Here is a 144,179-nt window from a genome sequence, read left to right as displayed (position 1 = left end):
CATTACTCTACCATGCATTTGTGTTCTCACATCACAGAAGGTAAGAGTCCAGCTCTGAAAGGGATTATGATTTTAAAGGAATCCACCATGGAAACTGCTCTGCTTTGGAGGTATTTAATAGGAAATTCAGGTAATCCGCAATACAAGAGGGATACAACTAACTTCTCTCTGTTGTTATCATTCAGGAGGGATAACACGACCCAGTAAACAAATCAACCATTAGAGCTGAAACAGTTTATGGTTGGGGCATGCACTGTATACAGAACCTTCGTATTTCGATGATCAAAGTGGTTATTCCTAAATGTTCTATTATCTCACCTCATTCTCCGATTCAGCCTATAAGGTGTCTGTAAGTGTACTGGGGTGCCTGCTGCTATCCAGGCAGGCTTTGCCCTCTTAGGCATTCTTCAGACAATGCAAATAGTCCATGAGCAGGGCTGTGTGCCTGACAAGCCTGCAGCCCCCCGGTCTGATTTGCTTCCTTGGGAGCATCTCAGCCAGTCTCCCACTACAAAATAATAATCCTTGATCCAAAAAAAAAAAAAAGAGTAAAGCAAATCTTTAGCCTTTCTCAAGGCAGTTCGGGAGGCCCCCTTTAGCTCTGGCCCTTCCTAGAGGTGAGCTCCTGTGGGTTCAGTCTGCTTTCTGCCTGCAAATTGCTCCTTCCCCCAGCTTAAGTTGCTTGTTCTCTCCCTGCCTGGGCTTTTAACTGTCAGCTAATAGTGATTAGTGAGGCTGTTACCCCACCAAAGCTTTTGATCTTGTCAACAGAGATGGTTTGTTCCAAATCCTGAAGATTATCTGCCTTCCTAAGCTCCTGAGCATCATCAAGTCCTTCCATGTCGGTATGTGTGGAATGGTAGAGTTTGATGGGTCACATTGGGAAAAATTCAAAATCAAGAGTGGTGTCAAACAGGGCTGTGTTGTAGCTCTGACACTTTTGGGGATTTTCTTCACTGTCCTACTCAAATATGCACTTAGTGGCTCCTCAAAACCTTCAGACCAGATCCAACCGTCTTTAACCTTGCTCATCTCAAAGGGAAAACAAAAACCCAAGAGGTTTTAGCCTGTGAAATGGCTCTTTGCCAACAATGCAGCAATTGTTAGTCATTCAAGAGCAGGACTGCAAAGTCTTATGGATGGCTTTTCTCATGTTTGCGATTATTTTGGTCTGACCATTAGCCTAAAGAGGACAGTAGTCATAGGCCAACAAGTTGACTGCCCCTCCTGAAGTTAGAATAAAACGATGAAAGCCTGGAAGTGGTTTAAAATTCACTTACTTGGGCTCCACTGTCTTGCAAAATGGTGGCTCGGAAGCCAAAATTAATGCTCACATCAGAAAAGCAAGCAACACCATGGCTAAACTTCAAAAGAGAGTTTAGAAAAATAGAGCTCTCACTCTATTGACAAAAATGTCCGTCTGCACCACTTGTGTACTTAGCGCTCTACTGTATAGCAGCAAAACGTGGACTCATTATGCCAAGGAAGAAGGAAAACTGAACAGTTTCTATCTTTGATGTCTCTACTGTATCCCGGGCATAACCTGGTGTGACAAAATCTCTGACTTTGCTGTTCTGGAATGGGCCAAGATACCCAGTATGTTCATGCTCCTGAGAAAGTGACACCTCCATTGGTTAGGATGTGAGAATCATATGAGCAATGGCCTACTCTACGGTGAGCTGGCTGCTGGCAAACATCAATTTGGATGGCCCAAACTCCATTTTGCTGATGTCTGCAAGAAAAACCTTTGCAAGATGCACATCAATGACCAATGCTGGGAGTCAATTGCTTCAGACTGCTGCAAGTGAAGAGCCGCTATGAAGCGAGGCCTATGTTGTTTCAAAAAGGAAAGGGTCACTGATGAGATAGAGGTGTCAGAGACAGGCAAGACAAGATAGTACTGAGCATGCGCAAGTTCAACCAAGTTTGTATGTGCAGCTTGCCGAAGGGTCTGCTTGTCATGCATCAGACTCCTCAGCCACTCAAGAAGCTGTGGTGGTACTTGGTAACCCACCAAAGACACAATCTCCATGGTCTTCTGAGACCAATGGTTGCCGATGACCCCAAGGCTGGCTATCCCATTTAAAGGACCAGACTGCCCTTGTTACAGTGCCAACGCTACCCTGCCTACAGGCTGACATAGCTACCTAACTTTCTTTCACCAAAAACAGAGATGCCTGTAGCTCTGTTGGGGTTTGTTGTGTTTTGTTTTGTTTTTTTGAATGTTTCTCTTTCTTTAAAATCTAAAAAGAAAATGATTTTGCTATCAGGAATTTTTAAAACATTCCCCAAAATAACAAGTTTAAAAACAACTAATAAAATCTAGAGTCAAACATTGGATTTTTCAGGACTTGGAATTGGGGCCAGACCTGCAGCAATAGCTGCTGCCTTCCTCCCTGTTGCCTATGCACACCCTGCCACTCCTCCCTCACAGCCCTCAGTCTTTCCCCCACCCCATGCCATTTCTCCCACTCCCACCCTCTGCAATACTCTTTACCTTTAATCTGCACCAGTAGGCTCCAACCTTGCTGCACACTGCAGCATGGCTCCAGCCTGGCCTAATAGCAGCAGCCTAGAGATGGCACTGCTGCTTCTGTTCAGCCCTGCAGCAACAGTGCTGGCTCCCTGCTACAGGACTAGATATGCCCTGTGCCTCAAGGCTGCAGCAGGGACAGAGTCAGCCAGCATGGAGCAAATGTAAGGGGGGGCCTGAAGGGGGAGGGGAGGCAGGAGCGGTATGGAGGGGGGGAGGGAACAGAGGAAGGGGGATTTGGGGTAGCCTGAGGCTGGGTGGGGAGCAGGCAACAGAGAGCAAGCTGCCTGCCTCTCTCTGCCTGCCTCCACCATCCCCTCTACCTGCCCCATTACTGTCCCCCCACTGGCCTTACCACATGCTCTCCCTACTGTCTCCTCAATGTCTGTCCCATTACTGCCCCCTCATCACCTCTCTCCCCCTGCCCCCAACATGCACAAGTGGGGCAGGGAGGGATGAATTTAAGATGATCCTCCAATAATTATATTGCAGACATAGAAAATTATAACAATTTTACAAATTTTCCATGTGTAGAATCTAATTATTGGGGGGTCATCTTACATTCAGGGTAATCTTATATTTGGGTAAATATGGCATTTTTCTGTAGTAAAAAATATGGTGAAAATTAAGAGCTGACATTTTCTTAAGTATGCCATTAGTCTAAAAAAAAAAAAAAATGTTGAGAACAACTGCCACAAAGTTGCTCAATACTGAAGTTATTCCAGATAGTCCCTGCCCTAGAGAATTTATAGTTTAAAGAGTTTCTTAAGATTTCACATGCTTTATTCAGATGGAAGTTGGGTTTTTTTGCATTGCTTTTTGGATGAGTCAGCCTGCCAGCTTGAGAGGCAGATAACATCTTTTACTTCTACACAGTGCTACTAAACTACCTTTTAGTTTATCAACCTGTGTCAACATGAAAGTTTAATTGCAAGTGAACATATACTGTTGATGTTGTTATGCCAGGCAGGATACACATTTCTTAAGACCAATTAATGCTTGTAAGGTGCTCTGAAGATATTAGCAATGATACCAAGCTAATATCCAACTGGATATCTTAAATGCAGTGAAAGTTCCCCCATGAATGGATATAGCAATTGCAAATGCCACTCATTGCCACACAGTTCTGCTCCAATATAACAAGCTGTTGTGCCAGTCAAAAATAGTCTTTCATTTGGCAATTTGTTTCTCCATAAGAATTAGTAGCCTTGTCAGTTAAGAGAGCAAAAATATCAACAGGGCAGGCCACAGAGGAAGAGGCTCCAATTCATAGGGCTCTAGTATCTGGTTTACCCAGCACCACCCATTAAAGTAGGTCAGTATAGCTCTGAGGGAATGCCTTAACTCAGGAGTTAGCACCCCATGGCCTCTGGGATGGATCCAGCCTGCAGTGGTATATGGTAGCCTGTGGTAACTGTGATGGGGATAGGAAGGAGGTACATCACGCGGGTTGGCAGTACTGGACAATCACTGGTAATCAGGCAGATGTGGAGTGGTGCAGTGCACTTGCAACTCTTTGATCCCTGTTCCACCAAAAGTTTTAAACTAACTGCTTGGCAATGGCAACAGCATTTCTAGCCAGGCAGTGCTGAGAGTCAATTGACTTTATGGCTCATTGTAATCTACCTGATCTCTTCTAAACTCTTCATTCCACAGATGTTAACAAACCTCTCTTCTTTAAGGTCTTGATGTTCCACCAATCACACTATCCTTTGTTCTGCAGTTTTGCTGTTGGGGAGCTTTTCTTGGTAATGAAGCTCCTATTTCACAGCTGCACAGACTGTTCTTTACTCATTCCAATGAAGTTAATTTCTTTGTGCATCAGTACAGCCCTAGCGTATTAGTAAAGCTTCTAGTTTATTTTTACCTAGAGAAAAATGTGTTGTTTCATATGTGATAATGCACCTCACCATATGCACCTCATTTTTCAAAACTCTAGATCCACCCGTGTTGACAATGGAAGCAGCAGGAGCCAAGTGGCAAGCAAAGGCTCTCTTTAGGGCTGAGCTAATTCAGTCCATTGTTGCAAAAAAAATATGCCAATCCCTACCTTAACTTACAGGTATCTTACTGTGGGTTTGTTTGAACCATGGCAGCACAAAACCATCCAGACATCCACCCCTTTATCTCTACTTTGAACCCACCAACATGACTTTTGCCACAAAGTCAGCAGAGTTGGGTCCCTCATGATGACTGTGTTCTTCAACTACAACAAAAAGGTGTCAGACAGCTGTGAATCTAGCCTTCCATTTCTAACCCAGTTTTTTCACTCTACTCTGCACACAAGATTTCTTTACAGAAATATTTAGTCTCCAGAAAAATTTACTACAACTTTTGCTACGTCAGCTATCTCCCATACCTAAGCAATAGTTATACAACTTACTTAAAAGCAGGTGATAATATATTTGAGTAACTGCAAAATAAATATTTGCTGCCTCTATTATAGCCATAAAAAGTTTTAATATCTTGTATTTATTTATAAACACGTACATAAATAAATAAATAATATAAAGCAGTTACGGGGGAAGTAACTAATTCAAGTGTATAATGAAATGTAAGGTCTTTATCCTGAAAGATGTTGATCATTCCTCAGCTCCACTGACTTCAGTAATCATAAAGGACACAGCACCTCACAGGATTCCAGCCTTCAAATAATTGAAATTAAGGCTGATTTTCTCAGGCCTTTGAATGGCATAGGAACAAGTGGACATAAGCACCCTATCCTTATATCCTGTCTGACCAATTTAAATTTGTTAGAAATTAATGGAGAGGGAGGAGAGATATAGATGCAGGTCACTGAGCACACATCTGTAGGCACATAAACATTATGAGGTGGAAGGGTACTTGTTACATCAGCACCTCAAGTTCCCTTGCAGCTTCTGGCTACTTCACATGATCAGTCCTAAAAGCTTAATCAGTGATATATATATTGCTTAAGTCAGTCTAATATTTGTGTTGTTAAGGATGAAGGGAAGAAAAGTGTTTATTGACAGGTTATTTTTTTTGTTATTTTTTTATTTTTTAAAGCAAAGAGCTGTTTGAAGTTGCTCAACAGTGAGGAGTGGCCTCACTTGGACTACTTCAGTAGGCAGAGGACAGAACAGTAAAAATTGCACAGGAAACAAAACTGGGAATCAGACTGATTCATGATAGCTTTATCATAAATATAACCAATATATATGTGAAGGTGCCTAATTATAGTAGCTGTCCACACTCAAAACTTGAAAACATTTAAAGTAAAGGATGGACAACTTCCTACAATTAACTGTACATAATAATTTAAAGTTAAAATGCCCTCTGTGTATTCATGTCTAGGGAGATGCACTGAGACTCACTGCTAATTCCACTTTGATTTGTACTTCTATTGGTTAAATGCCTGTATTGTGATGTGAATTGGAACTGCACAGATCAGTGGACCCCACTGTAGAACCATCTTCCCCAAGTGATTTCTTCCTGATGGTATTTCTACCAGCATTAACTCTGATTGTTTTCATCTCCCCACAGACAGAGAAATGGGATGCAACTAATTCTGTGGCTGATACCTGACTCCAAGCAGAATTCATCTCATGTCTGTACCTGAGGTGGTTCTGTTATATTAAGAGAAAAGTATCAGAAAAGCTTATTAAATAAAGCAAACTGAACATAATCATCTATGAAGGTGCAATTGTGCACCAGATTATGATCACAGCCTCAATTTAATGAAACATTTTAAAACCTACCACCATGCCTTTTTTTACCCAAGGCCGTTATACTAAAAACATTCTACTAGGATAGTGGCCGTGTGTCACACACACACACACACACACACACACACACACTTAATTGAAATTATGAAAACCAGCTTTCCTCAAACTCCACAATAGGTATACTGAAAGTTCACAGGCAGTGAATGTGTTCTGAAACCAAATAGCTTCGTATTGTTGTGTGAAGCTTCAAATAATGTTACCTACCCACTCAAAAACCTTCCCTTACACAGTAAAAGCTCTGTTATTTGGCATGAGTGGGAAATGGGGAGTGCCAGCAATCTAAAAATGCCAGTTACCCGAGGCAGGGGTTTTTGGCCGCATGTGGAGCAGCAGCAGCGCAGGGTGATGGGTGGCAGCCGGCACCACCACGTGCAAGCTTCTCACCCCCCTCCCCCATGTCCAGCTGGAAATTCCGGATAGTAGAGCGTACTGGTTACTAAAATGCCGGTTAACGCAGCTTTTACTGTAGTTGCTTCTCTCTCTCTTTAAAATGGATGTTACCTTTAAGAGTGACAAAGCCTTATATTAGGTAAACAATTTTCATCCAGTAATTTAAAATTGTACTTCTCCTCAAATGTGCTTTGGATCCAGAATATATAATCCTAATTTGGAGTAGCAGAAAGAGTTGAGTATTCCACAAGTATTTAGGTTGCATAACAGCTTTTTGTAAATTACCTTATTTGCAATATTTTTTGGGCTAGTCCTCTTTCATTGGGATAGCACTGATTTCTGCATACACATCTTTCAAATTAAAATAGAAGTAATAACATCTTATTCGCTAACCAAACTTGTTTCTATATTGTCTTAGTCACCTGTTCCTTCTGTGTATTGTCTATCAATATTACTATAGCTCTAGAAACAACTTTACCTTAGCAGCCACTCACCCAAGAGAGGATTGTATTATAAAAAGGCAATAAACTCAAAGTGGCTAGATGGCAAATTAAATGTCATACTAGAAGTTTCTTTACCATGAAATTCTGACAGTTTAAATAAGTCACTTTTATCTGACCCAAACACTTAAGACTCTGCCTCTAGTGCTAAAAGGCTGGATGTATAGTTTTTAAATAAGAGTTTGTGCAATTCACAAAAATGCATATATTGCAAATAGGCAGAATGCACTTCCAGGAAGGAAAGTCAACAGGACTAAGAGAAATACACTATTGTAATAATTGGCCCTAGTGACCAACAACAGTATCATATAGCAAAATTCAGACAGTATCAACCAAAAAAGCCCAAACCCCTGCAAATGGCCAACATGGCGGCAGCACATAAAGAGGAAATTTTAAAACTAACTCATTACAAATGAAAAAAACTGGCTGTTCAACATTAACTATAAAACCATTTTATAAAAACACATCAGAATTTTATTGCTTGAAGAATACAGCATATGAAAAAGCACAAGGATGTCCAAAGGAAAGAAAGCTCACAAGGATCCAAACATATTATACCATACATACCAGATGCAGTAAAATGTTAACCTGAATTCTGCATCAGAAGAAACAAAAGTGTGAAAATATACTTTTTTTTTCTTTCTTTTTTTTTTTTTTTAAGGAAAAAACTAATTTAAAATAGAAAGTGTAGAGGTGTTACAGTACAAATTAGAAAAGCCAACACTGCACATTAACATTGCTTCACTAGACTAGATTTACTACCTTTGGTACTTAAACCTTTACAGAAAAGCACTTCCCTTAGTTAAACCTTGTCCAATATTTCATGTAATAGCCATGAACATTCTTTGTTGTTTTTTTTTTAACTTAAACATTCAAACTTATCTTTCCTTTCCGAGCCACGACTGCATTTAGGAAGTGTTCAAATTTATTCAATATGTAACTTAACTTCTCTAACGTTTAAATCAAAAGCCATTGTGTGATTCGTTGCGATCTGAATATATCCCAATTGTACTTAAAAATGGGCACATCACTGTTCGCATCATTATGTAAACAGCCTGCTGCACCCACAGTTCAGTCAACTTTGATGAGAATTATTTGAAGGCATACTACTTTTTAAAAAAGCAAACAAACAAAAAAAAACACCACAACACAGTCTTATATGGCTACTTGATCTCTTCATCTATACTAGTATGCAAGTGGCTTTTCCAGTCTGTTCAAAAAAAGGTGTACCAGAAGATATGCCAATATTTCTTCAAGTGACACATTAAAATTCTCTCATGGACAACACTGTGCTTTATTTCAACACAAAGAACAGTTGTCCATCCACTAATATAAACATAACTTTTGAAGTAAGCCCATCAGAAGGACTACTTTCTCTTTTCTCTACCATGCTCTGCTGACAAAGCTTGGGGCATGCTTTCTTAACTAATCCTGGACCTGAATAATTTGCAACTAACCAATTTTATTGAAGAAAAATGTAATCTTTCACCAGGTATCTTAGTAATCCATTGGTAACCTAGTCCGGAAAATGTTAACATTATGCTGACAACAATGACTAACCAAGGGTTAAATTAAATCCCTCTTACCGCAAGCATGCTTTTCACTTTGACTTTTGCCTTCACAGGCTTGAATACTTAAATCATTCCCAGTAAAGTCAACGGAACTAAAACAATTGTTTCACCAAATTCCAACTTTACAGTTGAATGATATGAACGTATCTGGACTATGCAAGTAATACCATCAACAACAGTTAACAGTGAATTGGAGTGAAATAACACGAATCATTAATTCTCTAAACTGGGCAGTTTTTTTAAATGAAATAGTCATTTAGTTCAGGACTCTCAATAGATGTCATAGTAAAACCATGGGTTTATTTTCTTCACCTTTATACAAAAAAAGATTGAATGTATACAACTTTTATTAAACATACCTCTCCCTAGGTTGGTGAAAACATATCACTTGCAAATTTGTAACAAATGTGGTATTTGAGCACATAATATTTATTGCCATATATATCCTCATTTTAAAAAGGACAAAGAATCCAGACTTTGCTATACTGAACTCTTTGCTTTTTCCCCCCCATAAAGAGTGTCAACTGTACCACTCCCTCACAAAAAGAAACCAAAAACAAAAAACAATTAAAAATTCTCTATGTAAGATTTTACAGTTTAGTTAAAAGGGAAGAAATGCAAATGTGGATTTAGAGCTTCTGTATAAATCTCACTATATTTTATAAACTTGTTGTTTATTTTAACACTGTTTGTTGATCAAATAAATGACGCACTGCTATCTAAAATTTCCATATACACCATTAAAAATCCAAAGTTGATATGATACTGAACCTTAACTCTTCAAGAGTTCAAAAAGACAGTTTTTACATGTACAGCACACAACAGCAGACATCCCTAGAATACCAATGACCAGTCCAAGATGCATACAAAATTACAGGTAAGCATTCATTTCACTGTTTTTTTTTTGTGCAGGAAAAGTATTTCTTAGTGGGGATAGAAACTCAGCTGGTAAATTTCAAATGTCATCTTCATCATCTTCATCCTGAGAGGATCCTGCCTGATTGGATGCACTGGCTGAGGCAGCAGCAAGCTGTGCTTGCTGGGCTGCTTGTTGCATCTGTAGCCATTCTTGCTGGGCCAGTTCTGCTTGCTGCTGTCTAGCCTAAAAATACCAAAGTTAAACTGTTAACAGGGTATTCCAACATTGGGTTTTATTAAGGAATTACTATAACACATTAACAATCATTACACATCAGTGAGCCAGCAGAACTACAGGTGCAAAGTCCAAGATTATCCCTAATCATTGTTAATGAAGGGTGTCCAAAATACTGCAACACTGTTTATCCATCCTTAGAAACTTTTCCTCTAATTTGCAATCCAAACTTTTTAGTGATACAATTCTCATTTTTACCTCTGAACACTGACATAACATGTTGGTGTATGTTGACATCAAAAACCTTCAGTGGGAATATTTACAGTTAAAAGTACAGAGGTGAACAGAAATCCAACTGGGCACTACTCCCTCAATCACATATGTTGCAAAGGTCTGGAAATACAACAAGAAGTAAATTCCTTCCACCCATATAACCCTGTACTTTGTCCTATTACCAGAAATAATAAACCAGAACAGAATAACTAATAATTATTAAATAATAATTTTAAATAAAAATCAGTAATCCTGAACCTTAATGGCAATGCATATAAATTAGCAGGGCCCTGAATAATGCTTATTAATTCTGAATACATTAAATTGTACCCCAAATTAAGGTCTGATATTAAACTAAAAAGAAAAAATTCTAAAAGGCCAATGTTATGAACAAAAAACCAGCCATTTACAGGGTCAGACCATAGGGCCCATCTTGCCCAGTCTCCTGTGTCACACATTGGTAGAAAGTGTATGCTGAAAGGGAGAGTGAACTAGGTATGACTAGGGTTTTTTCCATTGTTCCTCTCTCCCTTGTGGCCTCTAGGATTTAAGGTCTAGAAAGTTCTGATTTAGAAGCTATGCCCCTCATCCCCATGCTTAATAGCCATTGATGCTCATTTCCACCAAGAATTTGTCCAATCCCTTTTTGAAACTGGCTAAACTGTCAGCTTCCACAACACCTATGGCAATGAGCTCGACACTTAAACAACAGAGTGTGTGAAAAAGCTTCCTTTTTTTAGCTTTAAACTCACTACCTACACTAGTTTCATTTTGTGACCCCTAGGTTCTTAGATTGAGAGGAAGAGTAATAAATCCCTATTTAGTTTCTCTTCACCATTTAATATTTTGTAAACACTTACCATGTCCCCTCCCCAGAGTCTCTTTGCATGCCAGACTCTAGCTCCCATATACCTTGCATCCACTCTGATGCCTGGCAAAATGAGCAGCTGCCTGCAGGCAGTTGAGTGGGTAGAAGGGAGCTAGAGTGGTGTAGTAGGGGCAGGAGGAGAAGCCACTGGAGGTGGAGTTGAGCAGTACTGGAGCAACAGCAGAAACAGCCCGGCTGAGAAGCTGTACATGCTGGCTGGGATGCTGCTGTCACCAAGCATGGGGCAGGTGTGGCCAGGAGCGTGGCACAGGCTGCCCAGGGCAGGGTTCAGCCCGAACACCATAGGCTGAATGAGGAACGGACAGGGGAAACGGACAAACCGCTCCTGCAGTGCCCAGGTGAGCTCTGCTGCATATGCTGCCTGCACCCCCCCCCCGGCCTCTTCTGGCCAGCCCGCTCCTGGGGCCTAGTGCATGGGCAATCCCCCCCCCCCAAATATACAAGAGTAAGAGTTTACTCTGACCTATTATGCAATTGCCTCTATATACACTACTCAAAAAAAACCACAAATCAGGACAAAAAGTACTTTTTAAAAATATAATCAAAATATGTTATAGTAGATTTTGATTTTTAGTATAGGATTTGCTTTTTATCTGTAACTTATTAAAATGATCTCTTCTCAAATATTGTATGTGTAGCCCTTAACAGGTCACCAAAATTCATTAAGTGGCACACCAGCTGAAATAATTACATCTTTCTGAAAACATATCCCTACCTTCAGAAGTTTACTTGTTTTGTTTACAAAGATGTGAGAAAGTCAAGTCTGGTTTCAGACCCTTGTTAGTTTGAGAATTCCTGTTCATGGGATAAGGATGTCTTAAAAATTACTCTGGATGTCTTAAATAAATTAATTAATTAAAAAAATAATATATATTAGTTACAACTGCATAAAGTGCAAACATAGCATGTGAAAGTTTGACTAGAAGACCCTTCCCCTCTTTCATTTGCTTGTGATGTCACAATTTTGATAGTTCTCTAGTAACCAGACCATTCAAAATTGAACTTTTGCTGTTAGATAACTTTTTCTAGGAGAAAAAAACCTTCAAAGCTTCTTGTATATAAAAGCAAAAAGTAAATTTTCTTTCTTTACAGGTCTTCTTTAACATTACAAGAATATTTATTTACTGCATTTTCAATCAAAACTTTCTAAATTCTTCCAACATGTGGCAGGTAGCAGCCCGGCTTGCTGGCTCCTTTGAGCCATTGGTGGGACATTCCCACCAATCAGGTGGTGGTGGTGGAGAGGCTGCCCCGCCCCTGCTTGGGGCAAGGCAAAGAACCTGAACCTGAGTGATGGCTATACTTCCTCTCCCCCTGATTGGTCCTTTTGCAATCCGGGGGCAGAGCCTCTGAAGGCTATAAAAGAACAGCATGCCCAGCACACAGACACCCTGTGTGGAGGGACAGAGACGAGAGCGGGCAGAAGATGAGCTGGGGAGAGATGCCCAGCAGGGCAAATGTGGTTGCCCCCAGAAGAGTCCAAAGACTCCTTCCCATTGCCTGGGAGCTGTATGAGGCAGCTCGGGTCTCTTGGTCCCTGGTGTGCAGTCAGAGGCACCGTACACAAGCTGTGCACGGAGTGGGACCCTGGGAGTCATATGAGGCAGCTCAAGTCTCCAGCTAGTTGGTGCATGGCCTGTACCCTGGGAGCTGTATAAGGCGGCTCGGGTCTCCTGCCCCTGGCACAAGGCTAGGGAGGCTCGGTGCGGGAGGCACTGCACGGAGGATCTGGGAGCAGACCAGGATTCTGGAGTCCTATGAGGCAGCTCGGGTTTCCAACTCCTGGCATGAGGCTGACTCTGTGCTGCACGGAGGGTCCAGGACTGGACCCAGGCCCTGGGAGCTGCATGGGGCAGCTCGGGCCTACAACCCCCTGGCATGAGACCAGGCATTCAGAGCTGAAGTGCTGCACAAAGGGCCCTGATCAAAACTGGGACCCTGGAACTGTGTGGACGGCTCGGGGCCCCAACCCCAAGCAGACGGGTACAGTGTACACCAGGGTGCACAGGGCCCTGAGCAGGCCAGTGGCCCAGAGGAAGCCAGACAGCTGGGGTCTCAGCAAGAGAGTCCACAATTCACTGGGAGACGAGGACCATCCACCTGGCTTCTTGGAGCTATGAGTTCCTGGGGAAGGGGATTCCCACAGGGGAGCAGGAATTCACCCAGGTCTGTAGAGCTGACCACTGGAGGGGAAGCCCAGAAGGACAGGGTTCCTGAGTTTGGAGTCTCGTTTTGTTACGGTATATTTTGGCTGGGCTGAGGAGCTGGAAGGGCACTGGGGAAGCAACTTCCTCCCCTCGCGGTCACAGGAATGCAGCCAAGGCTCCAGAAGAGTCTGGGTCTTGGGGTTCTTTGAAAATCTGGTTTATATTCTAAGGTTTTGTGCCTCATATTTCGTGAGTAGGCACCTTATAGTCATGTTATTAAGTATAAATCGATAAAGCTTAAGATTATTTGAAATGTACTGAAATCTTTAATCTGATGTTGTTGGGATAAGTATTTGTTAGAGTGCATATATCTGTATGTTTACATCTGATCTTGAATGTGAATTTAGATCTTAATAGAATTTAAGGTTGTACGACACCTGTTGAAACCCAGGTTAGAAATGCATTTTAATAATTATCTATATCTTGATAAGATTGGATAGATGATATCCATAGTTTATAGGCACGCACACACTAATATATATTAAGGGTGTGCAAAGTGGGCCATACTCTATTCGGATTTGGCCCAATTCAGGGGACAGCGATTCAATTTGCTGATTCAAATCACTATCCCGATTCGATTCAGCCGAATCCGAATCTGAAGATTCAATTCTGATTTGGAGAATCAGCAATTTAGCCACAGACACAGCTTCATATGTTTTTTTCTACATACCTCAAGGTACCAGGTGTGGCTTGTGAATGCTGGATGGTGGGGGGGATGGAGCATCCCACAGGAGTGCAGGGGGGGCCCCTGGTGTGCTCAGCAGCAGACCTGAAAGTGGACCGGAAGTACTTCTGTCCACTTCCAGGTCCACTGCCAAGTATGTGGGGGGCCCCCAGGAGGCAAGACCCAGAAGGCACCAGTTGTCAAGCCAGGGGGGCGGGTCCCCGCTTGCCCCGCAGTGGACCCAGAAGTGCTTCTTGCAGAGGGGGCAGGGCAAGGCCAGCAGCGCCTTGTGGAGTTCTGACCCTGCTCCCCCCCCACGCCACTGCCACCACCTCCAAGAAGCGACCAGGGAGGGAGGGAGGGAGGGAGAAACGAGGCCAGTTCCATCTGCTCCACTGCCGTCACCTCCCTCCATCCCCTGTCCCCACCATCACGGCAGCACTGTATTTGCACTCTGACTGGTTGTTTTTTTGTCAGCCAGAATGCAAATAAAGCGTTATGGACAAACAGAGAATACAGCTTTTATAATATTAGAATTGTGTACCTTTATAGTTTAAAGTTTATAGTTTAAGAAAGTTTTAACTATATGATCCTTATTAGGGCCTGCTGGGGCCCTTTTTCTATTATTTATCTGTATTTATCTGCAATTCACATGAAGTCCCAGTGTTGGTAAACTATTATAAATACAGTAAAAACTGTGTTATCCGGCACTTAATTAACCGGTATGCCAATCGACGCAGCAAAAGCGAAACTGGAAGTCCCACCGTGACACTTCTGGTTTCAGAGTCCCACTTTGCTGACTTTGGACCATGGCCCGGGGCAAAGCAGTGAAAGCCCTGGTGCACCAGATGTGGCAGCAGCCCGAACAAGCAAAGACGCCTCTCAGATAACCGGCATATTTGATTAACTGGCGCTCCCCATTCCACACAGAAGCTGGATAACACAGCTTTTGTGTGTGTGTGTAGAGAGAGAAATAAAAGGGTAGCCATATATGTAAATATCCATGCTCTATTTGTAATCATCTTTTGAAGCTTTATTTGGTAAATATTAATAAATTTGCATATAGTTAAGTTATAAAGTGTGTTGGTGTGGCTCTCTATAGGGGAAAGAGACAACTGCACGCTGCCAGCAGTTTTCCCCACACACACCACACCTGCCCTGCTACCATCTTTCTTCAACTGGAAAAAGGAGTGGACCACCAGGTACACCCGGGTTACAAATATTTTGCCAGTCAAAAATTTTAAAGACCTACTCTTTTGCTTCACAATGGTATTTTGGAAAATGAATAAACCAGTTAAACTATGCAGCAAGCATGAAAAAAATAGAAATATCCTTATTATTAAAATTATGGTCATTTTAATGACTTTAGCATAAAGGCATCAGTTTAGAGAAAACTGTGAAAGAGCTAGCCCTTGCAGAGAAACAGCAATGCTTTAAATGTCAAGCTGTACATAGAGTTATTAGTATCTGGAAAAGAATTAATCTATATTAGAAATGCACTGATACATTGGTCCCATATATCAGCACTGATACAAGGAAAATTGACATTATCAGCAATAGGCTTTTTTGGCTGATGTGGCCAATAGTGGTGGCTGATAAGTATCTCATGCATGCACAGGTGGCCAGAAGTGCAGCCCAGTAGCATGGAGAGCAGTGTCCAGCTGGTAAATCTGTTGTGGGGAAAGGGGCAGGGGGAAGGAAAGGGTGTGGGGGCACAGACCAAGGCCCCTGCGGTGAGGGAGGGTGTGGGGCTGGGCACAGGATGGACCCAAGAGCAGCTCATCTGGAGGGCGTGGGGGAGGGGGACAAGTCCCGCCACTGCACACACGCCAAGAGGGCATGGGGGGTGGCACACATCCCCTGGATCTATGCACAGGGTGACGGCAGACTGCTGCTGCAAGCTAGGGCTAGGGATGGCACTGCGCTCTTCCTGGCAGGGGAGCTGGGCCAGGGCTGCACTTGGGGCAGGCAGCGGCAATGCTGGGAGGGGGGATACAGCCCCACCAAAATTTGCCATAGCCCCCCTGTAGCAGCACCGCTGCTGCCCACCCCAAGCACAGGCCAGCCAGCCCCCCACCGGAAAGAGCCTGGCCCTGGCCCGCAGCGGCAACCCACCCTTACCCCATGCAGAGATCTGGGGGTACACAACCCCCATGCCCTCCTGGGGTATGTGTAGCAACAGGAGAGCCCCCCCCTGCCCCACAGCCCCCGGACAAGTTGTGGCTCTGTCTCTCACCCTGCCCCAGCCGGGCAGCGCCTGCCCCAGCCCCACTTCCTCCCTCACTGCAGGGGCCTTGATCTGCACCCCCCCTCCCCTCCCCCCCAACAGACTTACCAGCTGGATGTTGCTCTCCAAGTTGCCAGGCCGCATGCTGGCATTTGGATCAGTATTAGCCAATATGGCTCGTTTAAAAAAAAAAAAAAAAAAAAAATCAGCCATCAGTAAAGTTGGTAATATCTGCTCGGTAAAAAAAAAAAAAAAAAAAATCAGCTCCAAATATCTCTATTGGCACAACCCTAGTCTATACTCTGAAGCTGTGCAACAGAATCACTGTACACTTTCAATACCTCAGTATTTTTAGCCTTTTTAAACCAAGCTTCTAAAAAAAACCCAAAAAACCAAACAAACCCACACTTCTTCTACATATTAACATACTGCTGCCACTAACAAGGGATGTGTGTGTCCAAGACACTAAATTTAGCAGACCAAGCATATTTTAACAAATATCTATTGCATATTCAATGAGGTAGTCACCTGTAACACCTCTTGACCTATCCATCAAGAATACGGGATTCCTTACCCATGGCATATCATTGTGATGGTGCTTAAAGCTTCTTTGCTGTTTTCATTCTTTTGAAAAAGACCAGGAAATTCCATATGGCTGCATGGTCCTTTTACAGCATCTGATGAAGTGAGCTTCAGCTCACAAAAGCTTGCAGTAAAACAGATACAGATGTACTGTACTTGGTCAAACAGAAGATGACCCTGCGGCTAACACAGAGTATTAGCTCTGACCCCTACAATAATTAGATTCTATATATGGAAAAAAATATAAATTTGGTATAATTGTCCATGTATAGAATTTAATTACTGGAGATTTGCCTTGAATTTGTTCCCCTCCGACTGCTAGAGCAGGGAAAAGTCTGGAGGGATCAGGCAGCCCTTTGCTTTCTGCTTCCCCCCAACTTTTAACCCTGGCAGTTCCTTTCCTCCTTCTCCTTACTGTCAGATCCTGCTCTCCTTGAGCACATGGAAGCGTGGAGTAAAACTGAAAACAATAACCTTGAAATTAAACATGGTTGTAACAATTTGCATATAATACCCATGCACTGAGTTTATCCAGATTTGATGCACGTTTCCTTTTTTAGAATCTGCTGCAAGTTTTACCACAGGTATTCCATAAATTCACTTTTGAGCAACGCTTATTACAATTTTTTTTCCTTTTTCCATATTTCATTTTGAGGGACAAATCAGTTTCAAATTCAGTTGGGAAAAGCCCAGTAGTCAAGCTCCAAAATTCAACTAAGCAGAGCTCAATCATCAAGTCTGTGTGGCTCTACTACTAAGCAACTATCCTCCCTCCCAGATCCATTGGTCCGGGGCTTCATATACTCCCTAAATCCAAGCAGGCATCCTACACGCAAGCCTCAGGTCTAGAGGCTTTGGGTTTCAGATGCCCCCAGTTTTAGCCAAAAAGAGAGCTCCAATCTGGAGCCTCTTCTCCTCCCAGCACTATGCATGACGTTAGTCTACAACCAAAAGCTCACAACTGATCACACAGTTCATTGGGCTGGGCCTCAGTCAACAGCATTTCAAGCCAGTGACCCAACAGCTCAACACTGCTCAACATACATGTGTTCTCCAGATTACCACCCCCACCCCACCCTCCACAAAGGAGCCATATGCTAATTAGCACTCATTCATGTCTGGAATAGGGTGTTCTTGTTGTGGGATGCTCCAAAAATTTATATGCAGATGAGGCACAGGGCAATTTGGTCCAGCCTCACCTCTCTCATACGGCAGGCTGAGAGGGATACTGGGTGAACTGTATGCAAATGTCATGACTCACCATGACTTGAAAAAGAGTCGGTAGTGAAAGGACTGCACTTAATGGCACTACAATATGCCTTATTCAGATGGGCTGCACTAACCTATTCTTATAGTAAGCTCTCATCAGCATGTTTGCCCAATGTGGGCCACACGCTTTGTTGTCATCCTCTGTGTTAGCTACATTTAATCAACTTCACAGAAGTTTTCTACTACTGAGCACATGCTGCTAGACAATGTAGTTAGTGAGATTTTGTTGTAGGCGATTATAATACAGGGGGTTTTTTCCTTATGCTACTTGGGGGAAAAAATATGTCTTGTATTGGAGTAAAAATGGTATAAGTAGATAGATATCTACTTGCTTATCTCTCTCCATCTATATATGTACCTATTCGGGTAGGTGTAAGGGGCAGATGTACCTTGCCTTCTAATGGTCTCAAGAGTCAGAGACCAAAGGTGCTAAGTATATCTGCACTCAGGCTCATGCCACGATGCTGTATGCCAGTCTAGAAACAAATAAAAAACAAATAAAAAAAATATATTTTTTTTTACTGTTGAAAATGAGAGGACAGGATGGGTCTCATAGAGAAAAAGCCAAATACTGTGGATATGGTTTGGATTTGAGGAAAGGAGGAGGAAGTACAAATGATTCCCATATTGCCAGTTTGGCAGAATGATAGTGTTGTCACAGCAACTGAGTAGGAAAAGCAGTTTTGGAAGAAAAACAATGGAATTAGCTGTTACTTGCTTGAGCATGAGCTGTTTGCAAAACACTCAGGAAGAAGTGCTGAAAAGATAGGCCAAAATGCAGGACCTTGTTTTGCTTTTCAGGCATGGCCAGGAGAAATACATTTAACTTGTTTGCTTAACACTCATAAATGAATCCCAGTGATTAAACAGCATCACCAAGGAAAAAGGAAGAGAAGTATAAAGGGGAAAAGGGCATTTCTCATTTTTTAAGGGTTGAAATCTATGAACCGATTTGGTCAGAAGAACAAAAAAAAATGCATCACTGCAACTTCATAAAACTGATGATTTCTTAATATATGGTAGAAGGCAGAGCTGGGATGGTCAATAATTTGGGCTGGAGGGCCACTTAACAAGTTTAGATGAGCTGTTGAGGGCCACACATACACACGCGCACGTGCACACACACTCTCTCTCTTCCCCACCCTCACCGCCTCCAGCCCAGCCAGCCATATCCGTAGAGATGGGACAGCAAGGAGGCCTGCAGCCAGGCTCCACCTCACATAGACAGGGGCTGGATGAGCTGTGCTTGGGCCCTGGCAGCTGCTGGGAGGAAGCAACCCTGCCCACCCACCTGGCACCACATCACAACCAAAGCCAGAGCTGCCAGGGCCCAAGTGTGGCTCACTCAGGGCCTGAGGGGCTAGACTGCATCTCCCAGGCACCGTGTGGGGCAAAACTGCATCTCCCAGCGTCCCTTGCAGTGCCAGCAGAGCCTGAGCCAGAGCCGCCACCCATGCCACCCATCAGCAGAGGCCAGAGCCAGAGCATGGCTTGCCCAGGACCTGGTAGCCACTGCTGCTGCATGCACCTACTACCTGCAGGCCAGATTAAAAAAGAAACAAAACAAAACAAAACAAAAAAATCAATCTGCAGACCAGATTTGGCCCATGGGCCATATTTTGCCCACCCCTGCTTTAGAGCAGTGTTTCCCAACCAGTGTGCCATGGCACAAAAGTGTGCTGTCAGAAATGAACAGGTGTGCTGCAGAATTTTGCCATGGCAATGAGCTACAATAGGTATGAGGATAGGGAATGCCTTAACAGGTGTGCCACAGAAAATGTTTATTAATGTAAGTGTGCCTTGGGCTGGAAAAGGTTGGGAAACACTGCTTTAGAGTGTAACTGTCTTGCCTTCTGCCTAAATTTAGATTAGCAAATCTAATTTATCAGAGTACAAAATGCATATAACAGAGTAATTTTAATTTGGCAATAAAAAAATAGCTAACTACGTTGTGTGGGCAATTGATCCTTCCAGAACATGTCAACTTCTGTGCTATTAGCCTTGAAACACACTACCATCTTGTCAACTGCAAGGCTATTATTAGAAGTAAGGCCCTGTAGGTAACAGCATAAGGAGCCTTAACAGCTGAACAGAGGCTTGATAGGCTCTGAGTAACAGAGAGCAAAAAACTGAGCACAAGCAGATAGTGAACAAATTAGCTTCCATCACTGTAAAAGGTACTGTTAGTTTTGGAGAAAAAGAAATGCAGAGTAACAGTAACTTTTTTAAGTCACAACTATGACAAAATATGACAAAGATACTTGGTTTAGCTGCATGTTTTTGCTATCACCAACCTGGTGGAAAAGTAATGCATTTTTTTTCATTATTTTTCCATGACTCAAGGTCAGATTCAGTAAAATCTTTCAAACCCAAACAAATGATGAAAAAGGGGAGTATTCTGTATATGTTTCTGTAGAACTAAATACAGAGAGTATTTAGTTCATCTAAACTTGCTGACAGCTTGTTGTAACTGGCAGGAAAAAAAGTCTGCATTAATCAGAAATACTAAAATCAAAATCACTGCCTCACTTACTTTTGCAAATAACTCCTGTTGCTGCCTTAAGAGTTCTTCTTCTGGAATGCCAAGGTTTTCCAAACGAGAACTGGCCTTTCTTCTTTTTAGTGCTACTGTTTTGCATTCTTGTAAGACTTCTTTTACCTCACTGATATAGGAGCCAAAACCCAAACTTTCTAGTGCTGCAAAAAAAAAAACATTGTTCAATTAGCATTAACACTGAAATCTGTAGTCAAGACACCAACTTGTTTAACTGTAAACATTTCTATCTTTAAATTCTTTTTTAGTTAGTCTGTAAGGTGCAACTCTACATTGCCTTCTGCTTTCCTTTACAGAGACAGAAAACAGTTTTAAAATGTGTTGTTTGCTTGTCTGTAGTGCTTGATGAGGATTTTCCCCCTTCTCTTCCTATATCACCAAAAAAGAAAAAAGAAGCAGTTTCTAATTTTAGAAAGTAAACAATATCAAGTGCATTCTTCCCAGTTTTGCTAACAGATTACTTGGGAGCTCCACATCTATTTCAAACCTTATGTAGTGCTAAAGATTAGCGCTAACCTCTTTAATGCTTAAGATTCTTCAAATAAAACTTAAAACCAGGTAGGTTGTAAAGAATCCCCTTCCCTTTTATCTGGTTACCTTTGAACCCTTACAAATTTATAAATTTCCCCCTAGTTCTCCAGTCTGGAAACATTTTACAATTCATGAAAAGCTTGACTATTAACTATAATAAAGCAGACACACGGATATACTCAAGATGCCTAAAAATGGTTGCATCATAAATGGGCAGAAAAGGAAAGCAGGCCATTTTCCTCATGCATGGCACTTCTAATGTTGCAAGAGAGAGGTGATTAATCCCGTTACTCTGAAATCAGACAGAAGGCAGGGCAGAGTGGCACCTTATAGACTAATTCAGGGAGGCAACAGCTTGCTGTGTCAGCTGCTATGAATGGACCATTCACAGCAACTGACAAAGCAAACTGTTGCTTATGAACGCTTATGCCAATAGTTTTCAACCTTTTTTAGACACCCTGGCTACGAATCACTGGTATATGCCTCTGAATTAGTTCATCTATAAAAGGTGTCACTCTGCCCTACTTTCTGCCTAGTATCAATTATAGCTTGATGAATTTTGTAAGCCAAAAATAGATTTTCATAGCAGACAAACAGTTATAAATAAAGACATTGGGGGGGGGGGGAGGGAAAGAACCTTGGACATGAGTCAGATGTAATTGCTTTATTTTGTAAAGGGCACCAGGAAACCATTCAATTAAACTGAATAAACTTACACAAAGACCTTTCAACATGTAAGATTTGGAGCCTGTTTCCAAGCAAACAAGTCTGAGAAACTTGGTTTTGAGGGCGAGTTGGCTTTGTTTAAAGCTGACTTTAAAAAAAGCTGAAATGAGCAAGAAGGAATGGGAGCTCAGCAATAGTGTGGGGTAATAGTGAAGGCAGGACAGCTAAGTGCAATCTTCCTTCTGTTGCTCTGTACCTACTACTTAGCACATTTTTTTTCCCTTTGTATCGAATATTGGGGGTTACTCTCAAACAAACTGGAGCACAATGAACTCCAGTAATATTGGAGACAAACTTCAGCTTTGGACTCATTCCCTGACAGTGTTTATGCAAGCCCACAACTTTCCCTGAGGCAGTCACAAGTTCAGTCTTATTTTAACCTTAAATCATGAGCCACTGTTTAAGACAGTGCTGGAATAGACTACACAACTCATTAAAAACGAAATGTTCTATTTATACCCACTTAAGTTATGATGTGAATAATTACTTAACATTTTCCTTCTGCCCACAGCTAAGGATATATCACCTAATACCACACACAAATATTAACCCAAAGTCACTCAATTAATCAATTTTCAGCTCCCCATCTCTAGGTCCTGGGAAGCAACAGACACACAGATATAGATCCCGCGGGTACAGTGGCGCAGTCCCATCCCCTTTGGCTGTGCCGCGCATGCACAGTGAGCGTTCTGAACTAACCAGCGTGTCGCTGCCATACCCCCTTTGTTCCAAGCCTGGATCCACTAATACCCCTTCAATATTTCAGTTGAGGGCTGTCCAACTGCTGGCCTGCAGGTCACCTGCACTCCTCAAGTGCTTAACTTGGCCCCCAGGCCAAGTAGTAGGCTAACAGGACTAGGGAGAAGCACACCATTAGTCCTAAAACTTCAGTTTAATCTAGAAAATGAGTTTATCCTAGTTAACCCTATTTAAAAGGAGCACCCAACACTGATACTTGTCCTAGTTGGAGATAATTGCCTAGAGGCTGCAGGCAGCTTTTTATGCAAGTTCACTTCAGTCTTAATCTACACAGACACTAAAATAGTATTTTTAAAAAACACATGATAAACTTCATTAGATCATACAAAATGTAGATAAAATGGTTTGCTTATTGACTTAATGAAAGGACATAAGGACAAAGCCACAAGTTTGATCATGCCCAAAATAGTTTCACTTGCTCAACAAATTTAAACCCACTGCCCTCTGGATGGAGCAAAATTAAAGCTGGCTTTCAAAAAGATTTGGACTCCTCAAACAGGTGCATATCTAATCCCAAAAAGATTATTCTGCACATGCAGGAAGTAGGCAGATGAGAAGTTTCTGATCTTGCCAGTTTTCACATGAAAATGCACTGACTCAAGGGGATATGCAGTAGCGATGCAACCTGACCTGCATCTGGCTGCACAAGTTACCACAAGATAAAGATGAACAGAATTTAACTGCACCTCAGCTACTCCACACTAACTGCTTGTGTATATGCTCTTACCTAGTGGTAGATAACACACCTAGCTTGTGGTAGCTTTCCCTCATTTACCTCATACTAACTTCTTCACATGCTCACGATTTTACCTACTAAGAGACTGAAACCACATTTGGCAAAAATTCAGAGGGAAGAAAAGGGAAAGTACCTTGGCAGTACCTGCTTGTCAAAAGAGCTCTTGCTTTGGGAATGTATAATCTGATTACAAGAAAGAGAGAAAGACTACAAAGTGCTTAAAAAAAAAAAACTGAACTTGTTTATGCAAATGCTTGAAAGCAGGAAGGGAAAAAGTGGGGAGAGACGGGTTTGAGGATGTGCTGAGAACACAGACAGGGAGGGAAGGGGGACAGCAGAGAAGACCCTGAAGGCCAACATATGGACAAACACGTGCTAAAATGTAGGAGCCAAGTCCCTCTTGGGTGATCACTCTCTCCTGCTGCCCCAACCTGGGATTTGCCATTTCCCTTACCTTGCAGGTGTGTCGAACCACATTTCTCAGTCCCCTATACAAGCAGCGAACAACTCCCTTTTCTTGTCCAGACCCACATGAATCAGCACTTCACAGTTGTACCATGCAGGGGTGTCTGAGCCACTCTTCTCCACATGACAGAACCTGAATGCCATTACTGCTGGAGGCAACTTACTCTCCTGGATCCACACACAGCCTAGGTTCTGGTGGTCCTATATCCTCCTGAAGTGTGGTTCACTTACCATCCCCCCGCCCCCAATAGGGGAGCCCTAACTTGTCCTCTATTCACATGCCTGGTTGAGGGATGAATCTCTTTTGGGATTCTAAAACTATTTCCTGCCCTCCATGTAACCCAAAGGCTTCCCTCACCATCTAGGGAAGCCTTGACCCCTCTGTGTGAGGAGCTAAGACTAGGTATGATGCTAAAAGTATATTGTGCTAAGACCAGCATGGGGAGCTGAGGCCCACTGATTACTAGCACAGGCTCTCAACACTAAGAAAAAAGAATGAAAACACACCCAAAAGAAGAGAGCAGTTCACATCTCCTCTCAGAACTACTGTTTCAGTTGTATGTCTCCATGAGGCAGCCTCATTTCGCTGAGAAGGCAACTCCACACCACTACTTCCCAGTTTAAAAGTCCACTCTTACACACTCCAAAACCTGTGGTTTCTTGGCTTTCCTTCAAATTTGACAAATAAGTTACTGTGACATGAGCCAAAGTGTGAACTTACACACAACAACTATTCCCTGCTAGCTGTCCATGCACATGTACTTGTATCAGAAGAGATGACAGGTAACCTACCTCTGTGTAAAAGAGGAGAGTAACCTCATATTTGCTACAAAACATTCACATGGGCAAATGCTGTAATTTTACTTCATTTATGCATGGCTCCATAACCTTAGTGTGATATGGGGTGGCAGAATATTGTTAGAGATCCGTGTGGCAGAGAGGGAGGTCTCTGCACTATGGGTTATCAAGATACAGTACCTCAAAATACAACATTTAAAGGCTGACAGTCTAGTGATCTTGTTTGTGCACACCTAGGGATCAGACCATGGCTTTGATTGTGCCCCAAAGGTTCTCACCAATTTGATGTGGAATCTAGCCAGTACATATTTTCTCATACCTTTTTGGAGAAACAGTATTAAATGCAACATTCAAAGAGTATGACTCTACTGATAGATAAAAGAGTGACACTTGGGATCTGGGTGAAGACCCCATTCCTGCAGCTGGGATCTTAGGAGCTCTCCCTGTGCCTCTCCCCCCACAATTCCCATCAGCAATTCTGGAGCTTTAAGCTCTTCTCTCTTTCCGCCTCTTCACATGCCAGGATCTTTGGAGGCTCTGATGTCCAACTTTTCCAACACCTCTTCCTGACTCCCATTTGAGTCAAGACCTAGGAAAGTTGTAAAAGGAATGGGCAGGCAAGGTTTTTTTGAGCCGTTGTGATCTCTTATTAGACCAACTGAGTAGTTGGAAAAAAGTTCTTAGCAAGCTTTCGGGTGCAATCATCCTTCTTCAGGCATGAAGGGAATGCAAATTTAAGCTTCTGAAAACAAAGAAATACAAATTTAAGATATACCCCACCATCGCATGTGGCATGGAAATTGGATAGATGCAAGGGGTTGATTATGAGACTCAAGCATGAGTGGGAGGCCTGGCTGAAGCAGGGTCAGGTAAGGGTGGGGAAGCATTGTCTAGTAAAGGGCCACAGCTACAAAAACCTGGAAGTGTGCAACCACCTGGGAAACTATTGCCTGTGATGCAAATGTACAACAGTGGAAGACTTCTGATAGCAAGAAATGACTCTTTCCATGCTAATGACTTCTAAAATGTTAATGGATTTGTGGGTCAAGAACAGGGCAGCAAGTTGGAAGTGGTGGTAGAAAGCTAGATGTCACGAAGGATTAGGAACAAGAAACACAGACCAAATTTCTCTCACACACTCACTACCATAACCATCATCACCACATAATAAACCTGTCAGGTCATGATTGAGACTCCTCTCCTTGGCCTGTGAACATCTACATGCTTCCAACATTTAAGCGTGCAATCATAGCCCTCATTCTACTATAACAAAGTGTACAGGCATGGGAAAGCTCTCAGGAATTGCATCCCCTTCAAGTCTGCCTAGCCACACCAGCATCTCCATGACAAATCTACAAACCCAACCACTCACATGATTATTAGTGTTTTTCTGTCATTTAAACGAAGATAGAAATTCAGTGAAAAGCACACAGCAAGAACCCAATGTTCAAGTTGTCCTGTGGCATCTCCTGCCATCCAGAAAGTAGTTTTAAGCAAAATACAAGCTTCTGAAAAAACAGAAAGTAAAGTTAAGGTATTTAAAAAAAAAGCCTCTGGAAACCAGACTGTACATCCATGCAACTAGAACTCTACTCCTAGGATCTGGTAGTAAACAATGGATATTACGTGCAAGGCCTAGCAGCATTCATAGTAGCTATAGTAAATGGACAAGCAATTGGCTGGATCAGCTTGGCAGAGGAGTGAATGTGACAGCAGATGCGAGATTTGGTCTTAGATGCGAGATCAAACAAGAGCTGTGGGAGCCAAGAGAGATGAAGAACACCATAGTTTCAGCACTGTATTGCATTGGCTGTCATTAACAGTACTGATGATCTTCTTGCAATGGGGTTTATCAGTGATATAGGAAGAGGTGATTGTGGTATGCATGTTTTAATAATAGGTAAGTGAATGTATAGTGTTAGGTGGCATCACATTCCCAAGGGTGAGAGAGTTGTCAAATTTAACAGACAGGATGCTCTTCCTAGGGAGTAGGCCAAGCACTGAAACAGGAGCAGGCAGCTCCCATTTGATAAGTCAAAGGCAGAGTGCAAGTGAGAGCATGGTGGTGTCTGTGTTTTAAAAGTATACTAGACAGTAAAAACGGTGAAGAATAAACCCTTCCCAATATTACTAGACAAGACAGAGAGAAGTACTACAGATTCCAGATTACAGACTGGGGGTGTAGACAAACAAACAGTTATAAAGGACTTGGGCTTTCCAATTAGTGCATTTTGTACTGTGTTCTATGCTCTGGCTTTAGGTAAGGGAAAGTGAAAATTCCTATTTCTCCATTTGTGGCTGTGTCAGTGTGAAAGAAAAACATGTTGCCATCCTTATGAAGAAAATACTAGGTGGGGAAAGAACTGAGCTAAGTCTTGAAGGTGTACATGATTAGGCCAGCATTTCTTAACCCATGGGTTGCAACCCAAAAGTGAGTCGCAAGAATATATCAAAAGGATCGTGAACAAACTTTAAAAATGGACTCTTCTTTAAAGGAGAAAAACACAGGAAACTGTGGCTTTTCCCTTGCAGGCTGGCAGGGTTCCACCCTGCAAGAGGCTGCTTGGGGCTCCCCAATGCCCCATACATGCCCCCCCCCAGTGCCCCACACACAAGGGGGCTGAGGGCAGCAGGTCAGGAGTGAGTGGCACTGGGCTGGGACTGGCCACTGATGTTTACAAACCAGTCCTGGTACAAAAAAGGTTGAGAACCACTGCACTAGGCTAGACAAGCCTATGACATTCCTCGAGGCAAGGATACACCTAGTTGCACCCACCTTTGATTCCTGCTCCACCCAAATTTTAAAACCAAATGCCTGGCAGTGGCAACAGCAAGCAGCAGTGAGGGAACCAACTGACTTCATGGCTCATGATATTCTACTTCGCTTCTTCTAAACTCTTCATTCCACAGGCGTTAACAATCCTCTCTCCTTTTCTAATGGTCTTGATGTTCTACTAATCAAGTGATCCTTTCTTCTGCAATTCTACTGTCCATTAGCTGCTCCTGAAAATGTAGCTCCTATTTCATATCCCTGCAGACTGCTTTTATTTCAAGCTAGACACATTAACTCGGAGGAATATCAACTCAGATATCTAAGTAACTTTCAGTGAACCACTGCACTATCAACATGATAAAAAAAGCTAATTGTTTTATGAATCTGAAAAAGCTGTAGATTTAATTATAATAGTAAGAGGCTAAAGAAACAATATCTTTCGATTTCATACACATTTGGGCTGGAAGGGACCCTGGAGGATCAGAGTCCAGCCCCCTGCCCCAGGGGCAGGAAGTCAGCAGGGATCATAGGATCCCAGCAAGATAAGCATCCAAATGTGTCTTGAAGGCATTCAAAGTGGGTGCTTGAACTGCCTCCAGCGGCAGTCTATTCCAAACCTTGGGGGCTCGGACAGTGAAGATGTTCTTTCTTATGACCAGCCTGAATCGGTTGCAGCGGAGTTTGTTACTGTTTGATCTTGTCATCCCTTGGGGCACTCTGGTGAACAGACTTTCCCCCAGATCCTGATGAGCACCCCGATAAACTTATAGGAGGCCACCAGATCACCCAAGCCCGTGCTTTTCCAGGCTGAAGAGTCCCATGGCCCTCAGCCTATCATAAGGTCTGTTTTCCTGACCTCTGATCATGCGTGTGGCTCTCCTCTGCATCCTCTCAAGCTTCTCCACATCTTTCTTGAATTGTGGAGTCCAAAATTGGATGCAGTACTCCAGCTGTGGCCTCACCAAGGCTGAAAACAGTGGGATGATGACATCCTGAGATTTGCCTGAGAACCATCTATGGATGCAAGCCAGAGTTTTGTTCACTTTACCAGCTGCAACATCGCATTGGTGGCTCATGTTCATCTTGTGGTCAATCATGACCCCCAAGTCCCTTTCATCCGTAGTGCTAACCATCGTAACACTGCCAAGCCTATAAACATGCTGCAGGTTTTTTCTCCCAAGGTGGAGAACCTTGCATTTTTTGGTGTTGAACACCATTAGGTTCTCATCTGCCCAGTTCATGAGCCTGTCAAGATCTGCCTGGATCACCCTCCTGTCCTAAGGTGTGGATGGTTTACCCCAGAGTTTGGTGTCATTGGCAAACTTGGCCAGTCTGCTTCCGACACCAATGTCCACATCATTGATGAAGATGTTAAATAGTATAGGCCCTAGGACAGAGCCTTGAGGGACTCCACTGGTGACCACACACCAAGACGATTGGCTCCCGTCAACCACCACCCTCTGAGTCCTACGACGAAGCCAATTCCCCAGCCAGTGGATTGTGGTGAGGTTGAGGCTGCAGTTAGCCAGTTTACCCTTTTAAAGTCAAGATATACAATGTCAATCTTTTCCCCCCTTGTCCAGGTGATGGGTCACCTGGTCATAAAAGGAAATGAGATCGGTCAAGCAAGACCTACCCACAACAAACCCATGCTGGGTATCCCTCAGGATATTGCCGTCAGCTAGTCTGGTAAGAATGGCCTCTTTGATAATCTTTTCCAAGACCTTCCCCAGAATAGAGGTCAGGCTGATGGGCCTGTAGTTTGCGGGATCTATGTTCCTCCCTTTCTTGAAGATAGGAATGACATTGGCCCTCTTCCAATCTTTGGGCACTACACCAGAGCGCCAAGAGCTCTCAAAGATCTGTGCCAGGGGCTGAGCTATGATGCTAGCCAGCTCCTTGAGTACCCTTGGGTGTAACCCGTCAGGGCCGGCTGATTTGAAGGTATCCAGCCTGTCAAGGTGTTCCTTCACGAGGTCAGCTTTGATGGAGGGTAAGGAATCTCCCTCACCTGGGCCTCCCTGACCCACAGTGGGCAGGGGCATCACATGGGACTGGTGAAAAACTGATGCAAAGTACCCATTTAGCAAGTTCAGTTTTTCCTGGGCATCGGTTATCAGTTGTCCCATCTGGTTTAGCAGGGGTCCAATGTTGCCCTTGCTTTTCCTCCAACTCCCCACATACCTAGAAAAAGGACTTTTTATTGTCCTTGATATTTGTAGCTAGTTGGAGTTCCATCGCAGCCTTGGCTTTCCTGGTTTGCTCTCTGCAGGTCCAGACCAGAGCAGAGTATTCCTCCTTGGTGGTGGTTCCAGTCCTCCATCCTTTGTAGATCTTCCTTTTAAGACGCAGGAGGTCTACCAGTTCCCTGGAGAGCCAAGGGGGCTGCTGTGCCCTTTCTCTGCCTTTCCTCTGAGACGGGATGGATTTTGCTTGCGCATCCACGATTGGCCCCTTGAGGAGCATCCACTCATCCTGAACTTCCCTCTCCTTTGGGTTGTAGCCCTTTAGGGCCTATCTGACATGACTCCTAAGCTTGTCAAAGTCAGCTTTCCTGAAGTCGAGGACTTCTGTATTACTAACTGACTTGCCAGCTTTCCGGCAGATGGTGAAGGTGATCACCTCATGGTCACCGTCACCCAGCTTCCCTTCGATTGTTAGGTCGCTGATTAGGTCATCCCCAGTTGCCAGTACAAGGTCAAGCAGCACTTTACCTCTTGTTGGCCCGTAGACTTCCTGCATCAAATAGAGGTCATCCACGCATGAGAAAGCTTTGCAACCGCTCAGATTTGGCTGAGCGCTCCTCCCACGAGATGTCTGCGTAGTTAGTCTCCCATGACAACCGTGCACCAGGAGCGTGCGGCCTCAGTCAATTCCCTGGTGAACTCCTGGTCAAGGTCTTGACCCTGGATAGGGAGCCTGGAGTAGACTCCCACCATAGTATCCCCTGTGCCATGTTCCCCACAAATTTTAAGCCAGAGGGTCTCAAGTCGTCCACCATGGGTGCCAATGTCGGCTTGTAGGGACGCATAGCTTTCCTTGACATAGAGAGCTACGCCCCCGCCCCTTTTGTCCACTCGATCCCTCCTGTATAGCTGTCTATACCCGTGGCCCAGTCATGGGTAGAGTCCCACCAGGTCTCCGTTATCCCAATGACATCATAGTTATTTGCATTTAGCAGGAGAATAAGTTCCTCCTGTTTATTCCCCAAGCTCCTGGCATTTGTGTATAGGCACGCAAGTGTCCCCTTGGGGGCCCTTGCCTTACCTACATTTTGTTCCAGGGATGGGGCGGACTCCCTTAAGTGCCTTGGCCTGCTGGCTTTGCAAGGGTTGCTCAGCGGGCCAGCAGTGGCAGTAGTCCCCCCATCCCCCAGTGGGCTTAGTTTAAAGCCCGGTGGAGCAGGTCAGCCAGTCTGGCAGAGAAGAGCCTCCTCCCCCGCAGAGAGAGGTGGAGGCTGTCCCTTCCCAGCAGCTTGCTGCCTCTCTCTCCAAAGAGTGGATTATGGTCATGGAAGCCAAAGCCTTCCCAATGACACCAGCACCAGAGTCTTTGGTTGACTACCTGGACCCTCCTCTCCCACCTCAGCCCATAGCCTGAGACTGGCAGGATCGAAGACAACACCACCTGCACCCCCAGACCCTTACGCCCCACACCCAAATCCCTGTAGCACCTCATGACTCGGCTGGGAGCACTCCGAGCCATGCCATTGGTGCCCACATGGATGAGGAGCATAGGGTAGTGGTCAGTGGGCTGGAGGAGCATAGGGATCTTCTCTGCAATGTCTCGGATTCTGGCTCCCAGGAAGCAGCAAACTTCCCGGGCTAAGGGGTCGGGGCGGCAGATTACCCCCTCAGTCCCCCTCAGGATGGAGTCTCCCATAACAAACACTGCATTTGGTCTTGGGAAGAGTGGGGAAGGTAGCTACAGTATTGTCTGTGTTGCCTGTGGGAGCTGGCAACTCAGCAGGCTCTGCTGGGGCTGCAAGAGGTTTGTACCTGTTGCAAAGCTCCAGCGGGGCAGGGGCCTTGGTGCAGCGGGCCTTGGGGCCCTTCGCCACCTTGGTCCAAGCCCTGGGCAGGACCAGTAAGAGAGACTGCCAAGTCCTCTCTTGTCCTGGAGGGGGACTGTGATATACCCTCCACCTCCCGGGGGAGAAGGGCCTGGCAGTAGGAATCTATCTCCTGCTCTCAGTCCCTGATGGCGCACAGTTTCTGGGACTGCAGCCTGGCGCACCAGAGACCCCAGTAGGGAGCAGACCCCACAAGGGGAGGTGGCCATGCTCCTGGGCCCCAGAGCCTGAAAAAGCGACAGGCAGCCCCCATAGCCTAGAGCCAGAGGCTCTGTCTGCATGGAGCCTGGAACCATGGGCTCCATCTGGGTGGCAGTCTCCAAGGTGCCAGGGGGGCGGGGGGGACAGCCCACAGGCCCTGAGGGGTGCGGCACGTGCCCATCCGCGTCATGCCACCGATGGGCTGGCTACAGCTGGGACTGTCTACCCTGGGGGGCTCACAGGCAGGGCCTCGGGCCCTTCCGCTTGCCCTCCTGTGCGAATTCCCGTGCTTTACACCTAGTCTGACGCACCTAATGATAGAATCGTTGCTGACCAGAATCTTGAATACTTCATGGAGGAAGGGCACCTGCATTCTTAAAAACACAATAAAAATACACCTTTGTGACAAGACTTAAAGCTTAACATCAACTATGCAGAATTCTTGGCATGGCTGCTCCTTCACATATATCTTGTTCAGGCTGAAAGTACAAGACTGCACAATGTTAACAGTTTTTATGATCTTATGCCATTTATTTGAATACTTTGCTATAGAAAAAGCAGGCTGACTTTAAACAGGCTTTTTTTTTTTCTTTTTTACATTAACTTACCCTGTGATCTTTTATGAGCAATAGAAAGGGAAGTGCAGGAAGGTTAAGTAGATTGAGATTTAAAAGCAAGAGAGGTAAGTTACATTTAGCAAAAGCTCAACTAGAAAACTGGCACTTTGTTGCAATTTGCAGAGGGCATACACTTTGGTCTCTATGCAAATTTGTTTTGCAAAAATTTTCTTATACGCGAGACATTATTTACACCAGAAATTTGCTTCACGAGAGAAAAATTTGCTTTGTGCGAGGCTGGCAGAGTTCCAGCCTGCAGGGGGCTGGGAGGAAGTAGAAGGAAGGCAGTGAGATGGGGAACCACGTGCATGTACAGCACATGCATGTGGCCCCAGGTAGCCTTGACATCAGCTCCAGCAAGAAAGTGGGGAGCAAGAGGCGGATTGAGGCCCCTGTAGGGAGGGGAGTTGGGCATGGCTGGGCTGGGGCTGCTGCACAGCCAGGTGGTGCTTGGGGCCTGGGCCACAGCGTGCTGCCTCAGGGCCCCAAAAGGAAGCAGGACAGGGTCTCGGGTGGCTCATCGGGGAAAGATCAAAAATTGGAACTGAGAGAAACTTAATGAGAAAATCTTATTTGTGGCAACTTATTTTACATTACTGGCATCATGCAACATGTGCTGTCTTGTGCATAGCAGCCAGAGTTTGCACGCTTTCTTTTTGTCATAACCAAATGAGTTGAGTGCCCCTGTCACAATAGAACTGCCCTGAATAACCGCAAATTTGGTACATTCTGCCTCATTAGCTATTCTCACCTGGCAGTCTGTTATTGGCTACTCTAAACGTATAAAAATCCGTGCAGCTTCCACCCAAGTCGGAGAGCTCTGAGCACGTGGTAGAGTACGGAGAACTTTGCTACGTGGCAGAGAAAAGCTGGCGGACTGGCCATCCTCCAACATCTCCCCATCACCGTCTGTTCCCGACGTATCCTTCATCCTGCATGCTCATTTCTGTCTACAAACTCGCTGGCTCGTTTTGTTGCGAGTTACCTGTAACTACGCAAGCAACTCATTACCTGTAACTACGTAAGCAACCTTACCACCTGCGTTGCGGCCACCAGCGGCGTAAGTGAAGTTAAAGTAAAAGTTATTTTGCAACCAATACGCTATGTCCCGCCTCTCCATCCACCAGCCCACCTGACGGCCGAGTAACCAGCGATCCTCCTCAAGTCAGCTCCGGCCGTCTGAGACATGGCGTCACGAACAGGATTCAAGGGCATGGTGGTGGAGATTAATTTAATTGAGTGCTGCCCCTGGCACACCAGGACCCGCCGCGTGGAAAACGCAGACCAACTCTGGGCGCGTATCGCCTACCACCAGGCAGTAGGAGGGGATGGAAGGACCATTGACAGCTACTTCTCGGTGAAAGGGGAAGGAGCAGTCATGAAGGAATGGGGAGCAAAGCTGTTTCCCGGGGCGTTCGGGTGTGTAATGGGCAGTGACCGGGTTTGCTATTGGCCCCCGGATGAAACACCGACCCTATCCCTAGCGGGGGTGAAGGCGAAGAAGGCGGAAAATCTAACCCCCGCTCAAGAGTTTGCCCAGTGCACTCGGTACCTGAGGGAAGGAGGAGAACCCACCCCACCGGACTGGTTTAACTGTCCGGCTTTAGTGTCTGGATCGCGCGGTCACGGACTCCTCAGCCAGCTCCGGGAGGGCCTGGAGACCGAGGGCTGCTATGCAGCAAGATGGGGGTTGACAAAGTGGAATAAAGGAAAAATAATAAATGTGTTATTCCATTCGGTAGCGGGTCTACTATGGGAGAATGCAAATCTAGAGGCTCAGTTACACACAGTGGGCAAGGAGTCGCTGGAGCAGGTGGTGGGGGGCTCTGAGCCAACGCTTGAAAATGGCGCCGACCTCATGGCGCCGCTGCCAGAAAATGGCGCCGAGGAAAGCAAAAAGGGCGCGAAAATCCCCCTGGGAGGCGGGCCAGCCTCATCACCACCCACGGCCCTACCCCTCTGAGTGGCGCCAAAAGAAGCCCGGCCCCCTGACGTGGAGCCAGTAGTGGAACCGCCACCGTATGAGGGAGGAAAGTTGTATCCAGTGCTCCTGCCCGACAAATTTAACCCTCTCCCGACTGCGGCTCACCCGATAGCATTAGTGAAGCAAGTCGTCGATGCGCAGGGTGCAACCCGCACCACCACTACATACCGCACCCGCACATGGGGAGAACTGCAGGAATTGTGCCAGGAATCAAAAATAAAACCTGAAGAACCGCTAGCCATATGGCTAGGACGACTAGTTGTGGAGTTTGGGTCAGACTTGCTGGACTTGGAAGAGGCTAGCTTCTTAACCTGCCAAGCCTCATGGAGTGGGGGGCACGCCACCGACCTGGACGTGGTAGCGGGTAACGTTCACTGGCCCATCCCACTTCCAGTGCTTGTTGCAGGCCAAGTTAGCCACAAATCCCATGCGTGGCACGACGGCCGCCCACCAAGAGCCAGTGCGGAGCAACTTCTGCTGGCTATAATAGGGGTTTCATACTGCACTTGGAATCCAAGAGTGTTTCAGCTGGGACTGACACAACCTGAGCAGTGGGGGGCGTGGCCCCACCGCCACCTGAGAAATCCTGGAACTGTTCCGGCAACTCTCAAAAGCGTGGAGGCCTGCATGGAAGTTTATGGAGGGGAGGATGCTATAACGCTCCGGCTTCTCCTCAACCCAGTGGCTGGCCAGCCCGCAGGTAATCTTTTAAGCCAACTCCCGCGGCTGCAGGCCCTTACGAAGCCAGCCACAAGAACCTCCAGCGACTCAGAGCATCGATTCACTGCATACCCAATCGAGGTCCAGAACACGAGACGTCACGAATCTGACTCTCGACGAACACCGCGATTGTTGCCGCAGAGAACACCGGAGGAGCGGGCCATGTTTGGATTCTTATTAAACCACTTGAAACTTTCGAAACAACAGCTACGCATCCTAGGGGACGAAGGTCAATGTCACTTGGCAAGTGAGCTAGGATTCAAGTTTAATGATAGGCAAAAAAACGAGTAGCGGCCGTCGGTCAAGCCGGCGGCCTTCACAAACCCAACCCTGCTGACACCCCACCCTACATTGAGCTCCTCGTTTGTAATCCTCATGACCCAAGCGACTGCCGCCAAGTATCTTTCCTGCTTGACACGGGGGCCCAGGTCAACATTGTCACCAATACCACACCCCACATAAAAACTGCTAAGACAATCCAAGTGCAAGGACTCAACGCTATAGCCGCAACACCCCGGATTAAGTTCCAAATCCAGGGGCACGTACTAAATGGCATCCTAGGGGGCATCAATACTCTGGGAATTCCGGGAATCAAAGTACTTAACCTCAAAGAACAGGTGCTACAAGCACTTCCCATTGCTATCCGGAACCGGATTGGCACCGACCGATGCTCAGCAACACCTCCACCTGGCGATACCGGCCAATCCCAACTAAGGGCCCCCTTAAAGGGTTCCTCACCGACCTCCTGCAACGACTCGAGCAACGGGGTTGCATCAAACCAGTAACTGCTAGCACCTACCTATCACTAGGGTGGGGAGTCGCAAAACCTGGAAAACCGGACGAAGCCCGGCTAGTCGTTGATTACAGGGAGGCCAACAAAAGGTGTCAAGTACTTCAGCAACCCAACCCTTCCACCCTACCACAATGTATGTCCGAAACTGCCCAATTCCAGCAAGACAAGTGGGTCAGAGTCACCCTAGACTTAAAGAACATGTTCTTCTCAATTCCGATTGTTGACCCTTAAGGAGTGTTAAATATGTGCATCAAGGGCACCATGTACAAATGGACGGTCTGTCCGCAGGGATACTGCAACGTCCTGTCATTGGCCACTGGTGCTATGAACAATACCTTAAAGAACTTTCGTGCCTCACACACCCTTCCATCAGAAGAGGAATTAAGAATCTGGAATTATGTTGATGACATCGCTATTATGGGCCATGATAGCTCCATCGTTACCAGCATAGTCAACCAACTAGTAGCCCACCTTCAAGGTGAAGGATGGACGATCAACAAGGAAAAGTCATGCCTGCATCCTGTAGATGACATCACGTTCCTCGGCACCTGATTCGTTAGCCCCATCCGCCACGAAATCTCGCATGATGGCCCCGACATCGACCCATTAAAGAAACCCCTGCCCGTAACTAAAAGACATTTTCAGCAGCTTTTGGGTCACTTAAATTGGTACCGACACTATGTTAACGCCAGCCATCTAACGGTCCTAACTAAGTTACAGCAACAGGTCCCGTGACAAGTCCCGAAAATCCACACCTTGGACAGAAGGGGATCAGCGGAACCTGCATCGCCTGTTAGCCACTGTCAAGGATACGCAGCTCCACGCAATCAACCTTGGTGAACCATTAATCGTAACTCTTGGGTTCACCACTAACCACGTGTGGGCTGTCGCACACAACTCTCGCAGTGACCTGGTATACACCGCTCATAAAACTCTTCAAGCAGCACAACATCGGTATGGGGCCGTAGGAAAGATCCTTCTGGCTGGACAGTTAGTAGAGCCATTAGCAAGAGGGCACGGAATGCTCTGCACTCCCGCTGCCACTTTGTTGCCTTTGCTAGATGTAGAAAAGGTCGACCCATATTTTCAAAGAGAGCCTAAGACGTGGAACACGTTGGTACTCACCCATCATTATAACTGGTGCTGTTGGAAATTTGAAGACATACCACCCGACCCCAACGCGGGGGATGGGGAGAAACCCCCAACGCTGTATGGAACCTCCGCCCCGGCCTGGATGGCCTCGGACGGAACCTCCCGACACGGCGGAGGCTACGGGTACTATTGTAAGGCCTGTCACGACGCGGAAATACTCTGGGCCCACCCAGACGACAATTCTGCTCAAAAATGCGAACTGCTGGGATTCGTTAAGGTGCTGCAACACTGTCTAATGCACCACAATGATACACTTCCAGTTCCAATCGTTGCAATCAACTAGCAGTATATCTATAAGACCCTTACCGGCACAGCCCTTCCCATCGAAAACTTAAATAATTGGGAAGACATCTGGGAAACTTTGACTAAATTTACACGGCTCCCACTGGTTAAGCACACCAAGTCACACCGCCCTGACACTGACCCAGTGCATGAGGTCATCGACAAGCTCTTGGAAGATCCACTCCGGACTGACGTAGTTCTGCCCATCACCACTACCCCTGATCCCGAAGTCAGCCCGTTCCTCGCATGGCTTCATGAGAATTGGGGTCACCCGGGACCACGGGCCAGCCATTGACACTGGCGCCAAGCCGCTATGGAGCCCACCTCATATGGCGTTTGACGCGATTGGGAAAAGGTAGCACAGGCCTGTGAGAAGTGCAAAAGAAAAGTGCCATTGAACCAAACATCAAGATGGAGCTTTCAACCCCTCGCAATTCCAGACGGGAAAAGTCTGGCAAATAGACCTGCTCGGGCCCCTCCCGGGGTCCAAACCACTAAATAAGGGATTAGTCATCGTCAATTTGGGGACGCGCCAGTTACAGGTCATTCCCCTATGGAAAAGCAACGCCACTGCCGTCGTCTTCGCCCTGACCGCTGCATTTGCCGCCTGGCAACCTCCCCATGAAATTCAATCTGATGGAGGACCCCCGTTTAACACTCTAAACAAATTCGCTCGTCTTCACAACGTCGTATGGCATCTCCATTTGCCATACCACCCGCAATCCAACGGCGTCATAGAGCAACACATCAGCTTATACAAAGAACAATTTCGCCTCAGAGGGGGAGGGACGTACAAAAACTGGACTAAGCACAATCATGACATCCTCATTTCGCTGAACACTGCAAAACCCCTATGGGACGAGGCTGATCCGAAGAAACCTCTACCCTGGGAACCCAAATTCCAACCCGACGAGTTAGTGTGGGTCTCGGTACTGCACCCTCGTCAATCTCGTCCACAAGTCTACAAGGGAACAGTTCATCGGTCGGAATTGTATCCCAACACCTATTCCGTCCTATTGGAGGAAAGGCCCGATCGTTCTCCCATTATCGTTCAGCACAACTGGCTGACTCGCCGCTCCGCCGGTCACCCAGTTTCCTTATAGCGAACCCGATTACGGTTCCCTTTTCTTTTCTTGTTTCCTCACAGGCCCAGCAGTGACGAAGCAGCAGTCTATAGCTGCTCGATCACGAGATCCACTGTAGCACATTCGGGTCGACACAGTAACGGCCACTTACTCACATGTTGTGAACAGGATCATCGTCATGCTTCTGGTGTTCCCAACGGGTTCCTCGGTGAATGGAACTGACTTCGCAACCTCTAACTTGGTCCTGTCCCTTTTATCACTCTGGGCCAACATCACGGGAGACAGTAGCGAGTCAGGACTCACCGCATGCTTACGCCTACCCCTTTCTGTTAACGACCCCGTGTTAACCCCGTTTGTATACCCTCTTAATGTTGATAAGTGGTTTAAAGCCCAGAACACCAATCCGAACCCCAATATCACGGTAGCCCAACATAGTTTTACATACCAACGACGCCAACATGCCATCTATTACCGGTATTCTTGGCCACGTAACTTGACCCTACCTAACATGAACCACTCTGTCTGCAGATCGGAGGCTATGTTTCCGCCTGCCCCCGTCCTGCTCTTCTATAACATCGCGTGTTCAGAGATACCATGGGGGATTAACCCAGAAGGAGTAAAGTAGTCGAGGGACGATAATTCGTTAACCTGGAACCCCACAGCCATTACTCCAACATGGTAGCTAGCCCTTCCCCCAGGCCCGAACAAAACAAGGACACGAGATGAGTCTGGCCTGGTTCCATCCATCCTTCAGCGGCCCCGATCTCTAGTCTCTTGGAACAGGTCGCTAGCCATCAATGTATCGGATGCCCAAGACTGGTGCTCGTATTTTTACCCCATCTTAAGGGTGGCCAGACTCAGTCAGTGGTGCCACGGCTACGATGCGCTCGCCAACACGGTTGATCTCCCTCGCGAGGTAGCTTTAATTAATTGGAAAGGTCAAAGCTGTGCATTAATTAGTACGCCGGCCCCTTTAGGGCTGCTATGGGCTTGTTCGGACAGGCAGCTTTACACTAACCTCCCGGCCGCCTTAACGGGCGTCCAATGCTTTTTGAGTACAGTAATGCTTTGCCCCCCCTTAAGTGTTGACACATCTCACCCGAGTAGTCCGGCCGTACTTCGTCGCCATAAGCGACACGCTCCGGTGTGGAGAGAGTTAACGGACAAAGAGAAATTCAACCAAAAATTCGTGTGGGCGCTTGAAGGTTATTTTGCGTGGGGAATAGGGATAGGCAAGGCGAGAGTCGCTATTGCCAAGTTAGCTGAACAAGTTGAGCTTCTAGCCAATAGTACCAAAACATCCCTGCAGTTATTAAACCATCAATTACAGGCTACATCGCACATGACCATGCAAAACTGCTTAGCCCTCGACGCGATGTTACTACATCTGGGAGGCGTGTGTCAATTCCTTAACCTGTCTAAGGAACACTGTTGTATTAGCATACCCAACATTACTATTCCATTAGAAGATCAGCTCGACCACATAAAACAAACTGCCGCAGACACCAACAACGTCGCTGGGATCGGAAAGGGATGGTTAGCCGACATTTTCGGCTGGATGGGATGGGACACGTCATCTTGGTTAATGCATTTACTAACTCCCCTCATTACCTTGTGTTTACCATTAATCGTAATAGCCATTGTTGTATGTATGGGTTGTTGTATTTTCCAGTTTGTTAAAAAGTGATTCATTAAGCTATCTGCTTACGTATATACCCATTTACCACTTGAACCTTGCAAAGACGACGAGTTCCTAGACGAAAATTACTTGTAACCTAATTCCCTTGTCTATTGTGACATGGTCAAGGGGGCATGTCATAACCAAATGAGTTGAGTGCCCCTGTCACAACACAACTGCCCTGAATAACCGCAAATTTGGTACATTCTGCCTCATTAGCTATTCCCACCTGGCAGTCTGTTATTGGCTACTCTAAATGTATAAAAATCCGTGCAGCTTCCGCCCAAGTTGGAGAGCTCTGAGCACGTGGTAGAGTACGGAGAACTTTGCCACGTGGCAGAGAAAAGCTGGCAGACTGGCCATCCTCCAACATCTCCCTGTCACCATCTGTTCCCGATGTATCCTTCATCCTGCATGCTCGTTTCTGTCTACAAACTCGCCGGCTCGTTTTGTTTCCAGTTACCTGTAACTATGCAAGCAACTCGTTACCTGTAACTACGTAAGCAACCTTACCACCTGCGTCGCGGCCACCAGCGGCGTAAGTAAAGTTAAAGTAAAAGTTATTTTGCAACCAATACGCTATGTCCCGCCTCTCCATCCACCAGCCCGCCTGACGGCTGAGTAATCAGTGATCCTCCTCAAGTCGGCTCCAGCCGTCTGAGACACTTTTTAATGTATTTAATCTTTTATCTGTGTACAGCACACCTTTGGCTTTGTGGCACTTTAATAAATTGAAAGGAATAAATAGGACATGTCAACTGTGGACTTGCATCTTAGATACTGCCTATGCCATACACTATTTACATTAAGAAATAAATAATGAAATCCTCCAAACAAGTGTTTTAGTGTATGTAGAGACTCGCACAAATTCCAAGTTGATTTGTTACACAACAGGATACATTTTAGTATTACCTCAGCATATTGAGATCAAGAAGTTACATTATCAGCATTAAGCAGAGTACAATATAAGTACATTTGCTATTGATTTTCAGTGAGTCTGCCTGCAAAGATCCAGTTGCAGCATCTTGCCCCTCAAAAACTTAAACATTACGTCCATTAATTCAAAGAAAGACTAAACTTGATTTGAAAGGAATCATGCCAAAATTTAGCACTGTTCTACTGAACTTCAGAAAAAAAGCCTGCAAAATACCCAGAAGGTAATTAAAATAAATTACTCTAAATGTAAACCGCTTAAAACAAAGACACAGGCACATGAACAAATAAAGCAGCCCAGCTAGAAACAGAACATAGCCGTGCAAAAGATAATACGTTTCTGGTTTAAGAAGTAACTTTCAGAAAACTGAAACCTAATCTGAGCAAAGCAACAAATAAGAGATCAAATTGTGGCAGGTAAGATTAAGGATAAGAGAAATTTTGAAGAGGAAACAACAAACATAAAAAACCCCAAGGAATTATATAAATATACAGGAAAAGAAAGATTACAGAAGTGGACAGTCCTTTGTATTAGAAGTGAACACAAGGAGTAATCAAGGATAAAGACCTTGCTGAGACCTCAGATGATTTCTGTGCACCAGTGTTTACTGCAAGAAAAGGTAGACCTACCACAGATCATCTCTTTTGACAAATTAAGCTGGAAGAAGTTAGAGCGTCTCACAAGTGGTGCTAGAACAGTGATAAAATTCAGAAGGAAAACTTTACAACTGCTGTTTAATGGATTTGAGAGATGTGAAAGAGACTGAACTGCTACTAACAGCAGCAGTAATGCAGGTTCTCATTAAAATTAGCTACTATATTAGAACTAGGGGGGAAAGCAAACATGGCATCTTCTTTAAAAGAACAGAAGGGCTGAGCCTCAAAATAAGGGTAGTCAAGCCTCTTTACAGTATCAAGTAAATTGGTTTAAGCAGTAAATCCAAACAGAATGTGAAGACATGCCAGAATTACTGGAGCACATCAGTACCATAAGATAAAAACAGGGTTTGGTTTTTTTGGGTGGGGTGGCAGGGGGTTGTTTTGTTTTACAAAAAATTGATCAGACCTTTCTAAAATTTCAAATAATGTTGTCAGTTATTGTAGAAAACTCAATGTAAGGCAGAAGAAACAAAAAACCCAAACACTTTAATTATGGGGAACAGAAAATACTGTAATTATATGCCACTTATAGAAAAGTTACATTATTTTCTTTAATGACATAAACCCTTCTGATTCAGGGATGGGAGGAACAGGTGAAACTACCACCATCACCCGCACTTCTGAAGAGTAAATAAGGACAACAAAAAAAGGAAAATAAGAATAATATGAAATTCTATGGCAATAAAACCCTCCTTACCATATTTAACAGGCCCTAAGTGTGATAGTTGGGAATTAAAGTTTTTTTTTATTTAAAAAAATAAAATGAAATAAAACACCAGGGACAATACTTTACAGACATGCTTGTGTGCATCACTTCACTTTAGTATCCAACCTCATACAAACCCCTTGAATATACTTCCTACCAAAAATAATCACTGTGCACAAAAGGTAAACTAATTAGTATGATTTTAAATTAAATCTGTCCACAGGATCAATCTTACCCACTCTTCAGCCTTTCCCAATTCAATTTCCCGATTTCACTTGGTCTTGCTTCTTAATCCTCACTACTATTCCTAGTTTAAAAATGGTGCTGGTCCCTTTGTTGACTACTTGAGGCAACTATATGTATCAGCACAAAAGCATACAAGAAGTATCACACACATTCTAAGTATGAGTTTTACTTTCTAGAGTCCAAGTTCCAGGCAATGCTACCACAAAGTATAGTTTCAAAGATTTGTTTATTGCAACAAAGTTTAATTCACCTGCTCACCATAATTTGGACGTGAAAAATCCATTTAAAAATTGCAAACGGAAAGCTTTTCAGTGACTTGAGTTGGTAAAAACCATCATAATCTAGATTATTTCAATTATTCATTAATACTTCATAAATCAGCTTTCAAAAGGAACTGCTACAAATGCATGGTTTGGTTGTCTTTCTGGACTTGGAGATAACACTCTGGTTATGCTGCTGCCATTCACAATTTTGTCAAGCAGTAGCAGAGTAAAACTAAAACTCTACTCACTTTCACTATTACTCCTCATATCTCTGTGGGCAGTAATGAAACTGTCAAAACTTGTGGTAATTTACGAAACAGCCACCCTAATTAGCATCATCCTTGAAGACAGGAGAGCATGTAGCAGCTATGGAAGTAGTCAAAAGAGGACAAATGATCCTAGAAAAACTCATTTTCAGCAGCCACATGGGGTAGGAACCAAATGTCAGAGAACACAAGGGCACATTTCTAATTGACACACTTACTACACCAGAAATTAATACAGAAATTGCCAAGCTGGTCCAAGGACAGCTTGGTCAGAATCCCAGAACCCTCCTCACTACATCACTTAGACTGGACTCTCATCCAGAAATGAAAGACCTGGACCTCACTGAAAACCCTGCGTCATCCCCCTGTCCCCCATTTCTGATGCAACCTCAGACCAATTACTGGATCTCAAATCATTGTGAGGAAGATGGGGGAGCAGCAGCCTGCATGGCTGCTGGCCAAGATCATCTTCACCTCATGCATACAGGAGGATTCGGCACCTGGCCCAGGCATTCCAGGAAGCGAGACACAAAACAGAGCCTGGAAGGGAGAAATCCCCACTATGGTTTCATCAGCCCCGGAGGGAGGGCAAGCTTCAGCTCCTGAAAGCTTGGACTGCTATATGTATCTGTCCTCTTTGGCTGGCCTAGAACAGCATTTCTCAACCTGCGGGTCGCAAGAACATGTGAAACAGCTAGAAACAAACTTTAAAAATGGATTCTCCTTTAAGCGAGAAAAACATGGGGAAGGGGGGCTCTTCCCTTGCAGGCTGGCAGAGCTCCAGGGGCTGCTTTGGGGACCCCCTGCCCCACACACAGGGGGGCTGGTGAGAGCAGGTCCAGAGTAGGACTGGCCACGGATGTTTACAAATGGGTCCTGGTATGAAAAAGGTTGAAAGCCACTGGTCTAGAAGGTGCGGACCTGCCCGGCTTCTATTTGACTTTGGACTGCCACGGCTTCTATATCTGTCACCTCAGCCCCACCGCCTCTGCAGGGCAGAGTAACGAGACCTCTGCTTCCCGGCAGCCTGCCCCACCCTGGCCCCCGCGGGAGCGAAGCCACGGGCGCCCACCTTGGATGACATGCTCAGGGGAAATGGTTTTCTTCTCCGACTTGTTGCAGATCTCGTTGGCCTCCGAGGAGATGAGGTGGATGAACTCGGTGCAGCAGTTCACCACCAGCTCGCGGGCGTCGTTGGCCACGCGCACGTTGGGGAGAGTTTCCTTGATCATCTTGTTGATGGCGGCCCGGGGGATAGTCAGGTCGTCGTCGTTGCCGGACGACGAAGCCATGCTCGCTCGCTCGCTCCCGCGCTCCGACCCCGCGGCAGCTCGCTCCTCACATCCAGCGCGGGGCGCTCGCGGCTCCGGGACCGACCGGCCGCCCGGGGGCCGGGCGCGCTCAGGGCTCCCGCAGCTGCTGCCGCCACCACATCCTTCACGCACCACCGCCGGGCGCTCGGGCCATGCCGGCCGCCGCCGCCGCCTTATGACCAGGGCCCGGGGCAGACGGCGGCAGAAGAGCCCGCGCTCGGCTCAGCTGGCGGCGGCGACACCCCGAGCTGAGAGCGGCCGCGAGAGGGAAACGCGATAACGCGGGGCACAGCCTGCGAGAGCGCCACTTCCGCCGGAAGCCGGACACGGCTACTTCCGCTTCCGGGATCCCCTGTGCCGCGGCCCGGAAGTGGGGGCAGCCCCCGCCCGCTGGGCTCGGGGTCGGGCTGTGAGGCTCCGCGGAGCGGCTGGGAGCAGCGGGTGGCGGGAGCGGGCGCCGCGTAGCAGGAAGCTCCTCGGGCGCTCGGCTCCGTCCCGGGTCCCGCCCGCCAAACCCCCCCGCCCCCGGGCGCAGCGACGGGGCCTGCGGCACAGCTCGGCGCCGCTGACTCCGAGCAGCCCCCGCTGGCCTCTGGGCCCTGCAGGGTGGGGCCTCGTCCAGGCGGGAACGAGCCTGAGCTGGCCGCAAATGCTCGTCTTCACCCATCGCCTGTCCGCGCACCCTTCAAAGGACCTGGTGGCAGCCAGGGTAGCCGGCAGGGCCCTGCCCGGGGCTGGACATGGCCACCGCAGGTGGGAGGGTGCGGAGAGCTGTGCTAACAACCCTGCTTGTTCTGCTGCTGCTGCCCTTGGACCTGCTGTAGCTGCTGCTGGCCCTGTGGCTCCTGCCTGGAAAGAGCCTCGTAGCCCAGGGACTTGGATGCCCCGGCCGTAAACAGTACTGTTAGCTGCCCCAGTTTTTAGATGCATGATATCAAGGAATACAGTATTTTCCTACCAGGACCACACTGAACCTAGCTTTCTAGGCACTACTCTCAGGAATTTCCCTGGGGAACTTACCTTTTAGAAAACCTTTTCAGTAAACTGATGCTATGAGTGTTTGTTCCAACTTAAAGGCATTTTTGGCAAACAGTTTGCACTGTATTTTAAAAAAGCATAAAGCTGAAACATTTGTTGGCTATGACTTTCACTATGACAAACTTCTAGATTTCTGTTGCATGTAATTGAGAGATCGAGAATGGGAGCGTTGTCGACAAAGTGACGTTATTTACTTTAGTGCATTTCCCATGAGCAGCACCACACCAGTATACTTTTAGGGAATCTGTTTTGCACATCTTATACCTGCTCCCAAGACCAGAACAATTTGACTTTTGTTCTGACCATTTGTGTAAGTGACAATTAGCACACGTATGCAGTATTAGCAATGAACATATTCAAGTTTTCAGCCATTTCCAGTATCTTCTCTCCATCCTTGTTCCTCACTCCCTACTCATTCCTCCAACATTACTTTAAACCCTTCATTTCTTTTTCTAACGTCCATTCACATCCAGTTTCTCATTGCTCTTATTGGATTCTAGAGGCACTCTTGCAGCCTTTTTCTCTTCTTCTCTGCAGCCCCCTTGTTTTGCGCATATGTTCAACATTCCTTCCGGCATCACAAACTTAGCTGCCATCAATCTGTCACTTGGGAACTCAGTCACACTGCCTTTAAGGCTGCCATGCAATATTACTCCAACTCTCTTCTGCATTAGAGAAGATCCTATATCCTGCTCCTTGTTCTCTTACACTACTATCCTTCCCTTGTGTTTATTATAATCAACCTGCTTGCCCATTCCTTATTTCCAAGAGGTTTACTATTTCTCTCCTGCCTGCAATGCTTTCAGCATTTATTGTACCAGTTCTCATTACTCACTCTTCCACTTGCTTTTTTAACTGCAGCTGTGGGGCCTACTGCACAGGCTTGATCTCTTCCTCTTCTAAAGGATAACTGCAAGATGCTTGGGAATATGTCAATATCTCTCGCATCTGATCCAGATTTGGAGCTATATTTAATTTGGTCTGTGACAATGGTCACAATTTTAAATGGGGACATTATCACCAATCAACAGATATTGTGTGCCAGGGAGTGAGACTGAATTTTGGGAATTTTCCTTCTCCCAGATGGGTTGTCAGCCAGGTTGAAGAAGCCAACGTGCCATGGACATGCTAGTTTTAAGGTGCCTAGTATGGTCAAGTCACAGTGGAATCCACAACTCAGGACCTTGTGGTCAGGAAGCCAGCAAGCCCAGGACTAGGCGTCTCCTTGACTAGTGATAACTCAAGGGACTGGGGAAAATTCAAATTAAAGGAAAAAAAACCCTACTGGCCAGGAAAGAGGGAGAGGGGGAGGAGAAAGGAACACAGTTGAGCTGAACTCAGGACTCTGTGCTTGGGTGATCAACAAGCAATTTGGTATGCCACGTCTATGGATCTTTGCTAGGACCTCCCAGCACATCCACTTGGACTGGTAAGATCCCAGGGGAGCAAACCAAGCCCCAGCCACAAGGCACCATCTAGGCAACTCACAGAATAATTTTAGACTCCTCCAATAATACAGCATTCCACCCTTATAGTTTGAAGAGACCCCAAATGGGGGGGCAAGGGGAAGCCTGGCTTGTGGCCCCCACACCTCTGAGGAGGCTTGTGGCTGCAAACCAGGCCCTACAACGTGGTGCATTCCTGCTGTGGCAGCAGTCAGGCAGATTTGGGAGATGGATCCCACTCTGTTCAGGTGGGCAGAAAAGAAAGTCACGGTCACAGATGGGACAGCACTTCATCCAGGCAAGGCACCACAGAGAAGAGACTTGAATTTACAGCCCGCCAACAGCAGGCCTATAGCCTGTACTATATAGAGCCTGAGGCCAAGTGTTTGCCCTGTGAGACTCGACAGTGGTTACTGCCCATGATACAGCAGCATCTGGAACCCAGGACATTGTATTTAAGAGGCCAGAAAACTGGCCCCTCGCTATCACATAAGGCCCAGGGCCAGGAGTCTCTTCTGCAAGACTCCTTGATCAGTGATAGCTGGGGAAAAATCAAAAGAGAATCACCACCACTGTTAATCCACAAGAGCCCAATCACATAAAAGCAAATGGTAGGAGTTTGTACAGGAAGCTGAATTTTATGGAAGTCTAAGAGAGCACTCTATAGGAAATTACTTTTAAAATTTACCCAACTTCAAAATTCCAGTTTGTTGAGGAACATGCTTTAGATTCTAAATATCGCCTTTCAAAAACTAACAATGTAGCCAAGGTGTAAAAATAAAACAAGAAAACCTGACTTTGTATGCGGAACCCAAGGATGTGTCAGAACTAGTCAGTGGAACTGGCATAATTTAACAGACTACTACAGGTATTCAAATATAGCAGTAAATGTAGGACAGCTGAGGACCAGCATTTTCAAATCTGGGTGCCTGAAACTGTAGGTTGCTAAACCTATATTTAAACACCTAGGTAAAAAGAGTCTTGTTTTCAAATACAGAGAACAACTTAAGTTCCCAATTAAGTCAGTGGGAGATGCATGTATTCAGCGCTTTTGAAAATCTAAATGCATTTATCTAGAAAACTAAATATGGATTTTTAAGAGTCTCCAGTTTTAGGTGCCAGCTTGGAAAATCTTCATTATATTGATGTATTCCTAATAAAAAAAGGAAATAACCATAAGATATTATAAAAAAGTGATTATAAATACACAAAGCATTGTGTTTAAGCTTCTTGGGTCAAATTAATTTCTGTGATAATTGCACTGACTCCTACTAAATTATATCAAAGCTGAATTTGACCCTTTAGGAGTAGCAGCATCATTTAAAAAAATAACACATTCAATGTTCTTTTATTTATACAAAAACTAAAACACACATCAGTTGTTTAAACTTTCCAGTTACTATATTTTAAGACAATTTTAAAAATCTGTACATCTTTTATATTATTAACAACAAGCTTGTTCTAACACTCTAAAATACAGTATTAGAGAGCTAGGTGGTAGTAGGTGATTCAAGAATCACTAGGAAGAGCACACACCAACTGCTGAAACTTCCTTAGCCTGACGAAGAGTTTTTGAATCCGAAAGCTTGCTTAATAAATATTCTCCAACTATTTGGGTTGGTCTAATAAAAGATACCAAATTCACCCAAGGAACCTTGTCTGCCTATGTCCTTAGACCAACACGGCTACAACCTAAACCCCTGAGACTATTAGCAAAGCACTTATATATTACAATAAGGTTCTACAAATAAGATTTTTTTGTACTGCTCTCAGGAGGTTTCACTTTTAATTCCAATAAATGTTGACTACAGACATTCAAAATATTGATAGTCATAAGTCTAATATTTTTACGAGGCACAACTGTACATAAAGAAGATAACCAAAATTATTAACAACAGATCTGGCAAGAGCATTTATCTTCAAAATACTGGTCTGGGAACTTTAAATTCAAAATAAGCCAATGTTGATATATCAACTAAATAGATGCAATGTTCTTTCTACTGCTCCATCTCAGCAGTTTGAAAAAGTTAAGACTTGCATGGAAGATTCTGTCATGATGAAAAACCATTTTGTAGAAGCTATCAATAGGTAGATTTCCGTTTGGATCAGCATATTTCAGAGTTGTTACTGGGGTATACAAGGTGTTGGTCTGATGGCGAAAGGGTGGATTTTCTGTAAGAATTATCTTTACCGTGTGCTGTAAAAATGAGAAATGGGACCATAACTACAAAATATCATTTATCAAAGTAAACATGTAAAAGTCTGGTTTTCACCAAGCAGAATGGTAGAGCAAGCATTAGAGTTTTCCAATTTCCCCTGGGAAATATGACCATATTTGAATGTGGTTAAAATGCATTAAGGCTTTTGCTTAGTATTATTTGGAAACTATATAAACTTGTTTCCTTTTGAGGCCAAGTAGCATAGTTTTATTTTCCAATTTTAAAAGATAATATCGTCAATTGTTTTACTACACAAAAATATAAAAAATCTACTTAGTTCGAGATCAGTGGCAGAGTACATGAAAATCAGTATCTCTCATCAGGGATCTCTCTGCAACTGGGCTGTATGTATCAACTACATTTTCAGACTTGTTAACTGATCTATACCAATATGAGTTGTTGAGTCATGTCATTTGGGTGAACAAAATGTGAAATTAGTAAAAATGAAGGCTGAGGCAAAAATTCTTAATTCAGATACTATATGTCGTATCAAATGTGAGAATGAGGGCCCCTGTACATGTGCAGGTAAAGGTGTGACAGGATTTAATAAGCAATTAAACCTTTACACCTTTACCTGCACATGTGCATGGCAGGAGGTGTGATTCTGGGATTGTGCATTAGGTCCCATCATCCCTTACTGCTGGTACAGAGGGAATCCAATCCTAGGCTCCCCCTGCACCAACAAGAAGCAAGCTGTGGCAGATGGGAGCCCCCTCAGTTTAGGGGCTCCCAGCTGTGGTGGCATCCCATGCACCATCAGAGCTAGGGGATTATAACTTGCAATCCCCCAGCCCCAGGCGTTTCATGAACCCCAGAGGCTGAGAGATGGCAGCAGCTGTGATCCCCCAGCCCCAGGAGTTGAACACACCCCCAAGGCACCTGCATCCCCTGGCTTTGGGACCCAGCTGGGTTTCAGCTTCCACAGCTGCAGGACTCCGGATCCCTGTGTCTAACTTTATAGCAGGTTGAAGCTTTTTATAGTATGATAGGTACTTTGCATGTGTAGCTGGTCTCAAGGTCAACTAGCTACATACAAGATACCTGAAGCATGTAAAGAGGGCCTGACACTTCATATTTGCCAGTTTACACACAGTATACTGACTGCTGTGCAATTTGGGGGCCTTATTCTATTTAAAACAAGTACAGTTTTTTAAAATATACTGTGTGTGGGATTTTCAGATGTGCACAGTGAGGATCTAACTCTCATCCCATGGAAGTCAGTGCTCCGGTAATTTAACTGGGAAGAGCAACATGCTAAAGCTAGAAACTAGGGATGAGAAACCATTAAAAAAAATGAATAATTAATTGCAAGATTAAAAAAAATAGTTGCAATTAATCACAATTTTGATCACACAGTTAAGCAATAGTCAGCACCACCCCCCAACCCCCACCACCCAACAGCCTGGAGCCCCTGTGCCCTGCGGCTTCTCCCTCACCACCACCAACAGCCCCAACCCTGGCCTGCCCCATGCCCACTCTGGACTTTTGCTGGCCAGAGCAGGCCAGCTGGAACTTGTGTAAACAGCCCTGACCCCTGCCCACCCTGTGCCTGCTCCAGACTCACCGGCCCACACTGAGCAGTGGCAGCGGCCAGGCAGAAGCTTCTGTTCGGTGCAGGGAAACAGCGACCCCTCCCCTTCAGCGCTGCCAGACCCTTCTTGCTGCACCTGCCCACACAGGCTGCCCTACTGCTCCTCTGCACTTCCACCACTGGCCTGATGTGTGGGCTGGAGGCAGCAGTGACAGTGGCAGAGAGAAGCCGCAGGGCAGCCCGGGCATAGGCTCTGGGCAGCTGCAGCAAGAAGGGCCCAGCAGCAGGCAGGGGGAAGAGTCGCTTTTCCCTCGAGCTGAGCAGCAGCTTCTGCCTGGCTGCTGCCTCTGCTCAGAGTGGGTGGGCGGCCTGGAGCAGGTGCAGGGTGGGCCGAGGTCAGGGCTGTGCAAATGCGTTCCGGTTGGTCCAAAGCTGGTCTGCTTCACCAGGCCAAGTCCGAAGAAGGTGTGGGACAGGCCATATTTTGCCCACCCCTGGTCAAAATGGATGCGTGTGATTAATGCTCATTACAAAAATTAATGCGTTAATTTGTTTTGTGTTAATCAAGTACATTAACTATGATTAACTGACAGCCCTACTAAAAATCATTAAGAATCATAGTCTGTAAGGTCAACAGTAAGTTAGCGGGACCCTGCAGGCTTCCTGATGTTGCAACTCTTTATGTAGACAGACCTATGCACCCATGTAGCGCCTTACTGAAGTAAATGGTGAAGCATGGGAGTACGGACTCTTCTAAGGCAGGACCATGGCCTGAATTAGTATTTTGTGTATTAAAGATGTACTCTTGTTTTAAAGCTGTCCATCATCATCTAGATGAATTTTTGCTTTGAATTCTATGACACCATGAGCAAAGCACAATTTTTAAACCTCTAGTTTCCCTGATGGTGTCAACTTTTCCCCTCTATGGACAGATCTCAGGCAGAGATTGACTTGCTCTAAAGCTCTACATAAGCCACAGAATATACCAGTCCCTCAGTGACAGAAATCTCATCTCGACTCCAGGTGACACTGTAATCCACAAGGTTTCATGAGATGAGTTGTTACAGTTCTCTATTTAATAGTATTAAAGATTAAGTCATACTTACTTTTTAAAACCTGAAGAATTTTACGCTTTTTCTAAATTCTAAATCTAATAATTTTGCAATTAAGTATAGTTCTATAAGCAAACAACTACAGGATTCTTATATTGTACAAAGTAATACCAGTGAATACCTCTGCAACTTCCTCAGCACTTTGTCCCAGGCTTTGAAAAATCTGATTGTAATTTTTAAGGTAAACATCAGCAAACATACGAGCTGTTTCTTCATCTGCAGCCGAAAGGTCCATTTTCATTCCATCTTCATACACCTTTTTTTCAAATTCTGTGATCACAGGTCCTGGTTCAATCAAACTTAGCCTATTCCAGAAACAAAACTATATTAGTGTTTTTTTCCTATGTGGGAAACATGCAACTCTACCATTCTTATAGACAAACAATGTCAAAGATGGCCCATAGGCCAGATCCCAGTGCTGCCACTGGGTCTCGGGTGATCCACACACCACCACACCAGCTCTACATGCAGGGCCCAGAAAGTGCACCACATGCAGCACCTGCTGTGGCCAGTCCAGGATGTTCAATACATGTGGTACCCACTCTGGGACATGTGGCACCTATGGCACCCACCTCCAGCCTGTCCAGGATTTGTGCCATGTGCCTGCCCAGTCTGCGATTGTGCCACATGTGGCGTGCACATTCCAGACTGGCTAGAGGGGTAGGAAACACGTGTTCCAGGCTGGCCAAGGAAGGAGGGTTGTGCTGCCTCACAACTGTTGGACTCTGCAACAAAAAGCTAAGGACAACCATAAACTTCACTGTCTTCTGGACAAAATTATAAATGACCTTTTCATCAGAGTTTCACATGCTAATAAGAGCAGAAGTAAAGCAAGAAAGGCAGAAAGGAAAGAAGGAAAGAGAGAAGGAAAGAACTCAAAAGCTGAGTCTCTTTGGTCTGAGTCTCTGGTACAGTATAAAGTGCCTTATGAAGCACTTTATAGTGCAATACTAAGAACTGTATAAATACTTAGCACATCTGCACAGACTTTTGCTGTTGATGGGCTTGCTGGAGGAGGTCATTTTTTGCCCAGAGATCCATAACAGCAAATTTCAAAACTACATTAAGTCATTAAACCACTTCCTTCTCCAGTTCCAATCTGTTTTTTAAGCATCTCAGTTTACAAAACTGTTTTTTTACCTCTCTGTTCACAAAACGTACTTACTTCCTCTTTGAACAGGATCTTTGCAACAGCAGATCCTTAGTAATTCCAGTTCTGTGTTACATGATAAGGAATACCTATACTTCACCCTAATTTTTAGGCTGTATCATGCTATTAATTGTAAAGCAGAACCCCCAAATTGCAGTCTGCTCAATGCTGCTCTTGCATACAAGTTAACTACTTACACATACACATCTTATTAACTCTTTAAACAATAACATTAAAATAAAAGGGTAGCTATATTTAAAAAATTAGGCCCTGCCATGTACACCACACCCTTTTTCTCTATATAATTTTTGCTATCCTGTGTCCTTGACTTGTAGCTATCTCCCTCACTATCTTGATCAATTCCTACTGAATGCTATGGAAATGGTTGTACATACCTGTATTACATATAAAAATGTTAAAGAATTATTTTAATTTAAGCCTCTCCTGGGAGTTCTCATAAATGAGCACAAAGACTAGATAAAATATACTGAGGCAAACATATTGCATGTCTATAACAACATCCCTGTAATACTGTAGATTGAGAGTGCATGTTCCCAGGGATGTGCACATAAACTACGCATATTTTCAAAGTACCTATGCTGTCCAGTCTAAAGGTAGCTTTACATTGCCATATAAACATTTTCGGTACTTTAGTGGGGAAGGCAAGGAGCTTATGCAAGGAGGTTTCAGTGCATTTTTGTACATGAATACCTTCCACAAGGTCAGTTAAAGAAAAATTCTTTATCCTTTTTTTCCTGGCTAAGAGCCCACTATAAAACTGCTGTTGCTGCACAACTACCAATTATAACTCATGATATATTTTAAAGTATAGTCTGAAATCCATCCACATCTCCGAATCAATTCTTACCGAAGTTTAAATTGGAGTGCCTGTATGGCTAAACTTTCACAGAATCCTTCCACAGCAAACTTAGATGCAGCATATACATCATTAAACAAAATACCTGAAGGCAAAAACAGAACCATTAGAAACTTATCTCATGGAAGATGCTAAGATAATTTTGAATTTTAGAACATCTTGCATTTTCTAAAAAGTCTTAATTTTTTTGTGGTTGTAAAGGCATAAAAAAATCCTCACTGAGGCTGGGCTAATTTAACAGTAACATATCTGAAATGTTAAAAGTGACCCTAATAACTGTATGTGGATGGCAAAATCTTTTTTTTGACACATACACTGATCAGTGATTGTCAAGAGGAAAGGCATTTTGCTGAGGCTCTTCTGCAACTTACTTGTAGTTATAGGGTACTAATGGCAACTAGTGTAAATCAGAGAAACTTTAAAATTGCTCCTTGATCACAGCTGAGGATATGGCCTATCGTGTATGTTTGTGCTAAGTATTTTGGGTTCTTATACACTGGTCACATGTATAGGGCTCTACATGTACCATGCAGTTTGCATAATTTCCAAACCAAAGCATTATAACAGCAGGATTGATTTAAGATTCAATGAGATTTGGAGTTGTTTCTCCTTGGGGATGTTGAGGAGGTATATGTCAACAGAGCAAGCATGACATTGCTCATATAAGTAACTTCTACAGCTAGTGTCTTAACTGTATGACCCCCTAACTCACTGGAATAATCCACCTTAAAGCCACATTAAAGTAACTGAAAATACACATGCAAAAAAGTTTATACAGGATGGAAGACCAAATTACTTGCAAAATTAGCTGACTCTAATGGGAAGGGTTTTTTTTTTTATAGTAAGTGGCAGCTTCATTAGAGGGAAAACTTTTCAGAAAGAATATGAAACTGTTTGGGATATGGAGGGTTTAAATGGAAGTGGCAAAGGACCTGCTGGATAAATCAAAACTACCATAAGCTTTTTCAAGTCTGGAGTGTTGACTGTATTTTTCTTTTGGGTGGAGGTGTTGAAAGACCACCTTAAATACACTGTTGAGAAATCTTCCCCAAACAAATGCACTAATTAAAAATCTCAGATTGCTCTATTAAAAATTCCTTAAGGAAGAAGACTTTTTAAATCAAATTTTAATGTCTTTGCATAAACTATAAATGCATTTGTCTTCTCTCCAGAGTATCTTTAAACGAGAGAAAGACATTTCTACATACAATTATATTGTGAAAGAGTAATGTCCTATTCTCTACAAAACTCAAAGATAGCTATTTAGGTCCAAATCTGCTAGTTTTACCCACATGGTGCAGTACTTCACTCTGCAAACAGTCCCATTAAAATTGCTGAGAATAGCTGCATAGTAGGATATCATACAGCATGAGTAACGATAGCATAACTGAGTCCCATGTTTGTAAACTAGCAGCTTCAGCATCATAGGAAGCAAAAGCTTTACTCACTAGATCTCACTTTTTTCAGTTCATGGTTTCACAAGTACATTTTTCTAGACACAACTAAACCATTAGTACAAAATATTTTGCCTTGTAATCCCATGACGCTGCTTATTATGACTATATGTCCACTTTTTCTCTTCTTCATATCAGGTAAAATCTCTTTCAGGAGTCGAACCAGTCCAAAGAAGTTGGTATCCATCACAGTCTTCATCTCATCAATGGTCTGGCATTCTATAGGTCCAATGAGCCCCATTCCAGCATTGCTAACTATAGATATGAAAAATAGAGTGGTAAGTGCAATAAACATTAACTTGGCAATTTTATTGGAAAATACATGCTGGTTGAAAGGAGCAACTAAAAGAAAGGGTAAAAAAATAAACAAGAGTCATTTTTCTTCTTCTGACTTAAACCATGAGAACATATTTAAAATTGATTGTTTTTGCCTTCCCTCTGAGCTATTTTATAACATTTTTTTAAGTAATGTAAAATATCAGATCATTTACAAGCATTGTAATAAATAAAATGGAACTATACCTATCAATACAAATGGGGAGAATGCAATGTATAATGCCTTGCTTTAAAGTGTATATTCAACCTACTTTTAGTGTAAATAAACAGCCATCTAATGTGCCTACTCTGTCATGTGTCTGAAGTGTAAGATGAAGAATCAGGAAATCAGAGTTTTATGTTCTTAGTCTTAACACAACTTTACTATATGATCTTGAAGAAATAATTTATTCTTTTTGTGTCTGGAGTTTTCTCCTTATGTAAAATATGGTTGAAATGCTTCCCTATTTCAACACAATATAGTGAGATTTATTTAATATTTTCATAATGTCTAGAACAACTTGACTAGAAGGCACTTTAAAAGTGAATGGTAATACTGATTGTGTTTATTTATACTGATGCCTTCAGAACATTTATTCTTTAAATACACTGTCTACCAGAACCTTTCCTAAATATTTAATGCTGAATTTAAATGACATTTCCCAACTACTCCGCACTTTTCTATTCATATTTATTACTTGCCTAGGATATCAATTCTCCTCTCAGGGATGTTATTGACACATGTTTTAATAGACTCTTCATCAGAGACATCTAGTTGTTTTATTTCCAGGGTTTTACCCAATATGTTGTTTGCAGCTTTTTCAAGTTTCTCCTTCTTGGACAGATTCCGCATTGTGGCATATACTACAAAGTATCATAAACAGTAATAATCAGAAATGTAACTGCAGAGAATATAACATTCATAATAGAAAGATTAATTACTAAGACTACAATTTCCAAATTCATTTTTGAAAGCATATTTTAGTAGTTAAATATCACAATGATAGGGTCTGAACAAAAACCTATAGCAAAGAAAATGTATTTTTAATTTTTATATAATACTTGTTATACCCCGACTCCATGCGGCACCCAACGACTAGGGAGAAGATGATCCAATTGCTTATAGATCCTGTTATCATTAGTCAGAGCAAGCAGGGAGCAAACACCAGCACGCATTGCTTGCAACAGCTTTATTCAGAATGGAGACAGCTTCGGGCAAAGGTCCCTCACAGACACACAGCCCGTGAACCAGGGGACCTGCAGTGAACGTTACTTCTTTTCACATTTTTTACACTTTGATTCATGTGCATTAACATTCACTCCACCTCTGGTTCCACCCATTTCTCCTCCTATCTCAAGCTCCTCCTCTGTTTACTTCATTAGCATGAAATTGTCTATGCATTTCATTCATTTACGTGCCTCTCTGCTAAGAGCACACGCGTAAGACTTTGACCTCTGCTTCTTTTGGTCACTTGCTGGTTCTTTCTGGTTTCTTGCTGACTCCTTCATCTCCAAGGTCTTGCTTCTACTTTATCTACTGATGATAGCTGGTGGGCTGCATCTTGTTCTTCTTACACAATGGGCTCTAACACTATGACCTTGTTAGAAAACTGCTTGCCTAAGCATTTGCAAGGTTATTTTAATATATAATTTTGTCTTGTGACCAGTAGCTTTTGCTGAGACAGAAAAAAAAAGCCTTTATTCAGATGCAAATCCAGTGCTCCCTAAAATCCAAATATTGTCACCCTAACAATAATAACTTCCCCAATTTGACTTTCAAGGTACCCAATGGAGAAACAAACCATTTACGTATTCAAATTTACAACAAGGCACTGTTATTTTCCTATAAGTAAGAGAAAATACTGTAAAAAACTATGGCCAAGTTGTTTGGTAACAGGGACCAAAGTTTAGGCACCTAAAAAAGACTTAGGAGCCTAGGTCCTGGATGCACATTTTAAAGGACTCCAGACAGCAAGGGTAGAGATGGGCACAGCCAAAGAAGTGTTTTAAGAATAACCCTCAAGAAGTGAAGGGCTTCTTGAAGCATCTCTGCACTCCAGCTTGTTCTCCATACCACCTCCATTGGGTTGGGGGGGGCAGGAGGAGCATAGAAGACAACCAGTGAGCACTCAGCTTTGGGAACCTCCAGGCTAAGGACAGAAGTTACACATAAACCAGTTTAAGTGATCAGAAACAGGTTTATAGTTTCATAGTTTTCATAGTAGGTAGGGTAGGAAGGAACCTGAGCAGATCATCAAGTCCAACACCCTGCCATGGGCAGGAAAGAATGCTGGGGTCAAATGACCCTGGCTAGGTGAATATCTAGCTTCCTTTTAAAGACCCCCAGGGTAGGAGCGAGCACCACTTCCCTTGGAAGTCGGTTCCAGATCCTAGCCACCCTGACTGTGAAGTAGTGCCTCCTGATATCTAGTCTGAATCTACTCTCTGTCAACTTATGGTCATTATTCCTCGTTGTTCCTGGGAGTGCTCGGGGAAAAGGGGACTCCCCCATAGCCTGCTGGTCCCCCTTGGCCAGTTTGTAGACGGCTACCAAATCCTTTCTCAGCCTTCTCTTGTGGAGGCTGAACAGGTTCAGGTCCCGTAGCCTGTGCTCGTAGGGCCTGCCTTGCTGACCCCTGATCACACGAGTGGCCCTCCTCTGGACCCTCTCGATGTTGTCCACATCCCTCCTGAAGTGCGGCGCCCAGAACTGGACGCAGAACTCCAGCTGCGGCCTGACCAGTGTCGCATAGAGGGGGAGGATCACCTCCTTGGACCTGCTCATGATGCATCTGTGGATGCATGACAAGGTGCGGTTAGCCTTGCTGACCGTGTCCCCACATTGGCAGCCCATGTTAATTTTGGCATCAATAATGACACCAAGATCCTTTTCTACCTTTGTGCTGACGAGAAGGGAGTTCCCCAGACTGGAGGTATGCTGCTGGTTCTTCCTCCCTAGGTGCAGTACCTTGCACTTGTCAGTATTGAATCCCATCTTGTTCTCATCCGCCCACCCCTGGAACCTATCTAGATTTAGTTGCAGCCTGTCCCTCCCTTCTAGTGTGCCCACTTCTCCCCACATCTTAGTGTCATCCGCAAATTTAAACAAGGTGCGTTTCACCCCCTTGTCCAAGTCGCTGATGAAGATGTTGAACAGTGTGGGCCTGAGAACCAAGCCCTGCGGAACCCCACTGCCCACATCCCTCCAGGTTGAAAAAGACCCATCCACCACCACATTCTGGGTGCAGCCCTCCAGCCAATTTGCGACCCATCTGACTGTGTAGGCATTGACACCACAATTGCCTAATTTCTTTAACAGAAGTTCAGTGCATTTAAACTACTTTTCCAAAACTGGTTTAAGTAAACCTGGTTGGATGTAGTATCAGACTTAACCAATTTAAGTCAAACTGGTTTATGGAACGTCTGTCTGAGATCCCTTCCTGGTTCAAGTTAACTTACAGTCTCCCCAGTATACCAGGATGATTTTCAGCCCTGGGCTGTGCTATCTGCTCCAGCAAAGCAGGGTCTGTCTTGCCCTTCTGCTCCCTAGCACAGAACCCCTCTGGCTGGCTGAGGTCGAGGTTGGGGGCAACCCCCAGCTGGGTGCAGCCTGGTGCAGGGATGGCAGAGTGGGAGGGTCTGTCCGTGGCTGACCTGAGTCTTTCATAGCCAGCATGTTCAGAACAGCTAGGACCTTTTTTTAGAAAGTAAAATACAAATGATTTTACAGACTGCAAAACTGCTGGTACAGTTCAGCTTTCAGATTACTTCTTGATGAATGAGACAATACTTGCAGAGAGTGAACACTGTCTACTGAATTACCCAAGATACTAAATCCACCTCTTGGCTACTCTACAATCATAGCAAATATTTCCCTTCTGTATGGAAAGGGAAACCAAGTTTTCCTACTCCAAAGTGTGTGACTGAAACACTCCACTTCATGAATTTCACTTAATCAACCTCCCAGATACAAAAAATCATGGACTAAATATAGACATTTGATTTATGACACATTATAACCTGCCTAACATCTAACTCTTTAGGTACCTCTCCACTACTTACCTGCAACATTTATTCCCCTACCCCGCCCCCTCCCAGCCTCTCTCTCACCCACTGACTCCTCAATTTACATCTTCACTGACTGCCTTTCTTGCATGCATACTAGCTTCTGACTTCTTTACTATTCATTCCATCCAGGAAGAGCACACACCAACTGCAGATGCTTCCTTAGCCTGACAAAGGGTATTTATACCTGAAAGCTTGCAAAGAAGAATTTTTCCATCTATTTGAGTTGGTCTAATAAAAGATATCAGATTTACCTTGTCTGACTGAAACACTGGAATCTTCTTCTCAAAAACAGTTAACTGCCCCCTTCCCTCAAAACACAATGTTTTCCTCCCAACGTAGAAAATTGCAGCTAGACCAAACAAAATTCTGCTAACACCAAAGTTAGCTACAACAGTAGAATGGAACTATAAAAAAATAATATTCACATAACATGCTGCAGATGGTAATTTTTTAAAGATGAAATTAAATTTCAACTTTAATTCTATACTTCTTATAGTCCACTGGTTCCAAATAAACAGTTTCAGTACAGTAGCAGAATTGGCAGCTGTCCATATTGCTGTGCATCTTCCCAACAGGAAAAACTGAAACTAAGAGTGGAGGAAAAGGAGTTTGAACCAAGAACCCAGGTACATGTTAATTAAAATCCATCCAGACAGTGAGAAACCTGCACTTAATTCAGTCCTCCCTATTACGGCACAATATTTATTATTTATATAGACTTAGATCCCACCCTATCTGAAAGGCTCAGAGCAGCTAAGTGACAAACATATTGAAGTGACTAACATAGACGACATGGTAGTATGTAATAGTAAACAGAAACAGCATTACCTTTAAATCTTTTCTGTTTGTCCCTGGCCAGTTTTATAGCCAAGGCCAGTCCAATTCCTGAGGAGCAACCGGTAATGAGTACAGTTTTTTGAGTCATTACTTGACGTGGATGGTAGTTACAACGAGGATTCTTGCAGACCCAAGAAGCTACAACTAAAATACTGTGACTAAAGCTTAATGGTACTGGTTATTAATGCTTTAGTTTTACTGAGTCAACAAATCTGAAAATGCACACCTAGACATTGTATGATTAAGAGGGATAATCTCCAACTGGAAACAAACAGGATCACATCCTTCTGCATGAATCTATGCATCTGAAACATCAATATAGAGCACATGAAATGCAAAAACTGCATTAAACTTAAAATGTTGTAAGTTAATTGTCCATAAAAATTTTAAACAGCTGAACAATTGGGCTGCATGTACTTGGTAACATAAGTTTCTACCTCCTATTTTGCTGCCACTACTACAGCCCTCACTGGAGTTGTACCCATCAGTTATGTAAGTGGGGGGTGAAGGTCAGTACCCAAGAAGTGCTCCATGCTGCTATAAGGAAGAGCCTTATGAAGAATAGCTCCCTGCTGTTAAGGGGATTCAAGCTTTCTTTTTTTCTTGCAAGAGAACCACACTTGTATTATAGTCAAGGCTCTCCACAAATACAGAAGTGGGGTAAGATTTTGCCAAGAAAGCAATCAAGGACTTGATACTATTGAATATTCACAACTAAAAGTTCCAATAGAATTGTAGTTTCTAGAAGTGAAATGGAAAAAAAGGTTAGTTCTGAAAAGGTACAAAAAATGTCAGGAAGTGCCTCTGAGAGATTCCTCAGGGTTGTGTTTGGTTCTAGTCTTGCTCTCACAAAAACATATTACCATACTTACTCAAATACAAGATGACTCCCAATAATTAGATTCTGTACATGGAAAGATTATAAACTTGCTATAATTTGCCAGCTATAGAACCTAAAAATTGAAGGGCTGCCTTAAATCCCACCCCCACTGCTACAGCACAGAAAGCAGTGGCTGTGGGGGGAGGGCAGGGGTCAGGTGGCGCCCTTGCCCTTTGTCCCACCCATTTTCCTCCCTGCAGCCTTCCTGCCCCACCACCTGCATCCCACAGCTTTCAGCTCTCAATAGCTTCTTCCCCCCCCAAATTCCTCACAGTCTCTGCCTTGCCCCCACCCTGCAGACACTTCTTGGGCTGCTCCATCCAGGAGCACAGCACATGGAAGCTCAGCCTTTGCCTGCCCAGGCAGCAGCATCAGGGCTTGTGCTCTGAGCTAGGGGGACCAGTGGGAGCCCAGCTGCACCTGAGAGTCAGGGAGAGTGAAGGGAGTGGGCTGGGCACAAGCTGCAGAGGGGAAATGGGGGGTGAGTCAGGAGGCTGTTGTGGGTCTGATGGGCCCTCACCAGAGCTCAGTCAGAGCCACAGCAGCCACCTGCTTCCCCCTCCACTTCCTATGGAATACAAGACAAGGGGCATTTTCCCCATGCTAATTGGGGGAAAAAAACCTCAGCTTATATTTAAGTAAATACAGTATGATTTTCCTTTATGTTTAAAGCTTTTACTCATATTATTTTCAGCCTGCCTCCCTCTGGCCCATGAGGTTCTCCAATGCTTTTAACACTTTTAAATTATTTTAAATTTCTATTATTAATTTAAAAACTTATGTAAGACACTGGTACTGAGATAAATATGTGACTATATAATTAAAATGAGTGGAATATGTGATGTTAAGTAAGCTGATGGGAAAAGATAATAGAAATTAAGAGATATCAAGCCAGAGACACCTTTTTAGAGGGAAGAGGGAGAGAGTTCAAAATATGCCATGTCTGTTATACAGACAATCCCTTCGGCACCACTTGTTCTAAGGAGTGGTATTTTCTGCAATATCAGCAGGATCAGAGTGAGAAGGGATCTTCTTTTTTTCCCTAATAAGGAGCAAGGAAATCATGGAAAGGGTTGCAAACAAATAGGCATCCTAAGAATCAAGTGAGTGATGGGATCGATAGCTTAAAATGAATCCTTGGCATCCTTAGAAGTACTAGAACGTCTTTTGAAATACTGGGTTTGGTTACTGATTGGGCTTAAAGAATTCGGGGAGATACCTTGGGGCCCTGGCCAAAGTTTTTATTTTGATATCAAGAAAAATAAGTACACTGCACCCAAACAGCACTGGACTGGAAAGTTTTAGAGCTGAATTCTTCCAAAGTTGGGTGGCATTTGGACCTGGGTCCACCTTTAATGTTATAATATGCACAGTTAATAAATATGTAACAAATCAGTAAGAAATGGAAAATTAATCTCTTGTGTAATTTTTCTTCAGCTACACAAAACCAACAAAATAAATCATGAAACTTCTGAATGACATCCAGCCAATTGCAATGCTATTATACGCACAAAATATTTATAAGAATCTCAATAAGCTGTTTTGTAATACAGTGCAGAAACGTGTGCTTAATGTTCCAGTATTTTACTAACCATTTTACTTCTGCACACAGGAAAATGGTTTATTGAAATTAAGTAAAATTATGGTATGACATAATGGATTTCCTTGGTTTGCACACCAATTAAAAATACATTTGCTAGTGTATCAAGCAGAATAATTAACTTTTTAAACAAACCACATTGTTTGAAATTGACAAAACATCCAAAAGTAGAGAGATGAATGGAATTATGATTCAATTTAACTATAGGTCTTGATCAACATCCAGATAAACAATTTCCATTTAGCTGATTCAGTTATTAGGCAAAATGTTTCTGCTGTTCATGCACATTTATATTTAGCACATGAAAGATGGGCTAGCTAGGCCTTATGTAACATATGTTGATGGAATTCTAATAATGTGATAATGTGACTGTGATTAAGGGTGGGTTGGGTTAGGCCTTCCACTTGAAATCCTGGCTTGAGGGGTTTAACATTTACTGTTCTGCTGTTTTAAAGATTGAGTGAACTCGGTGCACAATTTTTTTTTTAAATCCTTCAGGACAACTCTAGAGGAAAGATTAAAAAAAATGATGCTGTTATACGATAGAGAAATACAAGGCTTGCTTAAAAAGTACAATGAATGTAGTTATTTTCAAAATTAAACTAAGTGTTTTTGCTACACTGGATAATTTCAAACAACCGAAGTCAGCCATGCACATTCGGAACTGTAGAAACACGTACTTTATAATGAAAGCATTTAGACCTCGTCTGTACTAGCAAAAATTAGTTAACCGAGTTTGTAGCGCTGCTTGTAATGGACTAGTTGCACTGGAGGAACAAGTTTTCATGACACTGAATAAAAATGATTATGCACTATCTAGCTAGCTACTTACTGATTCATCTGCACAACTGCTGAAATACAGGGTGCTAGTCCAAGATACACCCTTAGCATGGTGAGCATGCAAATATGGGCCTTAAATCTTTAAACAGCACTATATTATTTTCTGTTCCTCTTGTATTAAATTTAAAATACTTAATACTTTTCAAGCTAATAGCTTTGCTAACATGTTTTTCATGCAAGTACACTATATTGTCTCATACAATTTACTAGTAATATAATCTAATATCAAGCTTTAGGAATCTTAATTGTGTAAATTCAAGATTGTATACCAGAAACAGATTTAGTGTCCTTGAATTCATCTCACTCTCACCTTTCATCCCTGCACCTGTATTTTTAATACATGTGTTAGAGGGTCACCAGCAAAGCATTTTTCATGGCTGAGGGGGTAAGGAAAAAAAAGTTGAAAATTATATCAATTGAAAAAAGGGAAGACCTCACTAAGTTTCAGATGTGATAGATTGCGAGTGGTTTGTGCGTCCTCTCTAAATCATCGTAAGACGACATCATACCATGCGATTTAGAAACAATTTCATTCTGGGGTAAAGTGTTCTAGTTTAGCTTCACTTATTGTGGAACAGGAATAGACGCACACAGTTCCATAGGATAAGCTAACATAGTCATGAGGTCCAAGTCCCCTCCCTCTTTAAAATTCTGCAATTGTTTGATCTGTCGACAACCTAAGGGTATGACAATTGATGCAACAACAATACCAATATAAGTTGTTAAAATATAACTGTTATGTCTGTATAATTCTGTAGTGATCCAACTAGCAAAAATGCTCCAACTTTAATCCTGCTTCATTCAGAGCCAAAATTAGGGTGATTTAGTTCAACCCACGAGCCAGATGAATGGCATGGGACTGGTCCACAGGCCAGACAAAGTGTGAGGCTATCTCTGTGGGGCAGATAAGGCCTACAGCCACTCCCCTTCCCCCCACTCCCGCTCTCCCCTTTGCATACCAGATCCAGGGCCCATTCTGGCTACTCTGGGACTGTGCTGCACTCTGCTCCAGCCAGATGGTGCCATTTGCAATGTGGGCCCCCCCCACCCCAGACCCGCCAGAGAGGATGCCACACTCAGATCACATCCTGGACCAGCCAAAATAGGCATCAGATTCAGCACGTAAGAGGTGGGTGGGGGAGAAAAGTGGGGACAACCCAGACTGGCCTTGCGTTGATGCTGTATGCACAGTGGACTCCAGAGTAGGAACTGTGTGTGGCACATGTCCAGGACCTGCCAGGTAAGCACCACTTGAGGACCCATCCCAGGTCTGGGACTGAATGATGGGGGCTCCATAGGCCCTATCCTTGATGCCCTTGATTTAGCTAATTTGTATTGCTACAGGATCATGCAGACATAACAGTTGCATTATAACAGCTGTTGCATGCTCCAGAGCAGCAGCTCTCCTCCCCCTTTTAAATTGGCTAAAAAGTATGTCTGTGACTTGAGTTGTGTGATATTAAAAAGAAGCAGCAGCAGCAAAAAACAATTAATTTTATTACAGTTTATAAAAATGAGATACATACTTGTTTTTACTGAAAGTAATGGAAGCTTTTTCATGGGCTTCAGCTAGAGAATGACCAAGTTCCAAGAGTATGGAAGTAAATAACTTATCGTGGAAGTAAAAAGAACCAGGGCTTGACTGTGTCAGTAGGCCATGGTAAAAGCCCAAACGTACACACTCTTACCCTGTCATTTACTAATGGAAGCTAAGCCATAGTGGGTTACCCTGTTTTCATTGAGGGCACATCTTCTCTTTACCACAGAATTAGACCATAAAAATGGCCCGTTACTGCAGAATTCTCCTTAGCACCTATTCTGAAGTAAACTGTAAATGAAACTATTTGTGGTAGCAAGATTTGTAATAGTGATGTTTATGATCATAAATGAACATTATGATCAAGCCTAAAGCAGTAGTGTTCTAGGTTTTGGCCACCCAGGCAGACGAATAGCATGTGGTCGATCTGCAGGCCAACTCAGACTCTGCACCATGCCCACATACCAGGATTGAAGTTTGGGGCCCTGCTCCATCCTGAGTGCCAGGATTGGGCCCTGTGCACCAGATTATACACACAGAGCTATGGCCATGGGGCTCCCCATGGACCTGTGGTGAGCCCTGTGAGCCAGATGACATGGCCCAGTGTCTGGATCTGGCTCACAGGCCAGGGGTTGAGAACCCCTTAGTATTTGTCAGCTTAGTGGGGAAAAAAAATTCTTACTAATGACAGTTCATTTACAGTATAAAGAAAATAAAGTTTTTAAATACCTAATAGCACTTTTAGGTAGAAATTAGATATAAAAAGAGTAAGGCAACTAATTAGAAAGCTGTAGTAAGTCTGGACAATTTATATTTATCCCCAGAACTCAACAAAACCTTAAAAAATAAGTTTATTTCCAAAACAGAATTACTATACAAATTATTTCAGAACAATAATAATAAATTTAGAAAAATAAAAAGGTTGCAATTTACAGCCAACAAAAATACATTAAAATATATACACATTACTATATTAACACTTCCTCTTTAAATTCTATGTTGTGTTGGAAATAATTCCACTTTTGGCTTTATTGCTTGTCAGACTGATGGTATCTTTTCTTCTTAATCTTTGTCCCTGAAATAATAATGCATATTAGAGATATTTTTAATATGAATCTCTCTTTCAAATTTCTTATTTAATATGTCATATCAAAATGCATTTGTACAAAGATAATAGTAGTAATCTAGCTTTCATTTTTGTTCTTTAAAATGAGCTCTTTTGTGAAATGGACCAAATATAAAATAAATTAGCTATGGTTTGAAGTCCATGGTCTTTTTCTTGTAGCCTGAAACTTTGACTAGAATCACTAATGGATCTTGATTGTCTTAGCTTCCACCATTGCAAGAGACACCAATTGCTGAGTTTAAAGTAGTTTACAATTTATTTTTATAAAAAATGGGAGGAGTTCGGGGGGGGGGAGGGGGGGAGGGAAGGGATGAAGGAGTCCATGAAAAAGGTCTCACTCATATGAGACCCACACTTTGGATACAATTTGGAACCCCTGCAAATCTTAACCTTTCTTATGTAAACAGTCTCACAATTAAATTAAGAAATACCTACCCTATCACAGAAGCACATGCTTGTTTTTCCTTTGAGTTCGCATTGATCGATACATGTGTAGAAGCATTTTCAGATTTCCTCATTTCTTTGTTGATATATTTTAGCATTCCACTAAGAGTTTGGAAGTCATTACAGTCAGAAGCCATATCTTCATCTAAAGCAAATGTCAGGGGATCAAATGAAGATTCATTCAACCTATTTGTTGTATGAAAAAAATCCTTTTGACCGTCTTGAATCACTGAAGACTGTAACATCAGTATTTGTTTGAAATCATCTAATGTGCTTTTTGACAGATCTAGTGAATTGCTATCTTTAACACTTAAGTCACTAGCACTTATAGATCGACGTAGTTTTCTATGTTTAAAATATGAAGCATGAGAATATCTGGAAGAATCCTGTTCTTGATTACTGAACAATGCATGAGTTGATAATACAAGCGGTATTGGTAGCTGCTTGATACCTTCTGTTCGTTCATGCCCAGCAATTCTGGTCTGTAATCTTGTTACTTGAGATTCCTACAATTTAAAAATTAAACAAATATTTTTTTTTAAATTCTAACACCAGTTAAAACTATCCTCTATATTATGTTCCATGTATCAAGCTCACCCTGCTAATTTCTGTATCAGCCACTGCTGACAACATGATAATCCTGCCTATCATTCAGCCATATAATCTGAGTTTGCATGTTCAGTCTACATCTAAATCCTGATGATTCTTTCTACATAACATCTCAAAAGATGTAATCCTCCATCCACCTACACACTAGATCCCGATTTAATGCATCCATTACTTTTTTAACACCCTTTCCTCAGGCCCTGGACAGTATAATTTGCCTTGTTGCATCTATTCAGAATGTTGCTGCAAAGACAATTTTCCTAACTGAATGCTTTGAACCATGTCACCTCTCTTTGCCTCCTTCTAATATACTGCATCAAATGCAAGCTACTTAATCTTTCTTTTCAAAGCCACTCAGTTTACCTATTATCTCTTACTTGCTAGCAAAAAGTCAGCTCCCAACTCCAAATCAGCCCAAGCTGACAGCCTCCATTGTCCAAATGTAATGGTTTTCAAAAAGCACTCTTATGCATTCTCCTCTGATGGTCTTCATGCTTGGTAACTGTTGTTGGTCTAATACAAGATATCATCTCTATTATGAGTCCTGATTATATATTGTTCAGCAGTTTTGTAACGTGTGTAAAGTTCCATGCTGCTGTGGGCTCTCAAGGGCAGCTACTTTAAAAGGTAGCTTGGTTATATCCACAGAAAACGCAGTCACAGCAGTGACTCATGTAGACATACCAGGGATTTGTCTAATCTCCTCTGGCAGTTAATTCTAAAAACTGGATCTTCCTCAACTGAAAGTGCTTTGTCTCCTGCATTTACAAATTTAATTCAGGGCTTTATAATCTGCACTTGCCCAGGATAACCACAACCAAACTATAAAGTAAAATTTCTACCAAATAACTAGGCAGACAAAGTCATTTGGGAAAATGTGATATGTTTTATTAGACCAACTAAATAGTTGGAAAAATTGGTCTTTGCCAGCTTTCAGGCACAAGCACCTTCTTCAGGATTGGGGGCAGTCTGCTGGTGTTCTTTCTAGTGTCAAATAGAAGTTTAAACCAATATGCGAAATGCATAGCAGGGAAGATCAGAGGGGATGGGAGTTAATGGGTATGAGACAGGTAGGTGGGGAGGAGAAAAATAAATGGGGAATGTCCACAGGTGATAAAATGTAGAGAGGTTATCTGGGGTTATTGGATAGCAGGCACATCCAGTAACATTATAATGTGCCACATAATACATGCCTGCCATCGGATAACCCCAGGTAACCTCTCTACATTTTACCAGCCACATTTTATCAGTTTTATCACCTGTCAACACTCCCCTCTTTTGTTCCTCTCCACCTACCTGTCTCACATCTATTAACTCTTATCACCTTTGATCTTCCCTGCTACACATTTGCATTTTCACACACTTGCATTTTGCATATTGACTTAAGCTTCTATTCAACACCACAGAGAACACCAGCAGACTCTCCCTATGCCTGAAGAAGGGTGCTTGTGCTCAAAGAACAATTGTTCTACCTATTCAGTTTGTCTAATAAAAAACATCAAATTTACCCAAATAACCTTGTCTGCCTATGTCCTTAAACCAACACAGCTACAACCAGCACCACCAAATAACTAAATTTTTATCTAAACTGCCACATTAACACATCTGTGTGTTCAGACTGAATACTTTTCTTTGGGCTAATTAGCAGAAGAAGAAATTACAAGGACTTATACAGAACTGTACAGACTTGTGCATATTTCTCTAAGGATTGTGTGTATTTATAAAAAACTGTTTTTATATTTTATAAACATACACACATTTTATATATAATTGCACATAGTTACACCCACATATATACAAGGTTTGTCATGTGTAAAGTACACAAACAGGCCTTTAAAAATAATTTCATATAAAAACAAAGTTATAAAACATGTACACATGTATTAATTCAAACTACAATGACAATCTTCACTTGCAAAGTGTAGGATTCCTTCTGTTTTCCCCAAATCCAGTCCTTCCACACAGAAGGAAGAAAATTATGGTTTTACATTATAGAAGAAGTTGAATAGGATTATTCCTTCCATACCAGCATTTCTGTAAGCTCTTTTCAATCTTTCCATTTTTTTTATAAAAGTGAGCATGAAGTAAGTCAGGGTCATTTAAAAAAAATCAGAATTGGATAATTAGTTTCTGTTTCTTATTTACTTTTGATTTAAGGGACCCTTCATTTGTTTTTACTCATGGAAATTGCATGAAATGCCTCATGTATAACATAGGCAGGCAAGGTTCTTTGAGTAGATGTGATATCTTTTATTAGACCAACTGAGTAGTTGGAAAAAAGTTCTTGGCAAGCTTTTGGGCACAGTCACCCTTCTTCAGGCATAGGGAGTCTCTGCTGTTCTGAGACTCCAAAAAACGAGAGAAGCTAAAAGTGTGGCAGGATGTCAGTGAGAATGTAAATAGGTAGACATTAGAAAGACAAAAAGTAAAACAGGTAAGAGAGAGGGGAAGAAAGCAGGGGGGTAGGGGAAAAGCCAAAGGGGTGATAGAATACAAGGTAAAAAAAGAGGCTGTCTGTGAACGTGTTGCCTTCATAACTCACCTTCACAAGTAGTGCTTCATTTGCAGCACGAACTATTTCATCTCTGGCCTGAAGCTGCTGCTGCAGATTATTGACAGTGTCTTGAGCCTCTTCTAACTCCAGCTTCAGCTGCTGCAACTGCCCACTTAGATGCTGAGAGCCAGATTTCTGGGTGTCTATAGATACATACCACTTTTCCTGGTCTGTTTGATGAGCAAGCTTCTAAAAGTTTTAAGAAATACAAAGGCTATTTTATTCTTATTTCATGTACCATATTTATAGACTAAAAAGAATACAAGTAATAACTTCAAAACCCATCAATACTAACGTATTAGGCTTAACTAAAAATTAATTCATTTGTTGACAGAAACAAACACTCTACCTTTCCAGTTTAAATTAAATCTGCCAATCTGTACCTTGGAAAACCTATCACTTTCAGAAAACAAACAAGCCAGTTAGAAAAAAATCTTGAGTAAAAATCAATCTCTTCCATCAACCCCATCAATACACTTCGATATTTTGCCATATCATCACTGTGGCTAGCTCTTGCAATCGAGGATTATTGTCTTATCTGTGGATCTGAAAATGGCTGACGAGACCTATCCAGGATTGACAGACCCTGTAGCAACTGGGGCATGTGTTTCCATGCAAGGTGGGTGGCTCCAGGTTCTTGGTTTTGTCCACAACATGCTGTTTCTGCCACTCCCATTTTTCTCTCTCCCATTGTTGTTGTAAAGTTTCAAAGTACTGAGACCCTTGCAGCAGACACTTCTTCCATTTGGGGTGGTCCTGGGTGACAGTATCCCACAAGTTGATATAGATGCTACATTTTTTCAAGTTAGCCTTGAGGACATCCTTGAAGTGCTTTCTCTGCCCTTGAGCATAAGCCTCAACCAAGCTGGGAAAATAAAACCTGCTTTGGGAGTCTGGAGTTGGATATCTGGCTGGTATGGCCAGCCTGGCAAAGTTGATGTCTATGATCATTGCTTTGATGCTTGTGGTTTGCATGTGAGAAGATGCCAACGTTGGTGCATCTGTCTGCCCACTGGATTTGAAGGATCTTCCACAGGCAGTGCTGATAGTACTTCTCCAGCAACTTGAGGTGAATCTTGTATGCTGCCCACATCTCAGCTACATACAATAAGGCAGGGATCATGACTATTTGATAAACCATGAGCTTGGTTTTGGATCTGATGTTATGATCTTTGAACACCCATTTCCTCAGGCTTTTAAAGGCTGCACTTGCACATTTGAGATGATGATGGATTTCTTCATCAATGATAGCCTTCTGCAAGAGAGGGCTTCTGAGGTACAGGAAATACTCAACTTTCTCCAAAGTCTCACCGTTAACCTGAATTACTGGAGCTGGGGTTTGCTCATTAAGAGCTTGTTGGTGTAGGGCCTTAGTCTTCTGAATGTTAAGCATCACTCCCATTTTCTTGTATGCCTCAAAAAAGACATCAACGACTGTGTGAAGGTCTGCTTCCGAGTGAGCACACACTACAGTATCATTAGTATACTGGAGCTTGATGATTGAGGTCACGGTGGTTTTGACTTGAAGTCAGCTAAGATAAAACAGCTTACCATCCATTTGGTAGTTTAGCTCCACTCTGACTGAAAGGTTGTTGGTGGGTCAAATGTAGCATCGTGGTAAGGAATTTCAAGAAGAGTGCTGGAGCGATGATACAGCCTTTTTTAACTCCCATCTTAATCTTACAAAGTTCTGTGATAGATCCCTTATCGAGAACCACCGCTCACATACCATTATGAAGCAGGCAAAAAATGGTAATTAATTTCAGTGGGCACCCGTACTTCAGAAGGATTCTTCATAGCACTTCTCAATTGACAGAGTTGAAGGCTTTTGTGAGGTCAGAAGGCCATGTAGAAGGATTTACATTTTTCCTGCTGCTGGAAAGCAGTGAAGATCATGTCAGTTGTTCCTCTTGATGCCCTAAACCCACACTGAGATTCCAAGAGAAGCTCTTCAGCAAGTGAAAGGGATGGTTCAGGAGGGTTCTTGCAATTATCTTTCCTGTGGTGAACAGCAAAGTGATCCTGCTGGAATTTTCACAGTTGGACTTCCCTCCTTTCTTGAAGACTGTCATGATCATGGCATCCTTGAGGTTATCTGGGATTCCCTCATCATTATAGATCTTTAAGATGAGGGCATGGAACTGTGACGAACTCCTCTCCCCAATGCTTGAAGATTTTGGCAAGGATCCCATCAGTATGGGAGACTCCAGGTGCCTATTTTGTCATATATGTATGAACCCACTCCTCTACCCCTTGTAGCAATCTCCTTCTTCAACTTCAATAGAAGAAAAATCAACAATTAAATGGAAAGTGTGCTTCCAGATGATTTCATCAGTTCCAGACCACTTATTTAAGGTGTGAAGACAAGTCAGATTTCCAAAAAAGGAAATACTGTTGTCTGGTAACCCTTCCAAATCTGCATCCATACATTTTCCTAGCAGAATACATTTGAGACACAGACAGATATGTACAAAAGATCCTTTAACCCCCTCTCATTACTAGTTTTATCTTGCTGCTTGCTCACTTTCTTCAAATGCATAGGCAAAAGATTACCTAAAAAACTCTTGGAACAGTTTTCCGCTATTGGATGCCTCCATAAAAGAGCAGAAATCAGTCTGCAGTTTTTAAAGGAACGGCAGCCTTGTTGATTTGGTCTGAAAGAAGATCAACCATATGGAAGAAGAGGCAGCCATACAAAATTTGAACTGGCCTCAGATTGCTTTTAAAACTGACTCATCAATTGCTGCAAATGCTTCTTTGATGCAGCATTTTATCTATCTTGCTAGATGGAATTATTACTTTTTTATGGTTGTTTCCTTTCATCCTAAAATCTCTCAAGGTAATAGTATTCCTAATTGGGTTATGTATATCTTCACTTTTTTCTTTATACCAATCTGCTATCTTTCTCAGGTATTTTTTTGGCAAAATAATGACAATGTCATTTCCTGAGGGGTATGAAAGGTGATGCTGATTCTAGACAGGATCAATATAAGAGTATAAAAAACAACTTTGGCCTTTTGGAATATACACTGGGGTGCATCCAAATAAACACAATCATGTGGTATGTGGCACTGCAAACACATTTGAAGTACCACATACTGCACTGTCCGGCGTTCTTCACACTGCAAGGGCACACTGCCTGTGCGTGTGCTGCTGGTTTTTTTCCCCCCAGTTTTTTTTCACCCCTGGATATCCAAGGGTCAAAAAAACCTACAGAAAAAAAAACCCAACAGAGCAGAGCATGCTTGGAAAGCATGTGCTGCCGAAAAGCTGAGCTGGGCCACCCAGAGCTGTACTGCGGCTGATGGCCAGGCTCCACCCAGCAGGATCACCACAGCTGCAGCCCTGGGAGGCCCCCAGGACCCTAGGCAAGGCTGCTGGGACCAGCACAGTGCTGGCCCCTGCCTCCCCTATCACGCCCGGGGTAACCTGCTGTGCACCAAAGCGTGTGTGGCATGGGCGTTTCCTGGGGACAAGTAGCTGTGGTGCAAGGTATGCCACTGCTAGTTGTCCTCAGGGAACCAAATGTCCACGCACGTCTGGATGCACCCTGGGATGTTTTCTTCGTAAGATACAGATTTCCAGGATTTGCTCTGTTAATGCAACTCCTACTTGCCAACAGTTTTCACTAAGTAGGACTGATAAAGAGGTTGAAGTCTTCCATGGCACGATCTGTGAGGTCAGATCTCTGATCCAAAAACAATTTTTTTTGGATAGGCACCCTATCTTTCCAATGGACAATGAATGATGATCCATTAGTGCAGGGATGGCCAGCCTGCAGCATGTGCACCACAAGTGGCACAGACAACCTCTGTGTGCGTCATGCAGCAGACCAGGAAGGAGATAAGCAACACAGCAGCAGACAGGGCAGGGAGCAGAATGCATAGCAGCAAATCAGGGAGCAGAAAGCAAAGCGGGAGACTGGACAAAGGCACAGGACAGAAAGCAGAGCAGCTGATCAGGCAGAGGAAGGGGATTGAAGTGGCACCTAGGGAGGGTTTGGGGTAATTTGTGGCATGCCCCAAAAAGTTGGCCCCCGCTGCACTAGTGACTCAGATAAGCCAGTTTTTGTAACACCTTCACATACCATGACCTTCAAGTTGGTGAGGCATAAAAGATTAAAATGAAAACTTTAAATGAACTCAAATTCCTGGCTTCTTGGAATTAATTTTCTTTTCTTAACAATCAAGAACATTTTGTTTACACTTTGCTGAGATATCCAGTCGATGGTCTGTAGTAGAACAGGATACTACTCATCACCTGAGAAGCCCTTTCTTCTTAGCTTGGTTTATCTTTTTGTAAGTTCAGGTGTCAGAGTCAAGTAAGCTGGTTTTAGATGTAGAAGCAGACTATTTGATACAAGATCCTGCCAAAACACACATCCTTCCCTGGCAGTTAATAATGTTGAGTAATATCAGTAATATCTCCGATGCTTTTGTACTATCTTTCTAGTTGGCAGAACAAGAGGAAAGGCACAGAAGTATGGTTCGTCTTCTAGACTAACGGTTCTCAAACGTTTTCTTATTGCGCGACCCCTTCCAGATTTACCAGCTGTCCACATACCCCTATCTGCATACATTTTATATTTTAACTCCTTAAATGCCAATTATAATGAAAATTAAATCCATTATTACATAATTTCTCCATGTACCCCCTCCAAGATGACTTATGTACCCCCAGGGGTATGCATACCACAGTTTGGGAACCTGTGTTCTAGACTTTCTTAGACCATGCATGTGCATGAATGCATGTATGCCCATGCATATCTATGAGCTTTTTTGAACTCTTTACTTTGCTTTGGTCTTTCAGAGGAATTTTACCTTTTAGGAAAGGGTATCACCTTTTTTTTCCTTAGGTTTTTCAACTGTGAAACAACTCTGTGTTTGTATCTCAAATGTCTTCCCTTTTCTTTGTCAGAAATATACTTGGATATATGGCAAGGATGTGTATCCCTGTGGATGCAAATAATCACCGTGGGAGGAAGAAGAGTTTGATAGTATGCTGAATTCCTTCTCCTAGGAATCAGTCATTCATGAGTATATGAGAGGTAGTTTGAGAGAAGAGGGTTTGAAAGAATATTCTGACTTATTACTGGAGTCTTTCTTGAGGACTTACATGGATTATTAGCTTGCTGAATTCTGAGCAGGAGTTGCTTCCTTCTTGGAGGCATCTCTGCTGGAGTCTTTTAGCTCATATATAAAGAAAACAAAGACCATGGCCTGTCTTCCAACTAAGAGTCTCTTCTCCTTACCTGCAGCTCCAGAGGATGTTTATGCTCTTTGCCTTAGTTTAGGCTTTACATGTTTTACTATGAAAGAGAGTAAACTGCTAGTCAGCAATTTCACAGGAAATGCCCTTTGGAAAATACCCAAAGGGACAGAAAAGTTTGAAAATGGATGTAGCAGATGATGATTCACTGTCTTGAAATAACATGAAAAGCACTAAACCACTACTATGTCTTCAGAACTGGAAGAAGAATATCCAGAAGGTGTGCAGTAGTGCTAGAATAAAAATGTACTATTGTAAAAATGCCAAAGCCTAGTAAGTTCTCTCGTTTACCTCCAGCTCATAAGCCTCTTTTAATGAGTCTATTTCTGCTGAAAGCCTTTTTATTTCTGCTTGCATTCTTGCTTCTAACTGGGCTTCATGCGCTTGAGCAGCACCTAGTTCTTCTGCCAAACAGTTTGCACGAGCTTCCTGTAGGAGTAAATAATAAATGATAAAGGGAATGTACATTTAATGTTTTGCACCTTTCATCCAAAAAAACATTGCTTCTATTTGAAGCACCTTGGATGAAACATGGATCTTATCTTTCCTAGTTTATATAGCCTGGCTGGAGAAGTTAAACATTTACCTTATTTGTCCAACGCGAGTCATCAGCAAAGAAAGGAATAAAAATAAAGCCTGGAGTCAGTAAGCCAAATTTGCTTTTATTTAGTTTCTAAATCAATTCAAAGCCAAGCAAATACAAGAATAGAGTCGTATTCATTCAAGAACCCCAGAGGTGACAGCCTCTTGCCCACACAGACTACAAATATCTTCGCCCCCCTCCACTCCTCCCAGAGTTCAAGATATCTAGCCCCGCTGCAGCAAGGGTAAACGCATGTATGAGACAGCAGCACGGAGGGCTGTAGAAGAAACAGGCAGTTCGTGCAGTTGCATGCTATCCAATCCCCCATGGCAGGTCAGACCTTCCTGAACAAGATTAAACCTCTTTACAGGCCAGTCCAGCCCATGGGCCATAGATTGTCAACCCCTTAAGTAGCAGATGAAGAGACTTGTCCATCTTTACACAAGAAGTCTCTGGCTAAACTCAGGAATAATCTAATGAATTTAGGTCCAAAACGTTAGGCACAAGCAGCCTAAAGCAGGTGGATATCGGAGAGGACCACACTCAGCAGCAGGAGAATAAAGCAGAGCTCCACAATCTGGCTTAGTTATGAAAGAAGATTAAAGGGCTAGAATAAGATTTATGGAAGGGACACAGAAAGGAGAATTCTGATGGTCTGGTAAGAGGGTGTGATGTGTGGAGCTATGATTGCTGTCCCTAGGCTGCAGAGCAGAATGAGGGGTATTTAGTATTTCCCATGCTTCTGGGCTTTGCTGGTTGCCACATAGGGCCAGGAAGGATTTTTTTCCCCTCCTGCTGCTACATGTGCCAGGTTTTTTTCACCTCCCTCAGAAGCATTGGGAAGTCCTTTCCAGCCCTTCTTTTCTATGGTTCTAAAAGACCGCTGTTTTGTTCCTTAATCGTTGCATCTTGCTTTGCAATGAAGGGATGAAAAACCCTACTGCACAAAAGCTAAATTATGGCTTTCAGTGCTGCTCCAAATTGGAACTATTCAGAAAGGAATTTTGCTTCAGCAAAGCACACACTTTCTTGGAGTTCCCTGAAGTTGCAAAAGATAGGTACAAGTCCTGCTTAAGTCCCGCTTCCTTAGAAGGTAGAGTGTATGTGTTTGTACTCCCTTCCTTTCCACATCTTTGGGTTGGTTATTGCCCCCTTGGGCAGTGAGAAAGCAGCATCTAGGTTCAGGGCAGCAAAGAAACTGCAACTGAACCTGACCCCTGCATGCTGAAAGGAAGTAGAAAAAGATAAGCAGAAGTCCCCCCAACAAGAATCCGACAGTCTAGTTGCTAGTAGATATTTAAATATGGAAACTCTTTCTCCTTCTTTGTTCCATATATCAAGAGTTAACTCATTTCCCTCCTCTCCCCGCATATCCCCAGCCAACGGTATTTTTAAATTAGGAAAATTCTAGTCAATTCACACACCATAATGCTTCTGGAAGTTTATCCAATTTACATTTTTTAACATAAACAAAACCAAATGCTCCTATGTCAATATAAAATCAATACTACTGAAAACTTAGTATACACAAGTGTATGTAGCACACCCAGAAAACCAACATATTTTTCAATAGGTAATTCTACCATCTGTAAAATCCAAGCTGCTTTATACAAGTTAATGATTTGCTCACTTTTTCTTGAGAAAGATGGTTTGCTCACCTTTTCTTGAGAAAGATGGTTCACTTCTTCCAGTTCATGCGAAAGTCTGTCTGTTTCTCTTTGAGCTTGAACCAGCAGCCTGCGAGTCTCCAGCAGATCCAAGTGAATGTGCTGCATCTGTTCTCGTTCTAGCCTTAATTGTTGACCTAAATCTAGTGCTTCCTTGTACTGATCTGCAATGCACTTCTCCTGGTTTTTCACTGTCTATAACAACAGAATAAAGCAAGTACTTACAGAAACAATATTCAACAATTTAATTTGACACCGATAGTACATTGCCATAGCAATAAGCTAACTCATTATAGCACATCATTATGGCAACATAGCAGTTAAAAATAACTGTACGCTGCCTGGATGGCACAATAACAGCTGTTACTGCACCATTATTCAGTACTGCCAGAAGGAAGAACTAAATGACAGCGCAATAACAACGGTGCCGTGGAGGGCACATGTAGACACTCTCATTGTACCTTTCTTATTTTAACAGTATGTTCTCAATATCTAAATATATATAAACTTTATTTTTATTATCATGGTAATTGGGAAAAAAAAGTTCACCCAAGGAAACACCTTACCTTTTCAATACCTGTGAGTCTGTGTTGTTTTCTTTCAATTTCTTTTTTCAGTTGATTTATTTCTTGATCTCTCTGCAGCAGTTCAAACTCTTTTTCACGAAGCTCATCTCTAGAATGTTGTAGTTTGGTATCTAAGCTCTCAATCTGACCATATATTAAGAAGACTAGAATTAAGGGACACACTAAAATACAGACAATTTCAAAACTTAAATCAGCAGTATTTTCAACTACTACATCTGTCTTTAAATCCCTTTACTAATTTTTGTAATTTTACCCCATTATAAAAGAGCAATATTAAGGGGCATTTTTCAGAAAGTAATGAGGCTAAACTTCTCTTTCCATACTATATTTTTTTTCAGAAACTATTAATTTATCAACTCTAATATTTTTGATGATTAAAAAGATATCACCAAAACCACAAGGGCTCCCTGCAACCTGCCATTTTGTTTTCTCTGTACTGAATTTAAGCCAGTTTAACTCGGGTCCATTCCCTTATTACAAGGCTTTCCAGATTCTGAGTGGCTGGGGTGCCCATGGCCCCCAGCCATACCCCACAGCCTCCCCACCTTCCCTCTCCCACCATGTATTGTACCACACCCCCACACCACTTGTGGTCCTGGTTCTCCCCTGAGCTCGCCTGCCACAGGATCCCTCAAGCCCTGCCAACACAGGGGTAGGAAGCAGAAGATGGAGGAGGAAGGGGGAGCCTGGAAATTCTGGTGGCAGTAGCAGGAGAACTGGGCAGAGGCAGGAGAGCTAGGAGCCCAGGGGCTGCAGATAACCTCATGGGGGCCATATGCCAGGTGGACAGTCCTGCCCTGTCACATGCAGACATTGTCATGAGTTCCAACCACAGTAACAGAATCTAATTTTTCAATGAATAAGTACCTGTTTGTTGCACTCCTTAATTTCTAATTCAGATTTCTCCAAACTGCCTTCTAATCTGATTATTTTCTGCTCCATTTCTCCCCTGTGTTCACGAATAGTCATATCTAACTGTGTAACCTAAAAACAGGTAAGAGGAATAATGAAAGTTACGCACTTTGTTTTGAAGTACTATTAAGAACTTCAGGGAAAAAAACTGTTACAGAATAGCAAAGAACTCAACACACACAATGAAATGAATTCCTTCCAGATAGCACAGTGCAGCCACACAACAACGCATTAGAGATTTGACATCTAGATTCTAGAAATCTATTCTAAGAAACCATGTACAAGAGAAGAGGGGAAAACAATTCTAATTCCATACATCTGTTCAGCATGTAAAACAAGATCAATTACTCAACTTTAACTGCAGTTCACTGAGTGGACTATCAGTACAGAATTGTAGTCTTGGAATATGCCTATTTTATTTCACATGATGCTGTACAAGGAGGTGTAGCAACCAGGCACTTTCAGAACTTTTGCAGAATTTCGGAAGAAATTTTTCTTCTTTGAGAATTATCACTGCTGAGAGTGACAAGCAGTAACTCCCTAATAAAGTGACTTTGAGAAGACTAATTAAACAATGGCTCCAGGACTTCTCTCCAGATCCTGAAACCAGATCAACAGTAAAGTTGCAAACAGGTATGGAGTAAACTTCAGGCAAAAGCTCTTTATAATTCCACAGTAAGATTTTCAACTGAATGTTTAGGAAGTTACTTTAGATTTAAGCAAATGTGTTCTGAGACTCATGAGAACAGAAGGGATCTCAGAGCATGATTGGAGTCTTAAGACAATATGTCAAGTACTGAGAGATTATTGCCCATCCTGTAACTTAATTATTAAAAGACAAGAGCCTTTTTAGGATTTACATTTACAAGAAGCAGTTAAGGGCCTAGCACCTGCAGCAAGTAATCTTGCTATTGTCTGGTAGCAAGAAAACAGGCATACCGGTTATCTCATTTGGATCAAATGACCACTTTAGGAATAAATTTGTGATGAGCAAATAATATCAACCTTATTCTCATAAAAAAACTGGATGAGGTATTAAACCTTGAAACTCAGACTAATCTAGCTAATCTTACTATGTAAGAACAGTCTTTGGGGTGGGAGAGAGAGAAAAAATTCTTCCAGAGATTCAAATGCAGATCGCATCAGCTTGGTCAGTATTAAATGGGAGTCTCACAAAAGCAGAGAAAGGAAAATATTCAACTCATATTTAAAAAATGTGAGTGGCAATACAATAAGGCTGTTATACTACTTCTGGTGTAAGAGGTAATGCATACAAAAGTGAAGGTAAATTTAATTTGATTTAAACCCAGACCTAAAGGTTGGAAGAAAAAGTAATTTTTTAGAAACTAAAGAATCACTACCCACCCTTTTAGCAGCTTCACTAAGCAGTAGTCTGAAGTAGCCACTTGTATAGACTCTGGTGACTACATGAGTGCTCTGTATCAGCAATGTTCTCTGCAGGAGTGAGATTACAACAATAATTTGGGCATTTTTACCAAATGTTGAGCTTTAAGTAACCAGCCGCTTAACAAGAGATACTCTAATACCATGCTTTAGAAAAAAATCCAACCTGAGCTGCTCTTTGTTTCAGTTCCCAGTTCCTTTCTTTCAGTGCCTGGTCCATGTCAAGAAGTTCTTGCTTTTTATCCGCAATTTCACCTTTGCACTGCCTGCAATTTCCATGTGAAAAATAAAACCACGTAGATGTTTCTCTCCTTTGTAAAGATGCACCTCACCAACTCCCAGCTTCCAAAAAGATCATATTTTCATAAATCTGAAAGACCTTGCATTCGAAAACCTCCATATTTTAAAAAATAGTTAAATTAATTTAATTGTGCATCATATTTAACATTCAGTCATAACTTCCTCATTAAGACAGTCTCTGCCTAGATGATGCCCTCTATATCATTATAAAGATAGAGACCGTCTACATTTCTGATTCTTTCTCTCAAAGAGAAATCTGAATTTGCAAGGCATACGCGGGTACTTGAACAGGAGGAAACTAGTGCTGCTGCCATACCTGATACTTCTTTAACCCACGAGGCATTTGCTTTTCCTCCTCACTTGTCCTTTCCACGTGATTTCCATAGGCTTTACTTGAAAGCTCCTAGCCACTAAACAGGTGTCAGCAGCTGTTACATGGCTAGACTACTATTTCATACAGTGTATATGGGCAGAGGTATAACTAGCAGGGTTTGTCCCCTGTGCAAACCCTGATGGAGAGCAGGGGTGGGCAGGAGTCTTACCTGCTTTGGCCATCTCCCAGCTGCTGCGTCTTAGTCTCCCATCCCCTGTTGTTGCCAGAGCAACAGAACAGTGTACATGTATTAGTAGCCAGGTATAACAGCAGCAGCATAGGGCTGCTCCTGCTGCCAGGGCACAGACTCCCCAAGGAGCCACCATTCTGGTGTCCCTACTAAGGTGATGCCTGAAGCTGGTGCTCCACTTGCCCACTCCAAAAATGTTATTGGATAGTGGTGAGAAAAGATGAAGAAAGAGAGAAAAGCACACAGCAGCAAATGATGCAAAAAGGGAGTGAGATAACATGCATATGTGGAAAAAGTTACATAAAACCTTTAAAATAGAAGCTACCATGGTAACTGTAGATGGAAATAGTGGGTGCCTCTTCCCTTACATAAACCAAGGATGTGAGCTGGAAGCCAGGTATTACTTCTCTCTTTTCCTGATAATGGTAGATCTCTCTCCCTGCTCATGGCCTCCTTTAATATTGATACTATATCCATGGATGGAAAGCCAGAGATAGAAGCTACTCTAAGTGTTGCTTCTTCTAGCAGACAAGCTCCCAAGCGCTCACTCTCAGTCAGAAATTTAAAATGACAGCTGAAAATTAAAAACTATTTTCAGCACATTATATAAAAGTACTTCTAGGTATGAAAAACTTTTAAGATAGAAATTATTTAATTTCTTGACTGAGCACATGAATACAGATCTCATTGAAAATAACCTAGTATTTTCAAATGTGGGTGCCTAGAGTCAGGCAATTAAACCACCATTTAAGTACCTACAATGTAACATGTTATTATTTTCAAAAGGTATTCAGTGACCATATCTCCCAGTAACTTCAGTGAACAGCTGTGGCTCCTCAGCATGTCTTTGAGTCAGGCCATTTTTAAGCTTCTGAATTGGGAAATTCTATTTTAACAGATTTTGAAGACATTTCCAACACAGTAATTCCTTATAAAATATTCACTTTTTAGACACTGAAAAAGTTAGAGACTACTTTAATGAGTTATCCCAAAACTATTAACTATATAAAGATTACAGACTATATAGAGATTACAGAGAACTGATGGAAATAGCACAGAAAACAACAACCACAAGTTTCACTGTTTCTAAGATCACAATAAAAGCTCACCTAAGCTCAGCTGTCAGATCCTTGATAGCAGCATACTTCTCCTCCAGTGATAACTGTGCATTTTGAAGAATCTCTCTCAGGTCCTGTAGTTGTCTCAAAGTGATTTTTAACTCTCCATGGGCATTCTGTAATTCAGTCTCCAGCTCTGCTATTTTCTGTAAGGCATTCTTGTAACAAGCCTCACTCTGAAGCAGTTTATCTTCTAACTCAGTCACTACAATGTTAAAAAAAAGTGTATTGACCAACAAGTTAGGTTAAATGATGCTTCCACAAATTAACAATTCTAGCATTCAACTGTTTTTAACACAAGTTTCAAGGACATTCAAGAAAAGCAATTCCTCACCAGTTCCATGAGAACCCTTTCACAGCACCAAACATTTACAGCTTAATTTTAGGAAGGCTGTACATTACCCAGCCTCCTCAATTCTTTTTGTTCAGTTGAGTTTTAAAGAAAACTGCACCCAGCAGAAAGAGGGAAAACGTACCATGTTTACTCAAATATAAGAATACCCTGATTATAAGAGCACCCCGCAACATTAGATTTTAAGTATGGAAAATGTATGAATTTGATATAGCTTTCCAGGTATGGAATCTAATTATTGGAGGTTTGCCTTGAATTTGTCCCTTTCCCACTGCTACATCAAGGAAAATAAATCTGGGGAGTCAGGTAGCCCCTTTGCACCCTGAGCCCCAAACTTCTTTCCTCACTCCTTACTGTCAAACTCTGCTCTCCCTAAGCACATGGAAGAAAGGAGCAAATTTGAAAACAATGACCTTGAAATAAACTCTGCTGTAGCAATTTGTATATAGTACCCATTAACTTAGTTCACCTGGAACTGTTGGCATTTTACCTTTTTTTGAAACTGCTGCAAGTTTTAGCACAGGTACTCCATAAATACACTTTTAATCAGCCCCTTTCCACCTTTTTCTAATTGAAAGCTTCTAGATGATACCTTTTTTTTTTTAAAGAAATTTTTTGTGTTCCAAGCCAAATTAGCCAAATCAAGTCCAAATCCATGAGTCAGTCCCAAAACCATAAGTGGCTCTACAACCAGCAAACGTCCTCCACCCCCACCAGGGGCTTCAGATATCCCCCAGGGGATAACTGTTCTTTTAGCGTGGTTTAGTACCTGCCGAAGTGCTGGGGCTTAAAGCCCACTTTATGGAAATGGGAGGCTCCTCCCTAGCTTGCTTCTGCAGCCATATGGCTGAGGGCAGGCAAAACTTGCACACAGGATGCCTGCCAAAAGACTTCAGAAAACTTATATACAATACCAACCATGCGTGATATGGGCAGGAGTGAAGGGGCTAGGATGGAGTGCCACCCCCTAAAGTCCCATGCTGCTGCTGTCCTGCCTCTTACGGGGGGGGGAGCTGTGGCTACCCTCTGTCCGGTCCTCAGCACAGCTTTGGAATCATGGTGGCATTCCCCCCATGCTTGGAGCACTCTGACTGGCTGTTTCCATCAGCCAATCAGGGTGCCAATAAAGCATTACAGATGGACAGACAGACAGACTTAGGTTTTCATAATATTAGAATTTTGAGACATTGAAAAAATAAAACCAGAGCAAGTAACAAGCCTGCTGACATTTGGAAACTAAAGAGCATGGCGAATCATGTTCTGGGAGAGAAAGGGCTATGAAGAGTTCTGGAATTCATACAAGGAAAAGCACGATGATGTAACCCTGAGAGGAATTAGATTCCTAGCTGGAGAGCGATCCCAGGAGCATGTCACAATAGTCAGGATGTTCTCAGAGATAATACATGAAGCAGATATCAGAGGATGGATGGAAGACTGCAAAGAGTACAGATGGTGGAGAGAGTTTTGGATAAGTATAAAATTTGGAGAGGGGTATGGAAAGTAAGAGCAATCCTGGAAAGAGATGAATTTGATAGAGGAGGAGTGAAGCACTTAACCATCAGTTATCCAGCTAGGACTACAAAGAGGATACGTAAATGTATCATGGGCAGCCCAAAATATGCAGTCAGTATGGGAAAGAAGGGCACACTGCAGCGTTAGGTGCATTAACCTGCTGCTACAGATGTAATGAGACAGGCCGTAGAGCCAGAGTCTGCCAGGAGACACTTAATTGTACAATCTGGAAGAAGGAAGGGCACCTTTATAGGAACCGCCCTATTGCCTATGCCAGCAAAGTAAGAGGAACACAAAAAACAGAGGAGGTGGAACAAATGGAAACCCACACAGCAGAAGAAACACCACAAGAGCTGGAACTGGAGAGGAGACATTATAACAGAATTGGGGGGGAACTGGAGATGTTGCAAAAACAAGCAGCATAAGGGGAAAACAAGAAAGAAGAGATTGCAGAGAACAAGAGATGAATCAACACATGGTTTAGGAAGATTTTCTTAACTTAAGCACCACGGCCAGAAGGAGAAACATGGAATAACTATTTCTCAATCAAACTCAAAGCAGCAAAAAAGGGACTTCTGACAGTGATAACAACAGAAGAGAAAAGAGTAACGAATCAGGAAGAAATGCCTGAAGTGGCACGATCCTACTACGAAGTATTGTATAAAAGTAAAGGGACAGACAAAACAAAAGCCTAGTTATTTGTACAGGAAATTGTACAAAGAATAAACGAAGAAGAAAGAGTGAAGATGGAAAGAGAAATCACCCCTAAAGAGGTGTTTGAAGCAATGAGAAAATTAAAAAGAGGGGGTAGAGGGCAAACACCAGGTTGAGATGGATTACCATGTGAATTTTATGAGAAATTTTGGGGATACATAGGGCAGGACCCAGTGGAGTTACTGAACAGAACCGGGGAGCAGGGCGAAATAGCTGAAAGGTTCGTGGAGGGAGTCGTAGTGCTTATCGTTAAAAAAAGGAGAGAAAGAAAAACTAGAGAATTGGAGACCAATCACACTGTTGGACACAGATTATAAAATGTTTGTAAAGTTTTTGACCCAAAAGATAAGAGGCAATTTATCAGAACTGATTCATGAGGACCAGGCGCATGCCATACCAGGGAGAAGAATTGTGGACGCATTATGATTAATAAGGGACACTTGGTAGATGTCCAAGAGGAAAAGAAACACAGTGGTTATGAATATAGATTTGGAGAAAGCACATGATTGAGTAGAGCATAAGTTCATGCTCGTGATCCTGAGGAAAATGGGATTCCCAGATACAATAACTGTATGGCCTGGATCATTCTATGAGACACCCAAAAGCCAGATATTGATAAATGGTCACTTGAGCTGGGACTCTGAGATAAGATCTGGTGTAAGACAGGGCTACCCATTATCAGCAGAGCTGTTTGTGTCATAGAAGCATTGGCCCAGAAAATAAAAAGAGACAGGTTGATCACACAGGTGAAAATCCCTGGTGGAGAAGAAATTAAGTGTCATTAGATATGGATGACATCACAGTATTAGGCCAAGATAAGCTGTTGATTGATAGTGTTGAAACCTGCAATGGACTACAGCAAGGGAGCAGGTGCAAAAATTAATAAAAAGAAGACCGTGCTAATGGGAACAGGGAACGGGGAAGGGCTGGAAGACTACAGTTTGCAGCTCCAAACAGAAGAAATGAAAATCCTTGGCATACAGATGGACATGAAAGGGAAAGGTGACAAGGCCTGAGTAAAGATAATTGCCAAGATACAATAGATAATAGGCGTCTGGAGAAAGAGGCAGCTGTCTGAACAAGGAAAAGTGGAACTGGTAAAGGCAATATTATTACCTGTGATCCTCTGTGTAGGAATTGTGTTTCCTCCAACATGGTGACAAGCACGACAGATAGAGAGAGAGTTGTGAACCTTTTTCTGGGGCAGCAAAAAAGGTGGGTGGCAAGGCAAGAAATATACAAGAGAAAACAAGGAGGAGGATGGGGAATGCCTGACATAGAGGTGTTTATGTACACCAAATTTATCAGCGTGATGAACATGGTGGGAGTAAAAGGGGAAGGGAAAATGACAAGGCTTTGCCAGTACTTAGCCAGAAAGGTCTTGAGGACATAGGAAGAAGGGTTGGAAAAATGCCTCAGGCCTGGACACCCCCTCCGCCCCCACTATGCAAGAGCTGGGAAGTTTGTGAAACACTATGCACTGCTGGAAGAGAATCTGAAGAAATGAGAAAATAGATTCATAGATGCTAGGGTCGGAAGGGACCTCAACAAATCATCGAGTCCAACCCCCTGCATAGGCAGGAAAGAGTGCTGGGGTCAGATGACCCCAGCCAGATGCCTATCCAGCCTTCTCTTAAAGACCCTCAAGGTAAGGGAGAGCACCACCTCCCTTGGAAGCCCATTCCAAATTTTGGCCACCCTTACCATGAAGAAATAGCAAAAATCTTGAAAAGAATATAAGGGGCAGAGATGAAATAACAGAAGTGGGGAACCTGACCGAAAGTCAGTCTGCCCAAGTATGGAAGGGGATGTGGGAAGCACAAACAAGGAGGGAACACGTAGAAATCGCATGGATGGGAGTACGAAATGTGTTACTGGTAAGATAAAGATTACGCAGATTGGAAAAGTGTCCAAGGGAAAACTGTGAAAAAATAGTCAATTTATCATGTGCTCTGGGGGAATGAATATGCAGAGAAAGTGTGAAGGAGGGTAGGCAAAGAAAATCAAATGGTATAATGTATTGACATGTGGGACGGTGATATATGGACTGGACCAAAGAGGACAAATGGTGCAAAAATTGAGACTTTTGATAATGTCTCACCTGGAAGATGAGGAATCTGTTGGAGCACAAGAGACTATTCTTCACGCTGCAAGAATGCGTGCAGCTAGACATGCATGAACTGTGAACGTATATTGAAAGGAATGAAGAGGAGCTGAGAGCATCAAGCATGATAAAACAAGTGGAGATTAAAAGACTGGGGAACACTGTTCCACGATAATTCTGAGCGGGGAGAGGAAGAGCAGAGGGAATAACAATTTGGAAATGGGACTGAGGAAACTGTTGAAAGCATGCCAGGTAATGTTATTTGTGAAGGCAGACAGATGTTAAAGGCTGTAACTGAGATTTAATGTTAGTCTAAGAAGTGTTATGTAAAGTAAAGTTACTGTTTTCTTTTTCATATGAGAGAGGACATTTTAATTTTAATTTATTTTAATTTTTTTTAAAAGCATGTTTACCCAATATGGCCATACACTTTATAGTCATGCTCAGTGCTGGCTGCATTTAATCAACTTCATAGTTGGTTTCTATTACTGAGCAAGTAGAAGGGTAGGGGCAAGTGGCAGAGGGCTGATAGGGGGGTGAGACCAGGCCCCAGCAGTCATGGGGATGAGATCTTACTTCTTGCTTCCCTACCACTGATTTCCCACCAAAGGATTAGGAGGAATTAATTTAAATGACCCTCCAAACCAGGGGTGGGCAATTATTTCAGGTGGAGGGCTGCTTACCCAGTTTTGGCAAGCTGTTGAGGGCTGCATGGGTAGCCCCGCCCCTTGACAGGTGCCCCGCCCCCTGGTCACCATCTTGGGACCAATGTCCCAGGGCCAGCACTGGTGGGGCACAGAGCAGGGCACAGGCTGGCAGGGGTCTGTGGAGCCAGGCTGGGCTGCACCAGCAGAGAGAAGGGGGAGCTGGCTCGGTTCCATAAAGCCCCTGCCAGCTGGGATCCGTGGGCTGGACAAAATGGCCTTGCGGGCCAATATCTTTTCAACAAGGTTGAGAGAGATCTGTGTCAAATTATTATTTCTACTGTTTTATAAAAGCCAAGTATTCACTGTGGATTAGATTCTACCTCCTTGCAAAAGCCAAGTGTTCTGTTTTTCACTGTGGATTAGATTCTAATTCTACTGTAACACTGACAAAAGGGGAAATAAAACCCCTTTAGATTTCTGAACTGAAAAATTACTAATTTATTCAGCTATTTTGAGACTTGCATTTCTAGAAACCTCTGAGGGATGTATTTAGTAGGCAAGGTTTTAAAACCAAGGCCACTGACTTTTGGTGCTCCTTTATGCAATACCTAAGAAGAGATGGCAGAGGTGAAGCCTGGGGTTTGTACCACAAAAAAAGAGTGCTTTGTTAGGCCAGGGAGGCCAATCTACCATCAGAAGTAAGACAGCCAGACAACATAGCCAACCTATGACTGAGACCACATGCTGTGCTCACAGAAGACATGGAAAACCCCCCTGAAGAAATGCACATTAGAACTGGATAGAACCTTCCTTTGTTAAACCCAGGTACCTTGAAATATTCTAAGGTTAACATGGCAGTATAAGCAGGAAACCACACCTCCTACACAGGAAGGTGGGCTCTTGGGTTGGGAGGGTTGCTTGTGTACACTGTGGTACTAGCTCCAGGGTCTAGGTGGCTTGATTGCAAAGTTTTACTGTCTAGGAAGGTTGGCAGACATGAGGAGTTTGCATCCAAAGTACTAAGAACAGTGATCAGTCACTGTTTAGGCAGAAAACAGGGGTCAATTTTGTACTTTCTGCCGCACTTCAGACAAACACAGCTAACTATGTCTCTCCACTCACTACTCAGGCATGGGTATTTGGCAGTTGGATTCTCCATATGCCTTTTGTGTGGATTACTTGTAAGTAAACTACAGAGTAAATAACTGGACAGGGAAAAACATATACACAAAGCAGAAGCAAAATAATCTTAAACTGAAAGTTTTAAGGGTAAAATATACTAAATTACCTTGGTTTGTTTTTTTATTTACTTCTGACTGCAACTGCTCCAAAGTAATTCCTAACTGATTTAGCTGCATTGTTTTTGTTTCACCATCTCTTCTTAATTGTATTAGTTCTTTCTCCATATCAATAAGTTCATCTTTGCATTGATCCATCTCTAATTTAATCTGCCTAAATAAAAAAAAGAAACCAAGGAGAATTAACAAATATTAATGAACTGTGGAATAATATAAGCAACATCTGTAAATCCTTGTATGTTTTGGGTAATAAATACGCACCTGTGATTAATATGTTTTTGAGCATCTAGAAATCTGGATTCTACTTTAATATCTGCAACAGAGCAATGCTGTCCTCTTACATCAGTTCCCCTTCTTTTAAAAACCACTTATAAAATTCTTGTAAGGCTAGATTAAATTTATATTTTCTGTTACCAGGTAATTAATTTACAAGTATTACAAATGTGCCAAGTATTAGTACAGTGAGTGGAAGTAATAATGCATGTAAACAATGCTATGGATAAAAAAACCTGGTCATATTATAGGAGAATAGATCAATTTTCTTATCATCATAAGACTACCTAAGTCTATACATAGGAACATGGGAGTAAAAAGGATTTCCAGGGTTATTATGACCAGCCCCTGCTGTCACAGACTACATTTAAACTGTCTGTTAAATACATTACATAATCCCATTCTAAAATTATAATTCTATAATCCCACTCATAAACTCTAAAATGTATTAGCTGTGTGCCCACACTATTTCCACTGGAAGATTATTCCAGAATCTCATTCCCCTGATCGTTAGAAACTTTCCTTCTAATCTTCTGACTACATTTACCAGTTTACACTTCTTAGTCTGTATACCAAACACTGTCCTTATACCAATAACTATCCAACTGCAAGCATTTGTATGGCATCCATCACCACAGAATTGGCTTTCAGGGCAATACGCTATTATACGTACTTATAAACATAGTATAAAAGCTTATAAAGACAACATTTACATAATTTTAATAAGCCAGAGTAAAGTATATCAAATCACTCCAATTTTAATTTCATTTATAATGCATGTCTTATTTAATTTTGAATATCAGAAGTGTTAATACTGTTAAAACCTGCCAGCCTATGATATGCAGATTTCATATCGGAGTCTCAGGCCCCTGCCTCAAAAGCACAATGTATAGGTTACAGAAAAACCTGGGCAAAGTATTAAAAGGCTACAGTTCACAGAAGTTCCTTCTCTACCAGGCTGAGTCCTCTCCCAAATGGAAGGACTCCTGCAGCCTTCCTTGGTCCCTTGCAATTCTCGATGAGGAGACAGTCGTGAGGAACGTAAAAGCTGAGTTCTTTCCCTTGCTCCTGGCTAGCTTTTGTAATGACTGTGTACTTCAAACTATCACCTGAATCCTAATCTTACAGTATCACATAAGCAGAAGCTGATTAAAATAAGGTGAAGCCAGCCCTCCTTCCTGCTTCAAAAGCCAGTACAATAACAGGCTGCTATTTTCATACCTGTTCCAATGATCTGCGTATGGAATGAACACAAGCAGACAGATTTATTCAAAGGCTTATCAGCTCTTTATGCTGCTGAATGCCATTTCAAGAGTACATGGGTTAAACAAGTCAATTAAATTGTAGTATTTCTAACTGCATTTCAAATAGTACTCCTGGACAGTGTCCCCAAAAGAAAAATTACATTTAGTTTACTTTATTCTCTCTCTTTTATTTCTAAACTGAACATATTTGATATGGAATCAGTGGGGAAAAAAGCAAAGGAACTCAAATGAATTGGTTTAACCAATCTTAACCAGAAATGAACCACACTGACTGTGCACTGTAGATAAGAAGTTATTCTGGGGTTTTTTTTAATTTTATATTTCAAATTTATGTCCTGAAATAGATGATAGAGGGGTTTTCTGCTCCATTATTCAAAGAGAATGACAAGTTCAGTAATAAAATCAGTATTTATTGCTTCTCAATTAATTCAGGCTCCAGTTTCAAGAAGGCATCTAACTCTAGGTATGACACTTAAGTCATAGTATTTATGAACTCTCCTTGAAAAAAGGCCTACAAGAGGACTAGTCTTGATAACCATTTGTAAGTTAATAAATATGTCACAAAGCTAAAAATAAAAGTCCATAATTCAACAAGGTATGGGGCAACTACTCGCTCACTTAAAATTATGCAGACTTACACAGCTTGCTGATTCATTCCGAGGTCCCTTCCAGCCTTACAATCTATGAATCTATGAAAGTATTATTCTGAAGCTACCTATTAAACAGCTTCATGCCCTAAGAACATCACGTTTTATATTAAAAAATCAGTAGTATAACAACATGAAACTAACATAGAATATAAAAATGTTCTAAACATACCTGATTGTACTAGTCAGTTCAGCGACTTTCTGTCTTTTTAAATCTGCTTCCTGAGAAGATATATGGAGTTTCCCTTCTGCTTTTCTCAACTCTTCTTCTAAATTTTCTCTCTGTTTTTGAAGTTCTTGCTCTAGCTTAGATACCTATTTAAAATGTTATTTAATATAGTATTCTAGGTTAATAATTAAGGTACATAATCTCTTCAAAGTGACATATAAGGACGATTTAAGACATGACATTTCTCTGCTTAGATTCAAAAACTGCAAAAGTCAAAGAACAGAAATTTGTACCTTCAGAAAACATACAATTTCTTAAACTCATAGTAATTAAATTTAACATTCTGTATTCCAACTTATTTTTAATTAAAATCTACAAAGTCTGATTTTCAGAGTACAGTATTAAGCATCCACAGCTCGAGCTGAAACTGACTGGTGTTGCAGGTATTTTGCACCTCTTAAATCCAGGCTTCTATACTATTTATTTCAGCTACATTTGATAGTTAAAATTATAAACAAAGTAGGTATCAAAGAAACATTCAGATATTGAAATATCACAGAAATGTATATAAATACATTTAAGTATTTATCCTTATCTACACTATTAAAGTCTTCTCATTATAAACAAATGTACTGTACCTGTTTTTCAAGTTTAAGTTGGCTATCCTCTAGCTCTCCGTTTCTAATGGTTTCTTCTTGTAACATTTGCTGCTGCCGATGCAAAGTTTGTTGTAGGAGGACGTTTTGTTCACTTGTGTCCTGAAGATTTTGATTTTTTAATTTTATTTCTTTTTGTAACCTTTGCACCTGTAAATACATTAGCTTTCTATTATAGGAACGAAGGAAATATTTATAACTTTAACTTGCTCCCATTTAGTTGCCTATCACATTTTTCTTAGTTAGAACAGGATCAGAACCATAAAATAAAATCTATATAGCTTTGAACCCTACTTTATTATGAACTCAAGCCCCTAACACATCCCAGCCACAAGAAGGTACATGTTCAGAGGCACACACACACTCTCTACTTCTTTCTTGGACCATGATGACATTCTTTTATTTTAAAAAAGAAGTAATATTTCATAATGTATAACTTTTGTTTCCATTACAACTTAAAAAGTAGATAAAATAAATGTTACCTCTTCAGACTTCTTCTTTAGCTGTTTTTCAAATGAGTCCTTATTTTCATCTAACCGACTCAAATATACTGCAAGTTCTTCTTTACAGAGGTCTAGAGCTGATTCAAGTTGTCTGCCCTAGTTATATGCATCAGACCATTTAAAATAATTAGTTGTTCAGAAATACTAAAAAAGTCTAAAGAATTAAAATTTCTCATTAATTCCACTCTCTTATGGTTACTGCGTTTTATTTTGATCTATTTCATCTCAATGGAAAAACTATTTAAACCAGTTGTTAAAGATATGAACCACAGGCCAGATCCAGCCCAGGGAGCCTTAGGATCTGGTCCAAAAGTTTTGGACCAATTCCATACACCACATGCAGCATGTGCTGGCTCCAGCCCCAGGCTTTGCATGCCATTCACAGAGACAGTCTGGCAAATGTGCAGTAGACTGTCCCTGTGCACTGAAGCCAGTACACACCACACTGGCCCCATGCACTGTACACAGTGCAAAAAAGCCAGTGTTGTCAAAACTGTACAGAAAAGGCTTACCAGACAGACACAGGAAAAATACATATGTGGGCTTAAAAAGGATGAGAAAACTTAAATTTAAGTTACTAGTTAATCTAAATCAGTAATGCTCATGGTTTTGGCTCTGCAAGCTAAATGAAAATGCAGGGCCAGTCTGCAGGCCAGATTGGGCCCCATGCTGCCCCCACCCGGCCAGGATCACTATCCCACACACCCAGTTTTGCACACAGGGCTGCAGCCCGTGGGACTCCTCACAAATCTGCGGGGAGATCTGCAAGGCAAATGTCACAATACTGGGGGCCAGGGGCTGAGCACCCCAATCTAAATCAGTGGTTCTCAAATTCTTCAAAGTTAGGGCACCCCTCCCCAATTTTTTCAGTGTGGTAGTACCCCCAGTTGAGAATCACTGTGGCACTCAACTTACCTCACTTATTCTCAAATGGGTAAAACTGCCAAACTAAAAAAGACTGCAGCACATGCACATACTCATCCTGCACTTGGGTTCTCTGATCAGCCTAAAGCAGGCAGGAAATCCAGCTCATACTGCATCCTTTCCCAGTCCAACTCTACACAGCATATCCCAGAAACAGGCGCGTGTGACAGGTGGAACTCTATCCCTGGGAGGTGTTGGGGAAGAGGGGTGGGGGAAAACCAGGAAGAACTACAACTCAAGCCAGCTCTCCTGCCTGCTTTAGGGTTATTGAAAAACCCTCAGGCAGGAGTGTGTGCAACCCGTAAACTCTGTACACAGACCACTTTCACCTGGCCATTGCTACTGTGGTGTTGGTACCTACAGTGTGGCACTCCCATGAGGGTCTCACAGCACCCCACCTAAGAACCACTCATTTAATTTAAACACAGCTTCTAAACCTGCCGAAAAGAGCATTCTGTTCAGTCAATATTTTATTTTGAAAACTCCAAAATATTGCCACAACATAATAAGTGTGAGGCTGCTCTACTTTTATGACAAGAGCATTTTCATCAAACAAATTTTTGCTCATGCATAGTCTAGTCACTGTATTTATTTAAATAATGGATGACAGGCATATTGAAAGGTAGTGACTTCTGGAATACCTACATGAGCCAGGTTTCTATAAAGTAACTTTGTTGCATTTTATTCCTGGAAAATGGAAATCAGTTCTCAGCCTCTTCAAAGTCATAACTACCACAAATTAAAAGAGAAAAAAGTATTAACTGAAAAACAAAAAAGCATACTCACTTTGACCATTTCCTCAGTTAACTGGTTTTGCAAAGTTTTCAAAGCTTCATCTTTCTTGATATTTTGCTTTTCCATTTCCTGTTATATGCAGATTTGCACATAAAGAAAACAAGATGCAACTGTAACTGCACATATACAAGTTATGCTATTGGAAACAGCATAACAAAAGAGGAAAAGTGCTAGAAATATTTGTATTTATAGTCTATTTGCATTCACTGTACTTTAGAGAATTTGCTCTTGATTTTGTGTTATGCTCTACATCTCTTATGGCAGGTAAGAGACTACAAAGGGAACACCAGACAGTGTAAAGCAGATCAAATGGCTCTATGCTGACCCCTTTCCCTGTCCACAGGGGAGGAAAAACACTAAGGTCCAAGACAGGGTCTGGCCATAGTGCTATCCTTTGCTAGCACAACAAGTTATAAGGAGTAATTAGTTTAGAGCAAATCTGGGTCTACTCAGCGTTTTATCAGGGACTGAAGACAGAAATAGGAAGCAATAAAAACAGCTTAACATAAACTCTGACCACCCCAGTTTTTCCTATGTCCAAAGACAAACAACAAAGAAGAACCCACTTTATCATCTCTGACCATTAGTCAATCATTGCTGGTTTTGCTTTTAGACAGAATAATCAAAGTTACCTTTCTGCTTTCTATCAGCATCCGATCCAATGATTCAATGTGTTGTTGTTTACACAGAATATCTTGTTGTAAAATGGACATTGTCTTCTCTTGCTCATTAAATTGCTCATGTTTCTTATTCATCTGTGTCTGAAGCTATACACAAGGATTTTTTTATTGTTACATAGAGTATTAGCTTATGAACAGACTCAGAAACTTCCAAACATATAGTTCCATTCCATTTACCACCAGCCACATACAGTCAACCCTAGAGTGAATATAAAAGGCATCATACTGAAGCCGCTAATAATATTGCACAATTTAGGAACAAATTTTAAAAAGTACCTTGTTGATTAAAGTGAAAAGCGAGTACAAATAAACAGCATAGCACAGGGCTGGGCTGCTACTGAAGGCTTTCCCAGCAGCTCCCTCCCTCTGGGCAGCAGGTAAAGAAACGGGGGCAGGCTGCAGCGCAGAACCTTTGTCCAGGGAGGTGGCAACAGCATGAAGCTTAGGTGGGCAGGGCCCCCCCCCCAGCTGCTGCTGCTACCCCCACCGCCTGCCAGGGCTGTGCGCCATGGGGGGAGTGTGGAGGCGGTCCCCATACCCCCCTCCCTCAAATCTGGCAGGAGCTGCACTACTCGCTGTTGATGTGGCAGGCACCAGCACCCCCACCTGCTGCTGCGCCATGTTGGAAGTGTGGGAGGGGTCCCAACACTCCTCCCACCCTCCCTCACACCCCACAAGCCACACATACAGACACACACACCCCCTCCTCCCCACACCATTGCCTGCATTGACTGCAGGGGAGGACAGTGCATTCCAGAGACCTATGATGCAGAGCCACACACCCACACCCCACAAACACCACATATCCCCCCCCCAACACACTCTATGCCCCCCACACACAGCCATACCGCCTCACAAACTCCCCCCACAGCCCACCCTAAGCACCCCCCCAAATCATGACAATATGTTATTTTTAAATAAAATTAAAATATGTTATAGTAGGTGTTTGACTTGTAGAATATGATTTGTTTTTTTCTGGTTCTAAGGCGGCAACCCCCCAAAGGAGTATTTCTGGGGGAACAAGGAGACGGACTACTGGTGGAAAAGGTCAGGGGTTAGGGATGGGACTTCCAGTCACAAGATGGCAACCAAGGGGTAGAGCACCTGTCAAGGGGCGGGGCTACCCATGAGGCCTTTGACAGCTCACCAAAACTCATTAAGTGGCCCCCCACCTGAAATAATTGCCCACCCCGGTCTACTTTTTCCCCAAATGTAGATCCAGGACCTCTAGAGAGATGCCTTCATGAAATTTAGGGGAGTTAGGTAATGTTATAGAGGCATTTAAAATTCCTTCTAGATGGAAGAGAAGAGATGCATCTCTCTCAGAGAAACAGCATGAGTCTTCATATTGCTAGAATAAAAAATATTAAAGGGAAAAGTATCATGAATTTCTAATTTGTTAGCAACCTCAGAACTGTCGCAGGGCACAAAGGTGTGTCTGCTCCTTCAAGAGCAAAGTCAGCTTAGCTGGGAAGCCCAGAAAGCTAGGCAGGGCTCCACAGCTGCAGACTGCTTTGACAGTAAGCTAATCAGGTAATTAGCCAGCGCCTACAGGTAGTCAGCTGACCGGAAGGAGTCAGAGCCCAGGGCACATATAAGCTCAGGGTTGAGGCTGGCTTGGGGTCACTATCTCTTTGGCAACTGCCAAGAGAAAGAGCTCCTGCACAAGAGAACGGCCCGATGCATCCGGCTGCCTGCTTTGCTACCGCCAAATGCAGTAAGACTCTAGGGGCCCACAATGTGCCCAGAGATAAAAGGGATAATATTTTAAGGGCAAGAGTTGGCCCTCTTAAAGGGGAAGAGTGCTGCCTTTATTATTAATGTTATGTTGTAGCCCAAGGGCTTAAGTTTGTGTGATTGTTTGAACTGGTGGACCAGGAAGAGGCTAACAGGGGAGGAGGAGGCCTCATTGGGGGTACATGATTGTGCAGAGCCCCAGTACCAGAGGGGTGCAATCCCAGGGGCTGCAAAGAGACCAGCACCAGAGGGGCATGAGCTGCAAGGGGCTGGAGAGCCCAGCGCCAGAGGGGTGCAAGCTGCTAGGGCCAGGGGCCCAGTAATAAGAGGAGTTCATAGGCTAGTGCTTCAAAGCCAGACCCAATACAGTGGGTCTAGGCTAGAAGGCCTAGCTATATCAAAGGGGCGGAGTTCGACTAGGCCAAGGCCCCAACAGCAATGTAACACCTGCGAGGCATGGTAAAGGGGTACTTGGAGCCATGCAATTGGCCTATAAGGCCTGAGGTGTTTCATGCAGCACCATACTGAAGAGAGACCTGGCAAAGGGCCTAAAGATCAGAGAGCTCGAGTAAGGTTCAGTGAACCAAGACTAAGCGAAGGCTTGTGGGCAGCTTCCCAAGTTATTTTTCAATCAAAGATGTGGCAGGCAAGATAAGAGGGTGCTCTCGGGGCAGAGCTTGCATGGTCACAGAGCCACCAGGGGCATCACGGCCACCCCTGGGGATCTCACCCTGTGACAAGGACCACTGAGGAATAAAGATTGGTAAATTAAACAACAAGGAAAAAATATTGACGTATAACCCATACTAATTAGTATACAATGTCTTACTATTTCAATCTGTTTCTCCATTTCTTTATGCTGTTCAAGATGAATTAACTTTGCTTTTTCAAATGTAATAGTTACGTGCTCATGTTCTTTATTGATATTTGTTTCCAAGTTACGAATCTGACCATTCTTTTCCTGAAACACAAAAACAATCCTTGATAGGTATGTATTGATCTTTTGAGATCAAGTGTTATTTTGTGCAAGCAATGAAAAGGCATAAAGTTCTCAGACTTTATAAAACAAACAACAAAAATAATGAAAACAGATGATAATATTTTCCATTCATCTCGAAGCGTTTTATGTGCCACAGCATACATACAGAGTAACACTGGAATGCAGCTACATTGCACAGATTAGGCAAATGTCAGAGGACAGAAGACACAGATCACAACAATCAGGAACAAGTGAAATATATGAAAAGGACAGCAAGGCAAAGAACTACTTTCACCAAAAGAACCATGCCCTAATCAGATCAGACAGGTCCCTAAAGTGTTAAAGTCTCATTTGGAAAAACCATTTGACCATCTAACAAGATGGGAGGGAAGTCTTAACCAGCAGCATTTGGACTTGAACATATGGAATCTAGGTATCCTAAAACCAATATTTTAACTACTAACACATGCTACAGCTACACTATTGCCTAATAACAATACATTTCTAACACTTGTCTAAAGTTCTATCAGTGCCCTCTACAGATATTCAGTTTCACAAATTAGGAAAAAGAAACTCAGAGAAGTAAAGTAGCTTAGCCAAAGTGGCAAAATGTTATGTAAGAGAGAGACGGACAGTGCTCCAGATTTAAGTTGCAGGCACATAACCATGTTTAAATTACAAAAAGAATCATTAGGTTGGGAATTTTTAGAATATTTATATAAAACAGCTTATTATTACTATGAACCTTCACTACTTCCTATAGTCCACTCTTTTATCCTCTACCCCAAGTCACTCAGCTTTAAACTATATTATTTCATAGATTTCATAGACATTAGGGCTGGAAGGGACCTCAGAAGATCATCAAATCCAGCCCCCTACCCCAGGGGCAGGAAGTCAGATGGGGTCACAGGATCCCAGCAAGATAGATGACCAATTGACCCTTAAAGGAATCCAGAGTAGGTGCTTGCACCACCTCTGGTGGCAGCCTGTTCCAGGCCTTGGGGGCTCAGACTGTAAAGAAGTTCTTCCTTATGTCCAGCCTGAAACAGTCTTGGAGGAGTTTGTGACCATTTGACCTTGTCATCCCATAGGGCGCTCTGGTGAACAGGCGTTCCCCCAGATCCTGATGTACACCCCTTATATACTTATAGGCAGCCACCAGGTCCCCACCTGAGCCTGCACTTTTTCAGGCTGAAGAGTTCTGTAGCTCTCAGACTCTCATATTTTACTGGAAGAATAGTTTTACTGCAATATAAAGGCATTTAGAAGACCAAAATATAAAATACTTTATTCTTGACCTTAAGTTAAAAAAAAAAAAACAAATGGAAAAGGAATGTTTAGGATCATTAAATATTTTTGACTGAACATATTTCCTTGTAGAACAAACAGCTGAAAGAGACAAAAACCCCCACTGTTTCCTGCATTTAAAAAAAGACAGAAAAATATTGTTTCCATTGAAGTAAATGACAAAACTCCCACTGCCTTCAATGCGAGGTTTTCAGTATACCTTTAGTATGAAGTAAACAAACTACATATCCGTTAAGAATTTCAACCTCTGTTCAAGCAAAGAAAATATAGCATCTGTTGAAAGCAAAATTATCCAGATTATTAAAACAATACGTCCTATGCTGACAGATAATATTGGCTGTCTTGCATACACATAATGAAGATTCTTCTACTACAAGTACAGTACAGTCACATCATATGCGCATTTAACTTGCGCGAATTCAACTATATGCGGGGTGAGAGGGGGGCAGGTCTTGAGTTTGCAGTGGCGCGGGAGGTTTTGGCAGCGAGGTGGCCGGGTGGCACACAGCCATCCCCACCACCACCCCGTGCTGTGCTGCTGCCGCCGGCTGCACAGCTCTAAGCACAGCTCCGTGGCAGCAGCAAGAGGTTTTAGAGGCAGAGGCAGTCACCGCTAGTCAAATCGCTGGCAATTTGACTATACGCGATTTTCGCCTTATGTGCTGACCTCAGAACCTAACCCCTGCGTAAGATGCGACATACCTGTACACAGTAATGCCGCCCCCCCCAAATAGTACAGTTTTACACGACTGGAATTTCTAAAGTGAAAGCTTCCTACCATAAGTTCCTGTTCCAGTTCAGCATTTCTGGCAGCAGCAGTGGAAAAAGCAACTGTCTTTTCTTCCAGCTGCTTTTCAAGTGCAGAAAGCTGAGAGGATTTTTTTGTTATCTGAAAATAAAACATAGACCATTAGGAGTCATAGAACAACAAGAGAAAACGCACAGTGATATATACATAGCATAGGTACACCTTGCTGAGAGTAATGTGAAGATGATTCTGTAGAGCAAAACCATTTCACTTGACCCAGAGGGCCCCTAAAAAGGATGGGAATTTAAAGGCTAGGCCTGCCACTGAGTTTCCAGCTACAGGGATGTGTATCAGCAGTAGGGGCAATGAGTGGCAATAGCAGTAACCCTCATGCCGCAGCCACCACCAACACATTCATTAAATTGTTAAACCAGTTGTGCAGCAATCCCGTGTTGCACCCCCTAGCTGCAGACAGAGATGATTGTAGCAGGGTGCGGGGCTCGGACACAGCAGCAGCAGGCAAGTGGCCGGATGCAAAGCCAGCCCAGCTCTGCGGGGCCCCCCAAAGCACAGGGCCCAGGGCAGTCACCCCGATTTGTGTCCCCTCCCTCCCCCCCGGGACAGCCCTGGCTGCAGAGCATGCTAACCAATGATGGATTAAAGCTTTAACTGCCCTATTTTCTTCCACAACTCTCAAGTAAGTTTTGGCTGTTAAAAAAAAAAAAAGTGTCTGAATTTTCTTATTACACCAAAATCTAAACATGTGCATGTGTTCGTTGATAGCATACATACATGCTAAAATAACCATCTGTTTCAATCGCTAGATGGCACATTTTCAACATAAGAAAGCAAACAAAATTATACCTTATACTGCAACTTCAGAACTAAGTATTTCTGATGTTAAGAATACACCAAGATGGATCTCTGTCTTAAAATTATTTTTCCCCAATAAATATTAATTCAGACAAACTTTAAAACAGGCTTGCATCCAAAAAACAAATACGATAATAATAGGTTTTAAAAAAGGAAAAAGTAGTCAGTTTTGTGTCAACAATGATCAAAGGGTATCTAGAATGATAAAATACAAACCACGTTATACAAGAAACCCACAGACCAACATACATATCTGCACAGAACCAGCAGTCACCCTAAACACACCAAAAAAGCTGTGATATACAGCCAAGCCCTCAGATACCACCGAATTTGCACAGAAGAGAACACCTGGGATTGCTACCTCACCAATCTTAAAAAGGCTTTCACCCAACAAGGCAGACAAGGTTCCTTGGGTGAATCTGATATCTTTTATTAGACCAACCCAAATAGTTAGAAAATAATTATTAGGCAAGCTTTCGGGTTCAAAAACCCTTCGTCAGGCTAAGGAAGTTTCAGCAGTTGGTATGTGCTCTTCCTGGATGGAATGAAAAGTAAAGAAGCCAGCGGCTGGGCTGGTATGCATACAAGACAGGTAGTCAGTGAAAATGTAGATTGAGGAGTCAATGGGTGAGATGAGGGAGGGGGGGGAGGAGGAGAAGGGGGATGAAAGTGGAGAGATACCTGGAGAGAAGGGGGATGCAAGTGGAGAGATACCTGGGCAGTCAGATGTCAGGCAGGTTATAATGTGTCATAAATCCAATGTCTATATTTGGTCCATGATTTTTAGTATCCAGGAGGTTGATGAAGTGGAGTTCATAGGCTCATCTCTGGGAAGTGTTTTGTAGGTTTCCTTTGAGGATCAGGACTGAGAGATTGGAGAGAGAGTGGTTTTCTTGTGAGAAATGTGCCCCCACAGGTAACTGGGTATTTCTGTCTTTGATAGATTTCCGGTGTGCATTCATTCTGGTGCGCAGTTGTTGTTTGGTCTCTCCTACACACACGCTTACCAAAACTGAGAAATCTGTCCTTTCCAAAGGCCTAAATTTCTGTCCAGAAAAATACCCCAATAAAATATTGCAATGTGGAGAACTAGAAGAATTCTTCCAACACTTCCGCCTCAAGGAATATTTCCACAACCAAACTGAACCCACTCCCAACAACAACTCATCCTCTGACAACGTTCAGGAACAGATCAACGCCAAAAAGCCAAAAAAACCATCAGAATGGACACCTCACAGTGGACAAAACCCTAACCTGGGCCGCTACATTGACTGCTTCAGGAAAAGAATGAACAATGAAATAATCAGCAACACACGCCACCATAACAACCTCTCTCTACCAGAGAAAAAGGCCATAGAATCTCTAAGATCTAACCACCAAATAGTAATAAAACCAGCAGATAAAGGAGGAGCCATAGTCATCCTAAACCGTGAAGACTACATAAAGGAAGCCAACAGACAGCTCTCTGACACCACCTACTACAAAGAACTACACGAAGATCCTACTCCCCTTTTCACCAAAAAACTCAACAATACCATCAAATCATTTCCATCAAGACTACAAGAAAAACTACAGACCTTGATCCCCCCCCACTACCTAACCTGGGGACTTTTTACATGCTCCCTAAAATCCACAAACAAGGGAACCCTGGCAGACCTATCATATCCAACCATGGGACCCTAACTGAGGAAATATCAGGTTTCGTTGAATCAATCCTAAAACCGCTTGTCACCCACAGAGCAAGTTTTGTACAAGACACTACAGACTTTCTATGGAAACTTAAAAACATAAACCATCTTCCCAGCAACACACTCCTAGCCACCATGGATGTAACCAGCCTATATACCAACATCCCACACCACAATGGCATCCAAGCCTGCCTTACATATCTACAGGAACAAGATTACAACTCAGAATACAGACCCAAAGATATTACTACCTTATACACTTCATCCTCACACACAACAATTTCACTTTTAATAATCAACACTTCCTCCAGATGATGGGAACAGCTATGGGCACTAAAATGGCCCCACAGTATGCCAACCTTTTTATGAGCCACCTGGAAGAAGACTTCCTCAAGAACTGCACCATCAAACCCTTGCTATACTTAAGATACATCAATGACATCTTCATCATTTGGACTGAAAACCTGTAATCTCTGATTGAGTCCCATCAGAAATTCAACAGTCACCATCCCTCCATCCAACATTCTCTAGAATACTCCAGCACCAGCATCTCCTTTTCAGACATGATGATCAGTATCCAGAACGATAAAATACAGACCATGTTATACAAGAAACCCACAGACCAACATACATATCTGCACAGAACCAGCAATCACCCTAAACACACCAAAAAAGCTGTGATATACAGCCAAGCCCTCAGATACCACCGCATTTGTACTGAAGAGAACACCCGGGATTGCCACCTCACCAATCTTAAAATGGCTTTCACCCAGCAAGGACACTCCTCCAGAGAGCTAGATCGCACATTTGAAAGAGCCACCCGGATACCACGTGAAGAACTGCTGCAGTACAGAAGAAAACCCCCCACAAATCACACACCGCTGGTTATGACGTATCACCCCTCCCTTGAACCTGTACGGAAAATCCTCAAACAATTGCAACCCATACTAGACAGAGACCCTATTCTTAAAGAGATCTTCCCAGAGCCACCCATCCTAGCCTTCAAACAAGCACCGAACCTCGCTAACCTCATCACCACAAGCAAACTTCCTCAAGCCCAGAACACACCAAAAGGATCCAGACCGTGCCATGACAAGAAATGCAAAACCTGCCAACACATCTCCACCACCCCCACTATTACTACACCCCACAACAGAGCCATCAGCATCCCAGGATCTTACAGCTGCACCTCCAGAAATGTAATATACCTCATCCAATGCACCATATGCCCTGATGGAAAATACATAGGAGACCAAACAACAACTGCGCACCAGAATGAACGCACACTGGAAATCTATCAAAGACAGAAATAACCAATTACCTGTGGGGGCACATTTCTCACAGGAGGGCCACTCTCTCTCCAATCTCTCAGTCCTGATCCTCAAAAGAAACCTACAAAACACTTCCCAGAGATGAGCCTATGAACTCCACTTCATCAACCTCCTGGATACTAAAAATCATGGACCAAATATAGACATTGGATTTATGACACATTATAACCTGCCTGACATCTGACTCCCCAGGTATCTCTCCACTTTCATCCCCCTTCTCTCCAGGTATCTCTCCACTTTCATCCCCCTTCTCTCCCCCCCCAGGCTGTCTCTCACCCATTGACTCCTCAATCTACATTTTCACTGACTACCTGTCTTGTATGCATACCAGCCTAGCCGCTGGCTTCTTTACTTTTCATTCCATCCAGGAAGAGCACATACCAACTGCGGAAACTTCCTTAGCCTGATGAAGGGTTTTTGAACCCAAAAGCTTGCCTAATAATCATTTTCTAACTATTTGGGTTGGTCTAATAAAAGATATCAGATTCACCCAAGGAACCTTGTCTGCCTATGTCCTTGGACCAACATGGCTACAACCTACACCCTTTCACCCAACCAGGACACTCCTCCAGAGATAGATCACACATTTGAAAGAGCCACCTGGATACCACGTGAAGAACTGCTGCAGTACAGAAGAAAAAAACCCCACAAATCACAGACCGCTGGTTATGACATATCACCCCTCCCTCAAACCCATACAGAAAATCCTCAAACAACTGCAACCTATACTAGAAAGAGACCCTATTCTTAAAGAGATCTTCCCAGAGCCACCCATCCTAGCCTTCAAACAAGCACAAACCTCACTAACCTCATCACCAGAAGCAAACTTCCTCAGGGCCAGAACACACCAAACGGATCCAGACCGTGCCATGACAAGAAATGCAAAACCTGCCAACAAATCTCCACCACCCCAACAATTACTACACCCCACAACAGAGCCATCAGCATTCCCAGATCTTACAGCTGCACCTCCAGAAATGTAATATATCTCATCCAATGCACCAAATGCTCTGATGGAAAATATGTAGGAGAGACCAAACAACTGCACACCAGAATAAATGCACACCAGAAATCTATCAAAGACAGGAATACCCAATTACCTGTGGGGGCACATTTCTCACAAGAAAACCACTCTCTCTCCAATCTCTCAGTCCTGATCCTCAAAGGAAACTTACACAACACTTCCCAGAGACGAGCCTATGAACTCCACTTCATCAACCTCCTGGATACTAAAAATCATGGACTAAATATAGACATTGGATTTATGACACATTATAACCTGCCTGACATCCAACTCCCCAGGTACTTCTCCACTATTCATCCCCCTTCTCTCCCCACAACCCAGCCTGTCTCTCACCCATTGACTCCGCAATCTACATCTTCACTAACTGCCCATCTTGTATGCATAAAAGCCCAGTCTCTGGCTTCTTCACTTTTCATTCCATCCAGGAAGAGCACACACCAACTGCTGAAACTTCCTCAGCCTGACGAAGTGTTTTTGAACCTGAAAGCTTGCTTAAAAATTGTTTTCCAACTATTTAAGTTGGTCTAATAAAAGATATCAGATTCACTCAAAGAACCTTGTCTGTGTATGTCCTTGGACCAACACGGTTACAACCTACACCTTTGATCAAAGGGTATGCACTTTCAGCACTCCTAACTTACTTCTCTCTCTAAGCAACTTGTTTTTGCAGCCTTCTCTAGCAGTTCTTCCTGTATGATTTGAAACTGACTGGCTCTCTGGGACATGCTGGTCTTTAAGGAAGAATTCTGTTCTTTTGCATTTGTCAGCTTAGCATGTAGTTCTTCTATCTCTCTAGTATATCTTCGCTTCTCCTTTTCAAATTGTTTGCTGATGAGCTCCAGCTGTTGGCATCTTTGCACCTCTTTTTTTAAGAAAAGAAAAATGTTTAATTAATAAACAAAATTAAAATGAAAGAGAAAAATCAAGACACTCCTGATCAAGAAGAAAAAGATCAGTATGTCAACAAGTTGCCAGACTACCTTAAATAAGACCCCGACTCAAAACTAACCTAAAAAATTGGATATGGACATAAGAATTAAAGGAAAACTTAAGACCTGAGCATAGCAGGCAAGGCAGAAACAAAGTTTTCCATTTTAACATTCTGTGGCTGGTCCTGGTCCAGCCAGAAGCAGCTCACTAGAAAAAAAAGTTTAAAAAAAAAAATGCATATCAAGGTCTGGGACAATGATAACTTCCAAAATAGCTAGTGGTTAAATGATCCTTGCTGTTCTTAAAACATCTGTTATGCAATTGTTAAAAACATATTATTTAAATAGGTTAACAGGAAGTTAAAGCCCACAAAAATATTATTGCAGATTCTGTGCTTACACTTAAATGTGCATATGTCAGAAGGAATTTTATAGATTTGAAGTATACAGTTTCAGCTTGCTCACCTGATCTATTTCCGGTCAGTTTTACAGGTTCTGTCTCTAGGCCATGTAATCTGCCATTTTCTTTTTCCTGATCATCAGAAAGATGCTGAACTACTTTGCTGACAGTTAGATTTGCCTGGAGCTTTTGAATTTCTGCTTCTTTCATTGCCAATTTAATTCTATTATAAAGAATAAGGAAATAAGTTGTAAGAAAATACTCTTTTCTCTCTTCCTAATTACCACTCTAAAGTGTAGCCATAATTCAGGAGCCTAAGTATTGTACCTGAGGTCTGCAATCTGGGATTTATTTGATTCACAACAAGAGGCGCTGTTAGCTTCTTTTGTGGAGGAACTGAGCAGCTGACATTTTGAGTGATGCAATTTAAACTGCAAATTTAGGGAGGGAAAAAAGAAAGGAACTAATGCAAAAACAGACTTTTTATTTCTTTGCAATACAATAAAGTCCCTATTTTGTACAAGCTTAACATTCTGTATGGCACATAAGCCAGTGTGTACAAACTTGGTTTGGAACCTAAAATTACATCTCCAACACAGCCATTTTGACAATTCCAAAGTTGCACTGAAAGTATGTTATTTGATTTTTACAGTGCATCCCTTTCCCATTTATGCCAAATGGACTGACCAGTATCCACCTTTAACACTCTTCTTTTTGGCCTTGCTGCGTATCTACCTCCCTAACTCTGTTTCTCATAAGCCCCCAAACAGATACTCACCTTAGGTATCTGGTGACTACCTCCCATCCAGAGATAAAATATGCCAGTGAAAATTCTAGTTCGATGCATCAGGACTTCATTCTGATGACTTACATGACACTTACCAGTCAAAGAAAGCTCATTCTCTGTGGCAGAGTTACAAGCTCTCCTGACAAGGGAACTTTGCCCAAATATCTCACTTCTTTGGTCTACCCTGTCTTCCTCTTAAGGCTGGAACAGATAGACACAATGGGCATGTATACACGTAATTTTTGTGCTGCGATGCACCAGAGATCCAATATGTCTGAGCAGACTCAATTAATCACAGACTTCGATGTGTTTTAGTTCAAAAGCGTGCCACCACCATTTTCTCAGCACAGATGCATATTTTGCCATTTATACAAATGCACGCAACTCACATTTAAAAATGCCCTGTAGCTCAGGCACTGTCTAATAGACACTTTTCTAGCTCTGGGGATTTGGTAGGTCTAGCTAAGCAAAATGTCCATATAAAATATTCAATTAGGATTAAGATGAACAATACACATTTGGAATGATATACAAGTTGCCATACCTCCTCAGATGCACTCAATGACAACTGGGAAATAATACTTTCCAAAGTGCCCAGCTCTTCTCTTGAATCTTCAATTTCTTGGTGACATAACTTCAGGCGATCATTCTGGTGTGCAGTAAGTGCTTTTAGCTCTGCATTTTCACTTATTAGGGATTTTTTCTCTTTTAGTATTACTTCCTTGTCAGTAAGTTCACTCTCAAGCTTAAGGATCTTCTGTTTAGACTGTGTCAGCAATGACACAATTTCAGTGTTTTTTTCTTCTAGGCACTTAATTTCTTCTCTTGTGCTGCGATTCTCTTCTTTTATTTGTCTAGTGGAATAAAAGTGTATATAATGGTGTGGAATAAATAGCGTATATAATGCAAAAACACATTTCAACAAAAACTCTAGGTGAGTGAAAAAAATTTGCTATGACTTAAGCTACTAAAGGTTCTGATGGAAAGGCACCCCTTACAAAAACAGCTTAACTATCTTCCTTCACCGGTATGTCTAAAAAGGACTAACTACTCTTAGAGAACAGAAAATTTGTCACTTGCTTGTAATCTTCTCTCAGAACAACGAAGAACAGAAATAAGAATGAGTTTCCTTTCCATACTAAAAAGGTACCACTAGAAAGCTGAACCATGGCGGTGGCAACCAATATGGCTCGAACAACTTTGAAGATGCACAAATTCAGGACAAAAATGTGCATATGCTCATGCACACACCCCCACACGCGCACACCCTTTTCTTTACCTTAATTGTTCTTCTGTGCTTTCAAGTTCATTTCTATAAGCAACACATTTTTCATGCAATTTTTCTTTCTCTTTTTCACAATTAATTAAATTTCTCTCTAAAACTTCTTCTTCAGCCTGAACCTAAAAAGATCATTTTCATTATTATCCAATGAATATTTAAGCTATTTAAATATTTAACATATTCCTGTTTCTATTTTAAATCCTAGTGGTGTGGCCAAAAATTAAAGATAATCAAAATCTTACCTTTTCTAGTTTTTCAGTTATTTTCTCTCTGTATTTTTTAAAAGCTTTAGTCAGTTCTTCAGCATTAAACAAAGCTTCATTTCTTTGCTGTTCTGCTCTACACAAAAGGAAATAACATATTTTTTTTAAACGGGAGATTCAGCACTGCCCTAGCAATCTCCTCAAATTACCCAAAAGCAAAATATAAAGAGTAAATAACTAGCATTAAATGACTAGCCTTCCTTTCAACTTTCTGGTCATTTTAGATATACTTTCTAAATAAATATCAGCTAATGTCTTATATGAATGAATGAGTCATCTATTAAGCATCTGGTTTACTTGTAATAATATTGAATTATAATCATCTGGATGCATCTTGATACAAGGCCAAGAATGTAGAATTTCTCTGCGGAACCCTCTTAAAATTACACAGTGATTCAAGCCTATCCTTCATCTGGGCAGCATCCCTTAGATTAGGCGTGTCAAATTCACAGGCCCTGTGGGCTGGATGAGCTGTATGGGGCCAGACCACGGGCTGGATTGGGCTTGCAAACTGGCCCTATGCACTGCCAGCAGTGCACACCAGATGTTCCTGCTCCCCATTCAGCACACAGGAATGGACCAGCACATACCATATCAGCACACAGGTCCAATTCAAGATCCATGGACAGCATTGGGGGGCCATCTGATAGGGTTCCTCTGATTATACATTCAAATATACCTTATAATAACACAATTAAAATAAACAGACTGACCTAATTATTACTTCACTTATTTTTAAAAAGAAAAAGAACTATTTGAGTATTAAGGCAGAATGATTAATTGCACAAACCTCTGGAATTTCAAAAGCTCTTATACCCAATAACTTGGCCTCTGCCACATTACACTTAACAAGCATTGTTTTCTTTTTGCAATGTAAGACCTCAGCCCTGCAAAGATTTACTCATGCAAAGAGCTATATTTTAGGAATAGCTGCCACTGATTTCTCCACTGTGTAAAGGTAAAGCAGATACTTATGCAAAATCAAGCCACAGCTCTTAAATACGTGTTTTGAAATAATTACCATATGGATTCATTAAAAAATATTGGGGGGAGGGGGGGGGACGACACACACGACACGGGACACTTTGACTCTCAATATATTTAGTTTCAACCTTAGCAATTTCTTTTTAATTAAAAAAGGACAAAAAATAGATACCAGTCAGTTTGTTTAGCTAAACTGCCTCAATTAAGTCATGAAACGGAGAATGAAAAAAGAAAACAGGCCAACTTTTATATATTTTTGTATGTTACCTTTAAATCAGGGGTTGCCAACTGGGGGTACACATACCCCTGGGAGTACTTGGGAAGGCCATTTTTTGTTCTTTTTTAATTTAAAAAAAAAAGTGCTAAGGTTGAAACTAAATATATTGAGAATCAAAGTCTCTCTTTCCCCCCCTCATCCCTCCATGTAGCTCTTTCCATGAGTAAATCTTTGCAGGGCTGAGGTCTTACATTGCAAAAAGAAAACAATGCTTGTTAAGTGTAACGTGGCAGAGGCCACTGTGTGCAACTGAGTCCTGGTCAGTGTCCAGCCGCTGGGGGGATCCCTCCCCCAGCTTGGTGATGGACCTGTCAGGGGACCCGCACTGCTCAGCAACAGGCCATTGGGGAACCCCCCCTCTGCATATCCAGACAGGGTTACTCACCAGGATGGGGTACACTCCTCAAAGAAGGTTGAAAACCCTTGCTTTAAAAAAACAAGATCTTCCCATTTCATTTAAAAATGTCATCTTCTCAAACATCCATAGAGCATAGAAATAAGCCAACACCATAAAACGACCATCTAGTATTGGAGGATAGGCATTTGCTCATTAGAATGCTATTTTTTACTCAGAATTTGTTGTTTGTAATTGCATAGTCACCTCTTTCTTTGCTTGCTCTGTTCAACTGAATCCATTTTCAACTTCTTACATTCCTCTTTAAACCTCTGCAATATATGCTCTTTTTCCACCACCATCCTCTGGCTGTGTTCTAATTTATTTTCTGCATCTCTAAAAAAAAAAAAAAAAAAAAAGTTGTGTATGATTAAAAAGCACCTGTTTAAAATATTTTTATATTTATTTAAATAATATAAAATGTTATTTAAAATAATTTAATATATGACACTTGATCAGAAAACTGTTGTGTGTGCATACAGGACTCTGGATGCCACAAAAAATACAAACAACTAAGGAAATTACCTTGTACAAATTTCATTCAGAATTTATCAGACTGCAATCAGATACTATCATTATAACTAGAATGCAGATAGTGGTGGTCAGCAGAATATGTGTTTTAGCCTCACCAATGCAGGGACAAAGGATTAGGTGTTCTTATGATGTCCCTGCCATATTGAGAGGAGCAAATGAGACTTTAGGGTTGTATCATATATTTTTACACTGCTTTATATATCAGTGGGGTTGTTTTAATGTACTGTTTTATTTTAAGCCTATATCCATCTTTTTCCCTTCTAAAAGAACCATAAAAATCATAGTGGTGTCAATCAGCATGGGGTCAGCCAATGATTGGGCACCTTGCAGTCTTGACTTTTATACCTGTAATATTGTTCTACACACAATAAAGACATCAGTTCAGGGAAAAAGCTGTTTTTCCTAAAACTGAATCTGAAAATGTGGGGTCATCTTATATTTAGAATCACTTTATAATCAAAACAATACAATAAATAAGAGTTTAACAGTTCTGCTACCACTCTACTTAAAACAGATGTTTCATGTAGATAAAATTGTGTTATTACAGGGAAAGAAGAGGAGCACTTTTTGTATGTTTAGCAGGGGAAAGCATTTTTTCCAAAATATTCTAATTTGCAGATGTCTTTCCACAAGGGCTCAATCTAATACCACTTACACCAGGGGTGTCCAACCTTTTTGAATGTGGGGCCGGATCATGAACTTTTTAATCATCCAGTGGGCTGGGGAGCCATATTCAAAGACCTCACAGGAAGTGGTAACACATCAGGAAGAGATGTCACATGACCTTTGACACCAATGAAGTTGCAGAAAGTGACAATGAAATGGGTCTGGAAATGTGGTTTAAACTCCATATTTTGCCTATCCCGATCTAGGTTAGGCATAGCTATGTCTATGTTCTACTAGGGGTACGTCTCATGCTTCTGGGCTTTGCTGGTTGCCCCCACCACCACCCTTCCCCTTTCTGCTATATGTGCCAGGATGTTTCTAAGTCTTCCTCAGAGGTACTGGGTGTTGGCTACAGCTGAGGCTAGAGACTTTGACTGGGATGTGCCCAAATTAGTGAAACTTGCTTCACTGAAGTACATGCAAACAGGATCTCCATATGTCAATGATGAGCCTGAATATTTTCATTTCCTTTTGCTCACAGGAGAGGAAATCCTGAGTATTTTTGTATTGTTAATCTATTGTAAGTGTTTATTCTGGTATTGGGCCCAGGCGTGGCTTGAGAGCATGGGAAAGTAGTGTTATTTGGGGAGTTAAAAGGATGGAGTTGCTCCCCACCCCCCACAGGTGCCGGGAGCCCACAGTCACTGGCCTGGCCCTGGGTGAGGCGCCGTCTTCCCGCCCCGACTCCAGCCCCGGCCCAGCCCGGCCCTACCTGCGGCACCCCGGCCGGGCAGGAGGCAGCAGAGGCAGAGAACGAGGGCGAGCCCAGCTGCCGCACCACCTCCGCGGGTCCGCATCGCTACGCTGCGCCAGGCTGGAGGAAGCCAGAGCCAGGGCCGGGCGGCACCTTGGGGCGCAGCAAGTGCAGGCTCCGCCTGAGCCTGGGGCCGCCCCGCGTGGGGCGCAGTCAATGCCGACAGCCTGGCCGCAGAAAATGCCTTGGTGGGCCGCATGGTGGCCCACAGGCCATATGTTGGACAAGCCTGACTTACACAATGTAACTTAGTGATAATTCTGCTTTGATAAGAGATCAGGCGTTGACAGAATGTATATGAGGAATGCAAATGAATGAATGTATGATATCAATATAATTGGCTCTCAACCTTACTGGTTAACAACTACTGAAAATAAATACATTTTGCTTCTGTGAACTTAATTTGGACAGCATAACAAATTTGTTCAATGTAAAATGGTTCTACATCAGCGGTCTTCAATCTTTTTTAGACTCAAGGCACCCTGCAGAAAATGACAGCCCTTTCACTTTTTTTTTTTCCCCCTAGTTAAGAAACAAGTAATTTTTTGTTGCAAGTAAACTTCAAAAGAACACGTGTCAATGTTTTTGACACTGTGGATTCCAATATGAAATTCCTGGGTTTATCTTGCAAATCACACGTAGGTGTTTGCACATCTAACAGTTCTAATATTGCACAGCACCCTTAAAAGCATCGTGCAGCACCCTGACAATCACTAGCCTAAGTGGTTATAGACCTGCTATGTCTACATAACCTCAGACATAGGTGCACATTTGTGTTTACCCCAGGTAACAAACTATGTACTCATTTTATCACAATCCTTAATAATCACCACTTACTCTCAGAATACAGATCATACATTAAAGACTAATTATAACATTCCAAAAGAACATACACATAGGACAGACATAACATTTGAAGTGCTTCAAAGGGTGAGTGGACAGATATACAAATAACCCTGTAGGAAACAACTACTAATCAGAAGTACTTCAAGTTGAAGTGTTGCCTATTACATGAGCATACACTCAGTACAGAGTATGACAGGGAAATATTTTGTCCTTTAGCACCCCACAGGGCTCTGCTTCCTACCCCCCACAAGGAAGGGCCAGTATGTTAACAAAAACTTTCCTGTGCATTCCACCTCTACTCTACCAAAGCACTCCCCTATCCCACCCTCAAACCAGGAGAGTGGAGACCCTCTGCACCCCCACCAGAACTAGGAGATCAGAGATCCTGCACCTTTCTAGGAGCCAGTTGGGAGCTGGCTCTGCTCCTTGGCCAAAAAGGAGGAAGGGGAAGAGTGGAGCTGTAGGTTGCAGGAGACTGGGGTGCAGAGAACTCATTAATAGGGGAGTGGAGCCTGGTTCCTGTCACAACCAGGAAGTCTGCAGGGTTTCCAGCCTCCCACTTCCAGTGATGTGGGTGGAATTGTTCTGGGAGAATACAGGCAGAGTACACAGGAATATGCTCATTGCAAGTCCACTCCAGGGGAGTGAAGTGGAGCTGCAATCTCCTGTTGTGCCTTCGGACTAGAGAGCATGCTGCTGCATGCAGCAATTTTGAAGCACTCCAGCCAGCAGGTCTGGCAGGGGGTTGTGCATCTGTCCATGGCCAAAGTGCTCCATTATTTAAGCACTTTAAAGTGCAGCTGCATTTTGAAGAGTTTCAAATGTTATGTCGTATCTACCATACATACAGCTATTCCTCAAGGAGAAATGTCAAGATCTAGAAAAATCAGCTCTCATGAACAGCATCACATTCAAAATAATTAGCATGCAGTGTTCACCTACAAAAACCTATGAATTAAAGAAACAGACCAAAAGAAAGTATTGATCAAAGGCAACGTTTGTTTGCTACCTCAGAACTTTATCTTGAGCTGTAACTTCCGCTTCCAAATTTACAATCTGTTCTTCTAACAAAGGAATATTGACGGAATGAGTACCTAAAGCTGATTCAAGAAGAGAGATCTGAAATACAAAACATATTTGAGACTCTGTTACAATTTACAGATGTATCCTAAAGAGTTGTTAAACAAACATCTGTGGTTGAACCCTGTGAAGAAAACTGTCATGCCTACATCGTCTTCACTCTGACTTCAAGACTTCCCCTTCTTCTCACTACCTTGCCAGATCCTCAGGTTCCCTCCTGTGTATGCTACATAATGAAGTGATTTGTTAACATCTGCTGTTGACCTTGGACTTCCATTTTTCTCTTCAAGTACTTCTTCAAGTATTTTTTCTTTATTAACATGTTAATTAAATTGGCATTTATCCATGGTCTGCAATACCCCTTCTCCCAATTCATAACTACTTCTTAATACATTATCAGACAGTGATTTTCAGTTGGAAGTAAGATCTCCTTCAGCTCTATACAGATCTCTAACATTCAACTGACACACGTCCCACTATACAGATACAGAAGAATTTAATTTAGTTCAGGCAGACATACTGTAGACTTACTTTGGTAATATTTTAAGAATTATACACAACTGTTTCTCGAGCACTATAATTCATATTAGATAAGTATCTTTATTTAAAAAAAAAAAAATCTTAAGCTGTAAGCTCTTGTGAGTATGGGATGACTTTTTGTTCCTTTATTTCTACAACACCTAGCACAATGGGCTCCTAGTTCAAGACCAGGGCTCCCAGATGTTCTGGTAATACCAATACATCATAAGAAGATTAAACCAATGGGACAAAAGCATGTTCTATTTAAAATTACAACACAGCTTTACAAAAAGATATTTCTATCGATATAGCTGACATTCAGGCAGTTAAGATACTTACTCTTGTTTTTGACTGAGCTAGTTCCAAGTTGATAGTTTCAATTTTATTCATTAGGCAGTAGTTCTGAGAAACAAGAGATGAATTTTGCTCATGAAGTATACTCAGCTTCTCTTTAACATGTTCGTTTTCCTTTTTCTTTTCCATGCTTTTATTAAAAGCAGCAGACACGGAGTGAGACTAGAAGTTAAAAAAATGTTTTTATACACACACACACACAAATGCTTTTTTGCAGGACAATCTTAGTTAAGTCATAAAAACCATAATTTTTATCAGTGATATGTCATTAGGATTGACCTGTGCAGTGTTTACTATACATCTTTTCAAAAGCTTAAAAACATAAAAAAATGAAACAGTTATACAAGTACATGTATGTGAAGCAGATACAGGGTCAAAATTAATAATACTGAGAAGTAGTATTTACTTTGGTTTTGGATTTCCTTTGAGGAGTCCTGTCCTGGTGGGATGCTTTACAAGCACTCTTCTGACCTGAATAATTTTGATATTCACTGCAATCAGGTTGAATAAGATCTTCCAGTGACAGTCCCACAATTTTAGTGAAATGGGAAATGCAGTGAGAACCTTCACTTGAACTAATAAAAGAACACAGTTAAACACAACAGTAAAGTACTTCCCCAGGTCTCAGTAGGGTTATTTTAAACACAGAATTCAGCAGAAGCAAAACATAAATAAAGCCAGTTAGTTATGATTACAGTGTATGGCACAGATTTAAAACTACTGGACATACGTAAGGCCTACTACTTCTGTTTCTGCCTTTACATAGGGCTGGAGTGTTGATGTAATTGTGATGGCACTGGAAAAATGTAAGCAGCGAGGGGTTTTTGTGATATCTTTTATAGACTCAACTGTAGGGTTGGGAGAGATGTTAGAAAAGCTTTCGGCCACATAGTGCTCTTCCTCAGGTCTGGGAAAGAAGCAGATAGAGATTCAGCTAGATGGTTTAAGCAAACTAAACCTCGGCCCTTACATGCAGACATACCTGGAAAGCTCTTCCCCTAGATTTTGCAGACTTCTCTCGGTTTCCTTTAGCTGACTCCTTAGTGCCACAACATTTGCAAGCAAGAATTCTTCTTCATCCTCATTTTTATGGCCAGTCCAAAAATTAGATTCCATCTCTACTGTCTGTCTAAAATTATAGTTCATAATATTAACATTGATTTTATTATTGTACATTGTAGAAAATAGTAAAATTTAAGGACATTAAAAAGGCCTTGTTTAGATTTGTTTTTCTTATGAAAATACATACTTATAATTTCAGGGCTGTATGTAAAGAAATAAGAACTATAGCCAACTAAAAATTATTTTTATATTTGTTCTTTTCTCAAGCTGGGAAGATTAATTAATTTTCATGCTAATTTTCCTGTGGACAAATGGCTGAAAAACTGACTTCCATTTAATTTATTTTGTGATCTATAAAACATATTGATAAGCATTTTGTACATTTACTGTATTAAATAAATTAAATGTTGCTAGAGGTGCACCGATACATTAGTCCAATATCAGATCAGCACCAATATAAAAAAAATTGGTTATCGGAAATCAGCCTGATGTGGCCGATAATTTGGCTGATAAATGCCCATGCACAGCATTTAGGCAGGAAGGAACACAGCCCAGCAGCTTGGAGAGGAGCACAGCCTGGCAATGAGGAGGCAGTGAGGAGCACAGCTCGGCTGGGGCTGAGGCCGGGGCTTGTCCGGGGGCGTGGCAGGGGAGGGTGGCTCCTGCCACTGTGCACTGCTGGTCCAGCACTCGTCCAGCAGCTCCCACCGCTAGTCCAAGAGGGCATGGGAGCTGGGGGGCCTGTGCCCACAGATCTGTGCAGGGCAGGGCAGGCCAGGAAGAGCCCCGGGCAGATTTGGGGGCACATGCCCTCCCAGACAAGTGGCGGGAATGGCGGCAGGAGCCACCATACCACCAGCTCTTAGATCAGCAGTGCGCAGCAGTGGAAGCCGCCTCCCCTCCTCCCCGCACCCCCCAGACAAGCCGCAGCTCAGTTCTGTACCCGCCCTGCCCCAGCTGGGCAGCACTTGCCCCAGCCCCACTCCTCCCTCACTGCAGTGACTTTGATCTGCCCCCCCACACCCCTTCCCCCACAGCAGACTTACTAACTCCACGCAGCTCTCCAAGCTGCCAGGCTGGTATCAGAAATTGGATCGGTATCAGTTGATATGCCTCCTTAAATTCGGCTATCGGTATCAACCCTAAAAATCTCTATCGGTGCACCCCTAAATGCTGCCCAAAAGAAATTGTGCTTGTGATCTAAGCTCACACACGTATACATTACTCATGCATACACATAATGCAGACAGACATAACACTTGACCCCTTCCAAGAATGTCACCTTTTGGGAACCAGTTCACAACTGGCCTGATTTAAAGGTGTCCATAGCACACTGTCAAGGTTTCTAACTAGAAGTTAAGCTTTGAGGCATTGCAGTGCTGTCAGACTGCCATCAGGGGGTGGTAGTAAATACTAGAGCTGTGCAAAGCTTTGGGTGTTGATTCGATTTGGAGGAGATTGGGCCCAATTCAAATCAGGGAACCAATTAAAAGGTCCAAATCAATCTGAACCTCTCCGAATCTTTCGAAAAGATTCAGACAGCTTCAATGATTTGGGCAGTCCCCAGTGGCTGCAGCATGGAGCTGCAGCCGGACTCAGAGCTGGTAAGTAGGGGGCAGGGGGGCTGGAAGAGGGGGGAGGGGACCATGGTGGGACCCCTGCCAGCCCCCAGCTCCCGCCTGCTCCCCCAGCCCCACCCCGGGTCCCCACCTGCTCCCCTAGCTGCCCCATGGCTGTCTTGCCCGCCCCAGCTTCTGGTGCTTTAATAAAAAGCCCCCACTTACCAGATGCTGCCGGGCAGGTGGGGGTGTGCAATCCCTGCTACCCCCCACTATGTGGGGGGCTCTGTCTTGCTCCCCCAGCCCCCCTCATGGCTGCCCTGCCCAGCCCAGCTCTGGCTCTTTAAGAAAAAAAAAAGAGTGAGAAAAACCCTGTGACTCACCAGCTCCTGCAGCGGCCTTGGGGCTTTGGGAGGCTCATGCAGACCCCCCCATATGGTGCGGGGCAGCGGGGATCGCCACCTCTGGGCAGGAACAGTGAGTCCGGGGGAGTTTATTTATTTTTTTCTTAAAGGGTCTAAGCTGGGGCGGGCGGGGCAGCCATGAGGGGAGCTGGGGGAGCAGGGAGGGTCAGGGGGCTGGTGCAGAGCCCCCCCATGCAGCGTGGGGCAGCAAGAATTATCCCCCTGCCCAGGAGCTCCCAGTGAGTAGGAGCTTTTTTTCCTCCCCAAGTGCTGGGAGCTGGGACAAGCGGGGCAGCCACTGGTGGGCTCCGAGAGCAGGCAGGGGATGGGCCAGGGCGATCGGAGATTTGGCAGCGGCGGAATCTCTGAATCACATTCAGCTGAATCGATCTGGGACAGCGATTCAAATCACCGAATCAAATCATTGTCCCCCAAATCGGCTGAATCTGAAGTGAATACTAGCTGATTCGCACAGGCGTAGTAAATACCCGGTGGCCAATGTCCCCTTTCCCCAGTTTTCCCTGAGCATGGGGAAAAGCCCCTGAATGGCTGGACATTAAGGAAGATGACACTAACTGCAATTTTCCGATTGCCCTTCTCATTAACACTGACTTGAATAAAGATCATTCCTGCACTTCAAAATCTGTGTGGGGTGCCTAGGTGTGTGGCAGGGGAAGCTGCTTCAATGTTCCCAAGAGTTGGGTGCTCTGGGGCTGTCAGAGCTTTTGTGGCTTTTAAAGAATACTTCCCCCCCACCCAAGTCTACCTGGGGGTATGCACAGGGCCGTCCCTAGGGGGTGGTGAATTGGGGTGACCGCCTTGGGCCCTGTGCTTTGGGGGGCTCCGCAGAGCAGGGTGGAGTAGCAGCGGCACAGAGCTGGGCAGAGCCACGACTCCGTGTCCAGCCACTCACTACCTCCCCACCCCGGCCGCCGCTGCTGATGGTGGGAGCAGCAGCTTCTTTGGGTCCAGGACCCATGGGATCAGAGTGGGGGAGGGGCCCTGCATGGGCTGATTTGCCCTGGGCCCCACACCCTGCTCGGGTCAGGTCTGGGTATGCAAGTTAAGAGCCCTTGTACTGCAATCGGAAACTGAAAGGTGGCTAGGGTAGCACAAAGAATACAAGTGTTCTGCAGGTCACATTCAGATACATCCAGCTAGTCTTTTACTATGTGCTCATAAGACCTCACTAAATGAAACGGCACATTCTCTATCGGCTGATGTTCCTACACAGTCTCTTAGACTAGCTCACACAGAGGGTCTAGTATGGTTAAACCTAGAAATAACCAAGCCCTATCAAGGCCCTTGTCTAAAACAGTGTTTCTCAACCCGTGGGTCATGACCCAAAAGTGGGCAGTGAGAATATGTGAAAGGGTCACAAACTTTAAGCAAGGATTCTCCTTTTAAAGGATAAAAATGTGGGAAACTGGCTTCTCCCTTGCAGACTGGCAGAGTTCCAGCCTAGGAGGGGCTGCTTGGGGCTCCCCCTGCCCCACACACTGGGAGCCTGGGGGGCAGCGGGTCAAGAGTGAGGGCACTGGGTCGGGACTGGCCATCGATGTTTACAAATGGGTCCTGGCACAAAAGAAGTTGAGAACCGCTGTTGTGAAAGGACAGGCTGGCTTGTCGCAGGCAGACTCAGCAGCTGGTTCTCCACCAGGCGCCACGCAACGTTAGTGCTCTGCAGCGCACAAACAAGCTTCACAAAACAGGCCCAAGGACTTCAAATAAGAATCCATCACGTTGAAAAAAACAAACCCAAAACAAACACTGGGACTTGCCGTGGTCTCCCCAGGTTCTTTACAAAAGGAAAACGGCTGCCCTGTTTTTCCATAGGCAGGAAAGCAAAGGAAGCGAAGAGCGGGCCTGTTTCCAGGGAGCTGGGGCTGGGCAGGCTGAGGAACTGGCAAACCCGGGGCCTTCCGCGACCTTGTCACGTGCGGCCTCGGTGATCCGAGCCTGCGGCCCCCCAGCGGACGAAGCCACGTTGAGACCCCGCTCCTGCCGGCCAAACCCGGCGCGGGAGCTGAAAGGAAAAGAAAACTTCACTTCAGTGACAGCCCCTCTGCCCGGCCCGGCCCGGCCCGGCCCCGCGGGGAGGAGCGCATCGCGTTGCCTAGCAGCATCCCCCCGCCGCGGCTGCCGGCGGGGTGCACGGGGGCGCCACAGGGAGCCAGAGGCCGAGCGAGAAGCGGGCAATGCGGGGCTACCCCGGGGCGCAGGGGCACGCTAAGGGAGGCGCCGCCGCAGGCCGCAGCCCAGCCCAGCCGGGCCGGGCCAGGGAAGGGAGACGGGCGGGCTCACCGCCGGCACAGGGCCACGGACACGATCTCCTGTCTCGGACTGTCTCGCACGTCGCCCTGTCCCCCACGTTCCAACGGCGCGGGCCGTTAGAGCCGGCCGGAACAGCCACCGTTCTCCTCCTGCGCACGCGCGAGTCGCGCCCCGCCCTTTCCCTCCGGCCCCTGGGAGTTGTAGTCCAGCAACGCAGCCTTGCCGCCTCCGGCCGCGCCCGCAGAACTGCGTTTCCCACAATGCTCCGGCAAACGGCGTGTCCGGGAGCCGGGAGTCCCGCCCCGCGTGGATAACCCTTTCGGTGCCAGCCTCAGAGGCGGAAGCTTGGGCCGCTCCTCCCCAGCGCAGCGCCCTAGGGGCTGGGCAGGCGGCTGCGGGTCAGTGGCCTTCAGAGCCTCGCGCCGCTCCGGGCAGGGGCAGGGGCAGGGGCAGGGGCAGGATGGGGGCGCGGATCCTCCGCCTCGTCGGGGCCGCGCTGCTGCTGCTGCGGCCGGCCGGCGCCGCGGGGTTCGCGCAGTCCCTGGACGGAGACTTCACGTTCACGCTGCCGGCCGGCCGCACCGAGTGCTTCTTCCAGCCCATGCGCGCGGGCGCCTCGCTGGAGATCGAGTACCAGGTGCGGCCGCGCGCGGTGCCGGGGCCCGCGGGAGGGAGGGGCGGGTGGCGGGCCCGGGAGACGCGCCCCGGATCGCCCGTGGCAGCGGGCGCGGCCGGAGTCTCCTCGCCGCGTGGCGGGCCCGTCCCTCCCGCGCGGACACGCGCTGCTGCGGCTGAGGCGGCGCCGGGGCCGGGCTGCTGTGGCGCCACCCGATAGGCCGCCGGCTTCTCCCACAGAGCCCTGCTCGGGCTCAGCCGCCGGCTGCCAGCGGCTTGTCAGCGCCTCCCCGCGCCTCGCCTCCGGGCTCGCAGGTCGTCGTGGCTGTCACTTATCCCAGGCGGGAGGACTCCTGCCTTCTCTTCTCCCTGCCACTTCCCAGCTCGCTTGCTTCGCCTTGGACAGGACTTGTACAGCCAGCGCGTCTCCCTGCCGCCCCCTCCAGTCGGGGACCAAGTTTACACGAGTGGTCGCAGGTCGCGGCCTGGAGCCCTCTGCCAGGGCGGTCCCCCGTGTGCTGCCCTGGCACGGCTGCGCCTGAGTGCAGATGAATGCTTTTTTGTGACAGCGCACATTAGATGGTCTGCTGTGTGTTAAGGTTTTTTGCAAGCCACGCTTCTGTGTATTAAGCATCTCATACAGCCATGCTCAGTGGGGAGAGAAGTGTTTACAAAAAATAAAGGAAATAAAATTTGAAGCAGAAAAATTGGCAGGGTGGGTGGATAGGAGCCCTGCTGCCAAAATTGGGCTTTCATTTTTTGCTTCAATAGGTTTCAAAGTGACTTGATTTTTAAATAGTAAAGGAAATACAAGGGCTGATACTTCTTCATTTCTTTCCTGCCTTCTGTCCCTGCATCCGGCCCATGTTTTCAGCACATTTCAAATGTGGTTTTGGTAGGCCACCAGTGGCAGGGATGGTGGCCTACCAACAGAGCTTAGCACTGAGCAGGGTCTGTTTCCAATCCGAGCCTGCACCACTCCCTGGTTCATCCTCTTCCCATACCCTGTCCCACACTGCTGCCATTTCTCCCAGCCACGATGTGGGCAGAGCTCCCTGCAGCCTGGACAGAAGTGACAATTTTCACCTGATCTGGCCACAGAAAACAGTGTATAGCTGTGACCAAGCACAACTGCATGACTGCAAACAGTTTAAAAAATGGTCAAGAGGGTGAAATTCTCACCCCTCATTCCATGAGGTATCAGATAAAGGGCATTTCAAAATGTAGCATCTGCTGTAACTTGTGTCTGTGGAGTTCCCAACCTGTGGCTGTTTTCAGAATGGGAGGCGGGAAACGGAGCAGAGGGAATTCAGTCTGTCCATTCCCAGGCTGGAGCGGGTATATTGGAGCCTTCCCAAGTGGAGGGGCTCCAGTTCACCCACCTCACCATTTGGCACCAAGAATGAGCTCCCTCTGCTGCCTTCCCCCCACCCCACTTCTGAAAATATCAAGCACTGCCACATTGCTATGGTGCCAGCTCCCAGCCCCAGCTAGATTCCCCTCCCCTCTGGAACCAACAGTGAACTTCTGTTTGGTCTGGGGTAACATTGTAATCCAGAAGGCTTTGCAGAAATCATTCCGAGTTACAGCTGGGAGCTCCACTTCTGTCTGCAGCAAGTTCTTGGGCACTTTATTTTTACGTTCACTTTCAACATATAAAAAAGTAGACAGAGGCATATTTTCTCACATACAGTGTGCACCAGAGTAAGATATGCACCTTGTTTTTGAAAGGTAGAATGAAGAACAAAGGGCACCTGTACACGTACATAGAGGCTGCTCAGACATGCTGTAAATACCATGTTCCAGCAGCCTCCAGTGTCCCATGTGTCAGTGTCCCCAGGCTGAAAAATGGCAGCAGGGATGTTTTAACTAAAGCTTGTTGTAGTTATAGCACCCCCTGCCACCATTTGCAGCATGGGGATGCTGATAAACATGACCTCCGGGCACTTTAGAGTGGCTCTGAGAGCTGCTCTAATTAATTAAAGCACCCCTCTCCCCCACCTCCCAGAGCACGTGTATAATTGCCCATAACTGAGTAGTTAGTAGGAGCTAGTGAACCAAGTCTACTCATTGTTCTGCTCCCAGTGGATCAAGCAGCAGAAACTGCTCTTGCTATATTTCTGGCATCCAATATGCACTCCAATTTCTGGCAGCTGTTTCTTGGAGAAAAAAAGATGTGCGCTGTATGCAAGAAAATTAAAGCATACCTTTTAAATACATTGGAAAGGAAACGAATCATTTGACTTTTAGAAGACGTTTGACCCTATCAGATATCCATGTCATATGAGTCCTGCAGTAGTCTGATCAGTTGTTGGGGGTTTTTTGTTTGTTATATCTTTAATTTTAATTGTGTTAAGTGGAAAGGATTCAAGTTATGGTTGTACATTTAAATACTTTTTTTCCTGCTTAGCCATTCACAAGTCACGATGACTAAGTACAAGGAGAATTTTACCTATGGTTGGTTCAAATTTGCCAGTGACAAGTCAACAATGTATGCTATGACATCTGAATTCTGATCCAGCATGCTCAGATTATATGGCAGCTTCAAAGTTAGGTTGCTAGTGATCTCTTCATTTTGGTCAGCATTTGTCTAATTATTTTCTTCCCTCTTCTTTTTCATAAACTCCCAGTCTTGCACCAATTAAAGTCAGTGTAAGCGTTGTCATTGACTTCAGAAGGAGCAGGATGTTATATGTTTCCTTAACGTATCATGGATAGTTCAATGGCTATACTGGAATCTGAAAGAGCATTAGAGCCTCTCTTGGAAGAACTGCTTTTAAACCTGAATTTGGCTAACTTGGTTTAAATTTTAGGTTAGATGTATTTGTTCTTAAGAAACTGATGCACAGATAATACTACTAATAATTATTAGTATTAGTAGTAGTATTTTAATTGTTTCTTTTAATAGCTCAACAGGAGTGGACTTTTATTTTTTTTTTTTGGCTTTACAGGTTCTAGATGGAGCAGGATTAGATATTGACTTTCACCTACAATCTCCAAAAGGTGTCACCCTCATTTTTGATCAGAGAAAATCTGATGGAGTCCATACGTAAGTTTTAAATCTCTAAACTTAAACCTTCTTGTCATATACACCACTAATATTATTTATTCAAATACATTTTCAAAAAATTAAGTTAGGACTTTGAAATCATGGCTGTTTTTAATATTCATAAAACCTGGCTTTGGTGAACATCAGGCAGCTTAAATCATTCTTTGAAAGTTTAAATTTAAAGGCTAGTCAGTGATTGCTAGAAAATGTTTGATAAATAAGGTGCTTCTGTATTTCAGAATGTTTGTTTGTTTGTTTTGATATAATATGGACTTCTTTACAGAGCAGCTTGAGCTCATGAATATTTGTCCTGGTATGATGCTCATCTGTTCACTAGAGGTGCATCAATACACTGGTCCTGTATGATATTGGCACTGATAAAAGGAAAATTGACATTATCGGCAGTCAGCTTTTTTTGGTTGCTGTGGTCAATAATGTCAGCGATAAATGTCATGTACATGTGCGCAGCTGCAGTGCAGCATGCAAGCAGCCAGGAGCTCAGCCCAGCGGTGTGGAGAGCAGTGTCTGGCTGGTAAGTCAGTTCATGAACACCTCATGCCTCCTGAGGCTGGGACGGGCGCAGCAACCACCCATAGGCAGCGGGAGCAGTGTTGGCGGGGCATGGTGGCAACAAGCAGGGACTACCCGCAGATGTCGGGGGTGGGGTTGGGATGTGTGCCCCCCAGATCTATGCACAGGGCTAAGGCAGGCTGCCATTGCAGGCTGGGCCCAGGGGCAATGCTGGTCTCTTTCCAGCAGGGAGCTGAGCTTGGGCTGTGTTCAAGATAGGTGGTGGCAGTGCTAGGAAAGGAGCTACAGGGAGGGCTACAGCCACCCCAACATTCTCTGTAGCTCTCCCTGTAGCAGCACGGCTGCCACCCGCCTTGAGTACAGCCCGGCCCAGTCCCTCTGCCAGAAAGAGCCCAGTACTGTCCCTGTCCCCAGCCTGCAACAGCAGCCTGCCCTCGCCTCATGTACAGATCCAGAGGACACATGCATCCCCCATGCCCTCCTGGGATGCGTGCAGTGGTGAGAGCCACCCCCGCAACCTCCAGGATGAGCCGTAGATCTGTCCCAGACCCTGCCTCATCTGCGCAGTGCCTGCCTCAGCTCCACTCCCTCCCTCACCACAGGGGCCTCTATCTGCTCCCCCATACTCCTTCCCTCCCCCCCTTTTCCCTTCCCCCACAACAGACGTACCAGCCAAACGTGCTCTCTATGCTGCCAGGCCACATATCAGCAATCAGACTGGCTGATATGGCTCATGAAAAATCAGCCATCGGTATCGGCCCAGAAAATCTCTGCTGGCGCACACCTACTGTTCATTAGCCATCAAAAGCAATGCAGAGATCAAAAGAACTTTTGTGGAGTTCATAAAGGTTCTTTCTTTAATAGAGAAAATAAACTTTTCAGTAACCTATACCCATTTCAAGGAGTTGTGGGCTTGGCTTGTCAATCTGATTCTTCTCTACAAGTTTGTATATATGTTTTCTAAATAGTACAATTAAATTAAAATTATACTTTCCCATTGGCTTGAGTGAAGCAGGATCTATTTGTGAAGATGAGAGTGCTCCTTTTTACAGCCAGTGCTCAATTTAAAATTTAGCTATGGTAAAACAGAAATACAAATCAACAGTCAGCTTGTACTTAAAAAGTGCTGATTGTACACAATTATCTTTCAAATCTTGAATTTAAAAAAGTTCAAGGAAACCACTGTTCCTCAAGATCAGATTTCAACCTAGCAGGAGCATATGTTTTTAAGAAAATAATGTAGATGTTGTAGTAATCCCATTCTGTAGCATGTCCTAGCTTTTCATTTATATTTTATAGTGTATTTATTTATCTGTAATCACATGACCAAGTGATGTAAAGAACTGTGTTTAAAATGTAACTTTAGAGTCAATATTAAAAATATAATGTTGTGTTTAATTGTATTTGCTTATATTCAGCGTGGAAGCAGAAGATGGAGATTACATGTTCTGCTTTGACAACACATTCAGTACCATTTCAGAAAAGGTGATTTTCTTTGAACTGATCCTAGATAATGTGGGGGAAGAAGGACAAGACCAAGAAGACTGGAAAAAGTACATTACAGGCACAGATCTGCTAGATATGAAACTAGAAGATATTCTGGTAAGTATTCTGTTCTACAAGCATCAAGTGACTCAGGTTTTAAAACATTTGAAAGAGGCATCGACCTTTTATTCTGGGAGCTATGCCTCCTTGTACTAGCAAGATGGTCCTTACCAGGCTCAGATAGAACAGTTGATCGAGTTCTTTATAGTGATACATTATGCATTCTCTGTGATTTAACTGCTTGTTGCCTTTAAGAAAGCCTTGATAGTGAACTAAAAAAGCCCAATTAGCTAATTTATTATAATCCTTAATCAGGAAAATGTAAAGCTGTGTAATCCAGTCCTGGAGGAATGGTCAGTTATGGCAGAGGACGCAGCATGGTAACATAGCATTAGTCAAGTTCTTGGGATCAACCTAGTTGTTTACAAATGATGAAACGTGTTCTTTGCTGTAGCTTATACTTTGCAGCCTGTACACAGACTCAAAAGTTAGGAAACTCAGAAGAACATTTTCACAACTTCCTCTTAGGTCTTTGTGTCCTTGCTGTTGGGGTCTCAGCTGGGAAACAGACCAGCTTTTGCTACGTTCTGATTAGTGTTCTGAAGCTCAGCAAAAAACAAAGTTGTATTTTGCTTTTTCTACTCAAACACTGATATAGAATATGTTTGCTAGTCCTTAAAATGCACCTGACATTTTACTTGGCATAAGCAAAAAGTGTTTGGGGAATTAAGTATAAAGTATTCAAAATGCCAGGTATAAGTTATAGGGCAGCTTTTCCCAACCGGTGTGTGCCACAGCATTTTGGGCTGGAGCCACGCCCCACTGCCTGCTGCTGCTGAGGACACAGACAGATGGGGAGCGTGGCTCCACCCAGGTAGGGGTTATGGCTCCAGTCTAAAATGCTGTCCAGCTGGCCGTGCACCACCCCTGCTGGTGTGCCGCAGTGCTTTATTTAGGTAAGCGTGCTGTGGACTGAAACAGGTTGGGAAATGCTGCTATAGGGCACTGAGTCATGGGCCAAACAACAGCACTGAGAAATAAGAGATCTGGATTCTAGTTCTGACTGTCATGAACTTCTTTAAACTAGGCAAGTCATATAATCTCTCCATTGCTCAACTAGTAATCCCAGCCAGAGAGTTATTAACTATATCCCAGGGGAGTTCTGAGGCATAATTGATTAAACCACACTGAATTTCTTGGAACGTGATTTAGGTATGGAAAGTGTCTCTATTGAGATTAAAACAGGCTCTGAGTAAATGCATTGGTAGTAGACTTTATCGCTGTTTTCCGTCTGCTGGGATCTTGCTGTATCATAGCTTTTATTTTAGATGTAAGAGAATGAACTTGATACTTACGTAGCTGTACAAGTTAGGAATCAAACTCAAGGTCACAAGCAAGGCAGCGAATCTGACTCCTTCAGTAGCCATATAAACTGACCCCTCTCATCATCTTCATATAAGCAAACCTATACACGGCCTTGCTCTTAGACGGCAAAGAGGAATAGTATGGCCTGAGGGATACTATTTTCAGTGAGCCCCTAGACATTTCTATCAGTGCACTGCCTTCCTGCGTACTTTAGTTTTCTTTCTTAAATACAGTCTTTCTGCATACTGAGTCAGATGGCTTCTAGTGTATAATAGGATCACTTGAAATCCTACTGTCAGCCACTACATGCATTGTTTGCATTGATTGGGCATTACTTAAATTTCACATTGGCCCTACTCTGTCTTCTCCACCTATACTCCAGTTGCAGCCTTCCATACCTCCCTACAGTGTTCCTTTCACTGTATGCACGGAGGCTTGCTTGCATTACTGTGACCATTTTTTCACACTGCTGTGTAAACAGCTTTGCACAAGCTTCAAGCAATTACTGGGCCTCAGCAGTAGTGCAGGGATCCAGAGCACCAATTTTAAACAGTGTTCAACAGGCTGCAGTATTGAACTCTGAACTCACTTGCTAGTAAAGTGGCTGTCAAAGCAGAAATGCAGTGCGGAGAGAATCTGTCTTCAAACAGTAGTTGATTTACACTGCATCAGTTGTCCCATGAATCAGTTCAGAAAATCATGCATTTTTATTATGCTCTAATTTTATAATGAAGCAATAATTGGATTTAATAAATACCAAAATTATTAATAAAATGCTTGAGATGCCAAATATGTAGTGTATTTTATTTTTGAAAATTAGATAGTTTTCATTTTGCCAGTACAATTAAAGGTTTTAATTACAAGGTACATGGCTTTTGTAATCCCCAGAGCCACATAAAGATTCAAGAGGGCTTAATGAGTCTGACAAGTGCTGATGAGACAACACAGATCTGAACTCTGCCTCAAAAAGCAATGTCATGCCAGTCCCCCTTTTAAAATTGGGGCCATGCTAATATCTAGTTAGAGAAGGTAGTTAGCAGAATGAGCAGCAGGAGAAAAGCAATTCTTAAGAAAAATATCCCTCTTTCGTGCAAAGTCATTTCTAAATGTTCTTCTTCAGAGAGATACTTAAGCAGAATTTTGAGTTTTCACTTGGGCATCAGTAAATTTTAAAGATGAATAGTAATGTAAATGAATGATACAGTTATTTATAATACTGTCATTAATTTAGTCAAGTTATTAATTCTGTGGAATTCCTGGAAGAGCTTTTAAATTAGATATTGCATAAGAAACTTGCTAGGGAAATTGAAGAAGTATAGGTAGGATACCTTCATATGCAGACTGCTTTGGGCTGTAGATATTCAGTGTTCAGTAACACATTATCTTTGGCATCAACATCAAGTTACTGATGTCCAAAAATAGCCTTTTTGAAATGAATACACATCATGGCAAGTTAAGATTCAGGTTTATACCTTCTGCATGGCTTTTCCTTTAGGATGTCAATATTTAACTTTCACTAATAATTTCTGTAGTGAATATAGGAAGTTGTAGTAGACAAAAAAAACTAAATTCCAAAGTCTGAGGGCTCAAGAGTTCTGCAGTATGTCAGTGGTAAGGAAATGCTGAGCACCAGGTAAACTCAGTGTTTTTAGCCTCTGATTCAGCATTACATTGAGGATGGGTACAGCAGAAGGTAACAGATTACAGGATTGGGTCTCCAGTTTGTAATCTGAGAAGGGATTTTAAAATGCTACTTCCCTAGAGCCAAAAGTTGTGTAGGAAAATTTTACGTTCCCTGAAACAGCCATTACATTATAACTCTGTAAAGACCCTCGGTCATCCCTATAAAGGTTTCATGGCTAAGTTCAGAATCCTTCTGTTTTATCAAGTCTGTAAGATAATACTTTAACTATTACCAAAAGAGATAAAAGAGAAGTAGAAATTGTATTGTTATATTTTCTGGGAATAAATCAAAGGGATATTGAGCCACCAAATGATCTGATCAACTGGCTGTTCTTAATATTTGTTTGCACTGGGTGCTTATACTATGGGACTAGCTACAGTCAAAAGGGAAAATGCCTTATTTAAAAACTACACTGAGAAAGTGGTGTTGGCTAAACTCTTCTTCTTCTTCTACATCAGTGAATCAGTAAAGCAATGAATGTATAGGGCAGCAACTCATTTTGTATTTATCTGGATCATAATACCTATGGAGCCCACAGCAGATTAACTGTTACAGAAATGCCCACAGCAGAGCTGTTAAAAAAATGTGAGGTCTTATATGGTTTACGTTGGTACTGCTTGCAAGTGGTACTTAGTAAAAATCACTTAACGGATCTTTAAATGCTGGAATAACAGTTGCGACTTATCTACCTCCTGTTCTATAGACAATGTAATGCCACTTCAGATCTAAATTTTCTAATTATATTCAGAAAGATAACAGCATGGGATCTTTTATCCTGGATTCTAGCTGCACTATCAAATGTTTGCTACTCACAATATCAGGTATGATAAATTAGAAGGCTGTTCTGAGGGCCTTATCTAATTAATTCATTTTAAAAAGGTCTCATATTATTTGCTTTTGGAACATTCTGGAAGGTCAGTTTACTTTCATGGGTTGTAGCAGAGGCACAGAACCCAATGGGCAGAGGTGTAGTTGGGGTTTGGACTTGGGTTGCTGTACCATTCAAGCAGTACAAACAATCAAGTATGTAACATTGCAGTCAGTTGCTACCTGTGATGGGTACATGGCACCAAGATGCCATGAGCAACCTTCTCAGAGCTAATGGCTTAGTGCAGCGGTGCTCAGTGTTTTGGTCCCAGGGCTTGGAAAAATGGTACAGGGCCAATCTGTGGGCTGGATTAGGCCCTGCATGGCAGGACCAGGCCCCAGTTGCACCTGTGCTTCCCCAGTTGGCCCCATGCTGCCCTGTGCTGCCTGGTTCAGCCCTGTACTGCTCTAGTTGATCCCACACACCCAATCTAGTGTGCAGGGGGACGCTATCTGGCCCACAGGGCTCCCCCATCAGTCTGGCAATTTAACAGCAGCCACCACTCCCCCACAGCAAAATTACCTGCCACCACTCCCCCACAGCAAAATTTTCAGACTCATGAGGAACCCTGTGAACCAGTTGATATGGCTCCACAGGCTGGATCCCTCTCACAGGCTAGAGGGTGAGCACATGTGGCTTAATGAATGGACAAGGCTGTATGTTCCAGTGGATGGAAGGGACTGAGAAACACACATACTAATCATGCTTATAATAATTGGTGGTTACAGTAACTAAAACTCGTAAGATTTTGCAACAGAGCCTTGTCTGTGACAGGAAAAAAAAAAATAATTCTGGTCATGTTCACAACTACATATCTAAACCCTAATCCAGGGGCAGACAAAATATGGCCCACAGTCTGAATCCAGCCCACCAGGCTGTTCCAGCCTGTGGGGCTGCTAAGTAATTTAGAAAATTAATTATCTACCTCTGGCTGCCTGTCAAAGATGACAAGATACTAGCAGCAGCAGAAGCCAGCAACAGGACCTGTTGGTGATGGCAGCAGGGCCTGCCTGGCCCTATCCCACCCTACCCCTAGCCCCCAACTGGACGCTTCTGCCTAGCAGAGGCTTCTGGCCTGGAACCCTGTGGCTGTCTCCCCACCCTCCCTGTGTCTGAGAGGGAAACTCAAATAAGAATGGGACAGGGGGAAGATTGCCAGTGCAGCAGGAGCCAGACTGGCCTGGCCGGCACCAGGCAGTTCTTGGCTTCACGGTCAGGACCACAAGATGCATCAGGAGTCAGCCCGGCCAGGCCCCTGCAGCTGCCGGCTGGGTCCTTCTGTGTCGTGTGGTCCTGGGCATGCACTTGGGAACTGCAGGGCCTGGGTCAGGCTGGGCTGGCTTCTGCTGCTTCATGTGGTCCTGGCCATGCAGCAAGGAACCGCACACCACCAGAGCAGCCAGTGGGGCAGCGGGGAGAGACAGAGGTGGGTGGGGAAGGAAGGGAAGCGGCAGGGGAAGAGTAGCAGTGGCAGGCGGAAGGCAGGAAGTGGCAGTGAGCAGGCAGGAAGGAATGCAGTGCCTTGGGGCCAGCAGCAGCAGGAGCCAGCTGGGAACTGCAGTAGCCAGGCTGGCTCCTGGTGCGTTCTGCAGTCCTGGCCTTGCAGCTGGTAACCACGTGCTGCCAGAAAGGTGGCGGTGGGTGGGAAGAAAGGAAAGCGGCCGGGAAGGGGATTGGGGGCAGGTGGGGGTGGAAGTGGCAGCAAGCTGGTGGGTGAGCGTGTGGGGCCCACACCAGCGCTCCAGGTCCAGGGCCATGGCTGGCGGGGGCCCGGGGGGGGAAACAGGAGCACAGAACCGTCTTGCTGGGACTGCGTACCACCAGGGTCTCCATCTGCTGCAGGCCACGAACACCCTGAGGCCTCACCACCTGCTGCTGGTGGTGGTGGCAGGGGCGGTGTGCAATAAAGGAGGGGGGCACATTTGTAGGGGGGGTCCCCACACACACCCCACACCTAAACTCCCTCACACATCTCAGCCACCCTCCACACATGCCACAAGCCCTCAGCCACCCTCCTCCCCACTCCCGTGCCCCGCACAAATCCCGTACCTAACACATCCACATACAGTATGCCCACACTTATCTACACCCCCACACAGCCACACCCTCCCCCATACTCCACATACACATACCCACCCACATCCACAGTCCTCCACAAACCCTGTACCCACCCCTCCACACCCCCCCCAACAATACACACAAGTAAGACTTCATTTTAAGCTATCATGCAATCATCTCTATGTACATTACACAAATGTACATAAATCAGGACAAAAATATTTTTTTTTAAATCAAATTAATGTATGTTGTCTGATTTTTAGAATATAATTTGTTGTTTTTTTTCCAGTTCCAAGATGGCAAACTCCCTAGCCAAAAGGAGTATTTCTGGGGGCAAGGGGAGGGACTTCCGGTTCCAAGATGGTGACCAGGGGGCGGCCCTCAACAGGTGCCCTCAACAGCTGACCTAAACTTGTTAAGCAGCCCTCCAGCCAAAAGAACTGCCTACCCCTGCCCTAATCACTATACAAGTGTGCAGGAGGGAGCACATAAGTCACACAACACCTTTTACCTTTATCAAGCCACAAACAGAAAGCTGCACAGTAACTACTGGAATTAGCATCACATAAATAGTTGATTCCCAAAAGAAATGTCTTTCATTTAAGCTTTTTGTCACAAAATTTCTTTAGTTAATAGAGACTTTAAGTTTCCCAGTATCATCTCAGGCACACCCTGACTTTCATGTTCAGCAAAATGAAAACTTTTGAGACCTACGAGATAAAAGTACTCAGGTAATGTATGTGCAACCTCCAATCTCCCTGACTTCAGGCAAAGCCATTGGAAACCATAGAATTTGTGTTTGTAAGTGAGGTAAACTAGAGGGGGCATTTCCCTTGTGCAGGGAATGCGAGAGCTCCTCTGCCTGACCCCTCTTAGGCCTGATAAAAGGGAAACAGGTGGTGGATTTCTTTGCATGCACATCTTGTAGACTGTTATTAGTGTGGCACGGTGACTTCTTAGTGTGAAGACTATCAATAATAAGTAGGAAGATGACTAGTCTATGAATTTAACAAAAAGGAAAGTGAAGCATAGCATTAAATGGCATTATGCAGTAGGGCAAAGGGGTCATAGAATGACCAGATTTGGTGTTCTTTTGTGGATGAGGCTAAACGTTTGATAGCAAGGCAGGTACTTTTTTTAGTTCATAGTCTGTACCATTCAAAGGCAAAATGCATGTAGGCTATAAGCTGATCAAAGACGGTAGAGTTAAAAGTTGTGTGGGCATGTGCTTAATTTCTACGTATCGGGGGGGGAAATAAAATCAGGAAATGAGATTTTGCTGAATTTCTATAAGGGAACAAAGTACCAATGGGCAACTTTGGCACTGCTAACAATGTTTTTTTTGTTGCATATACAATAAATATACACTAACCTAAATAAAAGAACAAATAAAGAGCCTCTGAGAACATGCCACATTCATAACTACTGTCCAGTACACAAGTAGTTAAAAGGTGCGCACACAGTATTTTCAAGTGTTGTTTGTGAGACTAAATAGCAGCAATATGGAGTGATGATGTGTCTTGAAGTGAGAGCTGTGACGTATTTAGAAGTATATTTTCTGTGTTCCTTTCTAAGTGATTTTTGCATTCTAAAAACACTCTTCTGTTTGTTCCTTATCAGGAATCCATCAACAGTGTCAAGGCAAGGTTAAGCAGAAGTGTCCAGATTCAGACGCTACTCAAAGCATTTGAAGCTCGCGATCGCAATATACAAGAAAGCAACTTTGACAGAGTGAATTTCTGGTCCATGGTCAACTTGGGAGTTATGGTGGTGGTGTCAGCTGTTCAGGTTTACATGCTGAAAAGTCTTTTTGAAGATAAGAGAAAAAGTAGAACTTAATATCTACCATCCATGTTCATAATACACGGAGAGAGGAAAACGCAGTAAACCGCTACAGAAAAATGAGTGTTACCTCCATCTTGTTTTGAAAAGGCACTATACTTAACAAACAGGTTCTTCATTTACATGCAACTTTTTTAACATGAACAAAATGCCTTTTCTACAACCCTTCTATCTCTGCAAGTGCTACTAACAACAGCAAGATTTTAAGCTGGTTGCATTTATCAATAACTTTTTACTAGATTATGCATAATGCACAGGATGTTGGAACAAATGCAAAGTAATGTTGATACCTGCTATATAATCATATTTCCATAATCACTTGAAAAATCTTTCTATGCCAACATCAATACTAATAGGGTGGGGGTTGCTTTTTTTTTTTTAAATATCTGAATTGAGTGAAGTTACACATGTGCCTAACTGTTTGCAGGTTTGGTGTGCAAATTAGTAACCTGCAATTATGTTCAGTTGACTTCAAGGATGTAAATGTGTAAATTTTCCTCCATCTACTAAAGAGGAGTGTTTTTACTGTACAACTTAATGCAGAAACACTGGACTGACACTTGCAAAATAGTTCATTTTTTTCTCTCACTTTTGTATACAAATGACTGACATCAGCACTTTAAAGAAACATGGTCAATGTGAAATCTATTTTTTAACTAATTAAAAGTAGTTCATAGCTACAAAGCTTACCGCCTCAGTCCTTTTGTCAGTTTTTGTGGTTTTTACAATCCTGTTTTTTCTGGTGTTTTTGTTATTGTTGCTGTATCAGAAATCTATACAAACAAGTGAAACTGCCTGCCTGAAGTACAGTACAGTCAGATGCACAAAATAAGCCAATTGAAATGCAGCATATAATTTTAGCTATGTAATTGTAACTACTTTTAATACCATACTTTGGTTCAAGTTAGTTCTCTCAGGCAACTCTGTTCCTTCAATAGTGCTTAAGGGTAAAATTCTTTGGAAATGTTACCTTGACATTAAATGTTTATATGCTTTTAAAATCTATTTTTGTTGTTTTTTTATTTACTGGTTTTGCTAAGACTTGCTAAAAGGTTAAGCAAAGTAATGCTGCAATGAATAGGGTAGCAGATCACAAATGGCAAAACTCTAAAGTTCAGTAAAATCCTTTCCTACTCCCTATATGCAGAAACAGCAAATCTTTAGTTGTGCATCTATTCTTATAGCCTACTCATATGTGTAGGCTGTTTGCATTGACAAAGTCATCTGAAAGTAGCCAACAGGATTCAGGTCTACATTTTGGGATTAAGTTCATAGCATAAAAGTTAAGAAATACTTGGTCATCTCTCAATAACTATGCAAATGGCTTGCTTGCATCAAAGATAGAATTTTCTGATGCTCAGGGAATAGAAAATAGAAGTCTCAGATGTGTATCTGTTTTCTGTCATAATATCAGATCAAGGTTATTTTCTTTTAAAAAATGTAAGAGGAATTTTTTAAAAAATTTTAAGTCAAAACAATACTGTGTCTACATGACATCATCTATGAGCTAGCTCAAGAAATACGATAGTGTGGACACATTATTCCAGGAGTGCTGTGCTTTGCTTCATGTAAATAAAAATATTTTTTTTGAAGAAAAAATAAGGCATACCCTGTACTACTCCAGTGCCCACAGAACCGTTTTCTTACTGACCCCTTTTTGTGAAGCTGTGACTGATAAATCTGGTGTTAAGCTACTGTGTTCTAGTTCTCAACTGAATTAGTTGATACAAAAAGCTTTTCTATTATGTAGTCACCATGACAATATCTTGGGCTCATTGACAAAATCCAGCATGTGTGTTTTGTTAATAAAAAATAGATCAGTGGTCACGATGGATGAAGGATTTGGTGTTCAAACGTGGACAAAAAGTTTTTGAGGAGTAATGTGTTTTTGTATAAAATGTACAAATCAATGGTTATTTATGCAAATAAGGGAACATAAATGAGACTGGTTGATTATTTTTATTTTAAAGTAAGTATTAAACAGTTAAGACCTTTTGAATAAAATTATGCAGAAACATGGCAGATTTGCAATAAAATGAAGGTTAAACTTGTGTTTGTGTACTTGTAACATCTGTAGGAAGAGCACTGCATCTCTGTGCTTTTTACTCTTGTGGTTTGATCCCAGAAGGGATCAAGCAGCATAAGTTTCTGATGACTCCAGTAAGCATTAAGGGTATACAGCAGACAACAGTAATGCTCAGTATCTTGCAAGACTGAGCAAGTTTTGTAATACTAACATGCAGGCTGATTGCTCAGTAATGCTTTATGACTCGGGCAATATTACAATTCAAGTCAGTACAAAGACTGGACTGCCCAAATTTTTGTTTTGTTAACAAAGCAAGTGTCACTTCACATCTCCAAGTTGGGGGTCAGCAACCAATGGTCCATGGGCCAGATCCAGCACAGCAGGCTTGTTCTCAGGGAGCTGTGCCCCTCCACTACAGTTCTGCAGTGTCTGAGCTTTCCCCTTACTGCAGAAAAGTTAGGAATCTGGTAGCCAGCCACTGGAAGGAGAGGAGGGGTGGAGATGTTTGGCCTGCAATCAGCTGGTTCATACACAGGCAAAAGACTGCCAAACCCTGCTCTAAATAGTAATACTTGTTAGTATCAGGTGAGTGGCAATAGATAAAGGAATTAAATCTGTGATGATAATGAAGTATCAAATGTTATTAAATATTTTACCAAAATGGTATTTGATATCAAGTAATATCAGATACCTATCTTGCTTGAATTATGTAACAAGGGAGTATTGTAAATGTTACAATTCTTTTCTTAAAAGATCTCTCCTACAAATGTGGTCAATCAAATGCTACTCAAAAGACATCAGGTATCCACATTGTAGCCATATTGGTCTAGAGGAAAAGGCAATCAGAACTCATAGTAGAGATGATCTCTTTTATTAGACCAACAAGATTTTTGCAACAACAACAAAAAAAATTTAAGGTATGTAAGTTCTCTTTTGAACCTATGTAATTTATAAAAAAAACTACTGAAGGAACAGCTAAAACTTAAGTTTCCATATTCATTAAATATTATATATCATCTGACTATATATGTGAGCCAGTATCAGGAGCAGCACTAGTATTGTTTTCTGAAAATATTAGGGGCACAAGGAAACATAGCACCTTATTCTGTCATTTTAACTTCACCTTAACCATAGAACAAAGTCCAGTAATATTTCAGGGGCAAGGGAAGTGAAAAGTGCTTCCCCACTGTCTTCCTTCTTACCTCTTAGCTTTCATTGGTTCAAGAAAGTGGTGTACATTATAAATATCACTAAGATGAGACCCTACTTGTTGTTTCAAGATTGCCGATAGACACAAAACAATGGGGAACAAGAGTAACGAACATTATTCTATATTATAGTAATATGGCAGGATGTCATCTTTTGTTAAATGAACTGAAAACAATAATTCATGCCAACAGAAATAAATCACTGACCCTTTCCTCTGTTCCCTTTACCATGCAAGAATACAGAAACATTGTGACATTCTGAGCTAGCAATATGCATGTGATTGGGCATATTTCTGTCCACCCCAAAAATAGGCAATATGGCATCTACGATCTGTTGTGGAAAAGCTTCTCCTATTATTCATTTCCATTAAACTGCATGAATGTGAAAGTGAACTATTTTTCTGCAACTGCTAAAGATGAATTCCCAAGTTTCCAAAGCAGAGTACATTATACACTTCTACTGGGAGGGTTTACGGACAACTTAAGTGTGCAAATATGGTGATCATAAAATAATAAAAATGAAGTGTTTATCCTCCATAAAACAGCTCAATTCCTGCATGAAGGAGTGGGGGAGGGGTGGATGATGACAAAAGAGGAACTGGATCCTCAGCTGAGTTGTTAAAAATAAGATTTTTAATTTAGACTAAAATCCTGCAGTTTCTAAATCTGCCAGCTGCTTCTCACTTCAGAGTTCTAGTGTGGGACACTTGACAGCCTGTCTCCTTCCCAGGCAGGAGAGAGGGCAGGCTGTCAATTAATGGGCTATTACAAGGGTGGAGGTAGCCTAGGGAGCAACCCTTTAGTACTCCTTGGCTGGAGACCTTGCCTGTGAAGCTCTCCAGCCATGGAGCTGGAGGAACGTCTATACAGTCCAGCTTTCAGGCTATTTTTCTACCAAAAGAAATTTCTTCTGGTAAAAATTTACATCTGTACATAGTCATAGTCTAAAACTTCAAAGCTGAGTGACCCTGGGAGAACTTTGAAGAGGCTGCTGTTGGGTCAGGTTGTTGCTGAAAAGACTCAGAGCTTTGAGCAAAGAACTCTTTGCTGGTGGTTTGATGCTTCCTGTCTTCAAGAAAGTAAGATTTTGTATTTGTTTTATCTATAAGAAAGTACAAAGGGAACCAAGTTCCACGTCAACCTATTTTGAGGAAAGCAATTTTCAGACACCAACAACAGTCTACTATTTGTATAGCTATCAATTGCCTCCAGAACCTTTGGCCTACAAAACTTCTCTCCAGAGAACATAAACCACTGATCCACATACAGAAAAAGAACAAACATTTCTTACCATCAGCAGCAAACAAAGGAAGATGAGCCAACTTTCAGTAGATATTTACAGTGCGATGTCACAATGATCAGGTGCCAAACTTGCACTGGGAGAGAGGGAGAGAACACATGATGCATGTATCTGCACAACTTTGATTCCAGACTAGTGTAAAAATCACTTTAAATCAATGAAATGTATAAAGTAAATGCAATACCTAAACAAGTGTTTACCTTCCTCTTCTACAGCAAAGATGCTTCTTCATAAATTTGTTAAGGCTTCCTCATTCCCTCAATGCTGCGTTGAACTGACCCTAGAGTATTTAATTTTATTTACCAAAAAAATCTTTAAAACCTATATATCTTGATTAAAATAAAGGATTACACAAATAATGTTACTGTAGTGATTAAGACTCCAAATATATGAACCATTGATAATTAAGAGTTACCAACTAGTTTCAAATCTTTTTTTTCCTTCTAAAGAGACAAAGGCCCCAAGGTAGAAAAAATAAAAATAAAAAGGCAGTTTCTTCAGCTGCTTTAGCACATGCAGTGAAATCAGAATTTATTTAGCCCTTCAGAGCAATATGTAATGCAGAGTAGGCAAGACAGGAAGCCAGTTAACCACAGTTACTGTTATGAAAAGGATAGTTCCCTTTTCTGAAGTGCTTAAAAATTAATGATCTATAGATACTAACCATTAAGGTCCTATATGATATTGATATTGTTTGACCTGCTAATTAGAAGTAAACTGAGAGAATTAAGATGAATAAACTAATTTTTAATTAAAGTTATCTGCAAAATGGAAATTATCCCAATATTTTAATTTAAAAACATAACCAAGATACTGTAAGCATACTGCTATACTTCCTCTGCTCCTCTCCCACTGCATAGGTAACAGTTAACGGAGATAAACGGCGTGCCTTTACTTGTCCCAAAGCAAAATTCTTATTTAGAAAGGACATTTCACTGAGTACCTATTGTTTTATCCCTCAGGAGCCTGTAGGCAGTGATCAGACAGCTTACTTAAATGATACCCTGATGTTAGGAGTTGGAACAAAAGGTTTTGGAGAGGATTTTAAAAGTCTGTATGCATGCCAATCTTGCCAACCTCTGACCGTACACTAAGTAGTATCTTCTGAAACTACAATACAACCTGTATCTGAGTCTATATTCTCTGTCTTGAAAACATTCCCTTTTCAAACCTGCCAGAGTTCTTTTAAATTTATGTGATAAGCTAAAATAAAAAATAAGCTGCATCTTAGCATGCATTCCAGAGTTAAGAGACAAAGAAAAATCAGCCATTCCTTCCTTCTTCTCTCAATAGCCTACTAAATCAATATATGCTCAATTAATTATATCATGTAAACAGGTCAATACAGCATTAACAAATTACAGATTAGCTCTTACGACAGATTTCTCTCTGTCAGCCTTATTTCACGTTAAGAAGGGGTTAAGAATGAATTTACTTAAAGATAAGACTAAAATGTGTTATCAAATTGCTTGCCACCATAAGTAATAATAAAATAAGTCAAAAGCCAGCTGGCATTTCCAAAACAGAGATAATCATATGACCAAATTTCCATTTGGCAGGAATTTGGTTTCAAAACGAAAAGTAGAAATATTGTAGTTGCCTGTGGAAGGGAAAAGCTGAAGAAAAGTTAAACCATCTACATATTTCATTTGCTTATACCTTCATAATGGAGAAGTTGGAAACCCTGGCTGGATTAGTCCTTTTGGTGGAACTATGATCACCAGAAGCCACCGAACTCCTCACAGCAGGCTATATAATGGGGATGCCCTGATAACACAGCCCTTGAATCCTAGGCTGCCTAGGGTAATTAATAAAGCTCTAAGAAATCAGCATAACTAACTGTCATGTCCCTTTCTTCAATTTTTAGTCTGCATCAGGTGTCATATGTACTAAAAATAAGAGATTCTTTGATCCTCTCCATTCATTGCCATTCTTCAAGTCAAACACCAATTATGTGTAACTGGAGTATTCAAAACGCATGGAGTTGCTCAGTAATGACAGTTGTAAAAATGAAAGATAGCTCAGTCAGTCTCTGCATCTAGATTTCAATCCAAACTTTGCATTCAAGATGCAAAGTACATGCAAATTTTTTTGGTTCAAAAATAAGCTATTAAGCTTGTCTGAAAGTGTCAATAAGTAGGGAATATAAATCTGCCGGGGCACAGGCAACTGTCCACCACAAAATGCTTTGCACCATTTAGTTCATTTAATTTGCTTTTTTTTTTTTTTTTTTTAAGGTTAATTTGGGATCATCTACCAAGAAAATATTGACTATCCTAGCTGTATGGGATGAGCTGATAGCAGAACTCAGTGCCATGAACATTTTTTAATCCTGTCTTCTTTTTACATCACTCCTATTAAGAGCCTTAAAAAATAGCCTCTTTCACTGTGTGTGAAAATGGCAGCTAGTCACTTAGTTAAAACAGTCAATGTTCAGAAAACAGGATGAGAAAAAAGGAAGTCAGGCCCATGTACTAACCGAATCAGGCATGGATTCCTGATCTAACTGATGGCTTAAACAGATGCTGCTCAAAAACTGCAGAAGAGAAACGTTTTGACAGTATACCATCTGGAATCCAGCTGCAGAGAGAAAAACAGGAGGGTGGAGGATCAGAATCTATACTTTGGAGAGGGTGAAACAAAAGCAAGCTCAACTATACAGGTGGTATGGAGTTAAATGAGAGAACAGCTAAAATGAAGGAAATAGTAGAAATAGCATGGGGGAATCTGGATCATGTCATATATGGAAACATACAGCAGATAAATCAGGTGTGCATGTACTGCAGAAGCTGTGTACACTGTGCATTTCTTGGCAAGTTTGCTTAAGCCTTATGCAAGTACAACTGACATCCTAAAATTAGATACAGAAATTTACACTCTAATTAAAAACTATGGCAATACTAATCATACATTTCCCAGATGCAATTTTTAGTTTAACACGTGAGCAAAACCTTCCCCCAAAACTGAAAGTCTATACACAACATTACAGAAGCCAATTTCCCTGGTGTTTATCTCAGAAAAACTTAAATGCAAGTCTCATAAATCTGTCAGCATGATGCTCAATACACAGTGTGGTTTTGCTATTTGCCTTCCTATTCCCCTTCCCCACTTCAAAACTATGCGTCTCTCTACAAAGCATCACTTTCTAAATAAAAAAAGCACCTAAACTGTAGATTTCCCAGCTCCCTTCCTTTCCTACACCATTAAGATTTATCTACTCCCCTCCCTTAATCCACCCATTCCAGCATCCCCACCTTGTCCCTTCTCCTCAACTTCTGACTCTTCAGTTTCCTCCCCTTCAAAATACAAACAGTTTGACCACTTCATAAATGGAAGAAGGGGTAATGGTTATTTCCAAATATCTAGTTACCTGTAACTTCCGTCTTCCAGTTCCATCCAACCAGTGCTCTCCAATCTAACGTTTGTTCCTTCCACTCCGTTGCAACAATTGCCAAATGTGCAATAACCTCTTCCTGCCCTAAGATCGGTTTCCCATCCTCATCCTTGACCTGTCAGCTGCCTGCGACAGGGGCAAAGCTTTCTGAAAAAGTGTTGCTTACCCTCAGTATCCGTGACTTCTCTCCATTTTATTTTTGCCCCTCACTGCTCTATCAACTAAATTTTGTTCAGAAAACATCTCATTCTCCCTCCAATTCTTTTACAAACAGAAGGGAATTATTTGGGGTCAGTCCTGCTTCTCCAATTCTTAGATGATCTCATTTGCAAAAGAAAAAAAAAAAGTCAGGTACTCTATACATATCACCTCACAAATCTCTCTCCACTATTGACCTCATTCTTGAAACCAAAATCTGAGCCTAAATTCTCTCCTGAAAGTACAGCCATCTGTTTGAACTCAACAAAGCCAAAAAACTGAGCTCTTGAATTTTTCATATTATGCCTATCTCACTGTAGACACATCCTTCCTGTTACTCAAGCAGACTGCTTCATTCTACATAGCATTTGGACGATCTAGACTTTGCTAGCCAAGCACAAAGTTAAATTCCCTAGTTGAGGTGTCCGTCACTCTGTGTCCTCTCTCTTGCAGTCCTGCAAAATTTTACCTCTGCCTACATTTGTTTATTCAAAAAGGCTATGGAGATGACTTTTCTATGCTGTTGCTCTTACTACATCAGCCTTCCCTATGCATCCATCCACTTTTGGCTCCACCTTCTTCACCATGAGCTACCTTTCTTCACTGTCGAATTTCTTTACTGTTTATTTCTGTCATATCGCCTTACATAGCATCAAAATGTGGCACGAAGCAAAGTAAGATTGCCAATTTTTTTAAATTTTCCAAGTCCCTCATGCTCTCTCTCATGAAGCCCACAATGCACACAAAGACTTACTCATGCGTAAGCTACTTCCCCCATAGCTACTTCTCTCCTTCAAATCCTTCCTTGAAATGTTTCTATTCTGATGCCTCTAAAAATGCAAAAGTTAAACAACTGGTTTGCTGTGAGCAGTTTTTCCAGGCTGACCAATAATTTGTTTCTTTTGGCTCCCATAGTACTTTATCCTTCTGATGTAAGAGAAGGGACTGCCTCTGTTACATGTTCATACAACGCCTAACACAACTCACCCTGGTTTCTAGATACTACTGCACTACAAATAATAAAGACATAATCCTGAGCAAAGACTTTTTCCTTGCATGATTAATTCTTTATGAACAAGGTTGCAAACTCAGTGAACGTGCATAAGAAATTATACACTGACAATGACAAAGTCGCACTAAAATCTAATTGTTATAAGTAGTGATCTTTATCCCCCTGACAGTCCATGACTATGTATACTTAGGAACTGCATACAAAGGCAGCAAAGGATTCACAGATGAAAATCAACTTGCTCCAGTAGCATCGTTTCTTAGTCAAGTTTCCAGTTCATGTTCTCAAAACCAAAACATTTGCTGAAGGTATTAGGAAGACTTTCAGGAATCTAGTAAGTAGATCTAGGTTTATGTGCAAGGCAAGAATCAAACTGGCTAGAGTGCAAGGGAAGATAGTATAAAGAACTAGTGTGTATTTCATGTGAATACAGAAGCAAAACTCATTCTTCTCTCTTAAAAATACACACATTTAATGTCGTTCTCTTTTAATTCTAAGAAAAGCAATTCCAAAAATACAAACTGAACATCAGAGCCATGTCAACCACCGTAAAATGAAACAGACATTCACAATAGTTAAAGTCTATGGACAGTTTAGTTTGACAAATGTTCTCCCCCACAACTCCCAAGTACATTCCAATATTTATCTTCAAAAAGGAAGCATTACTGAAAATACTGCTGGTGTTCAGTTAGAATTAAATTAAAGGATTTGGGTAAAACAAGACAGAACAGGTGGTGTGAGTAAGGTTACAAAGGCTTTACATTTTGCATTACCCCAAGATATGAACATTCAAATGAACGTGAACTTATGTTATCAAAATATTGCAGCTACAGGCAAGGCAACTTTAAATTAATAGCTGAGGGTGTGAGAAAAAAATTAGAGAAGTTAAATAGAAGTGGCAATTTTTAATTAGCACTTTTGTAAAGCTCATTTATTACCTGGCCAACTACAAACCAAGCACAGGGCAACAAAGTTCTCTGCTTCCTTTGGCTATAAGGTGACAGAAAAATCATCTTTTGAAGATGTTCAAAACACGCAATATTAAAAAAAGAGTCAAATAATCAAGTAATGGAATAAATAAGTAGCAACTCAGGCAGTACATTTTAAACCACTATATAATTAATAAACATTACATAATTTTATTTTGGTGGCAAGTTCCAAGTATGTAAGGAAAGAAGCTTCAAGCACTAAGGTAAAGAACCACCAAAATAAAACTATTCTTCTATTAACTCTTTGGCTAAAACCCCTCAAAATAACAGACAAGAAATACATCTAATACTGGCAATAAACTATGTGGGTTTTTTGTTTTTTTGTTTTTTTGTTTTTTTACAAATAAGATAAACTAACTTATCAATTTAAAACGGTACATTTTTAAAAACAAAAGAGGTAATGTTGTAATAAAAGCAGTAATGTTACTTAAAGTGGCAACATACTGTTTGTTGACCCTGTGCAACAATATACTTTGTTCATACTACATTTATCCAAACATGACTAACAATCACCATAGATATTGTAGGATTTTTTATGAGATTCCCGTCAACTTTTTTTTTATTATTAAATAACTGGGACACAATTTACAATCAATGGGCCACAAAAATCT

General features: G+C 42.8%; 4 protein-coding genes across 6 annotated transcripts; 1 reads left to right on the top strand and 3 right to left on the bottom strand.

The window, feature by feature from the left end:
• Positions 1 to 7,620: 7,620 nt before the first annotated feature.
• Positions 7,621 to 44,571, bottom strand: DR1 (down-regulator of transcription 1). Its single transcript, XM_006265557.4, has 3 exons — positions 44,017 to 44,571; positions 20,478 to 20,641; positions 7,621 to 9,842 (listed from the first exon to the last, which is right to left on the bottom strand). The coding sequence occupies exons 1-3, from the start codon at positions 44,234 to 44,236 to the stop codon at positions 9,696 to 9,698; spliced, it is 531 nt and encodes a 176-aa protein (XP_006265619.1). The 5' UTR covers positions 44,237 to 44,571; the 3' UTR covers positions 7,621 to 9,695.
• A 3,498-nt stretch (positions 44,572 to 48,069) lies between these two features.
• LOC132243194 (retinol dehydrogenase 8-like) lies at positions 48,070 to 65,000 on the bottom strand. The gene is made up of 6 exons (XM_059728059.1): positions 60,295 to 65,000; positions 56,101 to 56,262; positions 55,159 to 55,338; positions 53,621 to 53,714; positions 51,724 to 51,907; positions 48,070 to 48,937 (listed from the first exon to the last, which is right to left on the bottom strand). The coding sequence occupies exons 1-6, from the start codon at positions 60,389 to 60,391 to the stop codon at positions 48,716 to 48,718; spliced, it is 939 nt and encodes a 312-aa protein (XP_059584042.1). The 5' UTR covers positions 60,392 to 65,000; the 3' UTR covers positions 48,070 to 48,715.
• A 100-nt stretch (positions 65,001 to 65,100) lies between these two features.
• CCDC18 (coiled-coil domain containing 18) lies at positions 65,101 to 115,735 on the bottom strand. Of its 3 annotated transcripts, XM_019479059.2 has the most exons (29): positions 115,571 to 115,735; positions 114,995 to 115,163; positions 114,574 to 114,750; positions 113,645 to 113,754; positions 110,043 to 110,171; positions 108,160 to 108,256; positions 107,915 to 108,036; positions 107,180 to 107,489; positions 106,176 to 106,279; positions 105,914 to 106,071; positions 105,161 to 105,381; positions 99,634 to 99,744; positions 97,398 to 97,529; positions 94,784 to 94,918; positions 94,143 to 94,220; positions 92,412 to 92,528; positions 91,912 to 92,079; positions 91,277 to 91,419; positions 88,910 to 89,073; positions 82,284 to 82,497; positions 80,478 to 80,577; positions 80,273 to 80,362; positions 78,863 to 78,979; positions 77,975 to 78,118; positions 77,400 to 77,603; positions 75,450 to 75,587; positions 69,879 to 70,079; positions 66,722 to 67,236; positions 65,101 to 66,235 (listed from the first exon to the last, which is right to left on the bottom strand). In XM_019479059.2, the coding sequence occupies exons 1-29, from the start codon at positions 115,732 to 115,734 to the stop codon at positions 66,223 to 66,225; spliced, it is 4,545 nt and encodes a 1,514-aa protein (XP_019334604.2). In that variant the 5' UTR covers position 115,735; the 3' UTR covers positions 65,101 to 66,222. The 3 variants fall into 3 exon arrangements, with proteins under 3 accessions (XP_019334604.2, XP_006265617.4, XP_059584041.1); XM_006265555.4 differs by lacking the exon at positions 80,273 to 80,362; XM_059728058.1 differs by lacking the exons at positions 105,161 to 105,381; positions 105,914 to 106,071; positions 106,176 to 106,279.
• Positions 115,736 to 120,330: 4,595 nt separating this feature from the next.
• Positions 120,331 to 134,449, top strand: TMED5 (transmembrane p24 trafficking protein 5). The gene is made up of 4 exons (XM_006265554.4): positions 120,331 to 120,524; positions 123,454 to 123,551; positions 125,501 to 125,684; positions 133,223 to 134,449. Exons 1-4 carry the CDS (start codon positions 120,348 to 120,350, stop codon positions 133,439 to 133,441), a joined length of 678 nt encoding a protein of 225 aa, XP_006265616.1. The 5' UTR covers positions 120,331 to 120,347; the 3' UTR covers positions 133,442 to 134,449.
• Positions 134,450 to 144,179: the final 9,730 nt, after the last annotated feature.

Source organism: Alligator mississippiensis, chromosome 5 (assembly GCF_030867095.1).
Source record: "Alligator mississippiensis isolate rAllMis1 chromosome 5, rAllMis1, whole genome shotgun sequence".
Lineage (NCBI taxonomy): Eukaryota > Metazoa > Chordata > Crocodylia > Alligatoridae > Alligator > Alligator mississippiensis.
The sequence above is the reverse complement of the archived record's forward strand: the minus strand, read 5'-3'. Positions and strand labels throughout refer to the sequence as shown.

Bases quoted from the DNA above. Each gene is read 5' to 3' on its own strand.
- DR1 (XM_006265557.4), bottom strand. From the start codon at position 44,236: ATGGCTTCGTCGTCCGGCAACGACGACGACCTGACTATCCCCCGGGCC. The intron at 20,642-44,016 runs GTGGGCGCCCGT...TTTTTTTTGCAG, and splicing joins CCCTGAGCATGTCATCCAAG to CACTAGAAAGTTTGGGTTTT. The intron at 9,843-20,477 runs GTAAGTGAGGCA...TGGTATTTTTAG, and splicing joins AACAGGAGTTATTTGCAAAA to GCTAGACAGCAGCAAGCAGA.
- LOC132243194 (XM_059728059.1), bottom strand. From the start codon at position 60,391: ATGACTCAAAAAACTGTACTCATTACCGGTTGCTCCTCAGGAATTGGA. The intron at 55,339-56,100 runs GCAAGTAATAAA...TCATATCTATAG, and splicing joins GAGGAGAATTGATATCCTAG to TTAGCAATGCTGGAATGGGG. The intron at 51,908-53,620 runs GTAAGAATTGAT...TTTCTGGAATAG, and splicing joins GCACTCCAATTTAAACTTCG to GCTAAGTTTGATTGAACCAG.
- CCDC18 (XM_019479059.2), bottom strand. From the start codon at position 115,734: ATGAACTATAATTTTAGACAGACAGTAGAGATGGAATCTAATTTTTGG. The intron at 92,529-94,142 runs GTGAGTATGCTT...GCATATAACTAG, and splicing joins TAACTGAGGAAATGGTCAAA to GGCAGACAACTTGAATCAGC. The intron at 78,980-80,272 runs GTGGGTAGTGAT...ACCTGTTTTTAG, and splicing joins TTAGTGAAGCTGCTAAAAGG to GTTACACAGTTAGATATGAC.
- TMED5 (XM_006265554.4), top strand. From the start codon at position 120,348: ATGGGGGCGCGGATCCTCCGCCTCGTCGGGGCCGCGCTGCTGCTGCTG. The intron at 120,525-123,453 runs GTGCGGCCGCGC...TTGGCTTTACAG, and splicing joins CGCTGGAGATCGAGTACCAG to GTTCTAGATGGAGCAGGATT. The intron at 123,552-125,500 runs GTAAGTTTTAAA...GCTTATATTCAG, and splicing joins AAATCTGATGGAGTCCATAC to CGTGGAAGCAGAAGATGGAG.